This window comes from Rhinolophus hipposideros (genome assembly GCF_964194185.1).
Source record: "Rhinolophus hipposideros genome assembly, chromosome: 9".
Taxonomy (NCBI): Eukaryota; Metazoa; Chordata; class Mammalia; order Chiroptera; family Rhinolophidae; genus Rhinolophus; species Rhinolophus hipposideros.
Window position 1 is genome coordinate 3,609,816 of NC_138055.1, and position 131,214 is coordinate 3,741,029.

Sequence of the window (131,214 nt, forward strand, 5' to 3'; positions counted from 1 at the left end):
CCAGGACATTCGTTCCATCCCAGTCACCATGGTGGATAGAGGAGAGGCAGGAGGACCCAAGTGTTGCAACATCCTGACAGGATTTATAGGCAGGACGTCTTTTGTGTTTGTTTCTTCGCACTGCCTTCCAAGAGGAAATCTAAAACCCCACATTCTCATCCTGAGTGTAATTTCCAGTCATTTCCACTGACAACATTTGGTTCTTATTATCCAGCGATACTCACACAGATGTAGCATTAAAATCTTGGCTTCCTTGGATAAAGAAAACAAGATAGTCTAAAGGATTGCAGCAGGCCTCAGACATTTACGATTCCAAGAAATGACTGTTGGATAAACTCTTCTAGCGATCCATTTTCCAGTGTGTTTCTGAGTGGAGGAGAGCCAGACACTTGGTAGATTTCATCTGAACTTTTAATGGAGAAGGTCCTATGGCCTTAGGGACAAAGACCTGGACGTTTTCCTGGTCGCCCCCAGACCCGACACACACCCAGGCACACAGACAGTGCTAAGGACTTGTTGACTGAAAAAGAGAAGAAGCTGAATGTCATGAGTCAGGCAACATTGGGTTTTCTCACTTGACATTACCTTCCAAAGGTTCCAAGGGCTTATTACAGGGAAAGGTGGCTTCTATAAGACAGAAATGATAAGTATTTATATGGAACTAATGTATTGAACTTTGATGGAGAATTTTATCCTTCCCTCTGTCAAATTTCCTATTAGTGGTTTGGGGTCTTTTTGAATAACATTACTGGTATAGCATAGCATCCTCCACTCATGCTTCCCGGATGTCCCCAAATATGTATTTTGTACATAAAAGCTAACATTTATGAAGATCATCTTATATGCCAAGCACTTTAACAAATTAGCTCACTTAATTCTCGCAGCAATTCTGGGGTGATAATATGCGTATTATCCCACATTTATAGATGTGGGAATGCCACCTTGGGAAATGTAGGTCATTTTTCCAAGGGCCCACAGCTAGTGAGAGGCAGAACGGGTATCTGAGGCGGGAGAATGTGACATCCACGCCCACTTCGCCACTATCCCTGAATGCATCTAGCGCCCAGAGTCAGCCAGGTGTGGGTGGGTTGGGCCCTTACACACTATCATCCCCTCACTCCTCTCGGTAACCCTGAGAGATAGGTTGGTGTCATGATCCCATTTTACATCTGGGGAAACTGAGCCTCACAGATAAACCACCTGTCTGAAGTCACGGTAAGTGGTGGAAGCTGAACCTGGGTCTGAGGGAGGCTACCTTGCCCCTGTGTCCTCCCATAGGCCCCAGGCCCGTGCTCTTCCCTCTGCAGCCCCTTGGCTCCCATCGTTGCACGAGGACTACACAGGCTCCCACAGACAACAGCTCTCCATCTGATCCCGATAGCCTCAGCCCCGGGAACTTCTAGGATCCTCCCAGGCCTTGGTGCAATCTTGACTGTGCCAAGCGTGGCTCAGGGGACCCTGAGAGAAGGCAAAAGAGTCTGACCAGGTGCAGCTATTTCCATGTGAAGGAAGCGCAGAGCCAAACAGCAATGCCGTCCTTTTACATCCCCCACACCGCTTGTGCACATGGCCACACGAAAGGGATGGAGAGGGATCCAATTCTGTCCCTCTTCTGGGCTCGCTTGCCAGCAGGTCTGAGTCAAGGTCAAGGAAGCCTCTCTTTTCCTCCCAAGTGGAGTTTCCGTGCCCAGCCAGCTCCCTGCCCACCCACCTGGGCCTGGCAGGCAGCTTGCCAACTTACAGCAAGGCAGTGGGGTCTGTCTGCTCCCCACCTGCATGAGGCCCTGGTATGTACGCAGCCCTGTCACCTGATTGGTTAAACCACCCGTGAAACCACAGCTGGAATCATTTCAGCGTGCAAGCCAAATCATTCCTTGCTCAAAATGCTCCACGGGCACCAATTTCACTCCCGATAAAAGTCAAAGTCCTTACAGAGGCCTGCAGGTGGAGGCCTCCCCAGGGTCCTTCCTCCCCTCCATCTTGCTCTGCCTGATCTGAGACGGGTCCGAGGGCTCGTGGTCTCCAGAGCTCCCCATGGGGCTGGCTGAGGCCTTTGTGGAGCCTGCATCACAGCTCTGCTCCCCGCGCAGCCCACTTCCTTCCCCTCTGCACACCCGTGTGGATCGCAGCTGCACTCCCTAATAAATACCCTGTCCACTAACCTCCGAATCAGTCTGTCTCCCAGGGGACTCAAACAGTGACCTGTCATTCTACCTAAATGTGGTAGGATAACCTCCCCGACACGCATTGTGTCCCCTTCCTTCCCCGCTCAGTAGCTCCCATCACCATCGACACACACAGATTTGTTCATCTTGTCTGTTGTCTGTCCCCTCCTCGGAACAGGAGTACGTTCTGTTTTGTTTGCTGACTCCAGTGCCCAGAATAGTATCTGGCACTTTGAGCAGCCACTCAAAATTTGTTGAATGAATGAGTGACTGAACAGTCACGCCACCCTTGGCTTGTTGTCAATAGAACCTTCCAAATCATTTTTGCATGCTCTGTCAACGTTATGAGTACATACGGCCAAGAAGATGCTTCTTTTAGAAAATATACTCAAGGGGCTCTGGCTCCGGCTCCCACCCCTCCCCATGTTCCCAACCATGATCACGAGAGAGGCATGGGGAGCAGTCGCCTCACCGCATGAACTCTGAGGTGGCTGTCACAGCGGCTTGTAACAGCCTCCAAACCAGCCTCTGCCTAGAGAGACCAGAGGCACACGTGCAAACAGGGTGGCCAGGCCTCTGGGGTCCTGCCAAGGGTGGATGCGTGCGACACAGAACCGCCACCTGCTGGTGGGAAAGGGCACAGGCAGACAGCAACTGAGCCCATCCCGTGTCTGACAGCAGGTGTGTTTGGGGCCCTCCCTTGGCTGTCTGGATGGGGGTGCAGGTGAAAGCATCTTTGTTTTTCTGTACATTCCCATCACTCCATAAGAGTTACCTCGTGCCTCTTCGGAGTCAATCCCCATCAGCCCGTCCCAGGCAAACACAGAGAGAATGGTTTGGCCAATTCTAGCATTTCCCATACATACAATTGTACTGTCTTTTGGGCTGGGTACAATGTTTCTGATGTGTTTGATCCGTGCAACAGGGCTGGCTTGTGGCGAGGGTGGTGGGGCTCACTGGAGAAGAGGGGGTGTGGGGAAGAGCCAGGGCTTTGGACTCAGATTCCCTGGGTTGGAAACCAGCTCCCCCATCCCTAGCTGAATGACCTTCCTCAGGTTGGTGACTTCTCTGCTTCGGCTTTGTCTGTGAAATGAGGATAAATAGCAACCACACTGTTCTATGCTGTTTGGTTCCAGATGTGTCTTTTGTAAGCAACATGTAACTGGAATTTTTAAGAGCCGGTCTATGGAGAGATAGGTAATAAAGCAAATAGAGCAAAATATTAATTGTGGAATCTAGCTGGTGGGCGTATGGGTTTATACTGTACAGTTGTTTTACTGTATGTTTGAAATTTTTCATAATGTAATGTTGGGGGAAAGTGACGCAAACCAAAGCCCTCTGGAGTGTGTGTACAACCGTAATGGGCCATCAGAGGAGAGTAAAGAGGAGGGCCTCACACCTGGACCCTGACTGCCTTCCAGGCAGGAGTAAATCACTTAAGTCCTTATCCTGTCTTCTCTCAGCAGGATGGCGATCACAACATCCGGCAGTGTCATGGGTGTTGCAAGAACACCCAAGTCCAGCGCTGGGTTTGGGGCGCCAGAGGTTTCGTCACTGGGTTCATTTTTCTGCCTGAGAACCGCAGGGAGTGTGTCGTGCTCCTGGTCACCAGCAGATGGCGCACTCAAAGCAAGCAAGGATTTTCAAGGCTGGCTTTCCTTTGGGAATATTTTTTTTATTTTTAAGATTTTATTGGGGAAGGGGAACAGTGTGTTTTTCCCAGGACCCATCAGTTCCAAGTCAAGTTGTCGTCAATCTAGTTGTGGAGGGCGCAGCTCCCTGGCCTATGTGGGAATCGAACCGGCAACCCTGTTGCTCAGCGCTCGCGCTCTAACCAATTGAGCCATCCAGCCGCCCTGGGAATATTTTTTATAATGATGCAAAGTCAGAGTGAAAGCAAGCCTCTCCGCGTTAGCCCTATGTTCCAGGCATAGAAACGTGTTACTGATAACAGCAGGGCCACGTCCGTACCCACAGCACCCAGAGCTGCGCTGAACAGAAACCGAAGTTCCTCGTAGAAATACAAGAGACGGGTTTTAAAAATGGTTTTTTGGTCCACAGTGGGAAAATAAAGTTGAAGGGTACTTCTGAAGCAAGGAGTATACTTTTTTAATAAATGTGACTCTTCAAGGTTATTGCATTGTACACATAAATGAGTCTGAGAGGAAGAAAGTGCCTTTTTCTTTATCGACTTTTTGTATTAAATTGTGTGAAATAATCTTCAGTGACATGGTTTGTACAGGCTTCCTTCATATGTTTTTTCCTGGTGATAAAACAAGGAGAAAAACAATCAGCAAAATAACTGGCTCCCTAGATAGTGTACGTGTGTGTGTGTGTGTGTGTGTGTGTGTGTGTAAAGAGCCCATGCAATGTTTTATCAGTGTGTTATCCCCAGGATACAGGATGCAGTCAGGCTCAGTGAGCTCACGAGTGAAGGAAAGGGGCGTTTCATCACTGAAGAGCAGTGAGCGAAACTTGGGGTATCTCAGAAGTCCACCTCCACAGGTGTGCCTGCGAAGGTATTTGCTCTTCCCATTGGATTTCTCTCAAGGCTCCATGTCGGCCCAGAAGTGACCGACCGACGAAGGACCCGCTGGTAACCTGATGTCTCACTGGAGAAAATACCAGTGGGTCCCATCTGAGTTCAAGCAAGAGCTTGATGGACAGATAGATACATAAGTAAATAAATAACGTGGTTTTTAGTGAACAGTTTACCTACTGATCTGCATTTGACATTGTCCATAGCAATGAGCAAGAGACTCTAGGCTTATCAGCAGCCCAGGCGCCCCTTCTCTGCCAGGAGAGCCCTCCCTCAGGGGCAGCTGGCACCATCCTCCTCCACCTCCAGGCCCACCAGCTCCCTCCACTGGGCTCCCAGCGCCCTCCCCTGGGCTCTGTATACTCCTTTACCAGCATCTGTGTCTGCGCCGCTGGGAGGGGTGTTTACAGGATGGTGACCCAAAGGAATCTGTCACTGGTCCATGTGAGGACCAGTGGTTTCCAAGCCTTTAATGTCTGGCTTCTTAGTTCTTGTCCCTTCTCCCCTTTCTGTACTGGGAGGTGGTGCCATGGCCTAAACACTGCTGCTATGGAACCTCTGGTGAAACGTGCACCAAGGGTCCTGGGCCCTTTGAGTGTGGGAAAGATTTGGGGAGGAGGGCCAGGGGTCCAGGAAAGCATGGTGCCTGCTCTCTGGGCCCTGCACGGTCAGCACGTCCTTGCCTCCCAGCCTGGTCCCCTGTGGCAGACCACCCCCACCCACGTCCCCCACCTTGACCCTAACCCGTCCCAGCCCCCTCTGCCCTGGCCAGATCCCCGGCAGCACTCACTGCAAAAGCTGCTCCTTGGCCAGGCTGAGGTTGCTGCAATCCAGGGCTCTGCGCAGGTCCCGCTGCTGGCGCTGCTGCTGCCGCTCACACAGCAGAGTGGCACGGGCGCCCTGAAGCCTCCGCCGGTCCCAGTCCATGTCTCGCAGGCGCTCTTCTTCCTGGAGCCTCTGGAGAGAGGAGAGGTGACTCACCACCACCTGTCCCCAGAGAAGAGCCCCAGGGGGTCCTCTAGGAGATCTGGCCTCTCGGTTTACAGATGGGGAAACTGAGGCTCAGAGAAGGGGGAGGTAGGTGAGCAACGTCATGCAGGAAGTCAGGAGACACTGCCCCCATCATTCCAGGGGGCTCAGCTACGTCCCACACTTGGGAGGCACTGGGACACGACCAGTGGGCAGGTGGCTCCTCCTGCCTGAACACGGGGACCGCCTGGTCGCTTCTAGAACGTACTGAGGCTGCAGTCCCACCCAGGGACAATGGGTTCACCATCTTGGGGGTGAATTTCTGCACCTCAGCTCAGTCCTCACCGCCTTCCAGACTCTTCTAGAAGAACCTACCAATAATGCCGCCCTCCCTAGCCTCCCCTTCAAGAGGACCCCGCAAGCTGCCACGCTGACACCCCCCCCCCCAGCCCCGTGGCCGTGGATCCTCAGTCTGAGCTCCTGTCCACACCAACTCGACTCATGCTCTGGGCCCCCGTGCTCTCTGCCCCCCAGACATGGCGCCAGCAAGTCTCCGGCATCAGCGTCTCCCTCTACGGCGTTACTCTCGTGCAGTGACCAGAAAGCTGCTATTTCTACAATCGGAAAAACAAACAGCGTTCCTGTGACCCCATGTCCCCCACCAGCTACCACCCCGTTTCTCTGCACCCCTCACAGCAAACCGCCTTGAAAGAGTTGTCTGCATTTCTGTCCCCACGTCCTCCTGTTCTCCTGAGCGTTCTCTCGGGCCCATTCGACAGGCATCGCCCCCACCCGTCCCCCAGAGATGCTCCTGACCGAGTCCCCAGGGACCCTCACGGTGCTGGATCAGCGTCCAGTCTGCAGCCCAGCAGCGGCGCTTCATGCAGGGGACCCCACTCTCCTGCCCAAACATCCCCCTCATGTGGCCCCAGGTCACCACCACTGCGTCCCTTCCACCTCTGGCTGCTCCCTGTTAGTCCCCTTTAGCCCCCCCTTTAGTCCCCTCTTTATAAACAGAGGCAGGAGGGTCCCGGGGCTCAGTCCTTAGATCCTTTCTCCTCTGTCTGCGCCCCCTCCCTGTGTAATCTCATCCAGGCTCACTGCTTTAAATACTGTGTGGCCTTGACTCCATGTTTATAGCTCCAGCCCAGGCCTTGTTCTGAGACCCAGACTATTCATCCAGCTGCATTCTGGAATTAACCTGGAAGCTGGGCTAGCAACTATTACTTGCCCCCAAGTAGTCATTGTTTTCCTTCTCCCTTAACAAAAGAAACCACCAGCACTTCACTGCCTAGAATAAACATTACATTTCCAGCCTCCTTTACAGTTAGGGACAACGTTGTTTTCCAATAAATGTAAATGGAAGTGTCTCTAGTATTCTTCCCCATTCCTTGTCCCTGCTTGCTGGCATACGCGTGCGATGCCTGGAGCTCACACAGCCCTTTGCACTCACAGGTGGGAGCCAGGTGCTGAGGATGGTACAACTTCATTCAGTGACCATGGAGCTGCTGTACGAGCCCGGGACTGTTTTCCTAACGATTTAGTCTACATGTAAGGGATAAAGTTCTATTTGTTTGACATGCTACTGGTTATTTGCGGGTTTGGGACATGTTTAGGAAAGCTGAATCCTAGTAAATAGAGATGTCTGATGGCCACTGCACACTGAACCCCAAACACACTTGTAACTTCCACTCCCTCTCCCAACCTATTCCTCCCATCTCCGTAAATGCCAGCTCCATCCTCTTGTTACTCAGGCCAGAAGGCCTGGGGGAATCCTTAACTGCTCTGTCTCCCATACACCGTGGCAACCCTTCAACCAATCCTGTTGGCTCTCCCTTCAAAATAGATCCAGAAGCAGACCACGTCTCAGCACCCCCACTGCCAGCACCCCGGACCCAATCAGCGTTAGGTCTCACCTTGCCCAGTGCCACAGCCCCACCTCCGCCAAGGATCTCCCTTCTTCCCCCCCCCCCCCCCCCCCCCCCCCCCCCCCCCCCCGCCCCAGGTCACCGACAACACAATGGCGGGAGAGATCCTGTTCAACTACGTCAGATCACATCACTCCTCTGCTCCAAACTGTCCAATGTCCCCCATCCCAGTCACAGAAAAAGCCAGTCTTCCCCAGTGGCTTGCCAGGACCTCTTCCGGCCACCGCCCGTCACTGGTCTCTGAACAGGTCAAGGTGGCCCTGCCTCCAAGCCTTTGCCCTTGCAGTTCACCCTGCCTGGTCGTCCTTTCCCCAGACGTCCTTTCCCCAGACATTGGCATGGCTTGCTCCCTCCCCTCCAATGTCACTTCTCAGTCCCCCGGCGACCCTTGCTCCCCTTGCTCCAGCCTTACTTTCCTCACTACCTGATCTATGTCACACACATACAGCATTGGCCCTCGTCATCTCCCCCACTAGAACGGAAGCCCTTGAGGGCGGAGTGTAACAGCTGCTGTAACCAGGAGGGTGGGGGGAAGGCGGCTGGTCATGGGGAGAAGGCGGCAGGAGCGCAGAGAGCCGCTCACGCGGGCAGCAAGCTGGAGGGGCAGGCACCAGCTTCTCCTGGACTTGCTGCTTCTGAACGAGGCGGATCTGCTCCAGCTGTGCCCGGGTCATGCCTTTCCAACGGTCGGGGACCACGCGGTGGGGCCCAAAGGAGCTGGCTGCCTGCTGCGGGTTCTCGGAGAGCAGGTCGCCACGCAGCAGGTTGGAGATCTCGGCCAGGTTGTCCTCTTGTTCCTGTTTTTTCTCTAGACTTCTCCTTTCCGCTGACTCCGTGACCTACGCAGGCGAGGTAAGAGGTTAGGGAAGGTGCTCTGAGTGACCCCAAGAAGACTGAGGCACAGGTCGGCACATCTCACCCGGGGCCCTTGAAGGAAGAGTGCACGACAGGGCACCTGGGACCGCGTGGGATGGGGGTGGTAGACTTGCCAGGAACGGATGGGGGCGGCCCTGGGGTCCGGCTGCCAGGGCGATGCTGGGCGTGTGGGCGGGGCTGAGGGAATCGCCACCTGCAGGCTGTGTGCAGAGTTGCATGGGTCATAGAACCCATTTGCCAAAGCAAGGAGCTGCCTTCCTGGGTGGGGCTGCCATCTCCCCCTGGCTTGGCCTCACTCACCCCGGGGCAAATAAATTCCTGCTCAAGTGAGGGTGATAAGTGGAGGGACCGGCCCTGGCTGTGTGACCTGGAGCAAGTCACCTCCCCTCTCTGGGCTGCAGTCATTTCTGTGTCTAATCCACAGGAGGTGGATTAAGAGACATTCACCAGTGTTACCAGTTCTCTTCAGTCATGAACAGACAGGACACTCTGCAATGTGCTGGGCACACAGCCGGTGCTCATAAAATGGCCAGCTCAACTGCATCAAATAAGCGTGTGTTTTTCAGTTGGACAGGTACGAGTTCAAATACTGGACCTGCAGCATTTGGAAGTCCAGTATTTGAATTTGCCAAGGCAAATCAGATTAGCACTTGGGTGTCCCTGGGAAAATCAGTCGCCCCCGCCCTCCAGCCTGTTTCTTTACCAGTTAAATTGGGTTGATTATACCCCCTCTGGAAGGGCTGTTGAACACAGTGACTAATGAGAGCAGCCAATTGTTGCTAGGATTAAAATAACGGCTCTTGTTGATGAGTCCTGAGAATGTGCCAAACATTCCCAAACGTTACATGCATTACCTAAGCTAATCGCACAACAGCGTCTGGAGCGAGTGTGATTGCCATTACTGCTGGTCACTAAACATGGACAGTGCTCTTTCTGGGCAGGTGGCAGAATCGCCCGTCCCTGCCCTCTTTGAGTTTGGCCGAGGCAATGTGAGCCGAGGTGACTGGGACACTTCTGAGAGGACGTGGAGGGTGGGAGGAGGGGTCGCATGCCTTCTCTGTTGTGCTGCTACAGTCCTCCCCATGGAGGCGGCTCCATCCAGGGCTAGGGCTCCAGAGTGACAGTGAGGAGGAGCAGAGCCCCTCGGCCAACTGAGATGGACACACAACATGACAAACATCAACTCTGGGTTTTAAGCCACCGAGATTTAGGAGGTGTTTCTCATTCTAACTGCCATAGGTAGGTGTCATCATTATCTCCATTCTCTGGATGAGAAAACTGAGGCACTTAAGTAGTGTTTCCAAGGCTACCTCTTCTCTAAGAGTCTGGTCTTATACCTGAGCAGCTAAGCTCTGGTGCCTGCACACTGCACCCTGGCTCCACAACGCCTCTTTAATGAAACGCACACTCCTCGCCAAGAACCGGGGGCTCTCACGTGTGTCTCCCCTGCTGAACTGGACTGACCTGCTTGGAATTTTCTTTTGAGGACAGTTATCTATGCCCTTGTATTAATGTCCCAGGCTAACTAACACAGCTTATTTCTAGTTAGGAACAGAGCTGCTGGCTTTTCCCAGTGCAGGGGACATTTATGAAGGTGCTACATCCACGTGAAGAGTTACGAGACCTGAAAGCTCCAGCACATTGTAGGTGCTCACTAAAAAGTCTACTGAACGAATGAATGAATGACTAAATCGATTTGGCAAAACGCATACCAGTGCCCAGCAGGAGGCCCCAGTGAATATCTGCTGAATTGAGTAATGAGCGAGGGAATCAATGAATGACTGGATGACCAGCCAATAGTAGACTAAGAATCAAGAGCCCCATTCTGCCATTAATTTGCAAAGGACCTCCCCTGTCTGGGCCTCCTCTGCAAAAGGACCTCCTGCAGCTGGCTGGTCGGTGACCTGGGCTCCAAGTGCCTCCGTGGTCTGCCATTTGGTTACCCACTCCCCATCCCCCAGGCAGATGGCCCTCCTTGTTCCCCCCACCACACACAGTTGAAAAGCAACATTTTCTCTGGTCTCTGGTCCAGCCTCTCCAGGATGTCTGACCACATACCCTGATCAGAAGCCCCCAATTTAGCTTGTGTCTCCAATATATTTAGTTCACAATATGGTACTAATAGACCATAAAAATAGCATGTACTTCGTAATACGTGCACACGCACGCACGCACGCACAGGAATTAGAAATGATGAGGTTAAAAAGACACATGAGCAGAATTCTGACATCTTCCTGCTCTCCAGTGGACCATCTCACGTGCTCTGCTTTGCAAACCACAGTCCTGGTCAACCAGCTAATCTAATAATTGAATCCAGGCCAAGCCTCCCCCTTCCCCACCTCCCCTCCGAAATAGAATTATATGTAAAAAGAAAACCTGGAAAGGGAATCTAATTTCCAAAAGGAACAGAGAACTTGAAGGGACTTCAGCATGGGCTCAGTGAACAGGGGAGTGTTTGTGAGGAAGGTGGGTAGAGTTTAGGGAGAAGGGGGCTGTCAGGCAACCCCCAAAGTTTGCACAAATCATTATCATAATAGTTGCTCTCATCGCTGAGTGCCTGTGGACCTGTTGTTGGTGAAGGGGAACTCTGAGAGGTGGTGAAGAAGAATTGAAACAAGACCAGGCGTCAAAGCAGCGCTAGCTCACATCCATCCAGGTAGCTGTCACTGCCCTAGTATTATAGAAGAACCTGAGGTTTAGAATCCCCCCATCCCCACCCCCAGCCAGGTTGCATGGCTAATTTTGTCGGGTTTCACACCCAGATTCAGAGCTCAGGAGCAGAGGCTGGGTCTCATCCATTTCTGTAACCTGGGTAGCCCCCCTACAAGACCCCATCAGAGACAGAGCTGGGGGCAGGGGGAGCTGGGGCCACACCCCGGGGAAGTGGCTGTGTGCTTGTCCTCCCCTCCAGACAGAGCCCTGCATACCTGGCTCTTGTTGAATTCTTTCACAGCTGCACAGACGGCCTTTCTGGTGGTGCGTTCCAGACTCTGTAAATGTTTGGCTGTTTCATCAAATTGCAGCCTTGTTTTCATGTAAAAGTCCTCTGAATAGAAGCAAAACACAATCAAACTTTGTGTGCGCACTCAGAGCTCCCTCCCAAGGCGTGTAGAGCGCCCTGGGGAATGTCCAATCAGGCATCTGCTTCTTATCATGCCCTCATCCACAGAATGGGGGGGATGCCTCTGAAGGCTGTTTGGAGACTTCAGTGAGTTAATTCAAGTACGAAAGCTCTCAGATCACTGCCGGGCACTGAGTGTCAGCAATCACTGGTATGGATTAGTAATGTCTGCTGTGGTCCTGGGAAGGGGAGCAAAGGACCCCTTACCATTCCTAATTTATCAGGAGGCTGCTACATCCTTACAGCAAGCAAGGGATAGTGGGAGCCCAGAAAAAGGGGAGCTCTGCCATGGGAACCAGATGGGGCTCCCCAGAGGAGAGGGTGTCAGGTAATAGATACTCATGGAGTGGCAGAAGGGCTTTGCCAACGAGGAAGAGGAAGAGGATAAGGGGTCAAAAGTGAAGCGTCCAAACAGAAAAACATAAAGATTTGGAGTCAGACAGAGCGGCTCCTACCCCAGCCCAGATAGCTCTGTTAACCTGGGCGACTTATTACTCAACCTTTCTGAGCCTCCAGCCCTCACCTGAGGCAGGACAACCCTACTTTGCAGGGTTGTTAGATTTTTTTTAAAAAAATTATTAATCAGAAGTTTCTTCATATGATGTTTGTGCCTGTAGGTTTTTTCAATATCACCCAAAATAAAGACCAAACTTCACTGGTGAATTTCTGGCCTCGGCTCACCTTCAACTTTACCTCTCACCTTTCATTTGCTTGTCCATTTATTTAACATAGAGCCATCGAGAGCCTTATGTGGGCTGCACACTCTGCGGGGAACATACTAGTATGTAGGGATGAGTAAAACAAAGGGCTTTCCGGCCTTTCTGGAGCTCACTGTCCAGGAGATGAGATAGAAAATAAACAAATGAACTCTGAAGTAGGCATATTACGACAAATTGTGACCGTGCTATATAGGGGGAGGCTCCTAAGAGAGAAAATGTTGGGAACACCTGACTTTAGGTAGTTGGACGGTGGAGAGTAAGCAAGAGCTTCTCTAGGAGGAAGTGACATTGAAGCTCAATCCTGAAGGACATAGGAAGTTGGATGGAGAGGAGGTGCAAAGGTTCTGAAGTGGGGAAGAATTTGTCAGGATCAAAAAGTGAAAGAAAGTTGCAATGGCGGGAACAGGGAACACAGTGAATGGGGCAGTGGGGGTGTAAGATGACACTGGAGGGTTGAGCCGTGGCCCCACTGTACAGGCCTTGGAGGCTAAGGGCAGATTTTGCATTTTATTCCATAGGTAATGGGAAGCCATTAGAGGGTTTAAGGCTGGGATGGAGGGAGTGGGGGTGACATTGTTCAACTCGACATTGTTTTAAAAAAACACTCTGACTGCTAACTTGAGAATGGACCAGAGAGGGGCAAGAAAGAAAGTGGAAGACAATTAGAAAGCCCTTGGTGTGATCCATCCAGGTGAAAAAGGTTGTGGCTTGTGCCGCAGTGGTGATGGTAGGGATGGGAGAAGTGGATAGTCCAAAACATAGAAAGGAGGTAGAGAGACAGGAGTTGAAGGTGCCCTGGAGATGAGAGCAGGTAGAGGAGGACCCCCCAGTTTCTGGCTTGACTAAGAGAAGGAGGTGTCATTGACTGAGGGGAGGAAGACGGAGGGAGGAGCAGACCCGGTGATAAATGCAGGGTTAGTTTCCATGACGTTGTGGGATTATCTGGTGAGATGTCCAGGAGGCAGTTCAAGGACCAAATCCATGGTGGAGACAAAGGCTCTCAACCAGAGATGGAAAAGCGGAGCACCTGAGAGACACGTGAGATTTTTAAAGGCCTGTGAGTGATTATTTCAACAAATATTTATCTATGTGGCAGGAACTAAGGATAGAGCAGTGAATAAAACAGACAAAATCTCCTGCCTTCATGGAGTTTAGGAGATGACACTGGGGAGAGGGATGATGAACACATGACCATATAGTATGTCAGTGATCGGGGCTAGGGAGAAAGAGAAAGCAAGCAAAAAGATAGGGAAGGTGGGTGTGGGGGAGGGGACAGGGCTGCCATTTATAATACCGGTCAGGGGAGGCCTCACTGGTAAGATGCTATCTTAGCAAAGACCTGAAAAAGGTGAGGGGGCAAGCCATGCAGGTATCTGGGGATATCAGGCAGAACAACCCATAGGTGCAAAACACCCTGAGGCAGAAGTGAGCCTGACACACTCCAGTTCTGGGGATAAAGAGGAAGGCAATGTGGCAAGGATGGGATGGACGAAGGGCAGCATCGCAGGAGGTAAGGTCAGACGGAAGGTCTTATCGGTCTTTGAAATAGATTTGATTTTTATTGAGTGAAATGAGAAGCTATTGGAAGGTTCTGAGCAAAGGCTCTAGCTTAACTTTAGTAGGATCAATGTGGCTGCTGGGTTGAGAAGAGACTGTAGGTGGGACAGCGACAGAAGCAGGGAGACCAGTGAGAGGCTACAGCAATAACCCAGCTGAGAGATGTTGATAGCTTAGTGCAGAGTAGTAATAGCAGAGGTGGTGAAAGGTACTTGAAATCTGAGATGATTTGCTGCTGGACTGGATGTGGCATTTGAGAGAACGGAAAGAGTCAAGATGACTTGAGGTTGGGGGCTAGGCAACTAGAAGAATGGAATTCCCATTGACGGAGGAGGAAGGTCAGGTGTGGGGATGATGAGAGTATCTTACTGGACTCATATTGACATAGGCTGGACCCATGTATTTCCCCCATCTTGCCAGCCGACTAAGCACATTAGATTCTGAGTTACTGAGGGCTCTAGCACTCACTGGAACCCTGATAGAGCGCAAGCGCAGAAAATGTTTCCCGCATGACTGACGTGTGATGTTTAAATCCTGGAGCACAGGTTCTGATGTCTCTCTCCCCATGGGGCCAAAGCAGCACATTAGTAGGACTCAAGAAACAAAACAAAACAAACACGGGAGTTGATTTGTTGAAGAAAGTATTGGAACCAATATGTCTTTCTGTTTCATTACCTGCACGTTTTTGGTCGGCTCTGGCATCCTTCCATTCCCTTTGCTGTTGCAAAAACCATTCTCTGTTTTGTTCTTCCTGGAATTTCTTCCTCTCATGGAAGTTTAAATCCTCTCCCATGAATCTCTGCATTCCCGACACGGTATTCTGAACGTCTTTATCTGACTGCCAAGCTAGAAGGTCTTTCTTAAGGGATAGGGGGTCAGAAAGGTCAAATTCTCGGCGAGTTTCTGGCTTCTGATAGCTCTGTTGAAAGTCATTAATAGCCTTGCAGAGATTTTTCCTGTCTCTTCTTTCCCGACCTTCTAATATGCATGTGATTTTGTCATTTTGCCTCATTTCAGCAGCTAGAAGAGACATAGCATAACTATAAGCTTAAGATTCAGAGGGAAAAATAAATTTGAATCCACTTTAAAACATAATTTTAGTGGTTCTAGAAGACATACAACACTCCAAAAAGGTAGCATAACCATTAAAGGATTAAAATCCTGAACATACAAAGAGCACCTATAAATCAATTAAAAAAAGAAAACAAACAACACAACCAACAAATAGGCAAAGGATAGGAACAGGCAAATCACTATAAAGAAACCTAAATGATCAATAAACTTTTCAAAAGATGATCAACCTTACAAGATGGTTAGAAATATCCAATGAATTGGCAAAATATTTAAAATGCTAATAATAGCATGTATTCAGATGTGGGGAAATGAAATTTCTCATTCACTGTTTGTGGGAGTGTACCTTGGTACACTTGTAACTTTGGAAAGCAAGTTGCCAATATCCCATAATACTGAAAACATGTATATCTTACGGCCTAATAATTCTACTTCTAGGTATCTCTCACTCATGTGCGCAGGGACATACGGCATGGATAGTCACTGCAGCATTGTTTGCAATTATAAGAAAACTGGAAAAATCTAAGTCTAATCTAATGGATAAAGAAATTGTGGTTAATTCATATAACAAAATATCATAAACCAATTAAAATGAATGTTCTATATGTAGATCATGGATTAATTTTTTAAAAACCGACAATATTCAATTGCTTAAAAGTTGCAAAAGGATCCATTCACTATGACACTATTTATGTAAAATTTTAAAACACACAAAAAACAATTTTACATCGTGATGGATACATACATAAACAGTACAAGTACAAAAAACATGCATGGGAAGACACACACCTCTGAGAAGGGAGGAAGAGGAAAATGATGAAGTGGGGAATATACATATATATATTCTCAAAAAGCATTCTTTTTTTTTAGTATATGTGCTGCCAAAGCGAGCACACAAAAAGCATTCTTAATATATGATATCTAAAAGCCAATTTGGCAAAACTTTAACATCTAATCTAGTGGGGACATATATGTCTGTCACATCATTTTTGTTAGTTTGGATTATTTTTGAACTAAAAATAAAAAAGGTAAAACATTGAGAAAATATAGAATGGTATAAAGAAGAAAATAAACTTCACTCATAATTTCATCATTCCCACATTACCAGTGTTAACATTTTGGCATATTTCCTTTCTGTCTTTTTCTAAGCATATCTTTTATATATCTTTAAACTTAATTGATAATCCATTATATATATACAATTTTGTGTCTTGCTTTTTTCTATTTTTTTAAAGATTTTATTGCGGGAAGGGAACAGGAATTTATTGGGGAACAGTGTCTATTCCCAGGACTTTTTTTCCAAGTCAAGTTGTTGTCCTTTAATCTTAGTTGTGGAGGGTGCCGTTCAGCTTCAAGTTGTTGTCCTTTCAGTCTTAGTTGTGGAGGGCGCAGCTCAGCTCCAGGTCCAGTTGCCGTTGCTAGTTGCAGGGGGCGCAGCCCACCATCCATTGCGGGAGTGGAACCGGCAACCTTGTGGTTGAGAGCCCACTGGCCCATATGGGAATCTAACCGGCAGCCTTCCGCGTTAGGAGCATGGAGCTCTAACCGCCTGAGCCATCGGCCGGCCCTCCATTTTTTTAAAAACGGAGAAAATAACCAAATTTAGTATGTATGTACATCTGGGGGTTCCGTAAGGTGGGCCCTCCTGCTTTTTACTATTTTAAAAATCCTTATAGTGCGTTAAAAAAAAATAAGCTGAAATTATAGCACATCATTTAGGAAAATGAATTATATTTGAAAATTTTATCTCAGAGCTAAAACACTATTATTTGAACCATATCTAGTTCTGAGTCAGCTCAGGGGTGTGAACTGGGAGGGTGTGTGTCAGCGAGTGTACAGAGCAATCCCTGACAGAAGGTCTTGAAATTTTTGGCAGAGAATATATATGGTTTTTCCATATCCTGTTTTTTGTGTTTTTTTGGAAACATACATTTATCTTCAAAATATATTTCTTACAACTCACGTTGAACTCAATAGCTGCTTTTAAAAGAGGAAGCATTGGCTCATTAAGTTAATTGAGCACAAGGAATTATGACATTTTAAAAGAAGCAAGAGAGTGAAAATGACAAGTTTTTTTATACAGAGGGTGCCAAAAAATGTATACACATTTAAAGAAAGGAAAAAACTGTATTAAAATTGTAATACTCAATATATACAGATAACAAAAGATGAATACAAGTCATATGTAAACATGCTTTTGGCACCCCCGTTATGGGAAGAAATGTGGACTGGCCCACAGCCTTAAACCACTAGGTAGGCATTTAAGAAATGCTCACCAAAGGTTTCATTTCTGGCTTTTTCAGTTGCTTCTTTTATCTTCTGGTCACGAACCTGAACATCCCAGGCTTTTGTATCTCCCTGGAATGGAAAATAAGGGGAGAAGAGTTAGAGCCAAATAATTTCATTCCGTTATTAACAATCCTACTTATCTTTTCATCCTTGCCCCACTGTCAATGAGTTGTCTTAGGTACACGTCAGGTCTTTCCACACTTATATGCCTTTGCTTATAGTTGGTTCTTTCGCCCGTCCTCTTAACTTTCCTCAGAGCTTCCCTCCCCCTTATCTAAGTTAACTCATCATCAGAACATTGTATAGGTAACACCTCCGCTGGGAAGCCCTCTCAGATCTCCTCTTCCAGCCCTAATCTGTGCTCTTCTCCCTTACAGCACCAATTCCACCATGGAATTTTAATGTCTGCCTCCTCACTGCAAAGTCAAGCACTGCCTTATTCCTCATCTCCCGGGCCCAGTCCAGGCTTGCCACAAAATAGGAACTCCACTGGCATTTGTCAAATAAATGGACTGGAAGGAACCCCTGGCAATGTAGAAAATCTGGCTCAGAGGGAGAACCCTATTCTAGTGTCTCTTTGGCCACTAACTCCAGGCAAACGCCCTCCGCTCTTTAGGGCTCCATTTGCCTGCCTGGCAAGTGAGAGAATTTGTTATTCGTTAAGTCTCTCTCATTCTCAGAATAGTCAGTGTATCTAACCATAACAGTTTTCCGCGGAAAACCCTGGAGCCGTTTGCAGCTGTGCTTGGATCAAACGTTTTATTCCAAGGCTTTATCTCCTTTTCTCTCCAGCCGCCCCGTCTCGCCCCCCACCCGCGCCTCCACATTTCCTCCTGGCCCCTTTCCCTAACGGGCCCAGGATCTCACCCCGATGATCCTGTTCCTGGCGTTGAATATCCGTTTCTGCCTGCACAGCTCCCCAACTCTCCTCGTGGCCAAGCCGGAGTCTTGCCCCAGGTCCTTGGGCAGCACTACCTGCATGACTGGGAATCGCCAAGAAATTCTAAGATGACTTAAAACATGCGAGACAAAAAGGGAAGACAACAAAAATAGGAGAAGCTGTAGCCCAAGCGAGGCTGGCTCCCTAGTAGGGTGGGCCGGTGGGATGCGAGCCTGCTGCCCAGCCTTTCACTCCGGTCGTCTCCTACCGCACCGAGGGGCGAAGACCCGGTTTCCTGGGACATGTAAACAACCCGGTTGCTAAGCAACGGCGCCGCGCTCGCCGTGTGCTCGCTCTCCTCTCGCGAGATTGTACGAGGCCCTTCCCGCGCTTTTCCCGCCGGCGTGTGAGGACGCGGCTGAGGCGAGGAGGGCGCAGCCATGGGTCACTTGGAGCTACTGGTCGTGGAGAACTTCAAGTCGTGGCGGGGCCGCCAGGTCATTGGCCCCTTCAGGCGATTCACCTGCATCATCGGCCCCAACGGCTCGGGTAACTGGGACCCAGAACGGCTGCGCCCGCCCCAGGCGTCCGGGAGGGGGCGTGGGGGCGACCGCACGGCCCGGGCTCGGCCTCCTCCCGCCGGGCCTGACCCTCGGGGACACCCCGGGCCGTGCGCCCTCCCCGGAGCCCGTCTTAGCGTCCGTCCGGGGCGGCCTCGGGGCGACCGTCGCGCTCATCCGGCCCCCGCCGGGCTGTCGCCGGTGCTCGGCCGTCGCGTGTCCCCGTCCCCGTCCGTCCTCAGTCCAGGCCGGCCCGGGAGCGCGGGCGGGAGGCCGGACTTGGCGCCCAGGCGCCCGCACTGCCCTCGGGGCCGCTCCCGCTGCTGCGCCCACGCAGGGGGCTCCGCCCACGGGGGGCTTCCCCGCGGGCTGTGGGAGCGCGGGATGGCGGACGACGGCCCACGTGCCCGGTCCGCCTCCGGGCGCCCGCAGCGCGTGCTTCCCCGGCCGCAGGCCCCCGTGGACTGGGAGGCTCCGGTCCGCCCGGCGACGGTCGGGCAGCGAGAGCGGGCGCGCGGGGAGCGGGGGGCGGGGCGGGTGTGCGGGAGGGCGGGGCGCGGGGAGCGGGACGGGTGTGCGGAGCGGGGGGCGGGGCGGGTGTGCGGGAGGGCGGGGCGGGTGTGCGGGGAGCGGGGGGCGGGGGGCGGGGCGGGTGTGCGGGAGGGCGGGGGCCGGGGGGCGGGGCGGGTGTGCGGGAGGGCGGGGCGGGTGTGCGGGGAGCGGGGGGCGGGGGGCGGGGCGGGTGTGCGGGAGGGCGGGGGCCGGGGGGCGGGGCGGGTGTGCGGGAGGGCGGGGCGCGGGGAGCGGGGCGGGTGTGCGGGGCGGGCGCGCGGGGCGGGTGTGCGGGGCGGGTGTGCGGGGGCCGGGGAGCGGGGCGGGTGTGCGGGGGCCGGGGAGCGGGGCGGGTGTGCGGGGGCCGGGGCGCGGGGCGGGTGTGCGGGGGGCCGGGGAGCGGGGCGCAGGGCGGGTGTGCGGGAGGGCGCCGCGCCCACACGCCGTCGTCGGAAGGGCCCCGCCTCCCCGGGCAGCGCCCTCCCCGCGCGCGCCCGCGGGTTCTCCCACCACAGCGGGCCGTGGACACCGCAGTGACCCCCGTGCGCACCCCCGCGCTCTCCCCGCCGCCCCCACCCGCGTCCCTGGCGCCCACTGCGCCGCCCACGCTCGCCGGCCACCTTTCCACGGGCGGCGCGTGGCAGCGTGCTCAGTCCCGCTTTGCGAGCCCCACCGCGTGACGCCGAACGGCCCCCGCCACCCCCGAGAGCCTGTCCCCGCGCGGCTCCCGAACTGTTTAAACGGCGCCAGACGTGGCTTCCCCAGGACCGGTCACTTCTCCTGGCTCAGAAGCGCGCACTGGGCCCTCACGGCGCGTCCCGAGGTTCCGGCGAAAATGCTTTTGCACGTGACCCGCGTGCATCGTCCCGACACCCAGGCTCCCGGGACCGCGCCTCCCGCTCCCGTCACTGGTGACCGACTCGCCGGGGCTGGAACCACAGAGAGCCGGTCGCGGATTATCTCACCACCGCCCTCTCTGCCATCTCTTCACGACAGACCCTTCTGCTCTACTGACCACTGCATTTTGCCCAAGCTGTTCTCATTCTTCTGGCTACACGAAGGCCAAACGCAACATGGTTCTCATCCACGACCCATTTAACAGGCGACACTCCCTGCACATTCACTGCAGCACTCGTTACTAGGTCTTTTTTTTCCCATCTTGCAGAATTACAGGAACATTCAGGTAGATTTTGTATTGTTTATACAGTTTAGACACAGTGACACATTATCAGAAAGTGGTGGAAATGCTACCAAATCCAAATCCCCAGATGCCTGCAGGCTTCCCAGAGGATAGCTGGCTCGGACCTGCTATGTAACGTGCTGCACCACCGCTCCTATCACTCATAAATATTCTACTATTTAGTCTAATCTAGCTCTTGGGAAAATCCTGCGTATACTTAGCCATTAAAAATATAGGTATGTGATGGTTAATATTTATAAAAAGGGGTTAACAAATTCAGAAAAATTAAATGATTTGCCATGGTTTAATAAAAATGGGAGAGAGTTGGCGTTTAGATCCACATATTTAGATCCTTAAATTTAGATAACTTAATTCTCTACCAGAGCTGCATGGAAGAAACCAGTGATCTGTGTAAAATTGTTCTGTCACATGCATTTTGAATATGGACAAGGCAGTACTATTTAGACCTGGGTATTGGCTTTATTCCATTTCCATTGGTGGCCTGATTTCTTTGGCTCTGGGCAAGGATTTTTATCATTAAGAATGAATAGCCTCTCTCTCTCCCCCAGGAAAATCTAACGTGATGGATGCACTTAGTTTTGTAATGGCAGAGAAAACAACTAACTTAAGAGTGAAACATATTCAAGAACTTATTCATGGAGCACATATTGGAAAACCTGTTTCTTCTTCTGCAAGTGTAAAAATTATATATGTGGAGGAAAGTGGAAAAGAGAAAACATTTGCAAGAATTATCCGAGGTATATTTTTATAGATGTTTGCTTGTGAGTCATTTGATTTTTCAAGAGTTAAGTCAGATTACCAGTTCTACGAGAAATAGTGAATTAGAGGTTCTTTTTATTCTCTTGGGTAGCAATTCTCAGAAGCAAGTAATAGAACCTGTTTGATTCTCCCCTAGGACTCTTTAAGCAGACATATTTGTTCAAATTCCTCTACTGTCAAATAGCATTTTTCTACCTGGTTATTAGGTTAAAATAAAGGAAAGAGTCTACCTTACAGACAGAACTTATAAAAGTCCTTCCTGAGGTTCGTTATATGTGTTTACCTGGTTTTCTTAGTGGTGAATTAATTATATGCATATTTTTGGTTTGTATAGAAAGTTTTTTCTACCAGCAAAAAAGCAACTTGAGTGAAATATTTGAGTTTGTATTTTGTGATTTCTTCATGAAATCCTTGTTTCCTGGGTAAACAAGATTGGACTAGTTTATATATATTTTATGTATGCTCGGAGTTTGCAGAGCCTCTATAAAATATGTGTTTCTTGATTTTGCTGTTGATGTTTTCATTCTGGCCACTAGAACATGGTTCTAATATTCTAATGAATAAATGCTGTTTTATTAACTTTCTCCAAATTAAATCACAGAAAATTTTAGAAATGCTTATTATATACTTGTACCTTAATGTGTAATTTAAGTGTTTTGCCACTTAATTACCTAGATATCTTTATTGGTTTCCTCATTTTGGGGGGATTTTTACTCAAAAGTCTTCATCTCAAGTAAGAATTCTTTAGCCTATTTTATTTATTTAATAAACCATCATAAGTTTATTTTTCCCAGTGTTATTAGCTATAATTGACAAAAATTGTATATATTAAAGGTGTACAACTTGGTGTTTCAATATACATTGTGAAATAGTCGACACAATCAAGCTAATTAACGTATGTATCACCTCACCTGGTTACCATTTTCTTTGTGTGTGTGTATGGGTATGGTAAGAACACTTAAGATCTCCCCTCTTAGCAAACTTGAAGTATACAAGTATAATACAGCATTGTTAGCTATAGTCACATTGCTATATATACATTAGAGCTCTAGAACTTACTTTGCATAACTGAAACTTTGAACCCCTTGACCATCTCCCCATTTTCCCCTCCTCTTGGCCCCTAGCAACTACCATGCTACTCTCTGCTTCTGTGAGTTTAACTGTTTTAGATTCTACATATAAGTGAGGTCATGCAATATTTGTCTTTCAGTGTCTGGCTTATTTCACTTAGCATAATGTCCTCCAGGTTCCTTCTTTTTTAGGTTGAATAATATTCCCATGTTTTCTTTATTCATTTATCCATCAATAGACATTTGAGTTGTTCCTTACCTATTGTAAATAATACTTCAATGAACATGGGCGTGCAGATAATCTCTTCAAGATACTAATTTTATTTTCTTTGACTACTCGGAAGTGGCATTGCTGGATCATAAGGCAGTGCTATTTTAAATCTTTTGAAGAACCTTTATACTGTTTTCCATAATGGCTGTACCAGATTATATTCCCACCAATGATGTATAAAGGTCCCCTTTTCTTTATATCCTCACCAACACTTGCCTGTTTATCTTCTTGATTCTAACAGGTGTGATATCTCGTTGTGGTTTTGATTTGTACTTCCCTGATGTTTCTTGATATTAAGCACCTTTTCATACGCCTGTTGGCTATTTGTGTGTCATCTTTTGAGAAATATCTATTCAGGTCCTTTTCCCATTTTAAATTGAGTTACAGTATTTAGGGTTATTTTTTTGCTATTGAATTGGATGAGTTCCTTATATATTTTAGATATTACCCCCTTGTCAGATATGTGGTTTGAAAATATTGTCTCCCATTCTACAGGCTTCCTTTTACACTCTTGTTTCCTTTGCTGTGCAGAAGCTTTTTATTTTGATGCAATCCTACTTGTCTATTTTTGCTTTTGTTGCTTTTGCTTTTGATATTAATCCAAAAAAATCATTGCCCAGAGCAGTGACCAGAAGCTTTCCCCCAGTGTTTTCTTCCAGCAGTTTTACAGTTTTAGGTCTTACATTTAAGTCTTTAATCCATTTTGAGTTAATTTTTGTGCGTGGTGTGAGATAAGGGGCCAATTTCATTTTTTTTTGCATGTGGATATCCAGTTTTCCCATATGTGTCTTTTCCCCCATATGTGTCTTGGGTTCCTTGTCGAAGATCAGTTGGCTATAGATGCATGGATTTCTTTCTGGACTCTGTATTCCATTGGTCTGTATATTACCTGTTTTCATGTCAGTACCATACTGTTTTGAGTACTATAGCTTTGTAATATATTTTCAAATCAGGAAGTGTGATGCCTCCAGCTTTATTCTTGTGTTATAACAAAGTACCACAGACTGGGTAGCTTATTAACAATAAAAATTTTTTGACAGTTCTGGAGGCTGGAAGTCCAAGATCAGGGTGTTAACATGGTCAGATGAGGGCTCTCTTCCAGGTTGCAGACTTCTGTATTCTCACGTGGTGAAAGGGACAACGGAGCTCTGTGGAATCTCTTTTATAAGAGCACTTACATCATTCATTAGGGCTCTACCATCATAACCTAATCACCTCCCAAAAGCTCCACCTATTAATCCCAGCACCTTTGGGGGTTAGGATTTCAATGAATTTAGGGGGGACACAAATAGTCAGACCAGAGCACCATTTTATTTAAAACTGCAGTGTCTGTTCCTAGTACGCAGAAACTTCCATACCCTCTTCCCAACTTTGTTTTACTCCTTAGCAGTTCATATTTTCTCACATGACATTTATTTTACTTAACATATCTCACTTTTTGTTTGTCTGCATTACTGGGACATGAGCTCCTTGAGATCAGACTTTTGCCAGTTTTGTTTTACCGCTGTAGAATACTCCTTGGCCATATAGTATATTTCTTGACTTATTAAATGCATTTATTAACATGTATATTATTGCATAACTGGCCATTTCAATAAGAAAAATAATTTCATTAAATTTTCTGTAGTTGTTGATATATCTCTAATATTTATGCTTCCTATAATAGTCTTTATCTTATTTTAGGGGGATGCTCTGAATTTCATTTTGATGATAATCGTGTGAGTCGTTCTGCTTACATAGCAGAGTTGGAAAAGATAGGTATAATAGTCAAAGCACAAAACTGTCTAGTTTTTCAGGTAAGTAGCTATAATAGTTTATCTGATTTGTGATTTTGAAAATACCTCACTATATTTTATGTGTTGGTGTGCTTTACTATTTTTAAAGGGAACTGTAGAGTTGATTTCAATGAAAAAACCCAAAGAAAGAACCCAGTTTTTTGAAGAAATTAGTACTTCAAGAGAGCTTATAGGAGAATATGAGGAAAAGAGAAGAAAGTTACTGAAAGCCGAAGAAGATGCACAGTTTAATTTTAATAAGAAAAAAAATGTAGCTGCAGAGCGCAAACATGCAAAATTAGAAAAGGAAGAGGTAAGGTGTCACGAAGATGTAACCAGTGACGTGTTCGATACAAAAACCATCAAAATTGCTAGGTATTGGCATGGGGTTACTAATAAGATTCTTTTAATAATATTAGACAAAGCCTAATAGTCATTAAAGATGAACTTTTTGATATATTTTTCACTGTTTGGGTTCCCCACCCCCAAGTAGACAGGACAACTTGAACTACAAAAATGCTTTTACCAATTAAAAATAAACCTGAAGGGTTTACATCTTGTATGGCAGAGGCTCTCAAACTTTAGGATCTTGTCCTCTTAGACTCAAAAAAATTATTGGGGGCCCCAAAGAGTTTCTGTTCATGTGGGTTATATCTATCAATATTTATTGTATTTAAAATTAAAACTAAGAAATTTTTAAAATATATTTTAATGATCAAAGTAAAAGTAGCAATAATAAACTCATTACATGTAAACATAAATAACATTTTTATGAAAAAACTTTTTTAAAAACTAAATAATTAGAAGGGTATCATTGGTTTACATTTTTGTAATCTCCTTAGTATCTTGCTTAATAAAAGACAGATGAATTCTCATACCTGCCTCTCTGTTCAATCTTATTTGAGATAAGGCCTAGCAGCTTTACTCACCATTGGCTTTTGCACTATGAGTGCAGATATCAACACAATGAAAAAGGCAAATAAAGCCTTAATATTGTTATGAAAATAGTTTTGACCTCAGGGGTTCCCTAACAGGGTGTTGGGATCTTCTAAGAGGCCATGGCCACACTTTGCAAATTCTGGTCTCTGGTATTTTCTTGGTATCCTTCGCCATGCCTAGGTAGTGCCCTGTGTCTGGTTGATAATTATTTGTTTAGAGTGATCTTTTTTTTAATGCAAATCAGATTCTGTCTTTCTCTGGCATAAAACCTCTTCCAGTGCAGTGTTTCCCACTGCGCTGAGAATTGAATCTCCCAATCTAGACTTCTGATTTGGCCCCTGTTCACCTCGTAAGCCTCAATTTCCTCTACTCTCCTACCACGTTGACCTTTAGTATTTATTGAACCTCCCATACTCCATTCTAGCCTGGAGCTTTTGCTATTTCCTCTGCCTAGATAGCAGTCTGCCTCATTCAAGTTTTCATTAAAAAGCCATTTTCTCAGACAGGCATTTGCTGTCCATGCCCCCAATCTAAATTAGCACCCCCTTCCTGGTAGTATCGCATTGCCCTATTTTGGTTTTTTTATGTTGTTATGATATTATCTTCTTTATTATTAATTTGCTTATTTACTCTCTGACTCCTCTTCATCCCACCCACCCCATTCCCCCTCAACCCCACATCTTAACCCCACCCACCCCCGCCATTAGAATAACTAGATATTTATAACCTTACAAGAGCAGGGACTGTTTCTATCTTGTTTTTCACTGTATTCCAAGCACACAGAACAGGGCCCAACTCAGTAAGCAATCAAAAAATATTTGAAGAAATAAAGATAAATGTGTTCCTTATTAGTGATGTTTTCCTGTTTCTTCATATTTTGACATGCGTGTATATGTCCTTTGTTTTGCTAGTGGAAAGGGGTGGCATCGGTGAAGGACTGTAGAACTCATGATATACTGAAACAGCTCATAGAATTGCAGAACTTTAAACATTGTAAGGACAGTTAGAATAGTCCAACTTCTTCATTATTTTGTACAACATCCTGGCAGATGGCAGTCTACCTCCTCATCATTGACGAGGAGCGTTTCTCTCAAGGCAGCCCATTCTTTTATTCCTTTAGTAATAGTACAAATGCTAAGGAAATTCTTCCATTTCACCTACAATGTAGAATTTTAATAGTCCTATTAGTTCTATTAGTAGAAAAATTCCATTCTATAACAGGAATTTTACCTGGAATAATGAATTTAAAGTTACCAGTGACCTTACAAGGCATATAATTTACTTCTATTCTAATGGAAGGAGAAGGGGTGAAGAGGAGTCAGACTAAACAAGCAAATTAATAATAAAGAAGATAATGTCATATAACAACATATGCTGTAAAAGAAAACAGGGCAATGCCATAGTACCAGAAAGTTTACAAATGAGGAAGGTGATGTCAGAAATGTTAATGGACTTGCCACACTCTGAGGTCAAGACAGAAATGGGACAAGGACGCAGGTGAGCGGGTACCACTTCATTGTCCTCACTGCCATATCGCTGAGTGTGTGAATATAACATCATGTACTGTGAAAGTACCCAGGAACCTTCTCTACATAAAGCTCCTTGTGGCAAAAATGCTGTTTCTTAATGACAGGACTGAAAATTAGAGGTCATTTGTTGGCACTATAGCTGAGCTTATGAAAGGTAGACTGAAACTGCTTCCTTTTAACTGTTGTTGAATTGTACTGTTTTACAGGCAGAACGTTACCAGAGTCTCCTTGAAGAACTGAAAATAAACAAGATAGAACTGCAGCTTTTCCGACTATATCATAATGGGAAAAGAATTCAATTTCTGAACACTGAGTTAGAGCGTGTGAATAGGGACTTGAGTGTCACAAAAGAGTCTCTTTCTCATTGTGAAGACGTAGTGAAAGCCAAGAAAAAGGAACATGGAATGCTAACTAGACAACTACAACAAACAGAAAAGGAGTTAAAGTGAGTTTTTAAAAATAGTTATTAGTTGGATTTTATGTAGATCAAGTGACATTTTGAAAGTTGATTTTTTAAATAAACTTTTTACTTTGGAATACTTTTAAATATACAGAAAAATTACAATGATGCTATAGAGAGTTCACATATTGCCCACACTCCGTTTCTCCTACTTATATCATCATACATTATTAATCGGATATATTTGTCAGAATTAATGAACCATTGTGGATATATTACTATTAACTGAAGTCCATACTTTATTAATATTTTCTTAGTTTTTACCTATTGTCCTTTTTCTGATCCAGAAATACCATATGACATATAGTCGTCACATCTCTTTAGGCTCCTCTGGGCTGTGACAGTTTCTCAGACTTTCCTTGTTTTTGGTGACCTTGACAGTTTTGGTTAGGTTTTTTTTTTTTTTTTTTTGTAGAAAAATCCCTCCATTGGGGTTTGTCTGATAGTTTTCTCATAATTAGGGTTTGGGGAAGAAAGACCACAGTGGTAAAATGCCGTTCTCATCACAATATATCAGGGATGTCAACATATCAGATGTTAAATGACAAGTCATCTATCTAATAAGTCATAATATCAAGCTGGCATCGCTGTTGATGTTGACCTTTTTTTGATGTTGACCTTTTCTTGCTTATCTGTAACCTCCCACTCCAACAGTGAGGACCCTGGCTTCCGCAATCTGCCATTCATTTGCTTGTTCAATTCCAGTAATTATGTATTGTATCAGAATTGTTAACCCATACCCTCATGGGAAGCAGGTTTATCAACTAGAGTATGTGGCTTATGTACAATACCTTTTGCTTTAAGTATTTATAGACTTCACTCCTTTCTAAAGTTACGTAGTTTGACACCTTTTCTCCCCACTCCCTTCAGTAAGGTTGTTTCATACATATGTAGTACAGTGAGATTCTTTTGTCACATTCCAGGTTCCATCTAGGATCCCTTGGCCTTCTAAGTGATTGTTTTTAATTTGCATACATTAAGGTACACTATTGGTGCTGTACAGTTCTGTAGGTTTTGACAAATGCATGATGTCATATGTCCACCATTAAAGTGTCATACAGAGTATTTTACCACTCTTAAAAACTTCCCTGGGGTTCACCTCTTCGATCCTTCCCCTAAGCTCTGGCAACCACTGACCTGCTTACAGTCTCTGAAAGTCAGTTTTTAGAATTTATTTTTAAATGTATGATTTGATCGAAAGAACTTCTTCCCTTTATATGTTATGAAATTTAATTTCCTTGAAAGAAAACTTTATTTTTCTTTTTAGATCTCTTGAAGCACTTTTAAATCAGAAGAGGCCTCAGTACGTTAAAGCCAAAGAAAACACTTCTCACCATCTTAAGAAATTAGATGTGGCTAAGAAATCAATAAAAGACAGTGAAAAACAATGTTCTAAACAGGAAGATGACATAAAAGCCCTAGAGAAAGAGCTGGTTGATTTAGATGGTGCATGGAAAAGTTTTGAAAAGCAGATTGAGAAGGAAGTCTCACGTGAAGTGCGAGACATTGAATTAGAAGCCAGTCAGGTGAAAAAGCCAACATGTGGGAAAAGCATTTGTTTCTTGTGTCAGCTTCTTTTAATAAGAAAAAATTTGAAAGATGATCTCTCTTTCTGATATTTTTAAGAGGTCATTCTCAGAATCTAAATTATGGGGATTTAAATTTTTCAGCCTGCATACAATCTAATCTTTAGGCTATTTTTTCTTTCTTAGATTAAATGGCATTATAACATTTTTTAGTTCATTAATGTCATAGAAAATACTTCAATAAGGTTACATGGTATCATTTTGTAATAAAAATTAGGTAATTATGTTTTTAAGGTAATCATTTTTTCTCATGAATATTATAAAAACTTAAATGTCAGATGCATATGGCTTTGAAGAGACATCATTTAATTGACAGGAGGGAAATTGATTAGATAAGGTGATTAAAAAGTGATGAATTAATATCCCATTTAGTATATAAAATTTAATTACAATAAATAGATAGTAAATATCCAGACATTCATAATTCAGTTTTCAAAAATTCTTTCAACTAAATTTTTGTTATTTATCTCTTTCATTAACTTCATAATAATCTTATGTTACACTAATTATACTGAAATAATTATGACTCTATAAATAGAAAAAAGTACATACATAATTTTCTTTGAGCTCCTTTTAATCCCTTCTCTTAAGAATTTCTTATCGAGGCCTTATAGAGTTGGTTTTGAATACCTTACTAACCTAGCTAAACAGTTTTAAAGAAGATACTCATTTTATGTTCACATTATCTTACCTGAAGAAGATGGTCAGTTCTGATCAAATTTATGTAAAAATGTGCTTCTGATAAGATTAATTATCTGTCAGTAAAAGAGAACCATCTGAAGAATTTTCCCTCATGCTTCTCTGAGTTAGCAATGTTTAAATCTCTTTATACAGCTGGATAAATATAAAGAACTGAAGGGACAAGTAAGAAGGAAAGTGGCTTTAATGACCCAACAACTGGAAAAACTGCAGTGGGAACAGAAGACTGACAAAGATAGATTGGCATTTGAAAAGAGGAAGCATGGAGAAGTTCAGGTACCTTGGCTTGTGCAGTAATGATAAAGAACTATTTTCAATGAAGTTTTGTTTCCTTTTTGTATTAGCTTTTCAATACATACGTGGATTTACATCAAGCATAGCAACTAGTTAAAACATTCTGGATTACCTGTTATGCTGCTTAGTATCCTTTAGGTGCTCCTTCCTGCTAGGTATGGAAAGTACATGTCATTCACGTCATTAGGAATTATTTTCTGCACGTCTGTGTAGTGATAGGCATGGGCAGACAATACCATCTGTTCTTACATGTGTCTCAATCCAGTGAGGTTAGGAGATGGATAGCGAAAGGGAAACACAAGCAAGTATCAGAGGTGAATGTGGAATTACTTGGCAACGAGAGGGACACAGCCCAGGAGCAGCTGAATATTCTGCATGGGAAGTGATCATCAGGATAGCGCTATAATGGTCTGCCTTAGAGGAAGACAGACCTGGCTCCGGAGGTCTTGCTCTGTTACTGACCTTTGTAATCTCGATAAATAGCTCAATTAGTTAACTTCTCTGGGCTTTGATTTCTGCCTTTGTACACTGAGGATAGGCGTGTTTACCTCATCGTGATGGCCAGGTTGATTAAGATGAAAGTGAGGGTGCTGATACGAGCATCTGCTCCTTTCCTCTTCTCTTGACTTTCTTTTCTAAGAGTGACAATTGGGCTCTAAAATTATTATAATGGCAATTCAACAATAACAAATCACCATATATTATGAAATCTATGGCCATCCTAAAAATATGACCACCATTTCTAATCAGGATTGTAATGAGGAAATGGTTCTGAATTATATATACATTTGATTTATAAATGAATATTTCTAATTTAGAGGAAAAAATGTTTATTGATTACTTTGCTAGGCCTTTTATGTACATTAGCTCCCTTACGTCTCAGCAGTGCTGTACTGGAAGGTATTTGCTCTGGGGTGCAGATGAAGAAACTGAGGGTTGGGATTTCATAATGAAATAGGTCTGAAGTTTTCCAGGAATAACAACATAATATTATAGTGCAGTGTTTATTTGTACATACTATGTTTATTAGCACTGCTGTAAACCCAATTTATTTAATCCTCAAACTCAGGAGGTAGATATAAATATTGCTATGTCCTCATCCTGGATTTTTCCTCTTTTCTACATTTTCTGCTTTGGTGATCTGTGTTCTCATAGCTTTAAATACCATCTGCTGATGCCTCCTCCATTTGTATTTCTAGCTCACAACCTCATACATCCAGCTTTTTCCTCAGCATCTCCATTCTGGATGTTGAATAGACATCTCAAACTTAAGTCCTTCACACCCAAATGCCCACACACAGTCTTTCCCATTTCAGGTGATGACAGTTCAGTCTTCCTGGTTGCTCGGGCCAAAAACCTTGGAGTCCATCTTTGACTCTTAGGATAGATATTCTGTTGGCTCCACCTTCAGAGTACATACACCAAAAATCTGATCACTTTTCTCCACTTTCACTGCTATCGCCCTGGTCCAAGTCACCATGTTTTTGTTTGTTTGTTTAGCTCAATGTAGTTGCCTACTAGTTTTCTCTGCCTCCACTCTTGTCTCTACAATAGTCTCAGCAGGGCAGCTAAAGTAACGCTTTTCATATCTAAATCAGATCATGAAACTTCCTCTTTTGACAGTCCTCCAGGGACTCCCACTGCACATAAAGTTTAACTCAAAACCCCTGAGTGCCCTACATGGACCTACCTGATCTGTTCGCCACTCCCACCCCATTTACCTCTCAATCCTCCTCTTTTTCTATTCTCCCTCTTGTTCTCTGTGATCTACCTGTACCGGCCTCAGGAACATATTGGACCTGGTTCTGCCCTAGGGCCTTTGCACTGGCTATTCCTTAGCCTGGAACATACTTCCCTATATTTCTTTATTTTTAATTCCCTCACTTCCTGCAAGTCTTTGCTAAGATGTTGCCTTCTCGGTGAGGCCTGCCCAAAATACAGTTGTAGTCCCCACTGCCTTTCTGCTCCCCTTCCCTGGCTCTGTGTTTCCCATAGCATTTATCTCCTAACGTGCTAGTTAATTTACGTAGTGTATTGGTCTGCCTTCCCTCTCTAGAATGTAAACTCCACAAGAGCAGAGATACTCATCTGTTTTGTTCATTGATGCAGCCCAAATGCCTAGAATAGGCCATTATTGAGGGCAGATAATAAATATTTGTTGAATTAATGAATTTTACAGATGAAAGAATCACGGCACAAGATGGTTAACTTGACCAGACTAGTCGGTGGAAGAGCTGGGATTTGATTTTAACACTTTGTCTCCATGAATCTTCTTATCCTCTACACTAAACTGCCTTGCATTGTAGTCTCTGTGATTTGGCAGATGAAATATGAACAAATATGAGAGATGTAGTATATGATACTCATATGAGTAGAAGAGAGAACATTTTGTGGAGAGGAAAAACAAATATAGTAACATAGCAGTAATTAATTTTAAAACACTTGTGTAATTTATATTGCATTATAAAATTATACACTGTTTTTTTTCTGCAAATACTTACTGCATACTTCTGCCTTTGTGCATGCTAATTTTGGGAAAACTTACCTTTACATGTTAAATTCTACAGTTACCCACACCACAAAGCCTTCCCCAGCCTGCCTTTCTCTCCACCCCACCAAAAATCCCTGAAAAAAATTTCTTCCTGCTCTAGTTACCCGTTACTTTTCATCTGTATCTAAGGGCTTTTCTCAGATTGGAGGACAGCTAATTGCTACAGCCCTGTTAGACTGGAAGCTTCTTAAAGGCCAGATTCCTGACAGTGCCCATTGCATATCTGCCTCGTACCTTGTAGATGTCAACACTGTCGATGGAATTGCTGCTGTTTTGGGAATACAGAAACTCCATAGAGGAAGGAGTAACATGTCCAGTGGAGAGAGATGGAGGAGTCTGTGCTCTTACTCAGTTTCCCACAGGATGGTGACTCCCTCCCGGGAGAAGAGAGGCTATGACTTCCCACAGATGCCAAGGTCGCTAGGTGTGAGGCGGTGGTTGGTTTTTCCAGACAACTAGCATGATCAGCTGGCATCACAAATGCAGAATGTCGGGTACCAAGGCAGTCTGATTTTTACCCCCTATGTGTCCAGTGGAGCACCCAGGCCCTGACACACCTCCCTGAGGGATGATGACCCTGGCATTTCACATTTTCTAGAGCCTACCCTTCAACTTAAGCCATATCTGAAGTTTGTTCTAAGCCTTTCCATAACAGCTGGTGATCCCTAGGAGACTCAGCTGTCACGTGAGGTCATGACCACACAGGAGCCCATTGTGGCGCCACACAAGCCTGGCAGTGGCCAGAGTAAGGCAGGGGCAGGTGTTTCCGGTTAAGTAAACTTTGCATTCCTTGTCAACTTGTTTTTTTCCTCTCTGAATGGAATTCTTAAGTGAGATATTAATATTTCAATATGGGGACTCTAACTTCAAAATGTGTGAGTCCCTAGAGAAAATGAACTGTGTCTTGCTCAGTTTTATAACTCTGGCACCCAGCACAGAGGTTTGTTCAGTGAATTTATGTGATATATGAAATGTGTATCTTCGTGGCATATTTTTGTTCCTTTCCTCTGGAAAACTTTGGTATTTCTTCTCTTTCCTGGTGCTGTATATTGAAAAAGAATTGTGTTTTTTCACTTTTGTACATTCCTGGTTTTAGATTACTTAGTAATGGAGTGAGACAGATTAATCTTGCTATAGTGCACAGGATGAATTAGACGGGGAAAGGTTAAAGACATGAAACAAATTGGAGTCTACCACTGTACTTGGATTTGGTGATAATGTGAATGGAGCAAGACTTTTGTGAAGCCCTCCTCCCACAAGCGTATAGTTGCCTCCTCCGTTTCTACACTACTATAATACCAAGCCACTCTACTGGAATTATTTGTCTCTCCCACCAGACCTTTGTTCTGGAGAGCGGGGACTCTATCCTCTTCTTTATTCTATCTCTGATTCCTAGCACATGGTAGCCAGTGAATAAATATTTACTGAATGAATTAGTTTGAGGGACTGATAAGAACTGTGTATAGATATGAGTATTTGAAAATAACCCCCTTGGCGTTTGAGATTATCAGAGTCAACTTCCTGGAGATCAGATATCTAGTAAATGGTGGAGCCAGGATTTGAACCCTGATTCTTACAACCTCAAAGCTCTATATCATCCTGCCTTTTCAAAATTAAAATTTGCTCTTATGAGTATTTTCCTATGGTTATAATTGATATATTTCAAATTTAGAACAACTAAGGATATTACAGTATATAGTGAAAAATTATCAATTTTATTTGTTTGGAGTTGCTCTAATTGATTTTAGGTTTCATTTCCTATTTTAGGAAAATCTAAAACAAATAAAAGAACAAATAGAAGATTATAAAAAGCGAATAGAGAAGTTGGAGGAGTATACAAAAACATGCATGTAGGTATAGTAAGAAAAATTCCTTGCAGCGTTCTTATTTTCAAGGGTCTGGTATATCGGTGGTATATTCATCAAATAAATACTTTCATTGTATCATAATGTTTTCACTCTTCCATTGTCTTAATTTCATTGTAGGTAATTATCCTTACCCACATAAATAAAATATTTAAGTTTTTAAAATATAAATGTTTACCAGTGGTGAGACTTAAAACTCTCTTTTTGGTATTGATATCTTATAATAAAAGTTATGTTATGAAAGCTAGTACAACCTACGTATTCTGCCACCAAGAATTTTTTAAATTGGCATTTACTTATTATTAAGCTCATGATGATTGCTATGATTCTAGTGAATTGCTCTGACTTTTTCAGTAGCCAGAAATATGTATCTTTTGAATCAACAAAGAATGTTCAAAATCTTTTTGACCCAAGTTTGACGTTCAGTTTATTTGATTGCATTTTTTCATCATTCAAAATGGGGAGAGTGCTGTCCATTCCCCTCAGTTCCGGAACTGAGTACATTATATCTTGTGACTCCTAAATTTTGGTGTTTCTTTTTGGCTGTATCATTTATTGTTGTTATTATTATATAGGGATTGCTTGAAAGAGAAAAAACAGCAAGAGGAAATCCTAATAGACGAAATTGAAAAAACAAAATCAAGAATTTCTGAAGTTAATGAAGAGATGAATCTTATCAGAAGTGAACTGCAGACTGCTGGAATTGATAACCACGAGGGAAAACGCCAGCAGAAGAGAGCAGAGGTTCTGGAACACCTGAAAAGACTCTACCCAGATTCTGTGGTAATTAGAATGAATAATTAATTTAAACCAAAAGGCTAAGCTTTTTTATTTGGGATTAGAAATGTTATTATTTGGAAGCAAAACTATTTCAGAAAGTTTTAAGTTTTGTGTTTGATAATTTATTTATATTTAAAATATAATAGTAAATAATTGGGGTAAAATGTAAATAACTTCCAGTAGTATCTATAAATAAGTGATTATTGGGGAGAAACATTGACATAAACACATTACCCAGAAAGTCGAAGTGATGGCCAGTACCCCCAAAAGACATGGAAACCATGAAGTGGTCTGCCCCGCCAACACATAGCCTCAAACCATATTCTTCATGGTTTCAGTTTTTTTTAATTATATTTTCAGTACATATCATTAGCATACTTTTGTAACAGTGAATTTTTATTTTCTAAATCTGACCGTACATGTTTTATTTGAATATTGCTAGTGTATTTTATTGGACCAAATACAGCAATCCGTAACCTGTCTCTGAGGGCATCAACTTCACAAAATTATTTCCTTTGGTATTGGGGTCCTGCCTCTCACTCTCTTGTCACTAACACCAGTGTGCACTGTGCAGTCCTTATTGTATGATGGCCTGTTTTCAGCTTTGACTCTTAACCACTTGCCCTGTTTTGAAATACCCGCCCGTTGGCTGCCATGATACCACTCTCCTGGTTTCCCTCCTAACTCTCCGGCATCTTCTTTATAGCATCCTTTTTTACTTTCTGACTCTTAAATGTTGGTCTTGACTTTTAGATAATGATGGAGGAGTAAGGGTGGGTCACAAAATCCTTCCTTTAGTACCAAACAAAAACTAGTTAAAAACAACAATAACAACTAGTTATTTTATTTGTTTGTTGAATCGTTTATTTCTGGAGTTTTCCATTTCATATTTTCAGACCGTGGTTGACCACAGTAACTGAAACCATGGAAAGCAACAGTGCAGATAAGGGGGGGCTACTGTAGTCACAGGTGAACGGAGAGGAACAAAGGCCACGATAATAAATATTAAAGACAGTCATGATCTATCAGAAAGACATTGGCATTCCTGGAGTGGAAACTAGCAAATGAAGAAAGAATCTAAAGCTATAACATTGAATCTTCAGATATTCTAGGGAGCATTGATACAGGACGGTTGACATTCTGACATTTTTAAGTCAACTTTTTGAATTTCGGTCTAATTCATTCTTGACCATGCTTCAATCTCAAATAACACATCTTCATGGGAAGCCTGCTCTGACTTCTCAGGTCAACCAGGTCCCTGTTATGTACTCTCACAGCGCTCTGTGCTTTATCACAGTGTCTGTTAAAATTCGGTTTTGTACGTGCGTGTCATTACTGATTATTCACTCTGTCTTCTCTACTAGATGGAAAGCTCTGTGAGGTCAGAGAGTATCTGTTTTGTTCGGTAATGTTTTCCCAGAGTTTAGCTCAGTACCTGCATGTGGTGGTGAGGGGGGTCCTCATAAATTCTTATTTAGTAAACAAGGGGATGGATAAATACTATTTAAATACTATAGAAATATTTTAATACCTTGGTAAGGCTAGCCCTTCTGCATTACTCTCCTTAAGTGAAGTGTGACATACCTAAATGGATATTTTATAAAGAAACTTAGGTCATTTGAATGAGACTGTTGAATTCTGATATTTATAATTTTTTAAAATTAGTTTTTGGTTTATGTTGCTGTTACAGTAGAAAACAATGAATTACATGTTCCTCACGAATGTCTTGGTTTTTCTCTCCTTTTTGAAACCTGCTAAGTTTGGAAGACTACTTGACCTGTGTCATCCGATTCATAAGAAATACCGGCTGGCTGTTACGAAGCTTTTCGGCCGGTACATAGTTGCCATTGTTGTAACCTCTGAAAAGGTAGCAAGAGACTGTATTCGATTTCTGAAGGAGGAAAGAGCTGAGCCTGAGACATTCCTTGCTCTAGATTACCTTGATGTAAGAAATTTATGTTTAGTATTTAGTGGTGAAAAACTCTTGTCTTTTAAAGTATGTCTTTATTGCCTAAAGCTATGGTAGTGATTGAAAAAAATCATAGCTTGGAACTCACTCGGTGGCTGGTGTTAATGTATCAGCAGGCAAACAAGAACATCAGGTGGGCTCTTTTTTGACTTGGTATCATTTCTTTCATGTCTAGTTTTGCCATCATTCTACCTTGATGATTCTAAGGATATAGCTCTAGCCCACTCGCCAGTAATTTACTTTACTCAATAGCAAAGTGCAAGAGATGGATAACACATACGGTCTTCTGGCGATTTGCCAACCCAGAGCCACGATTGTAAATATGTGCTGTGGTAAATAATGTGTTAGCTCTTGGTGGCACAGGCTAAAGCCTTGAGGTTTGTATGGAAAAGGCCTTAAAGTATCCAGAGTCTTTAAGGCTGGGGTACTTTATCATGACTGGTATCCTTCAGTGAGGTTTTTCTTGGCTACTAAAGAAAATGTTCTACTGAAGTGCAGACAGCGAGTGTAGTGCTTAAGCACACATGCCCTAGACTCGGACTGTCCTGAGTGCGAATCCCAGACCTGCTTTTAATTAGTTCTCACTAACTCTTCTTAATTTTGCTGAGCTTCAATTTCTTCATCTGTGAAGTGGAGGAAGTCGTCCTTTCCCTATTAGATTGTCGCAAAGAATCCTTGCATGAAGAGCACCTCGCACAGTGCCTGGCACGGAGGAGGGGCTCAGCAAGCGCCCGCTGGGCACTGATGGTCCAGACTTCCTGTTGTGCTTCCGCACTTTTGTTATGCCTTCTGCTTAATTCATGAGTTAACGCTTAGCTTAATTCATTTGCCTGTTCAACTCCTGAGCTACTTATTTCACACTTAGATTTTTTTCAGGGCATACTCATTTTTAAAAAAATCTAATACAGAAGATTATAAAATGTAAAGGAAATATTCTCCTCCTCCTCAATGCCCACCTCCTTAGTTGTAACTACTTCAGATTGCTTCCATACATACACATTTATATAAATATATACTCCAAGTATATGTGTATGTACACATTTTGGTTGTATATAGGGTTTTTGCTTGTTTCACAAAAATGTGCTCATGCTTACTGTTTTTCAGTAATACCTTGCGGACACTTTTTGACTCTGTTTATAGACCCAATTTAAAAGTCATGTCAAAGAATGTGTGGAGGCTTTCCTGATCATTTAAGTCTAAAATGATTTTTTGAGTTCCATAATGTGTGCCAATCCTTGGACACACGTGTAGGTATTATCCCCACTAGATAGGATGTTTTTGAGAGCATGGAGACCTTCTCATGCATTGCTTTGTCCCAGCCAGTTAGTGACAGTTGAACCTGGGAATTCTGTCTTCTGGCTTTTAGTGAAGTGTATTTCTAAAAATACTACATGAGCCAATGGTGGTATATAGTTCATCAGGTTCTTGTCAAACTTTCATCGGATATAAGTGCATACTATTAATCTCTCACTGTCACACTTATTACGTTTTTTGAGAAAGAATGTACTGAGTATTTGGTTTTTATTTTAATGTATCTAATACAGTAAGTATTTTTTAAACCTTTTAGATCAAGCCAATCAATGAAAGGTTACGGGAGATTAAAGGCTGTAAAATGATGATTGATGTCATAAAGACTCAGTTTCCTCAGCTGAAGAAAGTAATTCAGTTTGTGTGTGGAAATGGCCTTGTCTGTGAGACTGTGGAAGAAGCAAGACACATTGCATTCGATGGACCTGAAAGACGGAAAGTAAGAGACTTAGATTTCACTTTTGGATAATTTGAAGCAATATTTATAAGACTAATTTACACACACAAATATTTATATATGTTTTCATATGACTCTTTTAATAAGGAAAACTAACATAGATGGTTATGACTTCAGTAGTTTTTATAATGGTTAGTTGAGTTTTCAAAAAATCAACTTCCGTAGCATTTCCCAATATCAGTTATATTTTGGAAATTAGATTTCTTGTAATAATACCTTAAAGCAGTCAACTTATTTTTTACTATATATATAATAAATGTCGAATCTCGATGTTCCCGCATGTACATAGTGTATATAGAACCTGTGCTTCTGAATGTCAGCAAAGATTCTAGGTGCTTATTGTACCTTCTGGGTTAATCCTTCCATAGCTTAGTGGAGATTAAACCTCCTTTTACACAGTCAGGGTTTTAACACATTTGAAATTATAGAAATGGCATAATTGAAAAGAGGTTACTAATCTGATTATTCAAGGAAATAGTTTTAGTTTTAAAAATAAATATTGTTTTGGTCTCAGTTGAATAGAGTTTGTATTTAGTTAAGCATTGTTTAATTTCTCAGATTCTCTGACACTTGTTTATTTTTTAACTACACTTGTGATGAAGCGTTAGCGTACCTAAGGGATACACTGTGAAGTAAGACCAGTGATGCTACTTAGTAATTAATTATGTGACTTTAGGCAAGTTTAAACCTCTAATTTTAATTTTGTCATCTGAAATTGGGGATATAATAGTACCTATTTCATAGCATTATAAAGATTAAATTAAGTAATAACATGTTAAATGCTATTATAGTGCCTGGCAAGTAACCAAAAAGTGGTAGTCATTTTTCAGTATTCAGTTTATTGGCTATCTAACAGATTAATCTCTCATATACTTTAGTACTTCTATCACTAATAATCTGAATGATAATGCGATCACAGTCTTGAGTAATCACTGTCATTGATTTCTATGTAATAAATTTAAGCAGGTATAAGCGAGCTACTACCTAAGATATCTTCCTTATTTTGTTACCTAATTAAATATGCTAAAATTTACTTTTGCACATTTGTAAAATTGATTTCGTAAAATTAATTTTTGAAGATTTGTGCAGTCAATTTAAAGAAGTCACATGAAACTAAGCCTGTTTATTCCTTCTTTATTCAACAAATATTAATAGTTTATATCTGTTTACAGTAAGATGCCTTACCCCTCTAGGTTATATCTTGTTCTTATCATTATTTCAAAATTTCAATCAGCTTTGTTATTTGTATCTTAAGTATATTCCAGGAATTTTCTTTATGCTGTAGGATGCATAAAACATTTGGATAAATGTCACATTTTCACAGATTTCATCTGATGTCTTTAATTTGTGCTTTTGGTTTTCCATGGACTTCATTATCTTTCCCGAAGCTTGATATCATGTTTTCGAATTTTCTTTATTCAAACACTGCATCTGACATCACAAAATGACATTTAGTTTATAAACTACATACAGCATATATAAACTACATAATATAAACTACAGCAATTCTGCTAGCTATAATTTGGTCATCAAGATTCTTATGATAACTCAATTTTAAAATATTGTTTAAATTTGTGTAACAAAATTTTAAAATCTGGATTTTCTTTAAATACAAGTGATTATTCCATCCATTGCCCTTAACCAAAGAAACAATAATTATTTTTTTTCTTGGTCCCAGTTTCATATCCATTTTGGAGAATGTGATATTTTTGGTATCCTAAAGTTACTAAGGTTGTTTTCATATGCCATTGACATGTGATGTCATACTCTTCAAAATACAGGATTATATAATACAAACTATTTGATTTTAATTACAAATATTCTTAGTTTTTTTCTTCTCAATATTAAATACATTTGGAATTAATAAACAATTTATTTTAAACCTTTTTAATTGCTAATTTGTTGCCTAGAATTGCTTTGGACCTTAGCAAAACAGGGTTTTGTATTTGTGGTTTATTGATTGGATTCTTAAGGTAGGTATTTTATTAGGTGGTTTTTCTCATCTGCAAATTTTCAACTATAAAAATTGCCTTATTATGTCCTGTATTTATTTTGACATACACTTCTCCAGGATAAAATATTTTTAAATATTTTACAGACAGTAGCTCTTGATGGAACATTATTTTTAAAATCCGGGGTGATCTCTGGAGGGTCAAGTGACTTAAAATACAAGGCTAGATGCTGGGATGAAAAAGAGTTAAAGAATTTAAGAGACAGAAGAACCCAGCTAATGCAAGAGTTAAAGGTAAATCCATGTTGTAAAAGTTGTAGAGTATTAAGTAGAATAATTGTATTTTTAAACTAAATTGTTTTGGCAATAAAAGTACCATGCCTATAGTTTAAAAAAAATCAAGTAATGCAGAATGGAATAAAGTAAAAAATAAAAATCTTTTCATGACCCATGCTACATCTCAGCAGTATTTCCAAAAACAATTTGATTCATAGCCTCCGGAAATTTTCTCTGTATATACAAGTATATGTATTATTTTTCCTATTTGTTTTATAAAAGACTTTAGCTGTAAATAGTGTTTGCAACAAACTTTTTCATTAATATAATATGGACATGTTTTCATTTTAGCAAATAGAGAACCACTTTATTTATAACGAATGCTGCCTGGCATTTCGTTGTATAGATGTTGTTTATTTAACCAAGCTCCAATAATGGACATTTTGGTTTTTTCTATTACAAATGATGCAGCATTAAACATTCTTTGGAGAGGGAGAATAACATAGTACCTAAGAGTGAAAATTTGGTGGCCACCTTACCGGAGTTTAAATCCTGGCTCTGCCACTTACCAGCAGTATAACCTTGGGCAAGGTACCTAACTGCTTTGTACCTTAGTTTCCCCATCTGTAAAAGGAGGATAATAAAAATACCTTCCTTTTAGGGTAATTCAAAAGATAAAATCAGATAATCCATATACAATACTTAAAACAATGCCTGGCATATTTAAGCACTATATAAATGTTTGTTGTTATTTTTTTTTTTTTCTTTTTTTTTTTTTTTTTATTAATTGTTTGTTGTTATTATATACTTATTTGTATAAGTATATCTCTAAGATAAATTCCTATATGGAGTTTCTGGGACTAAGATATGTGTACCAAAATGTTGATCGATATTACTAAATTCCCGTCAAAAGAAAACTTATAGTAGAATATCAGTGTCCCTAGATTTCAACACTAGATATTAGCAAATATTTTAATCTTTGTAGTCCAGTTATTTGAATATACATTTCCAAAATTATAACTGAGGGCGAGCATTTCTTCATGTATTTATATAGGTTTTTTATAATATTTTCTTCTGTGAACTGCTTATTTATTTCCTGCGCACACTTTTCTATGAAATTATTATATTATTACATACTTTAAAAATTATTTGTATAATCAGTAAATTAGTCCTTAGTCATATGTGTTGTAAATATTAATACATTCTGTTTGAATTTTTTTCGTCACTACAATGAAGATACAGAACATTTCCATCACCCCCCAAATTCCCTTGTAGTCAGTCCCTTCCTCTGGGCCCTGTGGACCCTGACAAGCCAGTCTACTTTCTATCATTACAGTTTTTTCTCTTCTCGAATTTCATGTAAGTGGAATCATGCAGTAAGTGGTCTTTTGTGTCATGCTTTATTCATTGAGCCTAATGCTATTGAGATTCGTGTTGTTATGTGTATCAAAAGTTGATTCCTTGTTACTGCTCAGGATCTGTTTGACATTTAAATTTTTTGTCATGCATGTGTTTTTACTCATTATATGGCTAAATTCATTAATCTTTTAAAACTGCTGGGTTCTAATGTCATGCTCAGAAAGACCTTATTTTTGAAGATTACAAAAGAAATTTAATAATGCTTCCTTCTAGTGCTTTTGTATACTTAACATTTATATTATGTTGATGACTGAGGATTGAGCTTTATTTTTGCCAGCTGACTTGCCATTTTATCAAGTATCATAGGTTGAAATTATAACCCACACATGCTCCTTGAAATGTCTACTTTTTAATAGATGCTAAGTCTGTAGGCTGCTTTTAGATTTTTTTCCCCTACTATTTAGCTTTCTTTTTTACATATTCAAATGACCAATTTATGGTTCAAGGAAATATTCTGACAAGGTTACCCAACTTATTTTAATCAATTTCTGTAAGCATAAGAGCACATCTTATGTTTTGGTCTAAGATATAGAAATATTCAACTTTTAAAGATTTTACAAACAGGCCTAGGCACAGAGAAAGTTCTAGGAAAGTGGCAACTTGAAATGAATCTGGTTTCCTGTGTGTGTCCATTGTGACTGCCCCTTGTGCTCTGCCTGGACCTAGTGGACAGCTGGGTGTGAGTGGTGTCGTGGGTTCTGGGGGACATCACCAGGAAAGGCTAATGCAGGCCTTCCTCTGTTTTGATCTTTGGAGATTACTGAGGAAACAATCAGGCCATAGGGAAATCTTGGGGGTGAGTTAGATATTTGTCCCATGTGACTATGCCTGGTCTCCACGAAGTGAAATATTAGTAGGTTCTGGTCTCTTTTTGACTTTGGAAAAGTCCAGGGAGACCAGAGAGACATCGTCTCCTTTATCTCAGAGTGGGGCACTGATAGTCTTCTGTTACATGTAATTGCTGGCCCTTGGGTGTAGAGAATCCCTATGGGACAGCTGCCATCTAGGGTACTTCAATGCCCAGACCCAATTCTCAGTGGGCAAAGAAATACATAAATGCATCTGAGGTATTTCAGGAGCCAGACACAACTTGAACAAAAATGTAAAGAAGCATTAAGAATATTCAATATAGTGTCAACCCTCCCTCCTCCCCTACAAAAAAAAGAAAACTTCGGAACTAAAACATATTTCTTAACTATAAAACACTATAGATGAATGGAAGGACTGGATTGCTATGGTTGAGAACCAAATTAGTTCCCCAATAAGGGGAACAAAATTACAAAGGAAAAGAAATCATGAGAAAAATAGAGACTTAGTAGGTAGACTCAGGAGGCTTCACATAAGAATAAGTGTTCCAGAAAAAGGAAGAGGAACACAGAGGAGAGGAAATAATTAAACAAAAAAGAAAAAATGTCTCCAATCTGAGCATCCACCTAAATTTACCAATTGAAAGGACACACACACAGTTCCAGGCAAGTTTGATGAGAAAAGGCACAAAATAACACAGGTGTTGGTGTAATTCCTGAACTTCTACGTTATAGAAACAATGCTAGAATACTCCTTTGCTTTAAGAAATATTCCTTATAGATTAAAACAAACAAACAAACAAACAAGCTTTTATCGGACTATAAAACTGGATGAGACTGGAGTAATAGCTACAGGCAACTAAGGAAAAGGGCTAGAACCCAAGACATGGCTTACCTTTCAGGAACCTGCATGTAAGTAAATGCAGAGGGCACGTCCTCTACATACTCCCTGTGATGAAAATACTGGAGAAAGTACTCTGAGCAACAGATGGATTAGGACAGACCTAATTATAATCGTGAATAGTGCTAAACTAAGCTAAAGCTAGGAATTGAACACGGAGAGAGAAATAAATGTGTTCTAGAGGTTTCATCTGTAATGAGGCGAGGAAGTAAGAGTATTCTGAAGGTACTTTCGTTATTAAAGAAAATGAACTATAAGGGAATTTATTACTTTAGCAAATTAGAAGGACAACCACAAAATAAACAACAAAAACTGTAATGGAATTTTATAAAGCTGAAATTAAATAGAAAACAATGCAAAATGAAAAAAAGATGAATATAAAAGCTGGTTCTTTTGAAAAGACTAATCAGATAGATAAACTCTTTGCAACTCTAATGGAGGGAAGAAAAGTTAGCAGTAAACACACAGAGCAGGCATGAGAAAATTAAAATTTAAGAGAATCTTACAAGCAAACAACTATGTAGTAAAAAAAAAAAAATTGAAAGTCTGGAAGAAATGATTTTCAGAAAAATGTAAATTACCAAGATTGACCAGAAAGCGGGTTATTTGACAAGTTAGGCAGTGGCAGACAGCCACGTGTTTTCCTTGCTTGTCTCTATTATAGAATCATAAAAACTAAACAACTTAATTTCTAGTGCGCTTTAGCTAGTGGTGGCCATGTGACAGTTTTGAAGCTATAAATGGCAGTGTTGGTGTTCCCTTCTACATTTTCTTCTTCCCGACTAGAACTTAGTCAGGAAACCTAGAGAGAAAGCAGCAATCTTGCACCAAGTGACAGCAAGCATGAGGATAGAAGTCATTGTACTAAGAAGCTGCAAGTTGATGCACCCTAGACAGCTTTTGTGTGAGAAACATACATCCACATTTTTAAAGCCACCGTTAGTTGAGTGATCTACCACTTAAAACAGTGCAGCAGCTATGGAAAACAGTATGGTGGCTACTCAAAACGTTTTAAATAGAATTACCATATGATGTAGCACTTCCACTTCTGGGTATAGACGCCAAGGAATTGAATGCCAGGTCTGGAAGAGATACTTGTACACCCTTGTTCATGACAGCATTATTCACAATAGCCAAAAAGTAGAAGCAATCCATGTGTGGGGACAGAGTCCCAGAGAGCAGTTTCCAGGCTCTCGGCCCCACGTGGAAAGGTGCTGGCTCGGTTATTAGATGGCCATCAGCTGTAATGAGATGGCCAGCCGCTGTGGCTGGGTGGCCATCGGCTGTTACTGGTTAGCCGTTAGCCACTAATATAACTGCCGTGGCTACGCTACAGGGTAGCTAATGGTTGGTTGGTTGGCAGAGAAGCAGACGGCAGATTGTGGATCGTGCGGCTCCTGCTTCCGGTGTCTCCAACCCAGCCACCGGTGGGAATATAGTGGTATGACTCCCCCATCTATAGCTCTGTGCGTGTTCCTTTTTGGCCTCACCATATCCTGCGTTCTCGTGCGGGGAGAGACCCTGCATGACACCATGTGTCCATCAGCGGGTGAATGGATAAACAAAATGTCGTCTATACATACAGTGGAATATTTTTTGATCTTAAATGGAAGGAAATTCTAACACATGGTACAAAATAGGTGAACCTTGAATACATTTTGCTACATGAAATAAGCCAGTCACAAAAAGACAAATACTGTATAATTCCACCTAGATGAGGTTCCCAGAGTTATCAAATTCATAGAGACAAAGTAGAATGGTGGTAGCCAGGATTGCAGGGGATAGAGAATGGGGAGTTGTTAATGGGTGTAGAGTTTCAGTTTTGCAAGATGAAGAGTTGTGGAGATTGGTTGCGCAACACTGGGAATGTACTTACATACTGTTGAACTCTTCCCTTAAAAATGGTAAATTTTATGTATATTTTAGCCACAATTAAAAAAAAAAAGACTGTGGGACCAGATGGGCTGAGTTCTATCTGATATAATTCTCATGTTATGTAAGCTATTCTAGATCAGAGGAAATAATGGAAACTTGCAAGTTTATTTTATAAAGTTAGTATAACTTTAATATCAAATATAAAGATACTGCAGGTCTCCCCTTTTGAATAGAAATGCATAATTTCTAAATTAAATATCAGTATAGAGAATTCAGCAATGTGGTGAAATAAAAATACACCAGACCAGACTGAACAGGATTTATTCCAAGACTACATGAGTGTTTCAATAAGAGGCCCATCAATATAACCCATTACTGGAACAAACGAACAACGGGAGAAAATTCTGATGAGCCTATGTAGAAAGGCATTTGGTAAAGTTCAGCAGCTAGTCCTAATTAAAGTACTAAGTAGTAATTGGTAGAAATCATTTAAATAAATAGCTCATACCCCAAACTGACACATAATTGCTTAAATGGTTAAACATTAAAACCATTTTAGTTGAAATCAGGAAGTAGAGATATCTGCTATTACCATTAGTATTCAAGGTGGTCTTGGAAGTTGTGGTAAGTACAATTAGGCACAAAATGAAATAATTTGTATAAATCGTTGAAAAGAAGAGCAAAACTCACTATTTGCTGATAATAAGATGGTAGTTTAAAAACTACTAGATTTAATAAGATAATGGAAGGGCTGCATAAATAAAACTAGTTTTCCTCTATACTGTCAAAAAGCATGTAAAAATGGAAAAATACTTTGCTCACAATAGAAAGAAATGTAAATATAAAGGTACAGTACTATTTTTAGAAAACAACTTACTGAAGGATGTAAAACAACTTAAAGGAAAAAACGTACTATATTCTTGGGTTAGAAGTCTTCCAATTAATATATAACTTGAATACAATTTTAATTAAAATACTACCAAGGATTTTTAATTTGATAAATGATTTTCTGGCCATTACAAATGAAGAGTTTCCTGAAACTAGTCAAAAAAAAATATGTGACAAAAGAGAGTGAGGTAGGCCTTCTCCTGCCAGCTTATAGAATGAAAAGCCACTGTAGTCAAGTTGATACAGTATTTGCATAGGAATGAATGGACAGGTTAATGAAGCAGGTTAGGAATTCCAGAAATAGTACCCAGTATATTTGACAATTTAGTATAGAACAAAATGTTTTGGCTTGGTGGGGAAAGGATATATTGCCCAATAAATGTATTGACACATTTAGCGAAAGTAATTTTGTGTCCTGTATAACATATAAAAATAAATTCCAGAGAGATTAAAAACTTGAATTCAAAAATTTTTTTTTTAAAGGTTTTATTGGGGAAGGGGAACAGGACTTTATTGGGTAACAGTGTGTACTTCCAGGACTTTTTTTCCAAGTCAAGTTGTTGTCCTTTCAATCTTAGTTGTGGAGGGTGCCGTTCAGCTTCAAGTTGTTGTCCTTTCAGTCTTAGTTGTGGAGGGCGCAGCTCAGCTCCAGGTCCAGTTGCCTTTTCTAGTTGCAGGGGGCACAGCCCACCATCCCTTGTGGGAGTTGAACTGGCAACCTTGTGGTTGAGAGGACGCGCTCCAACCAACTGAGCCATCCAGGAGGCAGCTCAGCTCAAGGTGCCGTGTTCAATCTTAGTTGCAGGGGGCAGAGCCCACCATCCCTTGAGGGACTCGAGGAATTGAACCGGCAACCTTGTGGTTGAGAGCCCACTGGCCCATGTGGGAATCGAACCGGCAGCCTTCGGAGTTAGGAGCATGGAGCTCTAACCGCCTGAGCCACCGGGCCAGCCCCAAAAATTTTTTTAAATGAGGATAAAAGCCATTGTATACATTTTTTAATTTAAAATAAAGATTATAGGTTCTATACTGTCAAAGAACGTTTTTTACAAATTGACGTGAAAGAAAAGACATAGAAACATCTGGGCAAAGGATAGTATTAGTTCAGAGAAAGAAGAAATCCATATAGCTAGTAAACATCCAGAAATGCTCAATAGAGAATATAGTACTCAGGGGAATACTAATTAAGATTACTTCATACTTATCACTAAGACTTGGAAAAAATAAATATGCTGGTGGAGATGTAAAGAAACATGTGCTCATACATTATTTATAGAAATGTGAATTGTTACAGCCTTTGGGAGAGCTATCAGCACCAGCTCTTAAAATAAACACATCAATACCTGTGACCCATTGATCTCACCCTGGGGAATCTATTGCATGGAAATAAAAACTCCAGGACTTCAGGGTATGCATACACGTATGTTGTTGCAGTATTTGTGGTGACAAAAACCTGGAAACAAAGTAAATGCCCATTATTTCGAGAATAGTCGAATAGTTTTAGTACAGTCACACTGGAATAATATGCAGCCATTAAAAACGAATTGACAGCTTTATCAGTTGACTTTTGTGAGTAACTGAGAAACTGGAGGCAGAAAAGCATGTGCAGTATGATTCTAAATTTGTAAAAAGACAAAAAACATATAGGTGAATATACACGTGTTCATGTAAGCACTTGGAGTAAAAATACAGAAGAACATATACTAAGGAGTTGATTTGGTTGAGCAATAGGATGGGTGGAGAGAGAAGGGAATGGACGAGGCAAGCAGAAACGAGGCTGTGCTAAAAGTGAGGCAGCATTTATCCTACAACCCCATTTGTGTGCCGTGGGTGAAACACGCCCCAGTTGTCAGTTTTCATTGCCTAACTGTTTCCTGTTAGGAAGTGTGTTCAGTGTTGGAGGATGCCATATGACATCTTGGTCATTCCAGATGGCTTAGGTACTTCATTGACCAGACGAAGGGAAGACGGAGTGTGAATGGTGGTTATGTGTAAAGCATCGGCGAATTACTACGACTTATAAAAGCACTTTGAAATGTGAAAGTGCTTTTCTATTGTAAAATATTCTCATTTTATTTCTTTTCTTTAGGATTTAATGAAGGTGCTTCGCAAGGAAGCAGAATTGAAACAAATACAGACTCTGCTACAAGGAACTCAGACACGACTCAAATATACGCAAAGTGAACTAGAGATGATTAAAAAGAAGCACCTTGCTGCTCTATACCGGGTAATACAGACTTACATACAGTTTTATGGAAATGAGAACCAGAACCTAGAATTTCAGGAATTATATGTATATAGTGCCATGTAATTTAACACTTTACCCCATGATTGAGATTATATGACAGTCTTTTAGTTACTTGATTTTTATGGTTGTTAATCTTACAATACAATTGTACCTGAACTTACCTTACCTCATGGATTCCCTTTGTATTCTAAAAGATACCTATCACGTTTTCAGCTTCATTATATAAAACTAAAATAGCCATGTTAAAAAAGAAATTTTTTTCTCTTTGTAATTAGGAACAATCTCAGTTACAAAGTGAACTACTAAATATTGAGTCTCAGTGTACCATGTTGAGTGAAGGAATCCAAGAACGGCAAAAAAGAATTGAAGGATTTCAAGAAAACATCAATAAGGTCATGAATGATGTATTTGTTACTAAATGACAGATAGAACGCAGTTCTACACCGGGTGCCACATTTAGGGTTTTTGAGTATGTGCTAAAGCAAAGTAGGAGAAGTGCTAAGTTTTATGTGTTTGCCAAATTTTCTTGTGTCTCTTAAGAACCACTGTTACTGCATCTCAAGAGACAATGACCAGTGCGTAATTACTCGCTTCTGCTCTCCATCCTCTGCTTGCTCTTTGTAAACATTACAGCCTCTTTCCTTCTCCCACTTCCCTTAACAGGAGAGAAAGAACTTTGTCATTTGGGTTCTCTTGTGAGATTAGTTATTCACTCTAATTATTTCTGGAACATTTATTATATTTGCCAGGCACAGTGCTTGACTCTGGGGCAGCACAGATTTGGCCATCTAGCCTCTGCTTATAATGTGACAGGAACTTTCAGGTTTAATTCATTCCACTGTTGCTTACTTTACTCCTTAGAAAGTTGTTTGTCACACCGTCACTCAGTAACTTCCTGCCATGCTTTTAGTTCTACCTTTTATCACATGATTTGAAACCACATTTATGTAGCTCCTTAATTATCTCTATTCCAGCTTAAGTACCCCTAATTCCTTAATCATTTACATTTACCATGGAGTTAAGAACAGTCCTGATAACCATCTTCTGGGTGCTCCATTATTTGTCAGAGCCCAGAACAAAGCATGATGTCAAATACTGTTTGACCAGTACAGAGTACCATGGAACTCTACACAAGGAACTTTCTGTGGTTTGGATTATCTACTTATATAGATTATCGCTTACTATTGCATCAGTCATATCACATGAATATTTAATCTATATTCAATTTAAATTGGAAAGTTTTTAACATGCCCTACTGTTTAAAAAAATAGATCTGTTTATCCTGTAATTGTACATAAATTCAGGGCTTTAAAAATATTGAGGTTAAATGTTATTTTCTTGGATTTGGCTCATTCTAGTTTTTCAAAATCTTTTTGAGTCTTAATTCTCTGCTCCAGTCCTCTTGGCTTTATACCACCTAAGACACTGTAGTTTCCTCATACAAAGAATATTTTGTTTGTTTATGTAAAATATTATATATTGGTGTGGCTAATGTGTTTGAAATGCTTCCAATTTTGTATTAAACATTTCATAAAGCCAAAACTCTTAATAAAACCAATTCTGAGCTTTCTTATTTAATTTTTAGAATGAGAAATTTGAAGATAGATGAGTATAGTGTATGGAGCTAATGAGAAAGCACTGGCCCCCTCAGAGTTCAGTAATGCTTGTTGGGATTTGTTTGGGTCCTCATACTGGACAATCTTGTTGGGAAAAACTTAGATTTAAGCATTGTTTATATACTTTCTTAAAATTAATTATTAAACCAATTATTTTGAAATAATTTAAAAGGTTGAAGATGATATTTTCCAAGACTTCTGTGAAGAAATTGGAGTGGAAAATATTCGTGAATTTGAGCAAAAACATGTTAAACAACAACAAGAAATTGATCAAAAAAGGTATTTTTATGAAAAATGTCAGTAAGCAATTTACACATATATAAATGTAACAGTTATTTCATAATTTAAGGGAATTATGCCTGAGGGTCTTTATTTTAGTTCATCATGAAATAGCAAGTAGACATGCATATTATAGAGACCTAATTCTTTTATTTCGTAATCTTTAAAGTATTTTTTTATTTTTTAATTATAGTTGACTTACAATATTATATTAGTTTCAGGTGTATAGCACCCGAGTGATTAGACACATATATAACTTACGGAATGATCACCCTGATATATCCAGTACCAGTTCTGACATAAATAGTTATTACAATACTACTGACTATATTCCCCATGCTATACTACACATCCACATAACTATTTTTTAACTAGGAATTTATACCTTCCCCCTTTACCCATCCCCCTCCAATCCAGCAACCGTCAAAATGTTCTCTGTATCTATGAGCTTATTTCTGTTTTGTTTAGTCAATCGTTTATCCTGTTCTCTAGATTCCACATATATATATTATTGACTACATCCCTTATGCTATACTTTACATCCCCATGACTATTTTGTAATTAGCAATTTGTACTTCTTAATCTCTTCACCTTTTTCATCCATTCCCCCAACTCCCTCCCATCTGTTAACCATCAAAATGTTCTGTTTCTATGAGTTTGTTTCTGTTTTGTTTGTTGTTTTTTAGATTCCACATAGAAGTGAAATCATATGGCATTTGTCTTTCTCTGACTTACTCTACTCAGCACAGTACCCCCTAGTTCCATCCATGTTGTTGCAGATGGCAAGATTTCATTCTTTTTCATGGCTGAGTAATATTCCAGTAGTATATGTGTACCACCTCTTCATCCATTCATCCATTGATGGACACCGAGGCTGCCTCCACATCTCGGCCTTTGTAAACAATGCTGCAGTGAACATAGGGATGCACACGTCCCCTCGAAGTAGCATTTGAGTTTCTTCAGATGAGTACCCAGAAGTGGGATTACTGGGTCCTTCTTTGTCTCTTGTTATATTTTGTTTTAAAGTCTATTTTGTCAGGTATAAGTACTGCTACCCCAGCTTTTTTGTTTGCTTGTTTCCATTTGCATGAAATATCTTTCTCCATCCCTTTACTTTCTGTCTGTGTATGTCTCTTGATCTGAAATGAGTCTCTTTTCTTGTAGGCATCTTATGTGAGGGTCTTGTTTTCCTATCTATTCAGCCACCCTATCTTTTGATTGGAGCATTTAATCCATTTACATTTAAAGTAATTGTTGATAAATATATAGTTATTGCCATTTTATTGTTCATATTTTTTATCTTTTTTTCTTCTTCTTTGTCTTAAAGAAATCCCTCTAACATTTCTTGTGATACTGGTTTGGTGGTGATGAACTCCTTTAGCTTTTCCTTGTCTGGGCAGCTCTTTATCTGTCCTTAGATTCTAAATGATGGCTTCACTGGGTAGAGTAATCTTGGTTGTAGGCCCTTGCTTTTCATCACTTAGAATATTTCATGCCAATCCCCTCTGGCCTGGAAAGTTTCTGTGAGAGACCAGCTGACAGTTTTATGGGAGCTCCCTTGTAGGTAGGTAATTGCTTTTTTCCTTCTGCTTTTAAGATTCTCTCTTTGTCTTTAACCTTTAGCATTTTAATTATGATCTGTCTTGGTGTGGCCTCCTTGGGTTCATCTTGTTTGGGACTCTGTGCTTCCTGGGCTTGTATCTCTATTTCCTTCGTCAGGTTAGAGAAGTTTTCCATCATTATTTCTTCAAATAGGTTTTCAATTCCTTGTTCTTTTATTTGGGACATGTTTCTTTGTCTCCCCATTTTGGCTGCCTCCCTGAGTTTGTTTCTATGTACTAGGTAGGGCCACTATGTTTCCCGCTCTTGGTAGAGTGGTCTTATGTAGTAGGTGTGCTGTAGGGCCCAGTGGTGCAGTCTTTCTGGTCACCTGAGCCAGGTGCTCCAGGTGTGTCCCTTGTGTGGTGTGTGTGCCCTCCTGTTAGAGTTGAGCCTTGGTTGCTGTTTGCACGTCAGCAGGAGGGGTTGACCCTCAGGCTGATTGGTTATGAAGATGGGCTGTGACTGAAGCAGTCATGTCTTATTTAAGAGAATTTAATTTATGTGGCTCGTTTTGATATACCCTCATGGTCTCAGAAGGGATAGAAAGTTCTTGCCCACTCAGAAGCTTCCAGCAATACAAAATGCTGCAACAAGTGCAACGGAAGATGTTGTACAGAACAGGGCTTTTGTAAGGTCTAGGAGGCCATTGTCTGGCCCAGAGGCTGACATGTAGCACGTGCTGCAAAGAGGAAATGTCTGTAGGACCTCAATCTCTGGATGTGGCCTCATAGAAAGATCACTGGGCGGGGAAGAGCCCTGATTGTCCAATTTCATAATTTTTTGAAGAGAGAAAACAGAAATATACAAAATAAGAGAATGAAGACATGATTACATTGTAATTATTAAAAGACACTGATTTCTTAGTTCTCTGTAAATATTTATGTAAGTAGATAAAATTGACCATTTTTGAGAAATAATGTATTAGCAAGATAGAAAACTCTAAGGAGGCGAGTTACCATAGTAAAAGAAAGTAAAAAAGCTTCTACCCACTGTCATCCCCAAATTCACCAGGCACATATGGTTTCACAGATGAATCATCTCAGCAAACTTTAAAGGTGCAGGAAACTTCAACATTAAATATTTAAACAAATCTTCAATGTTTAAACTGCTTCACAGTATAGAAGAGGAAGAAACACATTTTTTTATGAAATAAACATAATATTGATGCCAAAATCCAGAAAGGTACATATATACACGTATAATAAATTATAAATCAATTCCACCTACAAATAACTGAATAAAATAAGTTGAAATAGAAATAAGCCGTGCAAGAACAGCTAAACAATATGCTGTTACGTAGTGACCTTCATACGAGAAATCAAAGGATGGCTTGGGATCAGGAATTATTGCTGTAATTTGCCATAGAGGAGAAAAATCAACTCTGTATTTGATGAAAAACTGGACCAAATTCAGCATCCCTTTTTTATTAAAAACTTAAAATGTGAGTAGATATCTGTGATTTGAGCAAATATATCTCGTTCTAAATGAGCATCGTGTTTTGATGGAGTAACACTGGAAGTGTTCCTAATAAAATTGGAAATGAGAAGTATGTTCAGTATCACCACTGTTCTCTGACATTCTTCTGAAGGTACTAGTCAATATATTTTGACAGGACATGTAAATAAGGTATAAACATTTTGAAGGGAGGAGGGAAATTTTTCACTATTTGCAGGTTGTATGATATATATCTAGTAATTCCTAGAGAACAAATAAAAACTATTAGAAACAAGAAAAGGAATCAATAATGTAACTGAATACAAATAATAATGTGAATTTTTATTAAAAATTAATATAAAAATACTTTAAAAATGTATAGCCTTTTTGTATACAAACTACCAGGGAGACAGTATATTGGGAGAAAATATCCCAGTTACATTAGAGAGGAAAAAAAGTAAAATACTTAGTACTTAGAAATAAACTTACTAAATGTGAAAGCAATATATAAAGAAACGTTTAGTTGAGACTGAACAGAAACTTGAATAAAAAGGACATACTAGTTTTTTCATAGGAAGACTCAATATTAAAAAGAAGTTGGTTCTCCCTAATTTAATCTATAATTAAAATACCTCAGTACATGTATGGACAAGATTTATTTTCAGCTAGATAAGCTGATTCTAGAGTTCACATCTAGAATTAGCCAAGAAAAAAATCTGAAAAAGGTAATGAGAAAGAACTAGGAATCCAAGATTTTAAAATACAGTATGAAGCTGTATTAATTAAAATCCTGAGGTACTGGCTCACGTATAGAGTCCAGAAATATACTCAGATCTAGAAGGGAAATTTGACTTCAGTGAAAGGTGGCATTTCTTATCCGTGGAGAAAATACACACTTTTCAATAAGTTATGTTGGGGCTAGCAACCTAGAAAAAACGTCCTGGGACCTCTGTGTCATTCCTTAGACTAATTCCAACTAAATCAAAGATTTTAATGTAAATAAAAGGAAGGCATCAAAACACTAGAATAAGTCATAAGAGAATTTTTAAAAATAATCTCAGATGAGGGAAGGTCTTTCAGTAGGACATAAACCCCAGAAGCCATAAAAGAAAAACTTGATAAAATGGAATGTATAGAAATAAATTTTTGCATTGCAAAACACCCTGAAGAAAATCAGAAGTGACAATCAGTTTATTCCTAAGTACTTCATATCTTTATGCTATTGTAAATGGAATTGTTTTTAATTAACTTCTAATTGATTGTTGGTACTAAATTGAAATAAAATTGGTTTTTGTAAACTGACCTTGTGTCCTGCAACTTTGCTAAACTTATTAGCTCTTTTGTAAATTCCTTAGGATTTTTTACATTAAATGATCATATTGTCAGTGAATTAAATTTTTTTATTTTTTCTTTTCCGATTAGTATGGCTTTTATTTCTTTCCTGTTGCACTAGCTAGGGCCTACAGTACAATGTTGAATAAATAAAAGTGGTGAGCACAGACATCCTTCCTTAGTCGCAGTCTTAGGGGCAAAGCAATGCAGTCTTTCACAGTTAAGTATATTAATTAACTTTAGTGTACCCTTTAGCAGGTTAAAGAAGTTCCCTTCTGTTTTCAGTCTGCTGAAACTTTTTATCGTGAGTGTTGAATTTTGTCAGTACTTCTGCCATCTATTGAAAGATTGTATGGTTGGGTTTTTTGTTTGTTTATTAATATGGTAAGTTACATTGGTTGAGTTTAGAATGTTAAACCAACTTTGCATACCTGGGAGGAGCCCTACTTGGTCATGTATTATCCTTTTCAAATATTTTGGATTTGATTTGCTAAAATTTTGTTAATGATTTTTTTCATCTATATTCATGAGTGTATTGGACTATAGTTTTCTTTTCTTGCAATGTCTTTGTCACAGTTTTGTATCAGGGCAATGCCAAACCCATAAAATGAGTTAAGAATTGTTCTGGGTTTTCTTTTCTTGATGAAGGATTTCTGTAGAATTATATTATTTCTTTCCTAAATGTTGGGTAAAATTTGACAGTGAAACCACTGAGGCTACCCACCTTTCTTTGTGGAAAGGTTTTTAATTACAAATTTAGTTTCCTTGGTAGATGTAGGGCTATTAAGGATATCATCTTTTGTGAGTGAGCTTTGGTAGTTTGTGTCTTTCAAGGAATTTATGTATTTGATCCAGTTGTCAGACTTAACATAAAATTATTAATAATATTCCCTTTTATCCTTTTTAATGTCTGTAAGACCTATACCAGTGTCCCCTCTTTCATTCCTGATATTGGTGATTTGTCTCCTTTCTTTTCTTCTTGATGTCTAGCTAGAAGTGTTTTTATTGATCCTTCTAAGCCAGTTCTTGGCTTCGTTGATTTTCTATGTTTTGTCTGTCTCTATATTGTTGATTTCTGCTCCTAACTTTCATTATTATTTCCTTCCTTTTACTTGCTTTGGGTTTAATTTACTCTTCTTTTTCTAGCTTTTAAGATAGAAGCTTATATTATGCATTTTAGACTTTCCTAATACGAGCATTTCAAGGTGTGTATTTCCCTGTCAGTACTGCTTAAGCTATATCCCACTACTTCTGGCATGTTGTGTTTTCATTATCATTCCATTCAAAATATTTTCTAATATCCCTTGTGACTTTCTATGATCCATGGGGTGTTTAAAAGCATGTTGTTTAATTGAACAGATATTGAGGGTTGGAGGATTCAGATATTTTTCTGTTACTGAGTTTTAATTCTACTATGCTAAGGAATGCATTCTACTTTATTTCAGTCATTTTAAATTGAGGCTTGTTTGAGGGCACAGCGTGCATTCTATCTTAAAAGGAAATGTTCCATGTACACTTACAAAGAATGTCCATTCTGCTGTTGGGTGGGGTGTTCTCTGGGGGCAGTGAGGTCGGTATTACGGCGGCCTTCCGTGTACTTAGTGATTCTCTGGTTGTCCCGGCAATCACGCCGAGAGGAGTGCTGCAGCTGTGCTTTCGGATCGGTCAGTTTCTCCTTCCAGCCTCTGTCAGTGTTTACTCCGTGTATCTTAAAGCCGCATGATAAGGGGTACATATTTGGGATTGTTATATCTCTGCTGAATTAATCCGTTTATCATAAAATGCTCTTTTATTTTAAATTTTGTTGGGCAGTATTGGGGAACAGTGTGTTTCTCCAGGGCCCATCAGCTCCAAGTCGTTGTCCTTCAACCTAGTTGTAGAGGGCGCAGCTCAGCTCCAAGTCCAGTCGCCATTTTTCAATCTTTACTTGCATTGAACCAGCAACCTTGTTGTTGAGAGCTCACGCTCTAACCAACTGAGCCATCTGGCCACCCCATGAAATGCCCCTCTTTATCCCTGTCATATTCCTTGTTCTGAAGTCTGTTTGAACTTCATAGATTTTGTTTCTAAAGAATCCCGCCAGGCCTGCCCGATGGCTCAGGCGATTGGAGCTCCATGCTCCTAACTCCGAATGAAGGCTGCCGGTTCGATTCCCACATGGGCCAGTGGGCTCTCAATCACAAGGTTGTCAGTTCGAGTCCTCGAGTCCTGCAAGGGATGGTGGGCTCCGCCCCCTGCAACTAAGATTGAACACGGCACCTTGAGCTGAGCTGCCACTGAGCTCCCGGATGGCTCAGTTGGTTTGAGGGCATCCTCTCAACCACAAGGTTGCCAGTTCGACTCCCGCAGGGGGTGGTGGGCTGCGCCCCCTTCAACTAGCAACAGGAACTGGACCTGGAGCTGAACTGCGCCCTCCACAACTAAGACTGAAAGGACAACAACTTGAAGCTGAAGGGCACCCTCCACAACTAAGATTGAAAGGACAACAACTTGACTTAAAAAAAAGTCCTGGAAGTACACACTGTTCCCCAATAAAGTCCTGTTCCCCTTCCCCAATAAAATCTTTAAAAAAAAGAATCCTGCCAATCACTTTTTACTGAGCTTCTCATAAAATCCACCTGGAATTCTGATTGCTATTGTATTGGATTTATAGATTTATTTGGGGAGAACATCTTCAAAATACTACGTCCTCTCATCTGAAAAGATAAAATGTCTTTTCATTTATTCTAATTATCTTATTCTTTATTAGAATTTTAAAGTTTTTTTCCATAGAGATCTGTGTGTTTTTATTAAGTTAATTCCTGGATATTTTAGTTTTTTTTTTTTCTTATGAGTAGTTATCTATTTTTATATTTTTCTAGTTGTCTTCTAATGTAGAAAACTACTATTGAATTTTAGATTGATCTAACATCTGATAACTTTGCTAAACCCCCGTTACTTTCGGTAGCTTTTCTGTTATGTATCCTTGGATGTCTCTGCCATGAACTGGAGATGTAGAGTAGGCAGCTGACTATGCAAGTGAGGCGTTCGTGGGAGAGGATGGGGCTGGAAGGATGCATTTGGGGATTGTTGGCATACAGATAATACTTACAGTCACGTGACTGGGTAAGATTACCAAGGGAATGAAGGTAGACAGCAAAGGGATCCCAGGCGATGTTAACAAGTGGAGGGGATGAGAAGGAACCATTGAAGGAGCAGCGAGTGAGGGAGAGGCAAGCCAGAGGAGTGTGATGTCCCGAAGCCACGTGAAGAAGTGTTTCATCCGCACGCAGCCTGTGAGTCTGCCTCCCGCAGCAGAAACGAATCCCTCAGTCCTTGCGGAGCACGGTGGCTCCACCACTTTTATGCGGGTAGCCCTGGGCATGATCTTAATTCTCGTTAAATAGGACAGTAGTATTACGTACCTCAGTCATTCAGCTGACGTGAGTAAAACGAAACAGAATTCTCTTTGTTTTGATCATTACTGTTGTTTTGTTGTGTTTGAACCAGTGGTATCTAATGGTACCTAGCACAATATCTGCTACCATTACTGCTTAAAATGTTGAACGAATGATTCTGTTAGCAGGATATGTGAGGGAGAGAAGGTGGAAAAGATGGGCTACAGTTATACTGGATGACTTCTTTAGAGGAGATTATGAAGCTGGCAGAGTGGGAAGTATATGAGGAAGGAACGCGTTCTTAAACCCCAGGGTGGAGTTTGTGAATGAACACTGTTTGAAAAGATTGACTCAGTACATTAGAATAAAGACATAAATTGTGACTTAAAAAGAAGAGGGGTGGGAATCTATAGATTATAAAAGATGTAAGGAACATACCCATATGCAATCTATGGATCCTGGTTCAAGCAGATCAGTTTAGAAAAAATTACTGAGACTTAGGAAATTTGGCAATGACAGCAATTTGATATTTAAGGAGTTATCCTTTTTATAATAGCTTATGGTTATGTATTAAAAGTCCCTTCCCTTTCAGCGATACATATTAAAATACTTACAAATGAAATTACGTGATGTCTGAAATTTGCTTCAGCTAATCCAGTGGTGGGAAGGCGTGGTAAGTGAGTGGGGTGATGGGTAAAACAAGATTGACTTGAATTGATAGTTCTTAAAGTTAGGGGATAGCTCTGTGGGAATTCATTGTACTATCCCTTCTACTTTTGTATTTGAAAATTTCCATAATAAACAGAAAAAAGAAAGAATTGAAGGACTATGTTTACCAGTTGTAATGTTTGACTTTGTTACACTAGATTAGAATTTGAGAAACAAAAAACTCGGCTTAATATTCAACTCGAGTACAGTCGCAATCAATTAAAGAAGAAACTAAACAATATCAACACATTAAAAGAAACTGTCCAGAAAGGCACAGAAGACATTGATAACCTAAAGAAGGTAATTAATAAGGGGGTACTGAAGCCCCGCCATTGAAGTGATGACTTCGTTCATTGAATAATGTTTGTTGTACTACTGAAGTGTTACTGCAGCGGGTGGGGGCGGGTGGAGAAATGCTTGAAGTAAAATCGGCACAGCCACACGAATTGCTGGATGTTGAAGCGGGAGAGGAGTTAGGGCGATGCCACAGAAGACTCATGCTAACTTGGGCAGAGCAGGTTAAGGAGAGAAAATTCTGAACCTGTGCCGCTTTGGTTCCCTATGTGACATCTAGATAGTAATTTCCAGCGGGTGGTTAAAGAGTACACAGACCCCGGGAGAAGTTAAGGCCAGTTCATGGGGGTGGGTGGAAACCATATGTGAATGGTTGAGCATCTCGGGCAGAGAGGTAGGCAGTGAAGCACAGTGGAACAAGAATGGAATTCTGGGAGGAGCTCATATCGGTTATGAAGAGAGCCAGAGGGGGTGACATCCCCCCAGAGGTTCAGGAGGGAGAAAGTGGTGAAAGCTGTCAAAAAGGTCTAGGCTGGAAGATGTCTGTTTAGTGGGCTACTTCAGAGGTCATAGTACAAGAACAGAAGTCAGGTGGAGGTAAACTGAGGAATGAATCCAAAGTGAAGGACAGGCAGGCAGTGATGGCCAGTTTCCGAGATGAGTGCAATGGGCATGAGTCAAAGGCCATGAGAGAGCTTGAGGCAGCTCCCAGGGTACGGGGTTTATCTCAGAATGGCTGGTTTGGCTTCACTGATAAGAAGATGGGTGATTGACCTTATTAATGTAAAAGATGGTGAATCTACAGTGCACATCATCTCCACTCAGGCTGAAGAAGATTGTCTGCAAGTTGTGGAAGAGCTTATGGCGAAGAGGCAGCAAGTGCAGGATACATTTCTCGCTCAGAATGCCAATGCTGAGAAAGTCCAAGCTCAGATTGAAGAGGAGCGGAAGAAGCTTTTGGCTGTGGATAGGTAATTGAGAACTCTATCAGTTTCAAAGACCATACACAGAGTTTTACAGGTGTTTAGCTCAATTTCACATTGATTACAGGAAGTTTTATTATTTGAATGTGTGTCCTTTGTTGCTTTTGGTCCCACATCACACCTTTCGAGCCTTCTAATTTGGAGGAAAACCAAGACAGGTGGCTGGTTCTTTAGAATGTTCACTTTAGAGTGAACAATTCTTTTTGGCAAGTGACAACATGGACCTGTGCAGACATGGTCCCTTGCCCTGAACTCCTCTTGACACTGGGATCTTCCTGTTGTCCAGTCTCCCTGTAGTCGGCTTTGCCGTGAGGGCTATGCCTACATGGCTCCACGTCCCAGCTCTGCTACGGAAGAACCATGCCAGCATTTCCTCAGCAGTGACACGGAGGTGTAAAAGTGCCAGCCTCATAGAATAGTGGGAAGGGTTAAGTAAGTGACTGTTTCTGTGGCACGTAGAGCAGTAGCTGGCACAGGATAAGCACAGGCATTCGCCTCGATGATGACGATCACACTTAGAATCGCCCGGCTCGTGGCAGCACGTAACGTCTGCTTTCCTGGATGATTGGCAGAGCAAAAGTGAGCACATGAAATGTACTGTTTGTGCTCAGCCTCTTGGCATGTCACAATTTTCCTCACTGTTCAAAGACCTTGAGTGTTTCAAGATACAGTCAGAACGTTTTGTGTCTTAGATTTTTGGGTGCAATGAAAGTTTGTTTACTGTTGATTTTTTTTTAAAGCTTAAACAGAACTACGTCTCTGTCATCATATTCTTGAAAACCGTATAATTTCTAATGTGTTCTATTTTATTTTTTTGGTTCTGTTTCTAGTTCCTCTTTAAAAATCCTACATTGTTTCAGCTGGTAAAACCCCCGAGCCCTCATTTCAGATAGAAGGCATATTAGTAGTGGTGGTAGGAAAAAAAGTTCGGACTATTTTGTGTAATGACTTACTTAGTTAGACATTTCTCTTACTGAGACTCTTGGTTTGAGGTCCTAAAACGTAGAACTTACATGTTGAGAGAGAAATGCAGCTTGAAAAACTGTACAGATTTAAAAATAAAGTAGGAAAGCACTGTATTGCTGTTAGCCTGACTGAAGTAACAGTACTCATTGTTAAATATTCAGTTCTCCCTTAGATTAACTAATCAGATTCACCTCCCTTCTCAGGAGTGTTCAAGTTTCAATTACAAGCATCAGTGAGATCACTCTAGAGCAGGGGTGTCAAAACTGAGGCCCACAGGCCAACTGCAGTCCGCAATCCATTGTTAATTGGCCCTCAGCAAATTCCAACAATATATGTAGTTTACTTAAATAAACCAGGTGAGGCAATACGTACTTCACCTCGCGTGAGCGGCCCGGCTGTGTGTGTGTTTTACCGCATGTGGCCCTTGGTGAAAACCGTGGAAAACAGTTTGGACACCCTGCTCTAGATCTTACAGCACACATAGGAAAAAATAATTTTTTTCATGTAAGTTTATAACGTATCGTTCTTCTTTGACGCAACTTTACCTAATAAGTAAAGTATAATCGCCTTTTCATATCTGTGTATTTACAGGGAAGTGAAAAAATGGCAAAAAGAAGTTGTAATCATTCAATCTTCTCTGGAACAGAAACGGCTGGAGAAGCATAATATGCTGCTTGATTGCAAAGTTCAAGACATTGAAATAACTCTTTTGTTGGGGTCGCTGGATGACATCCTTGAAGTAGAGGTATTCGAGCAAATGATTCTAAAATACGTGCGGTGGTGTGGAACTTACTGGAATGCCCTATGCTGCTTAGTGGCATCCCAGCGCTGCAGGTCCTTCCCTCCCCTTGTTCTGAAGCCCTGTTAGGGGCAGAGAAGACGAGATATCTCCTCCTCCTAGGATGGAAAAGGCCCAAACCATCATCACTCCAGAGCACCAGGCATTCCGGGCCATTCTCTCCTCTCTCGCTAATCCCGGTCCTTTTAGCCCACAGGATAGACCACAGTTTCTTCCCTGTAGAGAGATACTGACGAGAAATCAGTAGCTCTGACCAGAAGGAAAAAAGAAGTATTTCCTGACCTCTTTCAGAAACATCCTGGGGAAGAACTCGGGCTCATTCTGGGTCATGTGTCCATTTTCACGGGTGCAGAGAGAGGGAACGGGCTGTCTGGTAATAACAGACGTAGGTGAGAGCAGAAAAACAATACTCAGTATACTACAGAAAGAACGAGAAATCCCAGTCAGGCACTCACCACTAGAGGCCGTCCATCTTTCATCCATCTGGCTGTTTAAAAGGCGATGTAAATTTGGAAAAGGTTTGTTAGATGAGAGGAAAGGCGGAAGCAATCTTCCTGACTGACATCTAAATGGACGTTGTTGTCCTAGCGCTCTGTCAGCTAGCGAACCTTCAGAGTTATTCTTAACATGCCCACTAGGAATGTGAAGTTATTTCCTTCTTTATTAACTTGAAAGACTGTTATTCCTGGAGGGGAGTTTCAAGGCAGGTGGACTAACATTGAATGATTATCTAAAAGGAAAAAGTGGGAGTTTTATTCCACTTTGTGCTGGTCAGGCCACACTGGAATATTGCAGTCACCTTTTAAAGCATGATGCTTTTTAAGAGTAAAGAGTCCAGGAGAGGGAAAAGGCCCAGACCATGTCCGGCTGGGAAGAGAAGGCTTGGGATATGGTTCTCCTCCTCCCGTGGAAGGCGGTCCTGTCTCAGCAGAAGGATCACACTTGGCTTTTCTGGTCCTGAGGAGATCTTGGGGTTGGGCGTGGAGGCCACAGAGTCAGATTTTTTCTGCTCAGGAGTACTTGGTACTAGAAAGATGGACGGCCTCCGATGGTGCGTCCCTGACTGGGATTTTGTCAGCACATGTAGTGTGGCCATGTGATGAGGATGCCATACGAGATACTCGATAAAGGCATAAGGTATTAATGGCCTCTCTGGAGTGCTGAACAAGGATCACCGGGTAGAACTAATCATCTTACAACAGTTGTTATAGGAGTGATTGTCTTACCACAATTGTGAGGTAGAACCTGAGATTGCCCTTCCACTGGAGGTGCTCAGACAGAGGCTGAGTTACCTGCACCTGCCAGGATTCTCACAGAAGATTCTTCTGTTGTGGGAGAGACTAGATCACTGGTCCCCACGTCAGTCCGTGAGCATGCAGCCTCCCAGGCTCTGGTTGCCACAAGTCTGCCATTCTCACGGCTCCCGGGGGAGTCCCACTGTGGCCAGGCCGCTGACCACGCTCTGAGTAGTGAGGCCCCTGATGGCTTAGAAGTGTCACAGAAAACATGACAGCGAATCAAGAGATGGGGATTGAGCGGTTCGGGGATTCAGGTTACATTTTGTATCCAAGGTCAACGTGTACTTGAACTGTCTTAACATACACATCTATTACGTGACGTGTAGACACAATTCCAAAAGTTGTTTCATTGAGTTTATTTGTTTGTCAGAGAATATCTAGAAAGGAGTGAGTGACAAGGATTTTCTTCTCTCTTACTTTCCGAGTCTTGGTTTGGGATCTGCATTACGCTGACAGCCATCCTGCATGACAGCTGCGTAGGTCTCCTTTATTTCTGTGGCCTCCTTCCTGGTCCTTCCCTCGCGCACAGAGCAGCACATGTTAAAACTACAATACATGTTGCCAGTGGCTGCACGAGGTGCTGAGAACATCACAGTGCAGCTGCCAGAAACCCCTCCCTTCGCGTTGTACGGGGGGAGACACCGGCACACAAACACAATGGCAAACATATAAAATGTCACGTGTTTGGTGGTGACACAGGCTAAAGAAAAACTAAAGCAGGAGGGAGAGTGGAGTATTCGTGGGGGGTTTGCAGTGTGAGATGGTCAGACGGTGAGTGGCCCGAGAGAAGGTCGCCGGTAAGTCGGTAAGTCGAGGACGTGAGAGAGAGAGAGTGATGCGGGCCTTCAGGGGCAGGTTATCCAGGCAGAGGGCGGTGCTGGCCCGGCCTGGCTGGATTGTGCCCGCTCTGTTCAAGGACGCCAGTGCGGCTGGAGCAGAGTGAGTGCAGCGCATCGTGGCGCAGAATGAAGTTAAAGGGGTAACAGGGCCAGATGGCCGGGACCAGACTGCCATGACCTCGCAGGTTGTCTTTTAATCTGAGTGAGGTGGAAATCAGCTGGTGGGCGTGGGGCAGACGGATGAGGAGATCGCACTGCGGATAATGAGGAAAGCGCTTCATATGTTTTCCAGTTGGGAACCCAAGCAGAAAGTACCCAGGCAACAGTTGACATATATGAAAAAGAAGAAGCCATCGAGATAGACTACAGCTCTCTAAGAGAGGATTTGAAGGTAATTGAAAGATTGCTGTTGTTTTTTACTAACTCCCAGTAATATTGAATATTTAAGTGCTGCAGAATAATTTTTAGACCATACAGCATAAGTTCAGGGGGAAAAGTAGATTTCCTAATGGTTTTTGTAGCAATAGTATAGATGGGTTACCTTTTTAATGTTTATATCAGCATTTCTCACTGTGTGTTTTGCAGAACACTAGTGCCATGAAATGTCTCTCCAGAGAAGTTCCTATGCTCAGCCAGTTTTTTGAAAGGCTGTCCCCTTCTTGGAGATTCACAATGAACAGAAAAGTCTTTGAAAAGTCCTGCAATAGACAAAAGTAGCCAACATACTCCAGCATCCTGCATGTGCCCTGTCATTGTCCCAGTGTGGTCCCCTAGCAGGCAACAGTCCTGCCCAGCTGCAGAGCAATGACCTAGAATCCAGGGTCATGGCCTCTTTAGTTCAGAGCTCCGGCTGGCTCTAGGCATGCGCTCTGTGTGCTGGGGCTTTGTCCTGAGGCTCCTGCTCCCTGGAGGGAAAATGACTGGAGCCATTGTCAGCTTTCCAGCCACACAACCACAGCCTTCAGAGAAGACAGAGGCCTTTGGTAGTGGCGCTGTTCTTAAGACTGAGGAAGGCTTTTCCTACAAGTTTCCAGCAATTATCCCCTCATCGCAGTGGCCTGAATTGGGTCACATGTTCATTGCTGACCAATCACTGTTGGGTGGGAGGGACAGTCTTAGACCAAGCAGGCCGCCCCCCCCCCCGCCCCCACATGGAACTCGTGGCCAAACATGGGCTGTTAGAAAGGAAGGAATGGAATGGATGCCAAGTAGCAGGACCCACCACATCTGTTCATTTCGTATGTTCTCAGTGTAGTTGTTAGATTTGTTAGGCTCTTTGATTGTATTTGTGGAATGTTTAGGCAATTGGAAGCTTTTGTCTTTTCTGTAGTCTACTTGGTGCTTTCGTATTTAGAAAGTCCTCCCCCTTATTACTGAGTAAATATTTATATTTTCTTCCTGTTGATGGTTTTCTTTTGTTTTCATTTACCTGTTTAATTCATCTGAAATTTTAGTGAATGATATGAGGTAAAAACCTGTTTTTTAAAAAGGTACTTATGTTAACCAATTTACTCAACATTTTTCAAATAATCCTTTTCCCAATGAGTCAAAATGTCACCTTTGTCATATATTAAGTAAGCCCCTCTGGGAGGTCAGGAAAACTTTCCTGGAAGGTCATGGTTGCCCCACCTGTGCCCTCCCTCCCTCCTCCCTCGAGGCAGTGCCAGTCACCGTTCAGGTCTCAGCTTCAGTGTCACCCCTCCTGAAGGCTTGGATGTCCCCTCCCTGCCCCATCACACCCCTGCCTGCCTGCCTGCTAGAGGGTTTTCACAGTGTGTATGTCTGATGTCCCTGTGAGCTCCTGAAGGGCAAGGACAGGACGGTTTCATACTGAACCGTCAGTGTCTCATACATAGTAGAGGGTCAATACCTTTTAGTGAACAAGTGAATGAAGGTGATTTAGGAATTGTTGTTTTCAGCCAGATGAAGAAATAGGGAGGTGATGCGCATTCCAAGAGAGCAGCGTCTGTAACTCTAGAGCCAGGACAGAGCGCAGCCAACTGGGAAGCACCGACTGCCCCAGACTGCCCCAGACTCCGAGGGGCTGTGAGGGAGGGAGTGGGGGCAGGTCCAGGGCCTGCGCCTGACCCCTCAGCACTTCGATCTCAGGCATGCTGATCACTGCTGTCCTGTCCAATAACAGGCTCTACAATCCGATAAAGAAGTCGAGACCCACCTTAGACTCCTTCTGCAACAAGTGGCGTCCCAAGAAGAAGTCCTGCTGAAGACTGCGGCCCCCAACCTGAGAGCCCTGGAGAACCTGCAGACTGTCCGAGACAAGTTTCAGGAGTCGACAGACGGTGAGACTGAGCTCACTTGTTAGCAGCGCCACATTCGGGTGCTTGGGTTTCTATTTCTGTACTACTCAGCAGCCCCCCTGGATCGTACCTTTGTTTTTATTATATATCTTTTTCTCTGTTGTCTTATACTACTGTGTATTTTCCATACTGAATCACTGATTGCTTCCTTTTTGAAAAGTGTTCTGCTTTAATTTAAAAACAGATTTATTGGTTATTTTAGAACACACTATAAGTTTTCATATCAGCCTAATAGTATCTAATAGAGTTAAATACTCTATTAGAACTTGTCATCATTATTTAAAAATTAGTTCTACCAGAAAAATGACTCAACAACTGTTCATGGAATTAATAATAATTAAGGTATTTTAAATGTAGATTTCACTCAAGACAACCAAACTCAAAATGCAAGTTTAAAAATATTTTATGCTTTAAAGTTGGAATAAGAGAAGCCCCTCAGTGGTTTCTAAAATAAAGTACATTGATTCTCTCTTAGCTTTTGAGGCCAGCAGAAAGGAAGCCAGAATTTGTAGGCAAGAGTTTGAACAGGTGAAAAAGAGGCGATATGATCTTTTCAGCCAGTGTTTTGAGCACATCTCAGTCTCAATTGATCAAATCTACAAGAAGCTCTGCAGAAACAACAGTGCCCAAGTATGTATCGTTCACCCCCAAACATTAGTGGGAACTTTGCATTATTGGTGGTGTTTTTCCTGGTGGGAAATAAATACCCACCACATCATCTGAGGGGCTCACTTATGGGGCAGAGTCAGCTCATGAGCTTGATTATCATCATGACCTGGGTTTGAGGCCCACTCACGCTCCCCCTGGCCAGGCTGGACAAGTCCACGTCTCTCTGGTCCTGTTTCTTCATCTGAGAAACGAATGGGTCATATCATTGGGTGTCCAAGTTCTTTTTAGTTCTGGAGTTCTGTTGTCTGGTGCTGGTTTGATTTTGTAGACCTGCCAGTGATCTGTAGTGAAGGTAAGGTAAAGTAGAGGATCTTGGGAAATGGTTGGTCTGGGGTCTGGGGAGCTGACCTGAGTAACAAAGGAGAGGGAAAGAACTAAAGGCAGGATTCACCCCCAGATGTGCCCACTGCCGTGGTCTCTGTACACCGTGCAGCCCATCGTCAGTATCCGTAGCAGGGACTGGGGAACCGAGTGTGGGATTAAGATGTAGCTCAGGTCTCAGATGCCTGCTTTTACTCTGTTCATGGTGTTCTTTCATTACTGAGAGGTGATCCCACAGCAGATGTTTAGGATTTCACCCAAAAATAACGTATTTTCAGTAAGAGAAAGACTCAGTAACTCCTTGAGGACAGGACACATCACTGTATCTAAGTACATGGCCCATAACAGGTTTCAGTAACCAATGCACCAATGACATTGCTTTACAAATGGACCAATGGCAATTGAATGAAGACTAATTTTTAAGACTGCAGCATGTACCGCGTTTCCCCAAAAATAAGACCTAGTCAGACAATCAGCTCTAACGCGTCTTTTAGAGCCAAAATTAATATAAGACCGGGTCTTATATATCGTATCATATCATATCATATATATCATATTATATTATAAAGACCGGGCCTTATATTATAGTAAAATAAGACCAGGTCTTATGTTAATTTTTGCTCCGAAAGACACACTAGAGCTGATTGTCCGGCTAGGTCTTATTTTCAGGGAAACACGGTACTGCTGAGGCTTCAATGGCAGTCTGGTGGGTGTAAGGCTTGCTGCGAAATAATGGGTCTAGTCAGGCGGGTTGAGAAAAGTGAGTGCTTTATTCTGCGCTCCCAGGCGAGGTTCACCGGTCCGCAGACGGGGACTGCGAAGTCGCGCCCAGGGTAGAGGATGGGAGGTATATATGTGATTTTTGGGGAGGGGGGTTGGCTGAGTGAGGTGGCAGATGAGCAGGCCCCCAGCAGCAGATCGGGAGCGAGCGGCTGTGTCCGGAGTTGCTTATCACACCAGCGGTCTGCTGCCTTTTCTGGGAAATGCCAGGGCCCCAGTCTCTGTCAGGCAAGGAGAAGTCTAATTTAGCAAAGGGGAATGACTTGGCTCCTGGGGAGGGGTCTAATTTGGCAGAGGGGTATGACTTGGCTTCTGGCCGCTTTGACCATGCCCGCAGCTGACCTAACAGTGGGAAGGCCTGATCCTGTATGGATGTTACAGTGTTTTCCTCTCCACCCCACCCAGACAACCCTGTTGTCGTGATTATATGTGAAGCTAAATACATTATTTACAGGCATTAGTATTTTCCCATCAAAATGGAGGACAACCTAACCAATAGAATAGTTTGCAGTTAAATTCTTACAAATCCAAGTTGAAATTCACTAATTGTTTTTCTGATATTGCTAAATAAATAACACGTGTTTCAGGCATTTCTTAGCGCGGAGAACCCAGAAGAGCCTTACTTGGAGGGAATTAGCTACAACTGTGTGGCCCCAGGCAAACGGTTCATGCCGATGGACAACTTGTCGGGGGGAGAAAAGTGTGTGGCAGCACTGGCTCTGCTCTTCGCGGTGCACAGGTAGGTCACGGGGCCCTGGGCTGTGCATCAGGGCAGAGCCCAGGGAGCCGCCTGCGGAGTTCTGTCAGTCACCGTCTTTCGCGACATTAGCGTTAGTATGTGATACCGAGCCGTTTTCTTTAGCCAGACCGTTCAGGCTATGTTTACGTCTGTGACAACTGAGACAGCAAATCTAAGAGAGAATTCAGTCTTCAACAGATTTTTATTCAATTTCTGTTATTATCAGCACCTACTAATATTTCAGCTTTAGAGAAAAGAAAAAAGAAAGGTAATTATTTGGAAGGGCAAGACGTGGCATCAGAATTGCCAAAAAACAGTAACAACCAACCCAAATAAAACATTACCCGACTTGTATATTATTTTCCTAGTCCATATTCAGAGATCTGCTATTGAGTAAAGAATGTTAAGCATTTATTCTGAAAAAAAATGTTTAACCTTCTCATTTCTGCTGATAATGGTGACACTGTAAAATAAATGAAAACGTTAGCTAAAGTTAAGGCAGTTAACTTTCCCATTCAGCGCAGAGACGAAGACCTACGCTATGGAAGATACTGCCTCTGTTTTCATGATCAGGAAGATTGGCATAAAAGTTGTACAGCTGATTCTTACTGGTCTCTAGAAGGAAAAGGAATGTGTCATTACAGAAAAGAAAAAGAAAATCCCCTTAATGCAGAGGGATTTGGGGAAAAGCAGGAGCATGGATCTAAACGTGAGCCTGTGTTGAGTAAATCTTACCAGAAGAAGACTATTTCTAAGTGTCAGCCCCTCCATTTATTTATTCAGTGGATATTCACTAAATATTTACTGTGTGTCAAGTGCTATTGTAGGCATTGGAGAGACAGCAGTGATCCAAAAATCCCTGCCCCCGATAGTTCCTTCTAGGTGGGGAAGACAGATGATAAACACGGTAATTAGCAAACGAATTCTCCAACGTGGGGATTATGAGAAATAGCAAATGCTGTAGAGAAGAAAATGGAAGTGCGACTGGAGATAGTAGCAGGGGAGGGTTGGCTGCATTAACAAGCCATTGGGAGGCCTCCCTGAGAAGGGAACATTGAGCAGAGATAGGAAGGAATTCCGGAGCAGTGATGTGGGAGCTGAGGGAAGAGTGTTAGTGAAGATTGGCAAGTGCAAAGGCCCTGAGGCCAGACTGCGCCTGGCACCTGCAGAGAGTGGATGGTGTGCGACAGTGGCAGGCTGGGGGTAGGAAACTACTGTGGCCATCAAGGGGAAAGACAGTGACGGGCTGGGCCAGGCTGAGGGCAGGGGGTTGAGCAGACAGCGTGGGGTGTGAGGAAGGAGTTGGATGACTTTGGCCTAACCAGCTAGTGATAAGAGCTGCGGTTAGCTGGGGTGGAGACCATGGGAGGGGGTAGGTTTGCAGGGGTAGGTGAGGAGTTTGATTTTGGATGAGTTTGAGCTATTTATTAGACACCATGATGTGAATTGTTGAGTAAGCTGTTGGATATGGGAGGCAAGAGTTCAGGAGAGAAAGCAGAACTCTCACTGGAAGTGTGGGAGCCACCCACACGTGGTGGTATTTAAGACCAGATGAACTCGTCAAGGGGGCTCGTCAGATAGAGGCGCGCCCCCTCCTGCCGGGCACTGCAGTGTTAAATAGTTAGGAGTTGGCAGATAGGACTGGGAGGGAGCAGGGGGGCAGGCAGGGGGAGTCCACCGGCACCCTTAATACCTGGGAGCAGGTAGGGGCGCCCCAGGTCCCGCCTGCAGAGCTCCTGTGGACGCAGTGGCAACACAGAGCCCACTGATGGCCCAGACGACTGTCCGAAAGGAGGTGTGGATTCATCCTGAATACTGTTGACCCTCTCCTCCATCTTGTAAAACGGACAGAAAGTTGCCACTTGTCGTTTTCCCTCTAGTTTTCGGCCGGCTCCATTCTTCGTTTTAGATGAAGTGGACGCGGCGCTGGACAACACAAACATTGGCAAAGTAAGTTTCTCTCCACGTTTATTTCCAGGAGTGTCTATAATTCAGGGCTCATGCTCTGGTCAGAAGGCAGCTTACCCTGAACAGAAACAGTTCGCTTCATAATTGTCGATTAAAAATCAAATCTAAGTGAAATGTCTAAAAACAAGACGATTCAGGGTCATTTTCATTCAAGGGTTAGGGGCCCCTTGGAGTTTGTGGGGAATCAATCCATGGAGTCAAGGAAGGAGCACTGTCCCGGGTCCAGAGCGTTGCTCCTGGAACTGGCTTCTCTCATCTGATAGGTAAGGGATGTCGGGTCACGGAACGCAGGCCCCGTAGCAGACAGGACCAAATTAGTTGTTTAATAAAGTCCAAAAATAACATCTCTAAATAAAATCCCAAAGGAACGAAGTTCTGCACCCTGCCCCCTCGTTCCACTTATTCAAGTTTATCCAGTTCCTGTACTTGTGCGCAAACCTGTTTTCAGTATTTGAGACAATGGGGGAACTATGGAAGGTTGAACCCTTGAGAGTTCGCCGTACAGTCAGCCCTCCAGATCGGTGCCTAGACATCCAAAGCCACCTGAGGCTGGCGGGCCACACGTCTTGACTGGGAGTTTTTGACATGGGATCAGCCACAAACACTGTAGGGCCCGTCACTGCCCAGGGGAGGGGTAGGGCGGGCCTGCAGATTCCCCGGGTCCTGGTCCCACAGCCAGAGAAAATCCAGTTTGGGAGATGGATTAGACTCTGGTTCTCATTCCAGACAAGTCCACCTCCCAGGACTGACTGGGCTTTGCACTTACAGCTGCTTCCAAAGAAGCTGCTCTTGTCATGCGTGTCTCCCTGTTAACGAGTGAGGCGGCATTCTGGTTTTACCTTCGTCTTGTGTGAGCTTGGTGGAGGCGTCTGCCTCCGAGAGCTGTAGTCACTCTTGGGGTGCCACCTGGGGGTTTGGAGTCGCTAACACTGACCTCCCTGATTTCTTACTCTGTTGAGTTTCATGTGACATGCCGGAGACTCAGGGGACTTGTAGGAGCTGCAGTCCGAGGTCCCTTCTAATGGCATGAAAGTCACCTCCCAGCACTCCCAAGTTGTAGTCTCTAGGAGACTGCTTTCTGGACGTGTCACAGTATGCCTAAGAACAGTACAGAAAACAAAGCAGTCCCCAGCCCCCTGAACGCTGGGAGGTCAGGCAGGAGCCACATTCTGAGACCTGCCAGACATTAGGGTAACTGTTGAAAGAAGAACGGGAACAAAAGGACTCCTTGCCTTGTCTCTAGAATGCCAGCCAGTCTGCACCAGCTGGCTGGACTCAAGGCCGGGCGCATGTGGGAGAAAGCGCCTCTTGGGTTGATTCGGCACTTTGTAGCCCATGTTCTGTGTGTTGGGGGTGCAGGCATCTGTCCCGGTGGATGGCCTCTTCTCGGTGGCATGTAGGATGTCGTGTCTTCTAGCACAATGGAGATGTTTGTATAGTGGCATCTCCGGGAACTCGGTCTCAGGTAAGGCCCGTCTGTCATAGGGCACCCCCCAGCCTGTGCTTTAAACCTCTCTGTGTCCCGTTCGGCTGTGAGCTTTGCGTTCCTGGCACACCACTGCTTACTGAGTGAGCGGTTGTGTAGGATGAGCCGCTGCAGTAGCTTCCACACCCTGTTGTGGCCGTGGCGCCCAGCATTTACCAGAGGGCGTTGCTTCAAGCCCAGCGCACGCCTTACAGCTCGCATGCGTCTCCTCTCCTGCTGCTGTGACGTGCCGACTGTAGGCCTGCGTCAGTGACTACCGCTGCTTCTGGCAGGAGTCCCCGTGTGGGCTCAGCCTCTGAGCCAACAGCAGGTGCCCTCATCATTCAGCTCAGCCGGCGCCTCACTGCCCACCTGAAGCTGGCGCTCTTGCTGCCCCAGCTGTGTCCCGAGTACCTGGGTGCATCCAGGACCGGTGCACAGGCAGACCATCCCGGGGCCCGCGGTGCGGGGCGTGGCAGGCGTCTTGTTAGGCTGCGGCTTCAGTCTGATGCCCCCACCTTGCCCACACTCCGAGCAGTTTGTCGCCAGGACCCGTCTCTGTCCAGTCTATTTTGTTCTCACTCTCATTCCTTAGAACTGACCTTCCTGAAGGAACCGCTTTCGCCAAATGATGGGTTATGGACCATGACTCCATACATCAGGCCGTGTTTTCCCCATCTGCAGGCTTTCCGTTGGTGAAATGGGAAGTTGGAGGTTTACACAGCAGCCCTTCTTCACCCCTCATAAAACACCTGTGTGGTCGGTTTTGTTTTATCTTGTTAGGAAAACGGTGTATTTATAGGGTATTGTAGAGAGAGCTTCATTCTTAAAAATATTCTGAAGTTTCAGATCATAGATTTAATGAGGCTTATATTTTTTTACTAACCTCTTATTTTAAAATCTGAGCTATTTCCATTTCTGCGGTTGTGGTAGATTTACTGAATTACCAGGAAGGCGAGTGCCTTGTCACCTAAAAAGGGCAGACTGAAACATGCAGAATCACTGTCCCCAGAGCCCAGAAACAAGGCCTTTCCTCGGTGGTGAGCCTTGTGTTTCTTTCTCCCAGGTATCAAGTTACATCAGAGAGCAGACGCAGGAACAGACTCAGATGATAATCATTTCCCTAAAAGAGGAGTTGTATTCCAAGGCCGATGCCCTGATCGGCGTCTACCCAGAGGTAAAGGGGGAGGGGCCCCCCAACACCCACAGGCCCTGGTGGAGTCTGCAGACAGTTTGATTCAGTTGCTAAATATAGGTTTGAATGATTTTTAAAACAAGATTTAAAAGGAACTACTCAGATGTTTTTCTATGGCAGTACACAGAGATTCAGAATATTTTAAGTGAAAAAGCAAATCAAAAATTGTAGAATGTGATAGTTTTGTTTGTAAAATAGTAGTACATATTAACTACTAGTAGTTAGTACAGTTAACAGTAAACTGGTAACATTGTATTTCAGTTTCTGTTAATATTTGAATGTTTTAGACAAAAACAAATGCATTGTGGTAGAACTAACAAGGAACCATTTATCTTTCAGAAGTACCAGAAGTAAACAAAAAAATTGATCAGAAGTTCCAAGTTGTATAGTAACTTTTAGACTCTGAACACACCTTTCTTAGGTGGTTCAAAATGCTTACCTGAGCTGATGGAGTAGAGCAACTAATTCTAATCATTCAGTTTGGGAACAGTTAGGTTTTACTTCCTGAGTTTTCTTTCAAGCTAAGATAAAAATGGATTTCTCTTGCTGTGCTTACAAAATGTTAGGGGACCACTGTAAATATGCTGCAGGAAGAAATAAAATTCTCACTGGAAGGAGTGGGAAAAAAGTCCGTTTTCTCTGCCCATCTTAGATCTGTGGCTGGAGCCTGTCAGTCCGCCTGGCAGACGGGTTAGGAGAGAAAACAAACAGGAGTCACAAACACGTGCCTGGAGCAAGTGCACAGGGCATAGCAGCAGGAGTGACCCACGCGGGGGGGTGCTCCACCACCTTAGGCTGAAGGGAGGGAAAGGGATGGGTTTGGGGCTTCCGGGTGGTGGGGGAGCAAGTAACAGAGGGCAGGTGACTGGGAAAAGTATGGGAAACAAGGGGTGTTCAAGTCAGGTTTGCTCTGCAGACTCAAGTAGGTGCCTTCTCCTTTGCGAACCCATAAGAGCACGGAGGGTGTCATCTTCCACATAAACGTAAATGCCCTTTACAGAAGGAAAGCTTAGGCCCAGTCTGTTCCTTTTCCTGCATCTAAGGTTCTCAATCGCTCAAAACAATCTATGTGCCAAAGAGCCATATTGGGGAGGCATAGTCTAGTGCCTTTTCCCAGACATACAAAAAAGAAAGCTGATGTAAATGCTTCTTTGGTGACTATAAGGAGTTTGCTTTTTAAATGCAAATCACTTTACCTTTACTAACACTGTTTGCTCATTCCAGCAAGACGACTGCATGTTCAGCCGGGTGTTGACCCTCGACCTTTCTCAGTATCCAGACACTGATGGCCGAGAAAGCAGCAGGAGACAGCGGGAGAGTCCTGTGGGGACCTAGTGTGCCCTGGAGCAGCTGCCAGCCCAGGGCAAACAGGGCAGTCAGGGTCGTCATTGTTTATTGGTTAGTTGTGAGCTGATGTTCAAACAGCCCTGAGTAATAAGACAGCCAGCTGCCACTGCAGAGAAGGCGTATTACCCGCCAAAGATAGTTCCTGTGAGTTAGCTTTGAATGACTTTTTAAAAGAAACCAAAGGTACTATTTCGTGCCACAGTTTTAACTTCCATTTTGAAAGCCAGTGAGAAAAACACTTAAATTCTACATCATCATTGTGCTGGTCACACCTCGTCCGTTTAATCTTTAAGGGATACTCTTGGTTTCTAAGTATACTAGTTAGAAGGTGTTGCACCTGGGTTTTATGAGAATTTATTTCACAGTCACTGATGTGAATATTAAAATATCAATAAAAAATAAATATTCTAATTTCAAATGTCTCCAATCTACAATTTTATAAACAAAATAAAAATTTTAGGTGAAATTGAATTATCTGTTTCAGTGCAATCTAAATTTTCCGAAATTTCTGTTAGGGAAATACTGAAGAACACAGGCTTTCCCAGGTAACAACTGAGTTCTCCACTTAAATCCATTGTTCTAGGTGGGAAAAGTGGCAGAATTTTCAACAGTGCTGCATCTCCGCTCCAAAACGGCATAGAACATCTGAGGTGCTGGTCGTCTTCTGTTAATGGCCCAAGGACTAGCCAAGGAGTGGCCTCCGAGTAACGGACTCGCTTCTGAACTGCACGCTGTGCCCACAAAACAGGTCAAGTCACACGGCCTGCGCCCGCCTCTCCAGTGCATGCCACGAACTGTATGTAGCACAAGCCACTATTTGTCCTTCGGTCCTTCTTTAGTACCGGCCATACCGTTTAAATTACCGACATCCTTGACTGACATCAACTGGACACTGAAGTGTCCCTGCGGTGCCACCTGAGCTCAGTGTGGACCCTCATCTACCTGGGCTGTTTTCTCATAGCCTGGGACCCAGACTGTAAGCCTTCAGCTCTGTCAGTTTAAGGCAATATACTCATTCCTGAAACCGCCGTGCTGTGCCAAGTCCCAGTGAAAGCCTCAGGACCGGGGCACCGCACCCCCAAAACACATGGAACCTAATCAAATAATAGCTGGTTTACACACGAAATGGTTAAGAAATGCCCAAATACCATGGTAAGTATGGCGCGGTTCTCTCAAAAGCACTGAGGTTGGCTTGTGAAGTGGGCATTGGGGGTGATGAAGTGGGCAAGTGGTGGAAGGGGGTGTCCTCGCCCGGCAGGGCTGGCGCGTGCACGTGGCGCATTCCACAGCTCTGCTCCGCAGGGTGCAGTCCACCACTTTCCGCCGGCACAGCACCTTCTCTAACAGTGAGGCAGCCGGTATGGAGCCACCGGCCTAACTATTTAAAATGTAACCACTTAAAAATGTAAGAAACACTGTCGCTGAAGCAGGAACAGCAGACTTTGTCCCCAGCCCCCCACACACCTGGTGTATTCTCACAGACAAAGCCACACATTAGCAGAGGAGGCATGCTCAAATCGTTTCTTTCTAGTCAAGCTGGAGTGAATGTGCATTTGCAAACAAACATTCCAGAACGGACCAGATTCCTTCCCTACAGAAAGGAGGCCTCCTTCCAGGAGTCTGGCCCTGGGCTTGTCTGGAGCTTTCCAGTTCTATATCCTGTTCTGTATCATTTCCCACGCCTCAGGCCAACTTTCAGATTCACATATCCATCCCCGAGGGCACTTTTTAAATGTGTCTTAAAAAAACAACTTATAATTTGCTTTTTCAAAACTAAACATTCAAGCAATCGCTTACTTGACTTCACAACTGAGAAGCAACTCTATAGTGTCACTAAGTAAATGACACCGTGCCTTGTCATTAACAAGAAAAAGCTGAGGCACAGAAAAGCTGAGCACACAGAACTGAAGTTAAAATTTTATTGATGACCACAGTACCAGATTTGTTCCCCATGCTTCAAAAAGAAAAAGGTCTTGAGCAGGCCCCCCGCTTATCCCTCCCCACACACCCCAACCTGTCTCCTGTTCTGAACTTCTCTGTCCTTGTGGGAGCTCCAGTGCCATCAGTGGGGTGTGTCCTAGTGCTTGGCAAGGAAGGTCATGTAAAAGTAGGCAGCCTCCTAAAGGGAAACGGGGCAGGGCCTCTGTCATGTCACAGCAAGCCTCACACCGCCGAGCGTACCCCGGAAAGCGTGATGGGCGCCGCCCTCCCGAGGTCTACCTGCCTCACTGCAGGCCCCGTCACAGGCCAGGGAGAGGGTAAGGAGAGGAGGGCCAAGGCTGGACCCGCGCCTCGAACAGACTCGCGAAGCTTGGAACTTCCACTCCTAACTAAAGCTTAGAAACCGGTCTGTGCCCACCGGTCATCTGTCAGCCACCAGCCCCGAGACGGACTTGCACACCCGGAACGGCAGTCCTGAAAAGGCCCCTGGTTCTTCGTGACTTTCCCTGCTAGACCTGCCATTCTCTGGAGCTGCAGGTACCAAGTGTGATTCCACAGGCGCCCCGGGATCCGGCCATTCTTCTGAAACACGGACCGACCGCTCACGAGCAGTCAGCGCCTCGCGTTCCACGCCTCCTTTACTGTTTACCAACGTAACAGACATACTTGAAAAGGTTCTCTATAGTAACGTATTTCCACGTAAAAATTACAAATTTAGGAGTCTAATTTCTTATTTTCCCTTTGGCAACTACTGTTGCTTGGACAGTCTTCACTCTCCCCCTTTTATTAGGAAAAACCACCCTGGCAGAGGGTGTGTCACAAGGGAGCCAGGACACCGGGCGTCCCGCCTCCGATTTGGTCCCTGAGGTAGTTGTCACCAGTGCTCACGAAGGCTACCTGCAGTGTGTGCGCTTCACTCCCGAGCGGTGAAAGTCACACAGTGGACTCTCCCCTAGCCTGAGGGCCACATCCCCACATGGCTCTTTTGGGGTACACGGCGGTTTACAGGTGAGAGGTCCGAGTGGGTTCTCCGAACACTCGTCATCGTTGGGGCACGGCACTGGTTACAGAAGGCTGCTTTTAAAGATTTCAGGACCCTCCAGCATCCTCTGTTCAAACAAAAAGAAGAGAATGCCAAAACGTTAAGGTTTAGCTTGAGGGAGTCTCCGCGACAGGATTCCTATTTCAGAACCTTTCATAGTTCCTTGCGCGGAATGGCTAGGAAAAAGCCTCCATAATGGAACTAGTAGCCGCAGTCCAGAAATGGCTTTGTGAGTCCTAAATACCATCAGGGGACAGGTCAATTATGACTCCAGGTCTGCAAAGACCTGTGGCAATCTCAGCCCACAGATGTGGGTGCTCTCCCCCCTTAGTGGAGTGGGGGGCAGTTCCAGCACATGTAACGGGAGCCTGCTGACGTGCCGAGGACGAAGGTCGGGGTGCATGCACAGGGGAGCCCGCCACAGTCCCCAGCTCCAGTGGGCGGGGCCAGCTGGCTGGCAGCACCAAGATGAGCCCTGGTCTCGCCCCCACACAGGGCAGGACAAGCTTTCTGTGAGAAACAGACCAGAGGGCTTTGTCTGCCTGGGGAGAAGCGGGCTGGTTGGGCGCTGGCATCGAAGGGGACCCCGGGGAGCCCAGGGCCGGCTTGCCCATTGTGCCACAGCAAGTCCACTGGGCAGTAAGCCCTGCCACCAGCGGGGGACAAAAGCTCCCTATTCACAGCTGCTGCGGCACCGAGAAGTCCCCCGGGCCTGCCTTTCTAGGCATCTCAGGCACCGAGGGGCCCCAGACCCCAGATGTGAGGAAAACAAGGGGCAGGGAAGACGCTAGTGGCCTGAGGAAACCACTCCAAGAACACCAGTCTGGTTCCGTTTCGATTTAGTTACAGAGGTCCCTACTGGCTGAATTCACAATCCACATATCTGCTCCTCAAAGAATTTTATCCAAAACGCTATCACCGTGGAAACCTCCCTCTGAGGATGTGCACTGAAGTCGTGTAGCATCTAGGGGAGAGGTTGCAGAGTCCGCTGCCCTCGGAGCTGAGCCGTCCTCCCAAGAGGCTCCGAGTGCACGGTCCCTACAGGGGAGCACGAGGCCACAGCCGCCTCTGTTGCCTCCTGCCACCAGTCCCAACTCAGGCCACCACTCACGCTGCAAGCAGCTGTTGTTTAAATTGCCTTGTTCATTTTATTTGATCAAGGTTATTTGCATTCAGTACATGTTCCTTGTGGTGTAGAAGGAAAATGTATCAGAGTTCTGCTCAAACATAGCTACTGGGGAATTTAAATGTTAAATAGGTCACTCATGTTAAAGGCTTCCAAGCTCCGAAATTCTTGGTGGATTCTTAGATAAGTGTTGAAGAGTATTTTACTGAGCTTTTCTTATAAAGTAATAAAAAGGAGACTGCTATCTGAAAATCCTCCAGACCAGTGTTTTCAGGAATGGAGTCAGGTACCCAGAAAGGCCTCTGGTTTCTCCAGGATGTGAAAACATATCACAGTCATAAAATAACTGATGCCGTGAGAAAGAATAACTCAGAAAACAGGAGCTCCTAGAAATTAACAATGACATTGTCAAAATAAGCACTTCACCCAAAGGCTTGAATATCATTGTGGGAATCTCCTAGAAAGTTTTTGAAAAAATGAGGACAAAATGAAAATTAAGACATCAGAGAAAACAGTAGAGACTAGAAATCAATCAGGAGATCCCAACTGCTGTGAATTCAAGGAAGAGGGAACAGCGAAGACAGGTATAATTGAGGAAACCATAGATTATTCCAGAACTAGAGTGATGGAAAAGAAAAATGGAGCAACGTATATAAAAAGAATGTACCTAAATACATCCTCATGAGATTTCTAATCAAGGAAAAGGAAGACCCTAAAAGCTTCCAGAAAGGAAAGCAATGGGTCACCCACAAACCGCTGAGTTCGGGGCTGACATTGGACCCTCTTCGACAGGAAACCTGAATGCTTAAGCCACTGGAGTTCTGGGAGGAATCACCACTGCAGAGTATGAGGACCCTGCAAAGACACCTGCAGGCACACCAGTCCCGGGGGAGCTGGACTGTGGGAACGACCTGAGGGCGGCCCAGCAGAATGGGGGCGGGGGGCTGGGGGAAGAAGGGAGACCTGGCAGTAATGTAGGAGAGCAAGGAAGGGGCATCCCGTCCTAGGGTGACAAGCAGGAAGCAGAACAGCAGATGTCTCGGGAAAGGAGGGCAGTGTGGCGGAGGGAATGCACACAGTGAAAATACTGTGAAACTATGTTTTGGACAACAGGCAAAAAGAATCTAGAAACTCCTCAAAACATAAAAAGCACAAGTAACACCAATATGCAACAATCAAAAGGGGAGCATAATTAGCGGAATGTGAGGAAAAGAGCACATTTGACCTTGACAGTGAGAACATGACCTGAAACTGGCCCAGAAACTGGGACCCCGGGCCCATGAACACGACACACAGTACGCTAACCGGGAAAGATATTTACATTGTTTTAATCAAATAAATGGTTTTGTTCTCCTACTTTTACAGTCAACCTATAGACACACAGAGGCTAATTTCCTTTCAGTCCGGTAACCATGAAGCTCAACATGGGCAGTGGCAAGATGGCAGGCTCAGGGACATAAGATGAGGAAGGGGAGGGAGGCGGGCAGGGGCCCATCACAGCCCAATCTGCGCACTGGGAAGTCAGAGTAATGGGAATAAGTACACTGTTTAAAGAACTAGGAATACTACACTGTCCAAACCGGGGAGGAGCAGGGAGGGGACAGTGAGTGACAGGGCTCACGCTCGAGTCCACAGAGATTCTAACTAAATGGTTTAAATAAGTCTCATTCAGTCATAGAGGCAACAAAAAATGATTTAAAGTGGTTTTCTCTGGAGACTAAGGTGACGTAAGTCAGGATAAGGGGAATGACTGAAAAGTGGGGGTGGGCCCCCGACAGTGTTCTGTGTCTTCAACCGGACGTGATCGCGTGGGTGGGTGTATTCACTCTGAGAAAACTCACTGGCCGCCCTACAACCTGTGTGCTTTGTGTATTTCTTTTCAATAATGCGTTAACTTACACAGAAAGTTCCAGAAGCGGGTACCTCTGGGCAGTTGGCATGATGTGCACACCACGCCTCCCACCAAGAGCCAAGGCAGGCAAACAAAGCACCATGACCGTCCCGCCCACACACCGGGCAGACCTGCCGCCATCCCCACGAGGGAAGAGCCCTAGACGGGTACCTGGCTGTCTGAGCTTCTTCGCAACTTCAACTCCATTCTCTTCTCGCTTCCTCTTTGCGCAGTCCTGACATGCATTACCTGAAAGATGAAGACTTAGTCAGGGCTCATCTCTTCTAGAACCCTCAGTCCACGGAGCAGTGTACACACCGGATCTGACCACAGAGGACGTCTACAGAGCTAATGCTTTTCTCAAAAGAAAAGCAGGGCTCAGGTCACATTTAAGTGAGGAGGCAACTATAGTTAGTGTATCCTTTCCCATGGAAATGAGGTAGAATGGAAGTTGCTGCGCCCCACAGTTTGTCATTCCTAAACTGGGTCCACGGAGCCAACGGGGAACCGGGCTCTGACCAATGGGCTGACCGCGCGGAGAAAGCTGGTGCCAAGGTCACGCCAGGGGGGACACCGCTGGCTGCGGAACTTAGGCACAGCGTGTGAATTCAGAAACGGGCAGAACTGGCCAGCAGGCAGAATGTTCCCATTTCACACACGTGATCAACAGAAACGGATATGGACGCTCAGGACCTTTGCAATTCAACTTTCTGAAGGATGGTCACAGTCACCATGTCCTGACCAGATGCTATAACACACACAAATCTGTCCTGATTTCTGGGCCGCCTGGCGGTAGGGGGGACTTCTCCCCAGGCCCCCGTCTGACTACACGGAGCTTCCACGGAGAGCGCTTCCAGGCCATTCCCCGCGGCAGCGACTACCCCTGGGGGAGCTGTTCTACCGCCGGCTAAGGACTTACTGTGAGGAGCCTTTAGGATTTTACAAGGAGGGCAGGAAGAGAACGGGTTGAGCGGGCCCGACACAGGCTGATAAAAACCAAGGTCTGCCTTACCCAGCGACGTGGTGCTGTCCACTTGATCCGCGTCTGGGAAAGAAAGGAAAACAGTCAGGACCCCCGACTTCACGCACCCTCCCCTCCGGCCGGCGGTGGAGACGGTGGCGAGGCCACTGCCCGCTGGAATGCCGGCTCCAGCACTGTGGGAGCGAGGGCTGGTTAGTGCCCTCCTCTCCACCTCCAGGGCCACGGGCAAGCCCGAGCCGGCCTGGCACACAGGGAGCCCGGCGTGGTCCCCGCTGTCACCATCAGGTCTGTCGTTGCCAGATGCCACCCTCTCCGGCCAGGAGAGGCGCCTCACCAATGTAAGTACAAATGTCCTTAAGGACACACTCACTGATGACAAGTCCCAAAGATCTCTCAGGCCCCTGGCAGCTGCCAAGGTCTGGAAAAGGGGCCTCGGCGGGGCCGGGAAGGCGCTCAGCGGCACGCTCCAGGAGCCCGAGCTCACGCGGGTTTACATGGGGTCCTGGTCCTCCGGGTACTTGTGCGTGTGGAGGCAAGAGAGGGGGTGGTTAGGGGCAGAGGGGCTGCACACAGGCCTGGTGGGGGCGCGCAACGGCCCGCTGCGCTCTGCTGCCAGCCCAGGCCCCAGCCCCAGCACTAACTGGGTGAGTGAGTCAGCCGCCGCTTGTCGCATCAGCTCCAAAAGCAGCAGTGGGTACTGTGACTGCAAATGGAGAAAGGGCAAGGCTGTCGCGCTGCTCAGAGCAGTGTGTATGTGACACAGCACGCGTCAGTTGCCTTCTCCTCTTAGAAACTGACGACTGCCCTTACTACACTTCTGTGCATGGAAATGCAGCTTAAATCGCTCCATTGTGCTAATGATTAGCAAGTCGGAAAAGGACTAGCGGGAAAAACTACGGTGCTGGCCCATCGCTGCGTTCGGTTACCCACGACCTTAGCATTCTCTAGGCTTCAAGTTCACAGCTGGGCACATCCAGCCGGCTGACTCTGCGGCTAACCCAATTCCACAGCGTGGGTGAGTGTCTGGTTTCCTGTTACAACTGAATGACAGTCAATACAGACTTTTCCAAGCTCGCCGTCATCCATGTTTTATGACACCAAACTCAAGGTCAAGACGACCCACTTGAGAACTGCTCAGTTATCTTGGTCATTCCTGGCAGATGAACACTTCCCCTGGGGAAGGGCCTAGGAGAATTACTTAAAAGGGGGGGCTGCACTCAAAGAACACTCAAAGATGTGGTTTGGAAAAAGAAGTCTTCCTAAGACCATTTTTGTGCCTCTGCAGTTTTAACTTTTAAAATGCAGTGACAGGCTAAAGGTATGAAATGTCTGCATTTTCCAGGCGGTCAGCATCACTGCTGAGGGAGCGGCTGAGTTCTCTTTCTTGGTTCAGGTAACTTGAAGCGCGGCCGTCATCCGAAACAGGAGTAAGTGCGCACAACTGCACACACGGCTCAGCTCCCAAGTCCTATTTCCAGACTGTTACTATCACACCAGCTACCGCAGTCTTCTATTTTTAAAGTACAGAGACATTTTTAGACAATAGCTGGAAGACGGGGGAATTTAACGGTATGTAAGGAAGATCTCAATTCTATGTTGTGGTCCATACATTACATCTCAGGAAAAAGGTGGGGGGCCGGGAAGAAGCGCCCGGTTTTATAGACTGAAGAGCGAAGACGACATCTGTCTGTACCTGGGCTCTGCTGTTTGCAGATCTGAGTGGCAAGGTCCTGCACGTATCCCGGAAAGTCGTCGAAACAGTCCCCGTAGGACACGACCTTGATGCCGTGCAGCAGCATGTCCGCCTGCTGCTTGAAGAAATGGTCCTCGCTCTCCTTAAGCACAACCATGTAATGCTCCAAGTCCACCTTGTTGGGCACCGAGTAGAGGAACAGGGCCTGGAATATCTGATCACGGAGCGTCTCTCCACAGCCCACAAACAGAAAGGACTTGGTGCGGTACAGGTTCTGGAGAGCTTCCTGTGAGAAAACCAACAGGGCTGCTCGTCGGAGTGCTCCATGTCAGAGTGCCAGCTCCGTGACAAACCACAAAGCGACACATCTGCGGTTCGCACCGCCGCTGCCTGACAGGCCTATCCCGGGAGCCACCCCGCGCGAGGGACAGTCGGGAAGGGGGCGCCCGCGCAGGTGCTCAGCCCATCTAGGAAGCGCGGTGCGAAGGCCCGAGCTCAGCTGATGGCGCCTCGGCACCACGGAGACTCTTCCTGTCCAAGCCAGGGGACCGGCCCAGGCCCCGCGCTAATGTCCAGTGTCAACGAACCAAAGAAGGGGGCCCACTGCCCCACCCACTAGTCCTGTCGGTCACTCAACTCTCCTAGAACGTGTGCAATTTTAAACATTAAATAAGGACATGAAATTGTTCAGTTCAGAACAGCACACGCCACGTCCTGGAATTAACATTGGTCTCAATGGATCATAGATGGGAACTTCTAGGGGGTGGGGGGTGGGGGGACTGGTGTAAGGAGAACAGGGTTTTGGGGAGACAGGGCAGCAGGGCTGAAGAGGGACCAGTGACAGTGACCCGAGGGAGAGGGCACAGATGGGGGGAGGGGGGCAAAGATTACATGGGGTCACTCAGGCGAGCGGGGAGAAACAGCAATTCAGACCTATCGCAGAGGGTCAGTGCCAGCTCCCGCGTTTCTCACAAGCCAGGCCACTTCCTGGTGCAGCTGCACGCCTCCCCAGTCATCCCGGGGCCTCCCCCGCCCCCCGGCCGCGCCCCACAGGCCCGGGGCGGCCCTGAGCTTGCCAGGGACTCGGGGAAGACACCGCTACAGAAAGGAGTTTACAGCTGCCCTCTGCCTAGGACCCCGAGAAAGCCGCACAGAGAATGACATTTTAAAAGTAGATTTTGAGGGTGGCCAGATGGCTCAGTTGGTTGGAGAGCGTCCTCTCAACCACAAGGTTGCTGGCTCAACTCCCACAAGGGACGGTGGGCTGCGCCCCCGCAACTAAGATTGAAAGGGCAACAACATGACTTGGAAAAGTCCTGGAAGTACAAAAGTAGATTTTGAAAGCTAAAGAGTGTGCTAAGTAGAGAAAGGAGTTTCAGACAGGAGTGAACACAGAAAAGGCGAGGAGGAGAGTGGAGAGGCCAGAGAAACCACCACAGACCTTGCGGGCCTGTCAGCCATGCTGACAAAATTCAGCTGTAACCCTGAGCGAGAGCCACTGAGTGGCTGGGGGCGTGGACAGAGTCAGGTAGGACTGATGCTTTAACAGGACCCGCGACCACGTCTACTGAGCATCTGTGCGACGTGCCAGACCCAGTGCCAGGCCCTGGACACACAGTGGAGACGGGCACAGCCCAGCGCCGGCATCTGTGTGGCCCCTGGGGCAGGGACGCAGGGAGGCTACTGCCACGTGCTCGTGGCCACCACACAGTCCCAAGGGTCCACGTATGACTAGTGACAGGGCCGTACCATTACTTCCGCGTCCTGAGTGACATCTTTATATCCCGATGGGTCCAACACCAGCCCACAGGGGTCTGTGTACAAGCCGTGAATATGAAGGACGCCGTATCTCATGTGGCCTCGTGCCCACTGAAGGACCTGTCAACCAAGCCCAGACAAGAAAGACACCTGGTGTTACGGGAAACAGATGCAAGGGAAAATGTCCAGACTGGGTTCATGGTTCCCCTACCTGCCTTGGAAAGACTAAGAGAGATTTGCCCTCTACAATTATCCTTGAAAACCTGAGAGTAAGTCAGCGGTTGGCACTAGCGACTCCTGTCAGAGCTCATGAAAAGGACTTCTTTGAAGACGCCACAGTCGTTAGAAAATACCTCTAACATCTGAGGTTTCCAGAAGCAACTATGAGGCCCTTCACTTCAAGTTACACGTCATACTGTCATTCATTACTGCTACGTATACAGTGTTTCCACACAGGAAAACATAGATGGAAAAAATAATTGACCAAAGAACCCTAAACTGATTTCAGTTCACGCTTCAGAGCAAAGGTCCTGCGGAAGACACTCTTTGCGTCTGTTCCATTTCATCCTCATGCCAGCGGCTCCCTCCTCGGGGGCAGCCTGGCATCATCAGACAGACCAACACCAGCAGCTCTACCCGCACAAAACAGGCAGGTGAGCGGCTGGCACTTCTGCCACGTGCCATCTGCCGAGTTTCCAGAGACACTATTTACATCGTGAACGAGCCTCACAAATGGGACCACACTGCTCGAACATGTCGCACAGGTTCTACCCAGAGACGGTGTGACTCCAGCACAGGGACCGTGCCAGCACAGCGCCAGCGCCACTCTGCGCAGGGCAGACGGCCTGTGCCCAGCAGCCCATGGGCACATGGCCGCCCACCGCGCTTTCTTCGCCGAGCTCTGGAGAAAGGCTGGTAAAGGGAAGTTCTTGGGGCACAAGCCAAGCCCTGTCCCCATCCGGTCCTGAACGGGACGTCACCTCGACAGGCTGCAGGTTGTGTGTAGAGCGGGGCTAGGACCTGCCCTCAGGACGTCAAGCAGACAACGCAGGCAGCAGGACTGGTTCGCAGTAACAGCACAGCTTTAAGCAAATTACAAGCGACACAGACCCGTCATACAAGAAATACGGTCAGTGAAATGGAACTGTTCAACCTTAGTAGTGAGAGAAATAAAAATGTAAAATTCCACCTGTCCTACAGGTGAGCTGTATCTTGTTTTGCTTTTTAGTAACATCACGTGTTGGCACCACATCGGAAACGGACGCAGGCACCCCTCGGAGCTACTGGGTTTGGTTCCAGAGGAACGGAATGAGGTGAGGAGGGCAAGAAAGCGAGTCGTAACCTTTTTGCTGTGAGGGTCTTGCTTCAATTTGTATTAGGTTGGGGCAAAAGTAATTGCGGTTTTTGCAATTGTTTTTCACCTTTTAAACCGCAATTACTTTTGCACCAACCTAATAAAAAACGCAAGACCTGCGAAGCACCATAAAGCGAGGTGTGCCTGTACCCCCAAACACCGCTAGTGGGGGTACAAACTGGGAATCCTTCTGGAGAACAGTTTGGTAATTTATATCATCTGTCTTTAAAATATTCATACCCTTTGACCCTGAAACTCTTCTAGGAATTCATCCTAAAGAAATAAACAGACATACAGCAGTGTAAGGATTTTCACTGTTGCCTGATTTGTAATAGTGAAAACATGCTAATAATAGAGCAGAAGGCTAACAATTACACTTTAGACTTACACTTATATTGCCTTAAAAACAGCTTAATGATAGGAAAATGCTCAGAGTAAAATATTAAGGGACACTATCAGGGTAATAACTTTACACGTACTGCAATCCCAAGTGGTTAAAACCAAAGAAATAGCCAGTGTTCACAGGACAGGACTGGGGGTGATTTCGCCTTCCTCGCTATTTTCTTTATTACCCACGTTTCCTACCATGACCACATGCAGGTGGGAAGCACTTGCAGGTCAGCGGGGCAGGACGCACACGAGGACAGGAGCAGCAGGCTGGGGTCGTGGGAAGTGCAGGGCGTCCTCCCCGCCAACCCTGAAGCAGAGGAGGCCTGAGGGGTCTCAGGCTGCAGGGGCCTCTCTCCCCCGCCACCCCCCACACAGGACTGACAGCACCCTCAAGACCAAGCTCTTCCCACACCCACGGAAGGGCAGGGGAATGGCGAGCACACCTGCCTTTCCTCCCTCCCCCGCACGCACACGCACAGACCCCACGCCCACCTTAGTCTTGTCCTTCAAATCCAGGGACTCCATGGGCTTGTTCTGTTGCTGCCCAAAGAGCTCCAGCAGGTTGTCGTAGTTGGTGGTCAGGACCATCGTGCCCCTTTCCATCAGGCTCAGGATGGATTGCAGCACCAGCGGGTTCTGGATGTGTAGCTCCAGGTTGTCGAAAATCTCCATCAGGCAGTCCTGGAAGAAGTTGGGCTTGGTGTCGCCTGTCCGCTATGGAAAGGTGGGCCGGGAGTTACCAAAACATCATCTGTCAACAAGTACTGAGCACCTAGCCATGTAGTATCTGGGTGCTAGAGACGGGGGAGGGAGCGAAGGACGGAGAGACGGAGAGACGGAGGAAGGGAGGGAGGGAGACGGGAGCAGGAGGGAGGGACAGAGGGAGGAGAGAAGGAGGGCACCCCTGGCCTCGCAGTTGAAGCTCTAGGAGGAACACAGATAATGTACAGATCGACAGAGACAAACTCTTTGGGGAAAGGAAAGCAGAGAAAGGGGGCAGGTACTGCTGGGGACAAAGGGTGGGTGGGTCAGAGGGCACAGGGAAGGGGCCTCTTTGGGGAGGGGTATTTGAGCAGAGAGCTGAGGGAGTGAGAGGCCCAAGCAAAGGGAAGTGCAAGTGCAAGGGCACTGAGGTAACAGCACAGGTGGGCCCAACGATGAGCGAGGGGTCTTGGTGGCAGGAGCGGGAGGGGCTGTGTCAGGTGAGATCAGAGACGTGACCCGAACCAGCTCACGTGGGGCCTTGGACACCGAGGTAAAGGCTTCAGCTTTCCCTGTGAAAGCTGCTAAGTGCTGGTTTCCCCCCGTTGCTGGTCTAGGAAATGGGGTGTCTTAACGGCACCTACAGCAGGTAAGACAGTGCCACACACTGCCGAGAGTCAAAGGGTTCGAAGGAGGTTTGGCGTCTGGAGTTGGGCACTAACTAGACATGAGCTGGAAGCTGCCTGGTGACATGGCAGGGCAGCAGAACAGGAGCCGGGTCCCCAACACGGTCCAGCCACCTAAACCTGGGGGCTGCCTCCCCAGATTTATTACGTGAGGATCAGAAATGTGATCACGTGGAGCCAAAGGCGCCGAGTCTGTCCAGCAGACCAAGCTCTCACCTCCCTGATGACTCTGCACACGTTTTCGTGTTTCCTCCTGTGTTAATCCCCCCAACCTGTCGTCCCCATCTGTCCCTCAGACAAGGCTGTGCTTCTTCAATGAGTACAAGAATAACGAGAAGAAACGTCTGGTTTCCCAGTGCTGGCACCTGTACGCTGCGCCGGCCTGTGCCACGCCGGCCTGGCCACGTGCCGATACGGGGCCAACCCCACTCGCGGTCTCTCTTCCTGTCTACCAGGTCATTTCCATCTGCAGACAAAGAAGCTGTAACTTCTCCCACCTGAACGTGTCCTTAGGCGCCACCGGTCATCTGAAGAGAGGTGGCTGGCCAGCTCGGACCCTAAACACGCCTAAAGGTGACCCTTCACGAAATGAATACGAAATCCGAAGGCGGGACCCCCAGGCAGCGTGATCACAGCCCTGACGCAATCACATCCTCGGGCTCCATTTGACGGGGGCTATTTTAGGAGCCCCACTCTGTCCCTGGCATCACTGTTTAAAAGGGATGAATCCTGACGGACCTCAAGGTTTCTGGCTGGGGCGGCCGGTTAGCTCAGTCGGTTAAAGCGCAATGCTCTTAACAACAAGGTTGCTGGTTCGATTCCCCACAGGGGCCACTGTGAGCTGCGCCCTCCACAACTAGATTGAAACAATTACTTGACTTGGAGCTGATGGGTCCTGGAAAAACACACTTAAATAACATTTTTAAAGTTTAGAAAAAAAGATTTCTGGCTCGTCAGGCTCGCAGACACGTAAACATCAGTCATAGAGGCCCAGCCCGGCCCAGAACCGGTCACGAGCAAAACCTGAAGGACTTGGCTGAGAAAGACTTACAGGAGACATCTTCCGGATCAGGTCGTGGGCCACGACCAACAGGTCCCGGTCCTTCGTCACTTTCCTGCGGAACTCGGCCACGTCCCCCGGGTGGAGCACCTCCAGCTGCTCGGCGGCCTCCAGGACAGCCTCGATGCAGCTCCTCCACGAGCAGAGGGCAGGGATGCCCGGGGCCACGGCCGCACTGACGCCAGTCCCGATGACCAGCAGCAGCTCCTGTGGCTGCTTCCGGATGAGGCTTTTTAAAAACTTTCTACTTAAAAACAAGGGAGGGACAAAGTGAAAGTCAACTTGGAAGAATAGCAACTTCACAAGAAACACAGCGCAGGCCGGGGTGACCTGGGAAGGGTCCGGTCGAGTCCAACCTGTGCTGGACACACACACACTTCCTCCAACTCCACGCTGCTGGAAGATGAGCCTCTGTGTTATTCTTGGTTGTATGATTATCTGACATATTCTATCCTTAGTCCATAAAGGACTTGGGAACGGTGGTGTTTTATTCCTCTTGAGTCCCCCAGGGTGTTCAGCGCACATTTAAGTGACATATGTTACTGAACAGAAAGCAATTTTAATTCCTCTGAGACTGCCAAGAGCTTGTAAACAACCGTGATGACAAACAGATGCCTGCTTGCCATGACAGATAAAATTCCTGGCGAAAAGCTGCTTTTCGGCCACGTATCAGCCCCAGTGCATTCCAGGGTGAGTGCCCCGTATCTTCCACCACTTTGTAACCAGCCGGCGGTCCAGTGGAGGATCCTTTCCGCGGAGCACGGCATTCCTCGTCTCCGACCTGGCCCTCTGATCACGGGGTGCTCGGTTAGGAGGCCAGGCTGTGGTCACTCCGGGGCAGAAAAGGAACTGCCTTCTGGAAGGTTTCTTAGGTTGAAGCAAAGGTGTTTACACGGCCCGAGATGCCCTCCTGACCCCATGTTGTCACTTCACCTGCACCTCTATAGGGACTCAGTCCAAGGACACTGGTGACAGGTGCTGCCAACCTCACGAAGGTGCAGTTTGCTTCACTTACCTTGATTTTTGTTCACTTCTATTGGGTGTCTTTTCCACTGAATCCATCTGTGAGCCCTAAGGAGGAAAACTAGTCAGAAGCGCCTCCTAGTTCCCAGAGGAACGTCATTTTATTAGTATCCCGAAGGCGAGGTGAGGCTGGAATTGAAGTCAAAGGTCCGTGAGCTCTACTTAAATTAAACTGGAATACCTGAGACACGTCACCTACAAAACACCTATATCCAAACTGTCCCCTAAGCCACGTCCTAATTCTGGGTGACTTGCCAGGCCAGGCTGGCTCAGATCCCGAGTCTCCGGAGCCCCGCACTGGATGGGAAATGAAGGGATACCGGCGTGCGCCGAGGACGGGATGGGATGGGGGAAGGGGCAGTGGCTGCACGCTGGGGTTTTCATGCTGTCCCCTTTATGACTATTCCAGGAGCGCGTCCCGTGGACGTGAACACAAAGGACTCACCACAAAGGAAGAAAGCGGCCAATGCACAACAAAGGAAAGGCAGAACCCAGGTTTCCAGGGGAGGTAGTGTGTTCCCTCCGGCACTGAGGACTGTATTTCGGGCGGCACGTGACACTTCTCAGCAAGTCTCCCGAGGGTCCAGGCCTCCCCTTGGACGTCCTGAAATCGAGTCCAAAGAAATAATCAAAGTGAAATGTCATTTCTTCACTTACAGAAAACAGGAGTCATAACCAGCTAGGTCTCTATTGCCGAATTATCGCCATGGTCTACAATTTTTTCCAGAATCACATTTCCCCCTAATTCTAGAACTATTGACTGCAAACAGGCAAGTATACAGAAAAATGAAGTTTAAAAGGCCCACAATCCTACTACCTATGAGCAATAACTGTTATTAACGTTTATAGATTTCCTTCTAGGCATTTGACTTTAAATTTTTCAATCAGTTGTGACCATTGTTCATATCCTACTTTTTTCATGCATTAGAATAAAACCATTTCCCATATGGTATTGAAAACGACTTGTAAATCTAAGTACAATTGCTACATACAGGGAATTCTACCTTACTGACATGCACCGCTCGTTTCCCTAGGTCCCCAATGTAGGACGTTACCGTGACACTCGGACAGCCATTTTTGTACACCAAGTTTTTTACATATTTTGAAATTACTTATTTAGGAGAGGTTTGTGAGAGGCAGAATTGCTGAGTTAAAGAATAGGAACACTGTAAAATATTTCGGCACATACCGCCAAACTGCTTTCCAGAGAAGTGGTCAGCAGAATAAAAAGTGCCTGCTTTGCCATATTCTAACCAGCACTTTTCAGATGTGTAATCTTTTTTCCCCCTCAATTAGAATCAGGTCACCAAACATAATTTTCCGGGGTAAGGAAACAAGGCTTAATCAGTTTCTAAGCATCGTTAGATTTTACCACTAAAGGAATCCTCAGTATAGCCCCTGAAAATGTTTTTTCAGTTTTGTGTGGGTGCCTAGGTCCCCACCCCCTAGGCACCCATCCCCCACCCCCACCCCAGGGAGAAGGCTCAGAGCTTCCCTCAAACTCCCAACCATGTCTGTGCCCTCCCCCCAAGTGATAAGAAACTGCTGCTCACAGATGCCTGTGGCCTGCCCAAGGCCTAGTGGTGCCCGGGGGCCAATGCTTGCCCCAGACCCATCCCCTTCCCACCCAGGAGTCACAGCCATTAAAAGTCAAACCTTCTCATTTTGTGTTTCTTTTAAACCTGCAAGATATTTTCTAAAGAAAGTAACAAGTACTGTGGTTTTCCATTATATAAGCAACCCTGGGCGCAGCCCTGAGATTTCAATGACTAACCCAACTATGCACCAATCTTCAGTTTTGACAACCATAAAATAAGAATTCTTGCGAACTGACCAAGTTTGGAAAGCTGGAGAATATTACAGACGCCCTGGCAGTTCAAACGGCTGCGTCGTACAGTTCAGGCTCTGACCTGTCAATGCGTACCCCCCACCCCACCCACACTTCCCTTCTTAACCCCTCAGGAACTCAGAGTCATTCCTATTTAATTCTATTTGAAAAGTTATCTTTTTAAAATTAAATGTATTGGGGTAACATTGGCTAGTAACATTATATGTATACAAATTTCAGGTGTACAGCTTCATAATATGCCATCTGTATACTCTATTGTGTGCTTGATTTGAAAAGTTCACGTGAGATGCTTTTCAGTGGACTAATCCAATTGCCCCCCACCCCTACCCCGTAAACTAATTCACATCACTTTGAAGCAGTTACTCCTTCCCACCTAAAGAAAGGAGTCTTTTATCTCAGCCTTCTCTACACAAAAGCATTTTAGAACCAAAGACAAGAAATGCCCCAAATTGTTTCCATGGTAAAGAACTTTAAAAATTCATCTCTAGTTCTTTCAATTACTGTTCAACTGCTTTTGATTCTCCAATATGCATGGCTATTGTTACAAATTGAAAACCCAATTAGTCCATTTACACATTTGCAAAAAAGTATGAGCAATGTAAACTTCTCTGGGCTGGACTTAACAGTAATTGAGTCCAAAGTTCTCCAAGAGAGCAGGTTGTCTCTCTAAGCACGGCACACGCGTGACAGCTGAGAGCCTGCGCTGCAGTGTGACGAGCTCAGACCCCCTTCGGGTCACAGCTTGCCGCAGGTCTGGAGCCGGCCCCTCAGCATTTCACACGGAATCACACGGGCTCCAGCCTCCACAGGCAAACGTGCCGCTGCTCTGTAACCCTGCCGTGTTCCTTTAGGGCTCCAAGCAGCCAACATGGGAAGCACCCAATTATATGAACACTCAACACAGCTAAGTCTGGAACGACGACGAGCTGCATAGCTGCCCATGTTTGGTCATTTACAGCGCATTACAACACTACATGTTTAAAGATACAACCTCATTCCCTGTTCCTTCAGCAGCACACCCAGCAGAGCCCAATCCCACAGGAGCTTAGAAAAGTACCCAAATCGCTCCTTATTCCAGCGCTGGGCTCCCGTCCCCAACTCCATTCTTCTAAGCCAATCAGATTCCAGACAACAGTAAGAAAAGCCTTCACAGACCTTTTAGAAGCTGCATCTTTTGGTTTCCTTGGTGATCATGTCGTCACCACAGTTTGCAGGCCCAAAGCCAAGTCATCGTAACAACCCATTTTTTTCTCAAGGGCCTATCAGCCTTTTCTGAAAGCAAAATCAGGCCCCAACACAGAGTTGGATGAGCACTTCCTGTCCTTGTTTATCTAAAGCCATGAATTAAAGTCTTAAGAGAATGTTTTCTGCTTACAATTTCAGATCATGAGTATTTAACGGTCTAGCTTCAGAGTGGCCAGAATCCTTTGATCCCCAGCATCCAGCACTAAATAAATGCTCATCAAACTGAGCCCCTTGCAAGAGAATCAACTACAAACACCGACCGTGTCATTCACAGCTGGCAAAACAAAGCCCCCCGACTCCCTCACCCCACTGGCCTGGCCTGTGAATGCCCTCCCCCCAGCATCACGCCTCCTGTAACCACAACCCGGACAGTCCCCTCACCCACTGGCAGTAGGCTTGGTCATGTGACTTCTTTGGCCAATGAGATACCAAGAAGCAAGCGAGAGTTTGGTAAGTGCGTGGACACTGGAGCCGGCCCTCTTAGAACTCTGCCTTGTAAAGCCGGGTCTAGCCTCCTGGGAGGGTGACAGCCACAGTGGAGAGCGAGGCCCACGAGCGGACAACCAGCATCATCCCCACGTGACAGGCTCCCTGGGACTGACTGTTCAGGGCCAGCCAAGCCACCAGCTGACCACGGCTGCATGAGCGGCCCCAGCGAGACTGGCAAGCCCTGCTGCAGCAGGCACTGAGCTACAGAAGTGGCGCTCGGCCATCGGAAACCCTCCTGAGCACCACTGCTCTACACGGCCATGAAGCTCAGAGGGCCGGGAAAGACGACAAACGTGTCACCAGGGAAAAAATGGGTCAATGAGTGAAAGCGTTCATCACGGTTTGAGGGGGAGGGAGAAAATGTCAAGAACAGTAATTATTAAATTACCGTAACAAAAAAACCTATAACCACTTTCCACTACAAACTACACTTTCACTGGACAACCACAACCGTGAACTAGAAGTTGCAAGTCTGTCGGATCCTCAGAAACATCCTTAGAAAACCTCCTGATTTCTTTCTATAAACCCTCATGGGGGTTTCGCGCGCATGAAGAGCAGGGAGATGAGCGGGCACCCCCATGAACAGGGCAAGCAGGACACACGCTCAGGGTACACCCCTCGGACACAGCGGGGAGTCGTTGTCACAGAAAAGCTCACCAAAGTTCCACAGGCTGGCTTTTAACTCCCCTTTCGGTGAGCCTCAGAGTGATGAGGTAAGACGTCCCCAGAATGTGTGGAAAAAGCCACAGGTCCCTGTGAGGACGAAGGGCGCTTCGTGTAAAGGCGGGCGACTCAGCAGGCTGTTACTACCAGTGGTACCAGGGCCACTGTGCTTGTTACCCAGGTAACCCACCCTAAGAACTGGTGCATAAATGTGCTGCTCCGGAGACAGGCAACATGCGCTACTCATGTCACCAGTGTGGTGACAAAAAGTCCCTAAGGGAGGGCCACACCCATCAAGGGTCTTCGGACTACACCAGGCCGGTCTGGAAGCCTGGGAGCCAGAGTGGGCACCTGCCAGCAGCATCGCCCCTCAGCACCTGGTGGAGGAGCGCGTGAGGCCATTAAAGCTCACTGACAGACACACGCAGGTCGCTGACACCATCCCCTCCATCACTGATTCTCACAAACTGCCCTTTTCACCGCAGTCCCGTTCCCCGGGAAGACTTGGGAGGGGGCCACGGAAACCGTAATCGTTGGGCAATAAGAGCAACTTTTCAAGTATATCTGACAATCATCCTTCTGACTACAAATGAATCACCTGCGATCCGGTTGTTATATTTCCAGCGAGATTGATTGGCATGACTAGGTTCACCTGAGCTGGAAACAAGACACAAATGGACAAAAAGTAAGCTTCCAGAACTGCAAGAGAGGCTTACCTGAAACCACAACAACTCCATCCAAAGCAGCAAGCAACATGGGGGCTACTGTGGAGAAAACACAGGAAACACCACCACTTCTCCAGCCATGAGGTCTCTCTGAATCTCAGTTTCAAAATCTGTCAAATGGGAATTCCACTACCCACGTCGCTGGATTACTGAGAAGACTTGAGTGAACAGAATATCTGAAGGTACTTCATCAACTGTAAAAGTTTACCTATTACTATAAATCACCCCAGCAGCCGGCTTCTCACGCCCAGCAAGAGGCTTCCAATTCGACACTGTTTTCCAGGGCGGCCACCCAGACCACCAATTAATTTAACCACAGGTCTCGTAAAACTTAATCACCAGTGAGGGATCCCTGGAATGAATGGTTTGCTTCCATTCACAGAAAATACAAAACCTTCATTTGAACACGTTACTTACCAGATCACTTTTATTCAGTCCAAATGAATTATGATGGGAAAAATGCTTATTTTGTCATGATCAAAATGTCTTCGTTTGCTTCTTAAAACTAATGCCTCCAAACAGAGTTGCGTGGGCATAAATGCTCAAAGCAAGAATATAACAAAACCCACCATGAATAAAAAATGTAAAAGGTCATGGTTTAGTTAAAAAACATTAATTACTGACCCTTTTTGTACCCTTATCAGAGTCAAGAGACAGTAAGAGCACTTTACATGCATGATCTCATTTAATCCTCTCAATAACCCTGTAAAGTGGCCACCATTGTTATTATTACCGCTCTCCTGGCCGAGGATGACATTAAACCCTTTTATGAGGCCAACCGCCATGGTAAATACAGTCTTTCACATTTTCTCCTAACATTAGTGCAGCTCAGAATGGCAAACAAATATACTTGACATTTTACTAGGAGCCCTGCCAACAGCTAACGCGTGAACTGCTTTACAGTTTGTCCACCAGCTGCGACAACGTTGCATAAGTCATATAGATGCGTTATTTAACAATAAGCCAATGATGGTAAAACACACCAAAGGCATATTGAACCCCCTGCATGTATCCACCCCAAGGGCAATAAGAGATGTTCTGGAAAGTAAACCTCCAATTAAACTTACAATTACAGAATTTTAGGAGCTGGAGAGATCTTACAGGTTATGGTGATACCAAATACCCTAAGTTTACAGAAGTCAAGATTGGGACTCGGAGGCAGTGACTTGGTCGAGGTCTCCCAAGGAGTTGGGGGGTTCCCGTCTCCTCACCGTGCCCTCATCCTGGACACTACCTGGTCCTCTGTGACTCCGAAACTTCGCCTAAGGCACTCATTTCTACCTCTTTACCACCAAATCTTTAACCCCCGTTCTGGTAAAACTTAATCTATACAAATAACAAGCCACACAGTTTGGCTGATCTGCAGCTTCACCTGCCTTCTCACATTTATTCTCCAAAAACCCTAAGAGAATAGCCGCCATTCGGAAGACAGAAGGGGGGGGGGGGGGAAGCCTGGGGCAAAACAACAAGCTCAGGACAGTTTTCCCTTTGGTCTTTGCCGATTTATCACACAGGGAACAAAGCCACCACTCCAGGACTTCATGCTGCCGTCCTGGAGACGCCTCAGGCTCCTTGGGGGAAGGAAGTAGGAGGATCTAGTGGACAGAGTTCAGCTGTCGCAGCTAAACAACTGGGTACTCGTACTACTTCAGATGGGGACAAGTTACCCTCTGAGCCTGTTTCCTTTACCTGTAGAAAAGGAACCATATCTTACACCTCATAGGGTTGCTGCAAACATTGAAAGGGATGACGAGCAAAAGAACAAAGTCTAGGGTTGGCCGGATGGCTCAGGTGGTTAGAGCGCGACCTCTGAACAACAGGGCTGCCGGTTCGATTCCCACATGGGCCAGTGAGCTGCGGTCCCTGCAACTAGACTGAGGACAATGAGCTGCCGCTGAGCTTCCAGAGGGGCAGCCGGATGGGATGGCTCAGTGGGTTAGAGCGTGAGCTAACAACCACAAGGTTGCCGTTCAATCCCCGCATGGGATGGTGGGCTGCGCCCCCTGCAACTAAAGATCGAAAACGGCAACTGGACTTGGAGCTGAGCTGTGCCCTCCACAACTAGATTGAAGGGCAATGACTTAAAAAAAACAAGAACAAAGCCTAGAACGGTGTGCTTCCCACTAAACCCTTTGTACGTGATTAAATAATTCCAAAATTCAGTTCCTCAGTCACACTAGTCACATTTTCAACGCTCGGTGGCCATGTGTGGAGCATGTACCGGAGAGCACAAGACAGGACATTTCATCATCACCGAAGCCCTGCTGTCAGGGCTGCCCTGGAGTCTCCCTCTCCCTGACCCATGTCCAGACCTCAGCAGAAGTCCTGGCGAGTTCTCCTCCTACGTCGCTCTCTAACCCACACGCTCTCCGCTGCCGTAGAGTCCTCACAAGTTGCCTGACTGCCGCGAGCCACCCTGCTTCCAGTTTCAGCCCTTCTATAACCCCACGCTGTCTCCAGAGTGACATTTCGGACAGCCAGATCTGAACTTGTCTCTCCCTCAAGGGCTTTCCATCATCTGGGGACCCCCAAGCCCAGCTTCCAAAGCTCCCAAGATCTTGTTCCACTTCCTCCTGCCCCAGTCCTGGATGTTGACACACAGACATACAGTCACCCTGATGAAGTCGCACCTGGCTATGGGCGAAGGGACAAACCTTCACCTATAGGAACTAAAAGGGTCCTAATGTCAGTCCCCAGGCAGAAAACGGTAGGCTTGACCGGAAAGTGCTGCAGACATCTTTTGGGTCTAGACTTTAAGAAGCTTAGGCATGCTTAAGGAGTCAAGCCCCCACTGCCACCACTTTGGTCCAGGTCACTGCCATCTCTCACGTGGTCTTGCTTCCTCCAATAATTCTCTGCACCAGTCAGTGATTGTTCAAAAACACAGAAACTACGTCCCTCCCCTCCGTACACCCTTCCATGGCCCCCATGAGTGCCAAATCCTCTACAGGGCTTCAGAAGTTCTTCCTGCTTTGGTCCTGACCCCCCTCGCCACCCCCTTCCCGCCACTCCCCACCTCAAACCCTGCACTCCGCCAAGCTTCCCAGTTTCTGCCATTCTGGCCTCTCCACTGACCACCTCCTTTCTCCCTTCAGCTGAGTGGCATCACCACGAACTCAGGGCAACGGTGGGCAGAAGCAGTAATTCAAGAAAGGGCCCAGGGCCTGGTGGGCCTCGGGAACAGAGCTTGTTCTCCCCACTTACGAGTCCCTCTGACACCACCCTGAGAATCTTTCCCATTACGGGAGCCACTAGGGCTCCAACCATCCCCAGGATGAACCTATGCTGTAGCCAGGCTTGCGGGTTTCCACAATCTGGTGTGCTGTGAGGCCCGCCTCTGCCTTTTCACATCTGTCCTCTTCGCCTGGAATGGCCCTGGCAACCTTCTCTTCAACCCCAACCTTCAAGAATCAGCTCACCTGTTACCCGGCACTTTCCCTCCCCTCCAAGAAGCCCTCCTTAACACCCCTTCCTGAGAACCAGACCCCCACCCCAGCTGAGTTCAGGTCACTACACTCATCACCTTATAAAAACGACCTACTTGCCTGCCTGCCCCCTGCAAAGAGGCAGGAGAGCAGGAACTGGGTCGTCTCTGGCTCCAGTGCCAATTCCTGCAAACCGTCAGGCTTGCAGAACAACGTGAGCTCCGCGAGTGAAAAACCTGCGAGGAGACAACCTCAAAGCATCCTGAGTTGCCCCGAGTCCCTCACTTACCTAGTTTTCCCTCCCTCCACATCAGATATGCTCTCTAGACTCTTCCGTGGGCCGTGGGAGTCTCACCAAAAGGCATTAAAAGTTAACCACTGTCCCTGCTTTGGCCGCAGCGCCACGGTAAACACAGGTGCAAATGGGGCGGCGCGGGGATCACAGCCCCGCTTGGTTACAGGTGACCCATGAGATGCCTGTCCTCCTTTTATATTCTCATCAAGAACTCAAAGCCCGGGAGGACTTTCACGGGCGCGTCACGGGTTCACGGACTCGCGGGTGAGGAACCAGGCGAGACCAGCGCGGAGAGGGAGGCAAACGGGCTGAAGCTGCGCGAGGAGGCAGAGCGGGCGGGGAGAAGCCGGGATGCGGTGGGGACGGCGGCCGGGCTCGGGACGCCTGGGGAGGACGGCACGCGGGGCTGGCGACGTCGGGGACGGCCGGGGGCCCGGAAGGCGCCTCGGGGGGGTCCTGCGGCACCTCCGAGCGGGGCCAGCCCGACGGTGTCGGGGTGACCGTCCTGGCGGCGGCAGGGCCGGGGGCCGGGGCGAACCCCGAGGGGCCCCGGGGACTGGGGTTCCCGGGGGGAGGGGCGGGGGTCTTGGGGAGCGGGGCGTGTCGGGGTCCCCGAGGCGGCCGGGGTCCCGCGAGTGCCGCGGACCACGGGTCCTGAAGCGGCCGGGGCGGACCCTAAGGGTCTCGGGTCCTCGGGGCTCTAAGCCCGGGACCCCGGGCGTCTGGACCCGCCTCTCACCTGCGGCGCAGCGGGGCCGACGGTCGGAGCTCGCGCACCCGGAGCCGCCTCCTGCTCAGCGGGCCACCGAGTCTCCCACGGCGCCCGGCGGCCGCGCGCGCTGGGCGGGGCCGGGCGGGGGGCGGGCTGGGGAGGGGGCTGCGCGCGCAACCCGGCGGGAGCCGGAGCGGACGCCACGCCGCCCTCGGCCGCGACTCCCACGGTAGCGGCCCGCGGCGCCGCCGCAATGCGTTCCCCCGCGCGCCCGCGCTGGACGCGCGAAGGTTCCGCCCCGAGACCAACGGCTCCGCGGAAGCCGTTGGGAGGAGGGCGGAGCCGGGCCCCGAGGACAGCCCGAGGCTCCGCCCCGCCCTCCCGCCAGGCCCCGCCCCCGAAAGGCCCCGCCCTCCCGCCAGGCCCCGCCCACTCGGAATCTCCCGCGCCGTTGGGGTGCGGTGAGCGGAGGCTGCGCGCGCTCCGTCGGCCGCACTGTCGCCGCGCGGCTTCGGGTGGCTCTTCTGCAAAGTGGGGGCGGCGCACTTTGCCGGGACTGGGCGGGCGCGCGGTCGGAAGCGCCGCTCGGCAGCACCCCTGCACCGCACCCAGACCCGGCTTCACTCCGACCCCAGCTGAGCCCGGAGCGGGCTGCTGTCAGGTCCCCAGACTCGCCCAGCTTGCCGAAGACCCCGACCGACTGGCGGTGCCGTCCCCTGCCCCAGCCCCCGAGTTCTTTTCTTTCGGGGTTCGTTTTAGTCTCTGAAGGACGTACTCTTGTTATTCTCCGTCTCCCTTCCCGTGGGAGTCCGTGAGGTCCACTCCTGAATCCCCCAAAGCTAGCACGGGGCTGGGAACGCGATGGAGAAGCGCTCTTCCTCCGAGGCTCGTAACGGGGATGGGCTCGGGCTCGGATCCCTGACACCCTGTGACCTCCGGCCCGTCTGTGCCCAGGCTCCACGTGCCCGCCTCCTGGGGAGGTGAGAGGGCTCAGTGAGATCGTGGGTACCGACCGTGGATGAGCCTGGCACAGGGGCACGCAGCTGGGTTAGGGTTCCCCATTGATCTTATTATTCTGGGGACTCCTCCCTTTCTCTGCCACTGGAAGTCCTTCCCTTCCCTGAACAAGATCCAATTGGATCAAAAGCCACTTCCTCTGCCCATCCTTCCTGGATCTGCCCTCCGGCCCTGCCCAAGCCCGACAGAATTCAGGATTATTTCCTCTATCCTTAGCACATTTTTTATTTCTGCCTGGTTTATAAAATGGCTGTGAATGCCCCCCAACCCACAGGGAAGCTTCCCATTTGTGAGGAAGCTGAGTTTCTGGGTTTCAGCAGCCTGTGAATGCTGGGGGCAAGGGGAGTGGGGGGATGTACGTGGAGCCCAGAACGTTATGGTGGCTAGTGACTTGGGAGTGAACGAGGGAAAGAGGGTTTCCTCTGTGGTGCCTGAGCTCTTTGCATGTGTTCCTTCATTCAGTCCCCCAAACACCCCTATGCGGAAGGATCATTATTATTCCAACTTGACAGGAGGAAGCTGACGCCCTGCAGGTTACCCAGGCAGCCCCACGCCCAGCCCACACATGTAACCACGCTGCATACAGCTCCCCATCCCCTGGATACAGGATTGAAATGCAGTGCAAGTCCGTTCATGAGCACCTTATTCCTGTGCTGGGTGATGGGCACCCAGACCTGAGGACACATGGCCTTGCTCTCAAGGAGCTCCCAGGCCCCAGCGCGGACCTTGATAAACGGGATCCTATGGGGAGGTGCAGTCAGAGGCCAGGTCCCTGGACAGGGTGTCCGGGAGGATGGGGTAGTAATCAGCTTAGCTCCAACCGAGGCACAGACTGGAAGTCTCAGGCCCTCCTCCCAACAGCTCAGCACAACAGCTTTAGGAGAACAAGGACAGCACAAGGGACACCTTAGGGACACTGCCTCCCCATCCTCCTCCCACCTCCAAGAGACACGCAGCTTCTCCTAAGTTGTGGAAAGTTACTGAGGCATTGCCACCTGGCCACCTTGAGCATTCTCAGACTAGATAAGGGCTGGCAGGGCAGGTTGGCAAGGGGCCAGCATGGTGCTGACGTGCAGGTGTGTGTGCTGCTCGTCGCTGAATGTCACAGTGTAACTGTCTTGTGTCCTAGCCTCCACCCAGCCAGCGTGAGCACGTCTTACTCAGTGTGTGCTAAACAAAGAAGTGTGTGTGTGTGTGTGTGTGTGTGTGTGTGTGTGTGTGTGTGTGTGAAATGGCAAGGCTGCCCAGGGAGGCATTAGTGTGTGTGGAATGGACATGCTTTTGTGTGCGTGTGCATACTACTGCTTATTGAGCAGCCACTAGGCACCAGGCTCTGTGCCAGACTCTTCATACACACGTCTGACTTCATCCTCACCGTTATACTGTGCAATAGGTATTATCATTCCCTTTGAACAGACTGAGAAACAGACAGAAAGGGTTTACAGTCACTAGGCCGAGCTGGAAAGTGGGCATCTGCTTGGAATTGCTGCCAGGGGGCTGTGTGGCTACAGAAGGGGCTTTGCACTGTCAGAAAACAGAGAAGGGACGAGCCACACAGGCAGTGCCCAGGGAGGGAGCTCCAAAGAGAAAACAGAAAAGACGTCACGGACCAGCTGACAATCCTTCCATCCCGGAGAGGAAGTTGTTGCTTTATTGCATGGGGAGACCCACATCATAACACACAGCTGTCCTGCACTGGTGTGAAGGCCAGACATCTGCGTATTATATACCCCGGACTCCCCCCTCCATACATAACACACCACACACCACACACCCTCACACTGTTCGCACATCCCCTGCACATGCATGCTGTAGGCACTCTAATGAAAAAGGAGTTGATTCACAGTTTGGATCCTGCACACACACACACACCCCACATCAATTTCCTACAGTCCTTCCTGCTGCTCCCGCCTCTGGGCAGGCTGGCGGGACGGGCTGTGACCCTGGCACTGTGCAGCAGGTGGTGTGTGTGTGTTGCTAGCGGCATGGCTTTGCCTGCAGGAGAGGCAGGAGGACAGCCTGGCAAGTGCACCTCGGAAAGGTCTCTCTGGCCCACCTTCTCCAACATGGCGTCCGCCCGCACGCCACCCCACGCAGCCCCACTCATACTCCAGCTCAGGCCTCCTGGCTGCTGGACTAGAAGTTTGCAACAGGCAGTTCTGAGGTCTCCACTCACCAATCCATGTCCATCCCACACCCCCATAGCCATGATACGGCCAGGGGTATCAGCAGCTGTGCTAGCAGCTGAGGACACCACAGGAAAACCAGCCCGTGCCCTTGTGGAGCTGACAGTGTAGATGGGGGAACTGACAGTAAACATGCATCAGGGCATGAAGAGGCTAAAAGAAAAAGAAAGTTGGGTGAGGGACAGACACCTACAAAAATAAAAGTACAAGACACAGACTGGGAGAAATTTGCAAAACATATATTGAGGAACCAATCTAGAATATAAAAGAACTCTTATAACTCGATAATGGGAAGACAATCCAATTTTTCAAAAACTGGGCAAAAGATTTGAATGCATGTTTCATCAAAGAAGATAGGTGGATGGCAAATAAAGACCTGAAAAGATGTTCAACATTATTATTCATTGGGGAAATGCAAATCAAAACCACGATGAGACAACCACTTCACACCACTAGAATGGCCATAATAAAAGAGACTGGCTCTCCCAAGTGCTGTAAGGATGGAGAGGAACTGGAACACATTCACCGCTGGTGGGAACGTGAGTGGTACAAACAGGACATACCTATCAGCTCGGCTGAAATAAAAAGTAGTGCTAACACCAAAGACTGGTGGGTATGCAGAAAAACTGGATCGTTGCGGGTAGGAATGCAAAATGGTTTTTCCAGCCACTCTGGAAAAGCAGTTTGGCAGTTTATTTTCCAGGTAAACGTGCACGTACTATGTGACCCAGCAAAAGCATTCTTGGGTATTTATCCCAGAAGAATGAAAACTATGTTCATGTAAAAATCTGACGCAAGTGTTCACAGCAACTGTATTCATAATAGCCCCACACTGGAAACAACCTAAATGCCCCTCGGTGGGCGCATGGTTACACCAAGCGTGGGACATTTATAGCACGGAATACTACTGCGCCATCAAAAAGGAGAGGACTATTGATATTTGCAACTACTGGGATGGACCTCAAGGAAATTGTGCTGCATCTCACATACAACAAAAATCTCAAAAGGTTATCTACTGTATGATCTCATTTATATAACTTTTTTTTAGTTTCAGGTGCACAAAACAATGTAATAGTTAAACATTTACACCCCTCACAAAGTGATAACTCCCCTCCCTCAATCTACTACCCCTCTGACATCGTATATGCTGTTACAATTTCATTGACTCTATTCTCTATGCTGTACTCCATATCCCGTGACAATATGTATATTAAATTATAGTTGACATTCAATATTTTTCAGCTTCTGGTGTCCAGCGCAGTGGTCAGGCAATAATGTTTTTCAAATAACACAATTGTAGAGATGGAGAGCTGATCAGTGATGGCGAAGGCTTAGGGGTTGGGGAGGGGTGGGTGTGGCTGTAACGGGGTAATGGAGGGAGGCTTATGGTGATGGGCCAGTTCTGTACCTGATTGTGATGGTAGTGACATAAATCTGCACCCGTGATAAAATTGCATAGAAACACACACACAGTGCTTGTGAAACTGGAAAAACAGAAAGAAGCTCTGTGGATTTTTCCAATAGTAATTTCTGGTTTTGATATAATTAAGCTATAATTATATAAGATGGCCACATTGGGGAGTCAAAGGTGAAGCCTGCATAGAACCTCAATGCACGTGTTTTTGAAACTTGCTATGAATCTATAATTATTTCAAAGTAAAAAAATTTTTTAAGGTACCATCACTTTGAAAAACAATTTGGCAGTTTCTTCAAAAAGTAATCACATACCTACCATACAGTCCAGTCATTCCATTCCTAAGTGTTTACCCAAGAGAAAGTGAAAGTGAAAGCAATGCCCCCACATGGGGACAGGACTGTTCGACTGGTGGGAGCTCTGTGTGTGATCACTGCAAACTGGAAACGCCCCACGTGTTCCACAGCTGAATGACGGCTCGACAAATTGGTGAACATTCGTCCAATGGAATACGCCTCTGCAATCAAAAGGGACAAAATACTGACACAGGCACCATGCTGAATCTCAAAATAAATAAGCTGAATAGAGAGAAACCAAAAAGGACATACCGTGTGCTTTTATTTATATGACATTCTGCAAAATGCAAATTCATCTCTAGTGTCAGAGAGCAGATCAGTGGGATTGGGGAGAGATGGGAGGGAGACCCCCAGTGAAAGGGACATAAAGATGGCTGTCATCTCCCTTGCGGTGCTGGCTTCATGGGCATTGTTGTTTGTCAAACCTCATCAAACAGAAGCTTTAAATAGGTGCAGTCTATTGTATGTCAATTATACTTCAATAAAGTGGAAAAAGGAAGGTGGATGAGGGGAGAGAGTGTGGTGAGGAATGGGTGCCCCTGGAAGGTCAATGCCCTTTTGTGTTCTGAAGCCTGGGGTTGTCTTGCAATGATGGGGTTCACTGGGGCTGGAAGGAGAGGGTGAGCTTTGGAGGATGAACTGGGGCCCCAGTGGGGAGATGGAGGGAGAGTAGGGGTTCCCTGAGGGGTGCTGTGCCCAGCCCAGTGGTTGGGTGTTCCTGAGTTCCCAGGGGCAGAGGTGTCCCCAGGTCCCCCAAAGGTGGCATTGGGAAAGAGCTGGGCAAACAAAGCACCGGGATGCCTAGAGCACCAGCCCCAGTTCTTGGCCATTTCTGTGTCCATCCCTGGATTGTCACATGACCCAAGAAGGAGACAGAGCAGTGACAGTGGGTGCCTTTCCTGCCAAGTGGAGGGCTCTGCGGAGGAGGTTGGAAGGAGACACATTGGCTCCATAACCATGGTACTCCTGAGAATTGCACACGGCACAGGACTGAGGCCTCCTCTTCTTTCTTGTTAAGCAGACTGTGTACATGCGTGGTTGTAAAAGTTAGAATTCACAATTTAAAAAGGAGTTCTACGAATGATATTCCTGACACCCCAGGAACTTGTTCCTACTTATTGAGCATCTGTCTCCCAGTGACAGGGCCTCAGGAGTTCTGGGTTACAGATGGTAGGGATCTGAAAGAAGCTCCACCGCCTCCAGGAAACCCTCCTGACTATCCCAGCCCGGGTTGGGTGGGGAGGAAATCCTACCTCTGGGTTCCTACAGCACCTCTAGCCTGAACTGTGTGTTGAAAGGTTAATGCTCTGTGCTCTGTGCGAGGCTCTGCTCTGACTTCCTCTGTGCATTCCTGTTCTTCCAACCAGACAGGTGGCTCCAAGGTTTCCTAAGCCTGGGGCTCAGGGTTCCGTTGGATTGAACTGAATAACATCCCTTTGTGATTGATGGGATCGCAAGGAAAAATGACCTATTTTGGAGCAGGCTTCCCAAGCATTCTGGACCTCTTTGCACATATGAGGTCCGGGGAGCCCAGAGAGGTTACTTCTTTGCCCCAAGTCACACAGCATGTCTACTGTGATTGGCTAACTGGTGAACCATGATTGGGGTGGAAGGGAAATGAAACAGCCTCATGTAGAGGTGGAAAGCTCACCTCTGAAGGCCCTGCCTTCTCAGCCATGGGAGGGGGGATCCTTCAGAATCTGAGAAATGAGCTAGAGAAATGGCTTCCATGGGTATTTATAATTAGAAGTTTCTTTGAAGCCTGTGTCCAGCCCAGAGCCCATGAATCCAGCTGTCACGTGGGGCCGGCATGTGGGTTCTCTGGTCCCGCTCCCCACATAAAAACGCAGGACATGGTGAGGCCAAAAAGGAACACCCACAGAGCCATAGATAGGGGAGTCATACCACTATAGTCTCGCTGGGGGCTGGGTTGGAGACACAGGAAGCAGGAGCCACAATATCCACAACCTGCCGTCCACTTCTCTCTGCCAACCCACCTCACTTGCTAGCTGCAATCCGCCTCTCTGCAATCCGCTCTTGCTAGCTCAGCCACCATCTTCTTGCTAGCCCCCATTTTTCTGCTAGCGAAGCCACGGCAGTTATATTACTGGCCAATGGCTCACTGGTTACAGCTGATGGCCAACTAGCCACAGCTGATGGCCGTCCAATCACAGTTGATGACCATTTACTACCTGAGTGAGCACCTTTCCACGTGAGGCCGAGAGCCTGGAAACTGCACTCCTGGCTCTGTCCCCACACAAGCCCAGGGTCTCCTACCCACCCCCGCCCACCTGCTTGGCTCATTCTGCACAGATTGGGTAGAGCTGGTTGGAACTTGGCAAAGACTTGCCCTCCTGCCCCATACCCCTTACCCCCAGAATCCAGACTCACCCTCTGAAAGATGATGGTTTACCCCTCTCCCTGCAGCTGCCTCTGAGTGGAAGTCACATTGGACAGGGACCAATGGAAGGAGGAGGGGCTGTTCTGTCTGCAGAAGTGGGGGATTGAGTAGCACTGGTCACTGTCTGAGTGACAGCGAGATTCTGTGACAGGAAGAGAACAGATGCCAGAGACAGACCGGGGTCACAGAGAGGGCATGCGGGCTAAGGTTTGGCTTTCCAGTGAGTTCTCTACCCCCTGCCTTCTCTACCCCCTGCCTCTCTAGTTGTCCCTCCTTCCTGGCCCCAAAGCTGAAAGAATCTTTGGCTGAGAGAGATCTCAGTCCGTCCATGGCTGCAAACACCATCTTTGCTCAGCATATCAGAAAACCTCACTAGGTTATGCTGCCGTGTGACTGTCAAGGCCAGGCTGACAGATTCGGCTGGTGATAAACAAACAGAGCTCTTGTTCAACTCAGACGGCAACAGAAAGAGGAGCAAAGATGCCAGCTGCCTGCATTCCTCTTCCCACAGGCTGACGCTGAAACAACAGGGGCCTGATGACTGCCGCAAAGTAGTGGACACCGTGCTGGGGCTGCCGATAAGCAGTCTGCAGCCTGCAGCCGCACCCCAAGCCAGGAGGAGGCAAGGCAGGAAGCCTCCAAGCTCATCAGAGCTGGGGTGGGAAACCAGCTCATAGCAGCCTCGCGGGAAGAAGCAGAGGCTGGTGGCACGCAGCCTGTAGCAGCAGCTCGCAGACCTCCTGAGCACCCATGTCCAGGGCATGCAGCCAAGACTCAGAGCAGCTGTGGGGAAGATTTGCCTAAGGGGCTGACGAGGGTACACACAAGGGTGGCACCAGCTCAGAGCTGTTCCCTCCAGGGACAACCAACCCTGAGATCTCAGTGGGCTACAACACAAGGTTTATTTCCTGGTTGCTTTGTCAGCTGGGGCTGCTCCACGTGACTGCTTCATTCGGGGCCCCAGGCAGACAGAGAGCACCCCACTCCACCATAGGGTATATTCTCATGCTAGAGAGAGAAGAGTGATGGGGAACCACCAGTGGTTCTTGTATAGCTGCTCAGAAGTGGCCCCCAGCTCATCCCGTGACATGGGGCCTGATGACAGAGGGCAGAGCAAGTATAACCCTTTCAATGTAGGGGGCAGTGAATAATTGGGAGTAACAGTGCATCAGTCCCACTCTAATACAGCCAAGCCTGATATCTGTAGCCTTTCATCCCCCAGAGCTGCACACCTGGTGTGGGGACAGAGCCAGGAGAGCAGTTTCCAGGCTCTCAGCTTCACGTGCAAAGGTGCTGGCTCAGGTAGTAAACAGCCATCAACTGTGATTGGATGGCCATCAGCTGTGGCTAGTTGGCCGTCAGCTGTAACCAGTGAGCCATTGGCCACTGATATAACTGCCATGGCTTCGCTAATATAACAGCCGGGCTAGCAAGAAGATGGTGGCTGAGCTAGCAAGAGCGGATTGCAGGTAGCAAGTGGGGTGGGTTGGCAGAGAAGTGGACGTCGTGTGGCTCCTGCTTCCGGTGTCTCCAACCCAGCTGCCAGCTAGAATATAGTGGTATGACTCCCCCATCTATGGCTCCAGGGGTGTTCCTTTTTGGCCTCACCACATCCTGCGTTCGTATGTGGGGAGCAGGACTAGAAACCTCGTATGCCACCCTGCATGACACCTGGGTACCCACCGCCTACAACTCAGCCCCACCAGCTATGTCACAAGCAGCTTACATTTCACTTTCCCCAAACTCCTGATTTCTCCGACCCAGCCTATTTGTCCCCATTTGGGTCGAGGGCACCACCAAGTACTCAATAGCCCCAGCCTCAGACCCAGAAGACTCCCTTTTGCCAGATTCCTGCCTCCCCTTGTCACATGCTCAGTTCGGGATTGCAGAGGTCTCACAGAAGAGGATCCGACCTTTCACCTGCCCTCCAACTCAGTCTAGACACTGCTTTAAACAATTACAACTGAGAGCAAGGCGAGGCTGTGATGGAGGGAGGAGCTACAAAGAGGGCTGACGTGTACCGTTCCATTCTACCCTCATGACCTCACAGTGCGTGGGTTCCACTCATGGCCCCTTTTTCACAAATGAGGAAACCAAGGCTGTAGGAGATGACGTGGCTGACCTAAGGTCTCGGCTGGTAGGAAAGTTGGACCTGTCTGATTTCAGAGAGGCGTGCTTCAAATGAGACGAGCAGCCTCTCCCAACGGCACCTCGTGGGGCCAGAACAGGGGATTGATGCTCTCCGGGGAGACGAGACTCATCCTTAAGGGAGATGGTCCTGTAGGAGCAAATGGACGGAGCGATCACTCGTTTGCTCGTGTCCTCACAGCCCTGAAACAGCTGTCCAGCTGTGTTCAGGTTTGGTCCCGTGAGCTTTGGCATCACGAGCTGTTGGGAAAGTCTCTTGGTAGCTGGACGTTCACATTCCCTGGGGCCTCGATTAGCCAGGCCAGTGGAAAGAGGGCTGGACGCGGCACCAAAAGACAGCCACCAACCAGCTACTCCCACAAGGGGTGGCTGCTGCTAACAGAACAGGGCTCAGGTCACCTGGAGGTCCTGGTTTTCCAATGGGGGGACGGATCCAGACGAAGGACACCCAAAGAATAAGTAGGGGACCTTCTTCACAGCCACCACTGTGCTCCAGCATATTTTGGTATGAAAACAAATACAGGCTACATGGCTGGTGGGAACACAAAATGGTGCAGCTGCTGTGGAAAACAGTTTGGCAGTTCCTCAAAAAGTTAAACATAGAACAACTGTATGACCCAGCAATGCCACTCCTCGTAGGTATATACCCAAGAGAACTGAAAGCAGGTGTACAAACAAACATGCCTGTTCATAGCAGCACTGTTCTAAGAAGCCAAATAGTGGCACAATAGCCAAAGGTGCCAAACAACCCAAATGCTCATCATCCATGAATAGTAGATCCAGAAAATGAAATATTACTCACCCGTGAAAAGGAATGAAGTACTGATATGTGCCACAATGTAGATGGACCTCAGAAACATTATGCTCAGTGAAAGAAGCCAGGCACAAAAGCTCACATACTGTACCATTCCACTGAGATGAAATGTCCAGAATAGATGAATCCACAGAGACAGAAAGCAGATTGCTGATGATCGGGGACTTGGGGTAAGGGAGGGGACAATGGGGAGTAACTGCTTAATAGGTACAGGGTTTCCAGTTCTGGTGAGGAAACCGTTTTGGAACTAGATAGAGGTGGTGGTTGCACAACATTGAGAATGTATGAAACGCCCCTGAATCGTTCACTTTAAAATGGTTAATTTTATGTGATGTGAATCTCACCTCAATTTAAACACTAAAAGAAAATAAATACAGGCATGCTCTAAAAGAGAATGCAAACTTGCTTCAAGGAAGCTTCCCACCGCACCACCCGCTGTGGCTGGGGAGTCAGGGAGGAGAGCTGGCAGGTCCACCCTAAAGGAGGAGGGTCTCTGGTGAGGACGCACAGCGATGGGGGAGTTCCAGGGCTCCCCAGGCCAGTCTCATGGGGCCTAGAAGACAGTCTCGAGGATCCCAGAGGTGGTCTGGCACACCCAGGCTGGGTGCCCTCAGAAGCAGCACCCACCACTCCCTCCTTCTGTCCCCATTGCCCAGGAACTGGCTCCTGTCAGCTTCTGCAGCTCCAGCCACCCTGGTTTTGGCTTCTCCTGATCCCTCTCTGTTTTTAAGTTTCTTCTCACGGCCCTGCCGCCTGCCTTCTCAGCTTTGGATCCCTCTTGTGAATCTGTGCGCGTGTCAGCATGAGTGCCCCTAGGGAACCACAGCAGCCTGCTGGGGCTGTCTTCCCGGCAGCTGGGGGCGAGCGCTCCTGCTTTAACCAAACCCAACAAACTTCTTCTCCTTTCAGGGATGGCAAGGGGGACTGTGACTTGTTTTGCACATCTGCGAAAGGGAAGCGGTCTTGCTACCTGGCTCAGAAGACAGAATTGAGTCATCTGAGTGGAGACCCAGGACTGGGTGCCCTCCTCTGTGTCCTGTCACTTTTTTGTCCTCCCACTGGGATGGGAAAGCTGCGAAGGAATGCAGGCATTCGTGGCCTTGAAATTAACCGTTTATATCAGCCTATTTCACAGGTAAGGAAGCTGAACCCCAAAAGGAGATGATGGGGGAGGGGTGAGGTTCAAGACGAGTTACCAGAGCACAGTTCGGTTTCAGTACCTCACAGTCAGCAAACTCCAAACACCATCCAATAACTGCATAGACGGCCAGTCTCACGGGACCCCAACACTCCCATGGGGTGATCATGAAAGGTGCTTATTTCCCCATTTCACACGAGGAGGTCAGACAACCAGATGTTGGACAGCCTCAGTCTCTCAGCCTCCACCACCTTCACTTACCTGAAAGTTAGTCCCCAGCCCCCGCCCTCTGGAGAAACAATCTAAGCCCTCAGTACCACATGGACTCACTCATTCACTCTGTAAATCTTCATTGAACTCAAATTCTTTGGGAGATTTTATTAAAAGTTTTCGTGCGGTTGGACCAACAGGTCATTTCCCCTTGGGTGGGGTCGGGGAGAACGCTGCCCCCAGGAGTGGTGCCCGGCTCAGTCCTGCAGCTTGCTGGCAAATACCTCCGCCCTGTCCCGGGCTGGCCCTCGGTTCACAGATGTGTACGGAGGTTCCGAGGTGCCCAGGGACTTGGGGATGGCCTCCTGCGTGATCTGGGAGTCGTGCGTGGTTTCCCCATCAGAACCGCCCATGTCTCTAACCAAGAGGATGAAGAGAACCAGGGTTAGGGGCGCAAAGGAAGCCCAAATCCCTTTAGCTGGTCAAGGACCTTTCTATTTAGACATTGCTTTCACAGGTGTTCTTTTAGGCATTCATTCAATAAACCAATCTTTCCAGAATACTTACTGTGTGCCAGGCCCTGGGATAAGGAAAGTGTCACCCTTTTGGAATTATGTGAGCAAACAATTTACAGGTCTTCCCATAAGCTGGGTACTTGGAGTCCGTTGTCCCATGTCCCTAAAGAGCTAAGATTGTATGGAGAGACAGACCACAGCAGACAATGACCAGACACAATGGACAAATCCAGGTGGGAGTCACAGGAGGGCTTCCTGGAGGAAGGGGCAGTTAATCTGGCCAGAAAGGAGAAGAATGGGGGCAAAGAAAGGCATTCCAAGCATTTGATAAGAGTGGCTGGGGAGTATCTGGGGCAACAGTGGGAAGTCTGGTGCAGCTGGAGCTGGGCAGAGGCTGGCAGGAGGGGTAAATGGAAGAGCCAGGCTCAGTCAGTTAATAAGACCTTTGGTGCCAGATTAGGGTGCTGCCTAAAGGGGCGGAAGGACAAAACCATGTCCTGACTGCTCCCAGGTCTGGACAGACAGACCAGTCTCTGGGTGGCTAATCTCATCTATTATTGGTGTTTTCATTAATGTAAATGTCAGAGGTTCAACATGATTTCCAAGTTCACTGCCCCCCTTCCCATTCCTGACCCACCCATGTCCTTTCCTGCCTGGCTAATTTCTACATGTCCACTTCATTTCACTGATTCCAAGCAGCTTTTCCACCTGTTTCCTCACTCCCACTGGGACAGGCACCCCTCTTGGTCTTCACAGTCCCCTGGGCTCCCTCCCTCGCTGAGAAGCACACTGCATGTGACTTCCATCCATCCCTGTCCCAAGGACAGTTGGCTCCTGCTGTCCCTTCCTCCAGGAACCCCACCCTGATGCTCCAGCCAAGATCTGCCCGGTCCCTTCTCGATTCCCAGGGCACCGCAGGCACCTAAGTCCATGCCCCGCTCAACCCCCCCTAGGAATAATGGGCTGTGTGTCTTGCACCAGGCAGCCCTGTTAGCTGCTCCAGACACCCCACGGAGACCAGGAGTCCTAATCCAAACAGACACAAATCAGAGCTGTTAGTGGAGTCAGGAGACTGGGGCTCGGGTCCCAGCTGTTTTATAACAACTGGCTGTGTGACCTTGGGCCATCCTCCCCTCAGACCTCAATCTCCCCATCTGTACTGCAAGTAGGTGAATTATAACGACAACAAAAGCTGATACTTGTTTAGTGCCTGGGCACTGCCCTGAGGACTCTCTAGGGATTATGTCACTCAACCTTCACAACTCCGAAGGGTGGATAATATTTATTAGTAGCGCCATTTTCCAGAAGAGGAACCTGAGGCCCACGGTTGTGCAGCTCTAGGTGTCAGACCTGGCATCTGCCCACAAAGCCACTGCCCACCCAGAGGACCTTGACCTTGGATGCCCCAGGACGCAGCTCTCCCGTCCCCAACCCACCACACCCAGGGTGAAAGGCAGCTCCTTTGACCGCAGGGCCCTCCCCTGCGTCAGCGATGGGGTCTAGTGTGTCCCCAAGTCCCGCCCTCCAGCTGGTGGGTACTCACACGAGGCTGAGGACGATGGCACCCACAAAGCCCAGGAGCAGGAAGAAGGGCAGGGAGCCCAGGATGGAGGTGATGACGATCATGCCGCCACTTCGCCGGCCTGGCCACGTGTCGATTGCCAAGTACGGGGTGACTAACGGGGCACAGGTCCATTACTCCCAAGACACTGCACCCTCAGCCTTCTCCCAGGGATGCGCAGGGCTCCCCGAGGCTGGTGGCTGCCAGTCCCAGGGATGAAGTGGGGACCCAGTTCCAGGACTGTCTCCCCCCCAGTGTTGAGGTTCAATGACCTTGCTTGTCCCCCCATCTGACTTCCCAGCTTTCTCCTGTGTACGTCTGGTCTCCTCCTCTTTTACTGTCTCTGTACATAATTGTAAATTACAAACTGACTCCAATCTTCTGGTGAGATGGTAGGGATGTAGATGACAAACTATTAAAGGTGAAGCGAAGAGAGCCAGCTGGCCCGTGGCGCGCCCTCTGCTCTGGCCAGGGTCACCCTTTTTGGAATGAAATGAACAAAGCGTAGTTCGCTCACTGCAGCTTAGGGAGACTGACTTCAAGGCCACTCGGACGCCAGACTCGAGCCGATAGGTCTGTCTGGTCCCAAAGGGCATGCTCTCCCCACAGACTAACTTCAGGTCCTGCGCTAAGAGAGCTGGGCCTAGCCCTCTTGTCTGGATTGCCCAAAGGAGCCCTGCTGGGGAGGCCGAGCAATGAGTCTTCTTCCCACTTCTCAGATATGGAAACTGAGACCCTGCAGGGCTCACACAGCGTAAGGCTCAGAGGCTAGGCTTGTTCTCAGGACTCTTGGTCCCAGGGTAATTGTGTCTCAGGAGCTGCGCTGGCCACACACAGGCCTGACTACCCCCCACTAGCTGCGTGACCTCTGGCAACCTTTCAGAGCTGCTAAACGGCACACTCCTTGGAGGCAAATGCACCATAAAGGCTGGGAAATGCCCCTGACTTTGACTCCAGCCCACCCATCCAGCCAGGCCCAAACACCAGCAATCCTCCACCTTCCTTTGTTACAGCACCTGGCCCTCAAGGAAGGAAGGAAGGAAGGAAGAAGGATGAGGTTTCCGGTGAAATTATTTTAAGATGCATTTTCCTCATAGACCAGTGGCCTGCCTGTGACTGGGGAAACTTTCCAGAGTGACAGCCTGAGTCTGCTTTCCCAGATTCCCTTGAGGACTGCCCCCAGCCCACCCCTACTACTTACGCCTGTTGGTGCAGATGGGGTCAGACCACAGGGTCTGGTCCTGTACCAAGCCTGTGGACATGTTGACGAGGACGTACTTGAATCTGGAAGGAGACGGAGTGAAGATGACTTCTATCCATAAGGAGGTGAGCTCCAGCCACAGGGAGGTGAGAGGGATTAAGACGGCCGGGGTGGGGGACAGAGTGAGGACTTCTAGGAGATGAAAATCTGGGTGGCCACAGGTGGGCCCTGGACAACAGGATGGTGCTGGACTTCGTATTGGCCCCTTTGCCACTATCACTGCCCCAGGCCCTTCCCCAGTGCAGATGTCACCTTCTCCAGGGAGCCTTCAGCACCCATGGTCCTCCTCTCGGCTGTCCCTCTGAGACCCCAGCTGTTTCTCTACTTTATATACACACAGAGGTGCCAAACGCATGCATACACATTTTAAGAAAGGAAAAAACTATTAAAATTGTAACACTCAATACATATCGATAAGAAAAGAATGCAAGTCAGGTTTGACTTCTGCGACTACAAGAGGTGCTCAAAGTGGTGACCATCAGCGTAATTTTAATACAGGTTTTTTTCCTTTCTTAAAATGTGTCTACATTTTCTTGGCATCCTCTGTGTGTGTGTGTGTGTGTGTGTGTGTGTGTGTGTGTGTGTACACACAGACGTAGCATATTTGCTCAGTCTTGACCCATTTGTCCTTGCATTTTTGCCTTCCACTATTCCCAGCTTGGTCCTTGATATCACACAAAAAAGAGTCAAAAAATAATAACATCCATTCCGGCTGCTCTGGGATAAGGGCTACATTTTACATGCAGAAAATCTCAATCAAGCATTACGAATCATAAAGGAAGGCCAGGCAATACAGTCCAAAATATCCATAGCTATGTTAAGATCTGTTTAAAATAATGGATGTCTGAGAACTAAGAAATTGATAGTCTCGTGCTTGCTTCAGCAGCACATGTGCTAAAACTGGAACGATTCAGAGAAGGTTAGCCTGGTCCCTGCACAAGCATGACACCCAAATTCATGAAGCGTTCCCTATTTTTTTCTCTTGCTCCAGGTCTCCTCGAACCCACCCGCTGTTCTCTCTCTCCTCTCCTTCAGCCTTCTGCTGTGTTTTCCCATCACCCTGGAGCCGCACTCCTTCCTTGGACAGCCCAGTTGTTTTTACCTTATATTCTAAGCTCCTACCACCAACCTTCTGTCCCTTCAAACTTTGCCCTCCTCAACAAAAGTAAAAAATAAATTAATGAATTTTAAAAAAGAAGAAGAAATTGGCAGCCTCTAGTTTACACAGAAAAAAATTAAGACCTTTAAAAATCAGTGTTTTGCCTATGGGGTGGCCTGATGGCTCAGTTGGTTAGAGCACGAGCTCTCAACAACAAGGTTGCCGGTTCAATTCCCACATGGGATGGTGGGCTGCGCCCCCGGCAACTAAAGATTGAAAATGGTTCTGGACTTGGAGCTGAGCTGTGCCCTCCACAACTAGATTGAAGGACAACGACTTAGAGCTGATGGGTCCTGGAGAAACATACTGTTCCCCAATAAAAAATTAAAAAATAAATTAATAAAACTGGTTAGCATTTTAAAAAAAAAAATCAGTATTTTGCCTAAAAATCCCCCACTTCTCTAGGTCTGAAGATGAGAGTTTCGGAGGCTGGGATCTGCGCCTGTGTCCCCAAGGTGGGGTGGACTTTGCGATCAAGAAGGAAGGACAGGTTAGGAACAAGGTCAGAGGGGAGGGTTGAGGGTGGGCCAGAGGAGATCCAGGGCTGAGGCCAAAGGCGGGGCAAGCCATCCGACAGGATGGCAGGTGAGTGCCAGCCTGGCCCCCAAAGGCAGCCTAGAAGGTGCAGAGACCCCAACCTATGCATCTCCATGGTAACAGGAGTGGCTTTGACACCAGTTAAGAAGAAGACCCTCTAGCCATGGGTCAGGGCTGAGGCCTGAGATCTGCACAGAGAAGGTGCTCAGGAAACACCTGTGGTGGGGTAGCCACAAAAATGTGCACTGAGCAAGGGGGGCAAAAGCACAGGCTCAAGTGGTAGCTGGAAAGGCCTTGGGTGGGGCTCAAGTTCACGCCAGGTCCCAGCTTTTCATCAGGTGACCCCCTTCCCTCTCTGGACCAGTTTCCTTTCCTGTCAAATGAGGGGCACAGTGGTAAGTGCCCCCTGGGCGATGGGGAAGGACCAGGTGTATGATTTGTGGGGCCCAGTGCAAATGAAAATTCAGAGCCCTTGTTGAAAAATGAACAGTTTCAAGATGTCAAAGCATTAAGCCAAGCAGGGTCCCTTCTGAGTATGTGATCCTGTGCTTGGTCACATGACCAGGAAGCCCTTTAAGGGACCCAGGATGGTCCTGCCACATAGTAGGCTCTCAAGACATGTGGCCTCACACACTTCACCAGCTCTGGGTCTTCCTGAGTCGGGGCGGAGCACACCTGCCACTCTCCCGCAGCTGCCCACACCCACCTGTATTCCGTGGCTGCTGACAGTGGCGGGTTGCAGAGGCCCTGGAAGTTGGGGTCAAACAGGCAGGTCCCATTGGCGCCCACCCTGACCAGGTAGGCATTCAGGATCTCGGAAGCCCGGGACACATCGCCTACAGCATCCAAGCTGGGCAGGTCGCTGCAGGGGGTCAGTTCAAAGGCCGAGGCCTTGTACGGGCCTGTCCTGCCCCCCTCTGTTTGCCGGAACGTGGAGCTCAGCGGGGCCTTGGTGTTGTCCTGCACAGACGCATTCCTGGAGCTGGCTGGAGAGATAGTGCTGGGCATGAGCTTCCTGGCCACCCAGCTCGGTCACTCAGTCATTCATCAAACGCCCCTGAGCGTCCTCTATGAGCCAGCACTGTGCTCTGGGCACAGGCACGGGGCAGGCTCAGTCCCTCAGTCACCTCTCCTGCTTCGGCCACTCTGTGCAGCTGTCACCCACCTCATCTTGTCACAGGCCTGCAGTCCTCCCACCCCAACAGGCTATTGTCGTGTCCTCACTGGACTCTCTCTTCTGTGAAATGGGAACAGAGGGGTATGTGGTACAGGGGAAACAGCGTGGAGGCAGGCAGACGTATGAAGGGCCTAAGGCCTCTTCCCTACTAGCTGAGTGATTGTGGACACCTCACTTTACTTCTCTGGACCCTGGCCTGTGAAATGGGAGAAAGATACCGTGCAGTGCCCACAGGTTGGGCACAGGTAGGTAGGAGGTCAATAAATGTTTGCTGGAAGGATACGATAACCCTAAATAAGCTGTTGTAAGTGGCCAGTTTCTATTACAGAAAGGTAAGAGGTTGCCATTGGGTTCCTTCTCTCTGGAAGCCCAGGATTACTGCTAGTAAATGGGGAAAGGAGACTGGGCCAGGGTCAGCAGGCCCAAACATGTGGGTGCCCTCGAAAACACACAGCTGAGCCAACTCAGGCAGGGCTGGGGCGTGAGGACCAGAGAGTCTGGATTCGCTCTCCAGTTCTGGGGGCTCTGCCTCTCTGAGCCTTGAGTTTTGCTCTGTGATGGACATCATAATACAGCTGACCTGTGAACAATGTGGGGGTTAGGGGCGCAGATGAAAGCCCAAATATAACTTTTGAACCCCAGAAACTTACCTACTAATAGCCTACTCTTGACCAGATACTTTACCAATAACATGAACAGTCGGCTCACCCATATTTTGTATGTTATATGTAACATATACTGTATTCTTACAATAAAGTAAGCTAGAGAAAAGACAATGTTATTAAGAAAATCATAAGCAAAGGAAAATACATTTAGAGTATTCATTGAAAATAGTCCATGTAAAAGTGGGCCCAGGCATTTCAAACCCGTGTTGTTCGAGGGTCAACTGGAGTTGCAGGCTGGCTATAAACATCAGCTCTAAGGTGAGCAGAGCACCTGGCGTGACATAGGTACTCCGTGACTAGTGCTGTTATGATTCCCAGCACTACTGGATGTCCCTCCAGGGCAAGGACGTGTCTGTGACTGCAGCACCCAGCCCAGGGCTGGCACTGAGCAGACACAGGTGCAGGTTGGTAAGCTGCATGGGGGACATGAGTTACAGGGAGGGAGCACCGCTCTACCTGCCTCCTTCCCTCTGCCCTGCGGACAGGTCAAAGCCCCTTTCAGCATAGCCAGAAGGAAGCAGGTGCCTCACCCGAGTCCACCAAGACGTAGAGGTAGATCTCATGGGGGCCACTGAGGGCTGCTGTGCTGTCGAACATGCAGAGAGGTTTCTCCAAGGCCACGGTGCTGAGGGTGGGGTTGTTGGTGGCAAAGGTCACACTGGCCAGTTGGGGCTGGAGGTTCACACCTGGTGGATGCAGTGACAGAAATTGATGCCTGGCAGAACTGTCCACACTCATGGGCATCCCCTGTCCTCCCCCGAGACACACGCACACACACACACACATGTTTGCATACACTTACTGAGTACCTGCTCTCTGCCAGGCACTGGGCTTCCCACTTCCCACAGGTCCTGTCAGGAACGTGTCTTAGACATGGGCAGCACTCCTGCCCCCACCCAGTCCTCCTGGCCAGGAATTGGGCAGTCCAGCTGAACCGCTGCCCTCTCTCCCCCCTGCAGACTTTCAAGCACCCTGTTGGGGTTCAAGCACCGCATTGCCTCTCCTAGGCATCTCTCCACCCATCTTGGAGTCCCACCCTCTTCACCTGGACCCTCAGAACAAGCCCTCCCCCATCCTCTGCTCTCTAACATGAAACTCTGACGTGTCACTCTCCTACGAGGCCCCTTTTGTGGCTCCCCCCGCCCTCCAATGCAGTCCGGTCTCTGAAGGGACAATAAGGTCCTGAAGTTATGAGCGTTGCTTTATTGGGTCTCCAGCCTCAGCTCTATGCACCCCAAGCTCCAGCCACCTGGTGGACAACGCACAGGAAGTTCCCGGGACAGATCATGCCACCTCCCTCCTCTCTGGACCTGCCCATGCTGCTCGTTCACCTGAAAAGTTCCTCCACCCCCCTCTTGCAGGAATCACCATGAGTCTAGCTCAGTGCTTTCTCTGCTCTCCCACTGCCCACCGTGTGTGTCTTTTGTAGCATACATCACAGGGCTCCGTCATCCAGGAGACCCGGAACCCCCACCAGAGGAAGCTTATTAATCAGTGTTATTGTTATTGGTTATCGTTATTGGTTATTGTTAATACCTGGGCCCCCAGAGCCTGCACAGGGCCTGGCACAGAGCAGGCATCCTGCCTATTCCTGGAGTGAACAAATGAAGGTCCCATCCCTAACGCCCCTTCCCCTCCAGGCTCTTATCAGGACTCCCCGGGAGGTCAGGATGCAGGACACAACTGCCCGCCCGCCCTGGGCAAAGATCCCTCCTCTCCTCATCCGCTTACCTGAGCAGAGCCGCAGGCAGCCGAGGGCCAGCAAGGCCCAGAGCGGAGACATCGTGTGCGACGAGCCGCGACAGCGTGCGCGGTGGGAGGTCCCGGGGGACAGGGCTCCGCGCCTCTCCCGCGGCCTCACCTGCGAGCCCGGGCCCTCGGCGCGCCCCGCCCCCGCCCCCGCCCGCGCCGGCCAATCCGCGGCCTCTCGAGGGCTATTTGCATACGCCCCGCCCCGGGCCCCTGAGCCCACCCCTGATGTGTACCCCAGGAAACACATCAATCTGCGCAGAAGCCGTTAACAAAGTGCCTACTACGTGTGGAGACCTGGGTGGTGCTTTCTCCGCGTCTCCAAGTGAGACCTTGGGGGCCAGCCACCCCTCTTTGAGCTTCAGTCTCCATACTGTAAACCGGGGACGCTAATTTCTATAACTATTTATAGAGATCCTAGTAGGTACCAGGCACTGATTGGGCTCTTGAGAAGATGAACCGAGTTAACCAGTGAAAGTGCTGTCATGGAAACCCTGGAGTCCTGAGTCTGTGAGCCGTCTGGAGACTGGTGGTGTGACCCTCTTCAGTTCACAGGTTCAAGACCAAGGCTGCACCTGGATAAAAACAAATAACCTATAACAAACACTATCACAGTTAGTATGACAATGAGAAATTTGTGAATTATGGAATGTGTGTCGAATAACAATATTGATTAGATGTTAAATTTCCTAAGTGTGACCACTGTACTGTGGTTGTGAAGAAGATACGTGCTGGACTCTTGTGGGGGAAGTGTCACCCGACGTGAAACTAATACACACACACACACACACACACACACACACACTTGTATATGGAGTGAGGGAGAGAGAGTAAGCGATAAAACAAATGCAGCACAATCTTAATAATTGGCAAATATGGGTAGTCATTGTATTGTTCTGGAAATGTTCCTATAGATTTGAAAAGTTTTAAGTAAAAATGTTAGAAGAGAGAGATTCTGTGCTCAGCCAGAAACACAATGTTCCTCTCTCTGGGCCTCAGTTTCCGCTCCGTAAAATGGGGAGGGAGGAGTTTGATGGCCTCTCGGCTGATTTGATTATGAGTGGATAATCACATCTTTATCTCCAGGGAACAGAAGATGCCCCAGAGATAAGGAACTCATGAGTAAAGGGTGAGGTTTTTCTCCAAGAATTTTTATGGACTGATATTTCTCGGCCACAATTCTTTGTGAACCTGGCGTTTATCAGAGCCTGGCAGAGTTGATCCCACAAGCTCTGCCCAGAGTTACCATGACAGGGAGAAGGCGCAGGAAGCCCACGTCTTCTCCAAAGCTCAGCAGTTTCAAATGAAAAAAAACAAACAAAAAGTCCTCTGCTCTCTTGGCTTGCCCAAATATGGAGAGAACATTTGGGGGGAAAAGTTAAAATAATAATCTGCTAAGACTCAAAAAACGTTCTGCAAAAAAGGGAAGTCTTGGATTTATAAACAAGTCTCCACAGATGCTGACTTTTGTCTGGCATATTCTGAAGAGGGGGAATGTGCAGGAAAAATGAATCACTGTGGCAAATTTGATTGGGAGACATCCATGCTGGTGTGCATGGAGGGACATGGGTGAAAAGAGGCCCTGGCACCTGTCAATGTCCCCCGCACCGTGCCTCAGTGCCCCAGTGGACATTCTAAAAAATGTTGGCAAAAGAAAAAAATATATTTTTTCTCTTTTCTGATCAAGTGAATTCCAGGGCACGGGGCTTTGGTCTGACTTAGGTCTGTTTATATACCTCAGTCCATCAGCCGGTCTTTCTGAACCCTGGCCCAGAGGACGTGCTTGGTGGGAGGCCACAAAGCAGGAAGTTCTGTGATGTGAAAGGTTATGCAAACCCCAGCCCTACACAGGCCTCCTTTGAATTTGAAGCACGGGGAATTTATGGGTCGGAAATTCTTGACCCAGAAATGTTTCTCCAAGGATCAGAGAGGCCTGGGCCAGTTTCCATGACCCTTTTCTTTAGAAGTCAGAGAAGTTGCGGGTAACCGCCCTCCTTTCTTTCCCCCCCCCCCCAAACACTTGCTTCTCCTTCGCCACCTATGACAGGTCCTGGAAGCTAAGCTTTTCTGCACATGGAGATTCAGTCACTTTAAAACAAGACAAAACAAAATGCAAGCAAAGAAAGCCGAGCTCCTGGCCCTGGGGAGACCACCCATCTTCCCCCAGCTCTAAGTGGCTCTCAGCAGCCCCATCTGTCCCCCAGGCTGCAGCCATGGGTCCTACATGGGCCCTGGGGGGTATTCGAAGGGCCCCCTTGCAGAGTGGAAGCATGAAGTGCGGTCATGGTGTGACCGTGCTCCGTGACGGGGCTGCTGGGCAGTGTCGGGGTTAGAAATCTCTCTCCCACGGCATGCAGGCCTCACCCACTGCCCGGCCCTCTCAGGTTTGTTCTGCCTTCTTCCACTATCACAGCCCCCATTCCGTCTTCTTAGGGTAGAATCCAATCTTACTCAGCAGATATTTATCCAGTGCCTACTCCGTGCTGGGCAATCTAGTCTCCCAGGTGACTTGAATCCATCTCTTGTGTTCTAGTCCTGCTACTGCTGCCTGGCACCTTATCTTTCTAACCATATCTTTCTCGCCCCTCTTTCTAACCATATTAGTCTACTCAGGCTGCTGGAACAAATACCGCAGACTGGGGCTTAAACAATAGAAGTGGATTTCCTCACACTTCTGGAGGCTGGAAGTCAGAGATCTAGGTGTCCTTGGGGTATGTTTCTTCTGTGGCCTCTCTCCTTGGCTTGGTAGACAACTGTGGGGACAGAGCCAGGAGTGCAGTTTCCAGGCTCTCAGCCTCACGTGGCAAGGTGCTGGCTCAGGTAGTAAATGGCCATCAGTTGTGATTGGATGGCCATCAGCTGTGGCTAGTTGGCCGTCAGCTGTAACCAGTGAGCCATTGGCCACTAATATAACTGCCGTGGCTATGCTAGCAGAAAATGGGGGCTGGAAAGAAGATGGTGGCTGAGCTAGCAAGAGCAGATTGCAGTTAGCAAGTGGGGTTGGTTGGCAGAGAAGTGGATGGCAGGTTGCAGATAGTGTGGCTCCTGCTTCCTGTGTCTCCAGCCCAGCCGCCAGCGAGACTATAGTGGTATGACTCCCCTACCTATGGCTCCATGCGTGTTCCTTTTTGGCCTCACCATGTCCTGAGTTCTTGTGTGGGGAGGGGGAGCTGAGATCCCGCATGACACCCTGAGTGACAACAGCTGTCCTCTCCCTGGGTCCTCACATGGCTGTCCCTCTCTGGGTACCTTTGTTCTAATCTCCTCTTCTTATAAGGATGACAGACAGCCACCTTGGGTCAGGGCCCACCCTAGTGACCTCATTTTACCTTAATCACTCCTTTAAAGACCCGTCTGCAAATATAGTCACGTTCTGAGGTACTAGGGGTTAGGACTCCAACACACAGACTTGGGGCAGGGGGGACACAATTCAACCCTACCACACATCCTGGGCTCTCTCCAGGGCTTCTTGCCTGGACTTATAACACAATGACAATCGCCCCATGTGTCAGGTACTACACTAAGCGATTTTTGTGGTTTTTTACATATATTAACTTACTCATTACGTTCAGTCTGGGAGGCAGGTATGATTATTACCCCCATTTTACAGATGAGAAAATGGAGGCTCTAAGAGGTCAAGTAACTGGCCACTAGAATGTAAGCTCTGCCCAGGCAGGAACTGTGTCTCTAACCCCAGCACTCAGCACAGCGCCTGACATGGTTCTGCTGGATGGAGAGACATGCCCTGTGCCCCTCCCAACCCATCAGGTGGGAAGTAGGGAGGTGGATTTAAAACCCAGGTCACGGGACCCCATTGTCCACGCCCTAATCTCTATGCAGAGCTGCCTTCTCCTTGGTCTGCTCATCCATAGGTCACCCCTCCAAGGCATCTCCACCCAGAAGCCAGAGTGGCATGTCTAAGGTACAAATCCGGTTGTCACTTCTCTCATGTAGAACTGTTTGGGGCCCTAACTGTGTTCTGGATGAAACCCACGCTTCTTACCCCCGCACCTAAGGCCCTGCACCGCGGGTCAGCTCCCGCCAACCTCTCTGCCTCCCTCTCTCCCCTCACCCCTGGCACCAGCCCCACTGAATACTGGCATGTTCTGAGCTCACCACTCTCTCTCTTGCCCTTCATGGCTCCAAGAATGAGGGTTGTCACTGTGCTCCCACTTTGATATCAACAAGTGACGCTGTCTCAGCCCCCGCCCCTGACTGTTGCTCTGATGCCCTTTTTGCACATGCGGTGCCCACTGCCAGGGGCACCAGTGCTCTGCACCCCTCCGTCCAAGCCCCCTATTTTCCAAGTCCCAGACAAACCCCGCTTCCTCAGGAAGTCTTCCTTCCATGTCTTTCCACTCCAGAACCCATGTGGCTATGATGACATCGTGCCGGTGGGGTGTCTTACTCCCCCAAAGCCCAGCAGAAGGGCCCTCCTGGGCCAAGCTAGGGTCGTCTTTATTACAGTGACTTCCGTGCCCTGCACAGGGCACATGCCCATCAGTGTTTGATGGATGAATGAGTGAAAGAATTTTTAAATTACTATGAGTAGGAGAGAGGAGGCTCTTTGAAGGTCCATGTCCTAACCTCTATGAGCAGAAGAGAGGAGGTTCATCTTGGTTCACACCAGACGCTCTTCTAGAAGGAGCTGTAGCATGGCATGGGGCGGATTGGCACCGCTGGAGGCAGTTCGTGCCATGGGTGTGTTTTGTAGGCTGAGCCACCAGAACTTTACTGATGGATTGGATGTGGGGTGCAGGTGCTGGGGGGGTAGGGTGTCAAGGATGGCCCTGAGGTCTGGCCTGAGGAACCGGAAGGATGGAGTTGCCCTTACCTGAGATGGGGAAGGCTGTAGGAAGAGTGGGTGCGGAGGGGAGAGGAAACAAGGATGTGGGTTCTCGGCCTTCTCATGCTCTGTGTACAGCAGAGGCTCTGGAGTACAGAGGGGGAACCGGCTAGGCCTGGTCCTCCTGGAGCTCAGAACGGAGGTCAGACTCCAGGGTGCTTCCCACTCCCAACACTGGTCACTGTGCTATCCATGAGGCTGGTTCTCTCACCAGGGAGACCTGCCCCTGGGCTTCTGCGCGTTTGTGGAGCGAGCGGCAGCTTCTCCCACCTAGTGACACCTGAGGGGTAGTAGGAGAGGGGGCACCGATTTACAACCTGAATTTCACAGACGTCCCCCAGTGCTACCAGCTGTCCGGTCCTGTGCTGGGCACAGGGGATGGAGGGCAATCAGATTCCTGGGTTCTGGAGAAGCGATGGAGCCCCTGTGTCAGGCCAAAGGGCAGAGGAGGGAGGGGTGGTCTGGCACTCCCCCTTGCCTTGGGGAAAGGTGAGGTACCTTTAGTTAAGCAGTGGCAAACTGGTTTGTCTGTCTCTGGAATGAAGCCTGGATTAGATATTAACCTCCCCTTGTCTGTGTGATCTGGAGGCTGTTGTCACGGGGTTGGGGGGGCCTTTCCTGCCCAGCCCTGAAAGGCCTGTGATGGCCCCGCACCCCGGGGGGTGGGTGGGTCACAGCTGGGAGGATGAGAGCAGGCCCTGGTTCAGCCCACAAGCACCTCTGCTGCGTCACCTCCCTTCATCCCCACAGCAGCTTGGGGAGGCTCTCAGCCTCACCCCTACGTTACAGAGGAGAAAACAGGAGTTATGAGCTCCAGTGACTTTCGCCAGACCGTGAACCTGCGTCCCCAGCCAACAGTTCTGTGCAAGCTCTGCTCCACTGAGTGTGTTTCAGGGGTTTGGGGTGCAGATAGGGGCGGTGGATGTTGTAAATAGAGGGGGGTAGGTGGGGCCTCCCCCACCGTGGCTAGTGGCTGGACACTGTGAGCCTGGATTCCAGCCTTCGGTCTGATTTGACTGCTCCCCCCCCACAATCCATTCCAGGTGCTTCTCTGCCAGCCGGAAGGGGCCTCTCTGTGCCCCTGGATCCGCTCTCACATGGCCTGCTGAGGAGACTGAGGCCTGGATGGAAGAGTGGGCTCCGGGCCCCTTCTGCTGCCTTGCCCAGCACAGAGAAAGAACAGCTCTGACTTGCTCTCTTCTGACACTGCTTTTTGAGTGTTACTGCCTGCATTTTGAACACGCTGCCAATAACCCCGGCTCTAAAATGAGTTCTCTATTTCATGTCCTCATCTGAACTCAACCTTCTCACAGCCTCCACCCTGAAAGGCCTGACAAGCTAGTTCGCATGGCTCTGTGAACACCCTGGGCCTCCCAGACAGGTCCCTGGGGAGGCAAGGAGGCACCCAGCTTACACCCAGGACTTGCTGTCCGCCAGACAAGCTGTGGCTTTGGGCAACTCACTTACCTCTCTGCCCTGTGTCCTCATTTGAAAATGATCATAGACTCTTACTCATGGATCTACTCTAAGAATTAAATAAGCTAATATATGGTATCTGAATAGATGATCGGAACAGACGTTTTTCCAAAGAGGACATACAGATGGCCAACAGATACATGAAAAGATACTCAACTCACTAATTGTCAGGGAAATTCAAATCAGAACCACAATGAGATACCACCTCATACCTGATAGAATGGCCATCATCAAAAAGACAAGAAATAACAAGTGTTGGCGAGGATGTGGAGAAAAGGACACCTTGTGCACTGTTGAAGGGAACGTAAATTGGTGCAGCCCCTACGGTAAACAGGGTTCTGTAAAAAATTAAAGGCACCTATGAAGGTTCCTTAAAAATTTAAGACTAGAACCGCTGTATGATTCAGCAACTCTGCTTCTGGGTATGTACCTGAAGGAAATGAAAACGCTAACTTGAAAAGATATCTGCACCCCTGTGTTCACTGCAGCATTATTCACAGTAGCCAAGAGATGGAAGCCGCCCAAGTGCCCATCAGGAGACGACTGGACAAAGAAGAGGTGGTACATATATGCAATAGAACATTACTCGGCCATAAAAAAGAATGGAATTTTACCATTTGCGACAACATGGATGGAACTATGCTAAGTGAACTAAATCAGACAGAAAATGATAAATGCTGTACGATCTCATTTGTATGTGGAAACTAAAAACAAAAATAAAAACCCCCAAACAAACGAACAAAAAAACCTAGCTCATAGATACCGAGAACAGATTGGTGGTTGCCTGAGGTGGTGATGTGGGATGAGGGGTGGGTGAAACAGACGAAAGGGGTCAAAAGGGACCAATTTCCAGTTATAAAATAAATAAGTCCGGGGGTGTGATGTATAGCAAGGCAATTACAGTTAATGATACTGTTTTGCATATTTGAAAGTGGCTAGAAGAGTAGATCTTGAAAGTTCTCATCACAAGAAAAAAAATTGTAATTATATATGGTGACCAGGTGTTAACTGGACTTATCATGGTGATCATTTTGCAATATGGACAAATATCAAATCAATATGCTGTACCTCTTAAACTACTATAAACTATCGATTAGACTTCAGTAATAAAACAAATAAGCTAACGTATATCACAGAACTCAATGGTGAGAATTAAATGAAATGACACACATCCTGAGTACTTGGTAAATGAATCCTTGATGAATGAATGGGCATTTGCTCGTTTGGCAGAATCTTACTCTAGACGAATAACCGCACTGGGTGATTTAGAACCCCAGTGAGAAGGGGGAGGGTCTTCTGGGGAGAAGCTGATCTCTTGCTGCTCTTTAAATCAACCCACAGAGTTAGCTGAGCCTCTCTCTAGAGTCACGCTGTCCCGTTATAGCCACTAGACACGTGGCTATTTAAAGTTCATTGCTACTAAATACAATGAAAAATTCAGCTCCTCGGGCCGCTGGATGGCTCAGTTGGTTAGAGCACATGCTCTTAACGACAAGGTTGCTGGTTTGATTCCCACATGAGATGGTGAGCTGCCCCCCCTGCAACTAGATTGAAAACAGTGACTGGCCTTGGAGCTGATGGGCCCTGGGAAAAACACACTGTTTCCCAGTAAAGTCCTGGAAATGCACACTGTTCCCCTTCGCCAATAAAATCTTAAAAAACAAAAACACAAAATTCAGCTCCTCAAGCGCCCACATTTCAAGGGCACTCACCACATTTCAAGTGCACTTGTCACCTTTCAAGGGCTCAGTAGGCAGCAGCTGCCATACTGGACAGCACGGCGCTGACTAGAACATTCCATCTCTACAGAAGGTTCTATCGGACAGCGCTGTTCTACAGGTCAGGATGACTGTCTGTGCCGGGATTCCACATATTGGTTAGAACTGGGGCCGGGATAAGAGGTGGAACAAAGCAGGACAGACTATGAGAATGGCTGCTCGTGGAATAAAACTCCTCATTAATTCCTTCCTTCAAATGAATATGCATTTGACCAGTGTTTATTAAGTGCCTGCTACTGTGTACTGTGTGCTGTGAATACAACTATTCTACCCTCAGGGCGCTTTATTCTTAGGAAAAGGAGGGACTGTTCGTCAAATAAGCTCACAGCACTATGTGAAAGAAAACCACAACAGGCTAAGAAGAGGCTCAGGGAGCGTGGAGCTGGGGCTTGCACTCCGTCCACGTGGGCAGGACAGATGCTCCAGGAAAGCGGCAACTTAGCTGGCCTTTGAGGAACGCAGTGTCGTGCAGGCAAGAAATGGGTGCACATCAGAAGGGGTCAGTGGGCACTGCTGCAGGCTTAGGAAGCCGGTGGGGTGGGAGGCGGGGCATTCCCTGGCAGGCATGGCTACACCTCACCATCACCCCAGGTCTGTGGGGCAAGGAGAGAGTCAGCAGGAAGCAGGACATCCAAGTCCTTCTGTTTGGCCTCCAGAGGGCCAGGCGCACCCAGCAAAGAAGTAGGGAAGCAAACAGCTCTCCTCCACCCTCCAATTTCCAGCCAGGTCCTCCCCTGGCTGAACCCTGGGGAAATGGGCAGTTGATCAAACCCAGAAACAACAAATGTCAGAGCCAGTCACCCCAGAGAAAGGACCAAGGAGGGCATCTCAGCAGGATGAGGACTTCCTGTGTGCCGGGTTCGGCTAGAGCGTTCCAGGACCATCCTGTTGGGGGGTTGTCTGTCTAGGATGTAATCTCCCCGAGGGCAGTCTTGGTGTCCCAGGAGCCGAGCGTGGCACACAGCGATTTGGAGAGTGATGACGTGAGTGGCCGACCCTTGGGTCCCCTGGGGAAGTGGGTCCCACTGTCCTGTTTTTATAGGTGAGGACTTCCCTCGGGAAAGCTGAGGGGTCGGCAAGAGCAGAACCTGGGCTTCAAATCTGGAAGGGGTGAAGGAGATTGCATGGGCCCTTTCTCCCAGTCCCAAGCCCGCAGCCGGAGGAAATAGAGGAGGCAAAAGCCATCATTCTAGACAGCAACGAAAATGGAGCAAGGAAACCCTGGCCTGGCATTTGGGGCCCTGTGGTCCAGCCCCAGCTCTGCCTCTAACTGCTCTGTGCTCTTAGCCCGCTCAGGCTGCCATAACAACATACCATAGACTGGGCGGCTTAAACAACAGGCATTTGTTTTCTCACAGTTCTGGAGGCTGGCAGTCCAAGGTCAAGGACCTGGCTGACTCAGTTATTACTAATCCTCTGAGCACTTCCTCTGTGCTCCTTGATCTCCCTAAGAATTGGGGGAAGGGGATAGCTCTGATATCACCACTCCATTTTACAAATGAAGACACTGAGGCACAGAGAAGTTCAGTAGCGTACCTAACTAAGGTCACTCAACCAGCCAGAGCTGGAGTAGGGATTTGAACCCCGGCAGAATCGCTTCAGTCTGTGCCGCGAACACCTGTGTGGTGCATGTGTGAGCCTGAGGCCAGCAGGGGACCCTGGGGAGTGAGAGGCTGAGTGTTCTAGAATGTTCAAGTCCAGACTTTCCCAAACCACCTTGCCTGCGAGACACACTACCTCTGCAGGGCCAGCCCCTCCTGCAAGGTCAAAACGTATGCGTGAAACCCATGATTACAAGGATAACAGGGTTCCTTCTCTAATTTATTAATTGTAACAAAGTAATTTCCAACATCTGAGTACTTTATTATTGCCCACAAATTGACAGTGCGTCTCATAAACGGCCCCCACCCCACCCCAGTTGAACACTCCCCTTAGACAGGAGGCAGCAGGAGGAGGCTGGGCAGTGGGAAAGGTGTTCCTGGCAGAGGGACCAGCTAATGCCAAGACCTGGGGACAGAGGGCTGGAAAGCTCAAGGTCAGCACACAGGCTGGCAGGGCAAGGTCCTCAGAAGTTATTACAAAGATGTTAATGCAAAGATGATGGGCATGGGATGCGGGTGGGAGTTGAGCCTTTGTGGTTACTCCGGCCCTCAGCAAGGGGGTGGAGGGGACAAGACGTCCACCAATGACCCAGGAAAGTTGCATGGGGCTCCCAGCTTCCAGATTCATTCACCTGAAAACCACTTCCCCAGTGGCCATTCTGGGGTCATGGGTGACCCAGGCCCATCGCAGCCCGCAGACTCACTGTGCACTGTCCTGGAGA

At 46.7% G+C, this 131,214-nt stretch overlaps 4 protein-coding genes across 17 annotated transcripts; 1 reads left to right on the plus strand and 3 right to left on the minus strand.

The window, feature by feature from the left end:
• Positions 1-3,822: 3,822 nt before the first annotated feature.
• Positions 3,823-18,412, minus strand: RIBC2 (RIB43A domain with coiled-coils 2). 2 transcript variants are annotated; one of them, XM_081061554.1, is made up of 7 exons: positions 18,102-18,411; positions 17,222-17,303; positions 14,550-14,894; positions 11,405-11,523; positions 8,213-8,440; positions 5,495-5,661; positions 3,823-4,428 (listed from the first exon to the last, which is right to left on the minus strand). In XM_081061554.1, exons 1-7 carry the CDS (start codon positions 18,213-18,215, stop codon positions 4,350-4,352), a joined length of 1,134 nt encoding a protein of 377 aa, XP_080917680.1. In that variant the 5' UTR covers positions 18,216-18,411; the 3' UTR covers positions 3,823-4,349. The 2 variants fall into 2 exon arrangements, 1 of the variants encoding a protein (XP_080917680.1); XR_013994111.1 differs by having other exon boundaries at positions 3,849-4,428; positions 8,185-8,440; positions 18,102-18,412.
• A 90-nt stretch (positions 18,413-18,502) lies between these two features.
• On the plus strand, positions 18,503-75,717 carry SMC1B (structural maintenance of chromosomes 1B). Its single transcript, XM_081061555.1, has 25 exons — positions 18,503-18,663; positions 20,976-21,164; positions 24,211-24,323; positions 24,412-24,615; positions 26,977-27,215; positions 28,498-28,756; positions 29,651-29,791; positions 34,128-34,210; positions 34,801-35,008; positions 36,765-36,950; positions 38,542-38,721; positions 40,838-40,984; positions 48,945-49,082; positions 49,379-49,495; positions 50,892-50,998; positions 59,610-59,751; positions 60,571-60,716; positions 62,286-62,439; positions 64,923-65,021; positions 66,774-66,930; positions 67,424-67,578; positions 69,306-69,457; positions 71,338-71,407; positions 73,957-74,067; positions 75,310-75,717. The coding sequence occupies exons 1-25, from the start codon at positions 18,555-18,557 to the stop codon at positions 75,418-75,420; spliced, it is 3,717 nt and encodes a 1,238-aa protein (XP_080917681.1). The 5' UTR covers positions 18,503-18,554; the 3' UTR covers positions 75,421-75,717.
• Positions 75,718-77,324: 1,607 nt separating this feature from the next.
• On the minus strand, positions 77,325-100,775 carry FAM118A (family with sequence similarity 118 member A). 13 transcript variants are annotated; one of them, XM_081059492.1, is made up of 11 exons: positions 100,511-100,775; positions 91,526-91,684; positions 91,073-91,128; positions 90,049-90,301; positions 88,102-88,323; positions 85,857-85,985; positions 84,108-84,393; positions 82,785-82,931; positions 82,445-82,477; positions 81,604-81,681; positions 77,325-78,482 (listed from the first exon to the last, which is right to left on the minus strand). In XM_081059492.1, exons 3-11 carry the CDS (start codon positions 91,117-91,119, stop codon positions 78,463-78,465), a joined length of 1,215 nt encoding a protein of 404 aa, XP_080915618.1. In that variant the 5' UTR covers positions 91,120-91,128; positions 91,526-91,684; positions 100,511-100,775; the 3' UTR covers positions 77,325-78,462. The 13 variants fall into 13 exon arrangements, with proteins under 13 accessions (XP_080915618.1, XP_080915611.1, XP_080915620.1 ...); XM_081059485.1 differs by having other exon boundaries at positions 90,049-90,304; positions 100,511-100,734; XM_081059494.1 differs by having other exon boundaries at positions 88,102-88,290; positions 100,511-100,711.
• An 11,545-nt stretch (positions 100,776-112,320) lies between these two features.
• Positions 112,321-120,907, minus strand: UPK3A (uroplakin 3A). Its single transcript, XM_081058094.1, has 6 exons — positions 120,774-120,907; positions 119,573-119,728; positions 117,907-118,186; positions 115,445-115,527; positions 114,226-114,358; positions 112,321-112,584 (listed from the first exon to the last, which is right to left on the minus strand). Exons 1-6 carry the CDS (start codon positions 120,823-120,825, stop codon positions 112,425-112,427), a joined length of 864 nt encoding a protein of 287 aa, XP_080914220.1. The 5' UTR covers positions 120,826-120,907; the 3' UTR covers positions 112,321-112,424.
• Positions 120,908-131,214: the final 10,307 nt, after the last annotated feature.

Excerpts from the sequence above, each read along its gene's own strand:
- RIBC2 (XM_081061554.1), bottom strand. The coding sequence starts at position 18,215 with ATGCAGGTAGTGCTGCCCAAGGACCTGGGGCAAGACTCCGGCTTGGCC. Across the intron at positions 14,895-17,221 it reads AGCCAGAAATGAAACCTTTG|CTGCTGAAATGAGGCAAAAT; the intron begins GTGAGCATTTCT and ends TGTCTCTTCTAG. Across the intron at positions 8,441-11,404 it reads AAGAATTCAACAAGAGCCAG|GTCACGGAGTCAGCGGAAAG; the intron begins GTATGCAGGGCT and ends TCGCCTGCGTAG.
- SMC1B (XM_081061555.1), top strand. The coding sequence starts at position 18,555 with ATGGGTCACTTGGAGCTACTGGTCGTGGAGAACTTCAAGTCGTGGCGG. Across the intron at positions 40,985-48,944 it reads AGCTAATGCAAGAGTTAAAG|GATTTAATGAAGGTGCTTCG; the intron begins GTAAATCCATGT and ends TCTTTTCTTTAG. Across the intron at positions 60,717-62,285 it reads AAGCTTTTGGCTGTGGATAG|GGAAGTGAAAAAATGGCAAA; the intron begins GTAATTGAGAAC and ends GTGTATTTACAG.
- FAM118A (XM_081059483.1), bottom strand. The coding sequence starts at position 90,582 with ATGTGCGCTGAACACCCTGGGGGACTCAAGAGGAATAAAACACCACCG. Across the intron at positions 85,986-88,101 it reads ATTTGAAGGACAAGACTAAG|GTCCTTCAGTGGGCACGAGG; the intron begins GTGGGCGTGGGG and ends CTTGGTTGACAG. Across the intron at positions 82,932-84,107 it reads CTGCAAACAGCAGAGCCCAG|TACCCGGAGGACCAGGACCC; the intron begins GTACAGACAGAT and ends CACACGCACAAG.
- UPK3A (XM_081058094.1), bottom strand. The coding sequence starts at position 120,825 with ATGTCTCCGCTCTGGGCCTTGCTGGCCCTCGGCTGCCTGCGGCTCTGC. Across the intron at positions 115,528-117,906 it reads TCAGCAGCCACGGAATACAG|ATTCAAGTACGTCCTCGTCA; the intron begins GTGGGTGTGGGC and ends GTCTCCTTCCAG. Across the intron at positions 112,585-114,225 it reads GCCATCGTCCTCAGCCTCGT|AGACATGGGCGGTTCTGATG; the intron begins GTGAGTACCCAC and ends CCTCTTGGTTAG.